This window comes from Mesoplodon mirus, assembly GCF_964341445.2.
Source record: "Mesoplodon mirus genome assembly, chromosome: 12".
Classification (NCBI taxonomy): domain Eukaryota; kingdom Metazoa; phylum Chordata; class Mammalia; order Artiodactyla; family Ziphiidae; genus Mesoplodon; species Mesoplodon mirus.
Window position 1 is genome coordinate 41,312,023 of NC_138988.1, and position 132,482 is coordinate 41,444,504.

General features: G+C 46.0%; 4 protein-coding genes and 2 long non-coding RNA genes across 9 annotated transcripts; 4 read left to right on the plus strand and 2 right to left on the minus strand.

The window, feature by feature from the left end:
• Positions 1 to 2,475: 2,475 nt before the first annotated feature.
• LOC309813524 lies at positions 2,476 to 4,420 on the plus strand. Its single transcript, XR_014295517.1, has 4 exons — positions 2,476 to 2,681; positions 3,978 to 4,090; positions 4,229 to 4,303; positions 4,401 to 4,420. It is a non-coding gene; the product is annotated as an uncharacterized lncRNA (long non-coding RNA).
• Positions 4,421 to 9,200: 4,780 nt separating this feature from the next.
• LOC309813526 lies at positions 9,201 to 24,112 on the plus strand. Its single transcript, XR_014295518.1, has 3 exons — positions 9,201 to 9,286; positions 16,450 to 16,630; positions 23,669 to 24,112. It is a non-coding gene; the product is annotated as an uncharacterized lncRNA (long non-coding RNA).
• On the minus strand, positions 15,398 to 18,577 carry CRIPTO (cripto, EGF-CFC family member; the record flags this gene model as incomplete). The annotated part of the gene is made up of 6 exons (XM_082638498.1): positions 15,398 to 15,510; positions 16,713 to 16,822; positions 16,907 to 17,021; positions 17,481 to 17,615; positions 17,698 to 17,750; positions 18,543 to 18,577. The coding sequence occupies 6 exons, from the start codon at positions 18,575 to 18,577 to the stop codon at positions 15,398 to 15,400; spliced, it is 561 nt and encodes a 186-aa protein (XP_082494624.1).
• Positions 24,113 to 28,149: 4,037 nt separating the features above from the next.
• Positions 28,150 to 65,969, plus strand: LRRC2 (leucine rich repeat containing 2). Its single transcript, XM_082639818.1, has 9 exons — positions 28,150 to 28,243; positions 39,462 to 39,605; positions 45,552 to 45,759; positions 50,753 to 50,909; positions 55,341 to 55,477; positions 57,073 to 57,218; positions 58,914 to 59,069; positions 59,872 to 60,008; positions 62,312 to 65,969. The coding sequence occupies exons 2-9, from the start codon at positions 39,481 to 39,483 to the stop codon at positions 62,359 to 62,361; spliced, it is 1,116 nt and encodes a 371-aa protein (XP_082495944.1). The 5' UTR covers positions 28,150 to 28,243; positions 39,462 to 39,480; the 3' UTR covers positions 62,362 to 65,969.
• A 2,959-nt stretch (positions 65,970 to 68,928) lies between these two features.
• RTP3 (receptor transporter protein 3) lies at positions 68,929 to 71,467 on the minus strand. The gene is made up of 2 exons (XM_082639822.1): positions 71,223 to 71,467; positions 68,929 to 69,772 (listed from the first exon to the last, which is right to left on the minus strand). Exons 1-2 carry the CDS (start codon positions 71,375 to 71,377, stop codon positions 69,073 to 69,075), a joined length of 855 nt encoding a protein of 284 aa, XP_082495948.1. The 5' UTR covers positions 71,378 to 71,467; the 3' UTR covers positions 68,929 to 69,072.
• A 6,152-nt stretch (positions 71,468 to 77,619) lies between these two features.
• Positions 77,620 to 125,090, plus strand: LTF (lactotransferrin). Of its 4 annotated transcripts, XM_082637794.1 has the most exons (19): positions 77,620 to 77,818; positions 89,595 to 89,861; positions 93,082 to 93,223; positions 99,420 to 99,583; positions 101,952 to 102,060; positions 102,360 to 102,542; positions 102,881 to 103,028; positions 103,958 to 104,013; positions 107,497 to 107,675; positions 108,130 to 108,304; positions 109,262 to 109,416; positions 110,533 to 110,623; positions 112,760 to 112,807; positions 113,762 to 113,917; positions 115,645 to 115,786; positions 119,908 to 119,975; positions 121,935 to 122,119; positions 123,239 to 123,428; positions 124,788 to 125,090. In XM_082637794.1, exons 3-19 carry the CDS (start codon positions 93,211 to 93,213, stop codon positions 124,820 to 124,822), a joined length of 2,097 nt encoding a protein of 698 aa, XP_082493920.1. In that variant the 5' UTR covers positions 77,620 to 77,818; positions 89,595 to 89,861; positions 93,082 to 93,210; the 3' UTR covers positions 124,823 to 125,090. The 4 variants fall into 4 exon arrangements, with proteins under 4 accessions (XP_082493920.1, XP_082493921.1, XP_082493922.1 ...); XM_082637795.1 differs by lacking the exon at positions 89,595 to 89,861; XM_082637796.1 differs by lacking the exons at positions 89,595 to 89,861; positions 93,082 to 93,223.
• Positions 125,091 to 132,482: the final 7,392 nt, after the last annotated feature.

Consider the following 132,482-nt stretch of genomic DNA (forward strand, 5'->3'; position numbering starts at 1 on the left):
CAGGAGCCCTGAGTCATGATTGTGATCCTGCATAGCTAAGCATTTAATACTGGTTTTGTAGGACATTTTTTAATTCACAAAGTGCTTTCAATCACATTGTCTAATGAGTTATCAACAAGGGTGAGGAGAAGTGATAAGAAGTGCGACAAAGATGACAAAAGGCGTAAGATGAGCTTGGGAAGTGACCTAAATGATGCCGCTCCTCGGGTGAAGGAGGATAATGTTTGTGAGCCGGCCCCTGAGTGCCAGGCAGCCTGGGCAGAAGCAGAACAGGACTTGACAACCACTGACCCATAGGTCAGTGATTTTCCGAGACCCTTGCCCACAGCAGACCCCAAGTGATACAGAGCCGGGAACTGGAATTTCTCTAAGAGACATCCACGGCAAATGCTGACAGAAGCTTCTGTCTGAGGCTTCAAGTGCCTTCATGTGGTCAGGACCACAGGCCCGCTTTGTGATGCATTTATCTGTCCTCCTGGAGGTTTACCTTTAAGAACCTCATTTAGAAACATGCCTTGCAGAAGATAAGAGTTGTGAAATTGACAGGGCCTGGGCTTGTGTCTTTCTTGGCCTGACCTTTTCCACCCCTTTATGCATCTGATCCATATTCCATTACCTTTGGAGAAGCTGTTCTTACTTGGCAGGGAGGGGGTGCCAGTGAGTGAGCTGCCTGGATTACACCAGCATTTTCACCAGTCTTCCCTGTCATCCTCTAAAGAAAAATGAGAGTAGGGGAAGATTTTCTGGCAGTGGCATGGGGAAGATTATTTTGGGCAAGGACTTTCTGAGGTCTTTCCAGACACTAAAAATGAGGCTGCTGAGTCCAGGCACCTCTGGCCAAGCACGTCCTTACTGTTTCAAGGGTACAGCTCGGGAAAGGTGGAGGCGGCCCGCAGAGCAGCAGCTCTCTGGCCAGCCCCTAGGCTGGCTGCATGGAGAGGGGGTCGGGCTGGTAACAGTGTGATGGAACTCCTCCTCCACTCCCCACCCAGGATGTGGGTGAGTGAGAACGTGTGCGGGGAGCGGCGTGCTGATGTGCTCTGTCAGGAGTGCAGCTGGTGATCCGTGAGCCAGCACCCAGCCAGGGCTGCCTCTGCACAGTGGTGATGCCAGCAGTTGGACCTGAGGACCTCTCTCCCCCCACAGTCAGGACCCTGTGCTCTCCAGGACTTCCTGTCAATGGTCTGCTCACTGTAGTGATGAGATGTGACCTGCTGCATAAAATGGGGCTTTATACCCCACAGAGCGATAATACTATTGTTTCAGATTTGAATGGTGAACTTGACTATTTCCAGTTGCTCCATACTCAGCACCTCCTGCTCTGTGCTTTTTCCCTTTGTGTAGTTGTCTCTTCACACCCCAGGCTACGGGCACCATGGTCTGGGGGGGTTATGTCCTGTGTGTCCTGGTGTGTTTGCCCCAGGCACCTAGGACAATGCTTTGCATATAGTGAGCATGTTTTTTTTTCCCCCGTACTAAATGTTTTTAGCTTAAAGAAAATCAGTAACAGTAGATTTACTTTGATCCAAGCCCACATGTTTGGGATGAGAATGGGGCTGGGGATGAAGAGTTATAATGTAGTATGGGATTTAAGGGCCTAGAATGTGGAATCAGTGTTGGAATCTATCTTCACCTACCAGCTGTGTGGTCTTGGGCAGGTTAGTCACCCTCTCTGAGTTTCAGGGATTTTTTTCTGTGAAATAGAGGTAGTAATAGTTACCTGACACTATCATTGAAAGCATCAAATGGGATCATGTGTGTACAAGTTTTCTAGCAAAGTTCCTGGCAGAGTAAGCCCACAATAGATGGATGAGTATTAGAAGCAATTATGAGAACATTAAGAACCAGACGGGTTAAATGAATTGCCCCAGTGAGTGGTATTTGTTCTATTACACTACATTGTGGGGATAAAAAGCCAATAGAAAAGCAGCACAGGCCTGGAGGCTACATACACACAGATAGAAGGTTAATGTAAATCCTTAAGAGATAATCTAATACAAAATTAGGCAAAGGACATGAAGGAGAAATATGGGTAGTCAATAAACACACAAAAAGACGTTCAGCCTCATTTTCAAACAATGCTAATGACAATAATAATGTAGGGCTTCCCTGGTGGAGCAGTGGTTGAGAGTCCTCCTGCCGATGCAGGGGACACGGGTTCGTGCCCCGGTCCGGGAAGATCCCACATGCCGCGGAGCGGCTGGGCCCATGAGCCATGGCCGCTGAGCCTGCGCGTCCAGAGCCTGTGCTCCACAACGGGAGAGGCCACAACAGTGAGAGGCCCGCATACCAAAAAAAAAAAATAATAATAATAGTAATGTAATATTAGGCTAAAGTATTTGCTGAAGATTAAAAGGGCTGATGCCCAATGTTGAGATGTGGGAAAACAGGCACTTTCAGAGTCATTTGGTGGAAAAGTAAGCTTAAAAACGTACTATTACATCAATTTATTAGGGTTAATGAGTTGCTTTATTTTTTTAATAAGTAATATATGCGTGCTGTTTTTGTTTGTTTTTTGTTTTGTTGTGTTGGTATAAAATGTTGAAAGAACACAGAGATACCTAGAATTAGACATGAGTGCCCCCCTTCACCACCACATCCTTTTGCCTCAACTCAATCCCTCTTTCCTTTTCAGGTACAACCACTCCTGAATTTGATGTGTCTCCTGGTCCTTTTTCTAGGTATATGTACAAATATATGTAGAAATAAGATATGTGGCTTTTTAAATATAAGTGCAATGTTATACATGCATGTTTTACCCTTAAGTTCTTTCCAAGTCTATACATATAGATTCATGCTCTCTTTCTAACCAGTACATGTTAAGATGTACCATATACCTTGTTATGGATACACGATCCCTGTTTAATCGTTCCCTTATTTATAAGCATTTAGGTTATTCCTAGAATTTTATACATACATGTGCAATTCTTTTGGGGGGGGATAAATTCAAAGTGTAGCCCATGTAAATTGGGGGCAGTCCCACCAGGTTGTCCTAACAAAGGCTCTAGGAACTTATTTTCACTACAGACTTATAAGAAGGCCTACTTTTATAAGCAAAAAAATATTTTTAAGGATAATTTGGTAGTTCATGTCCAACTTTTACAACTCCACTAAAGCAATTACACAAGTGTACAAATATACAGGCATAAGGATGATCTTTGCAGAGACAGTGAAGAGCTGGAAACCAACCAAACACCCCACAAAAGATAAAAATTCTGGGAGCCTCTGTCCTGTATACAGGGTAAGGATGGTTAAATGTGTCAGGAGAGCCCCAGGGTAGGGAGGGGGTGTTTAAGCCCATGCACCTTACCCTCGCTGCACTCAGCTTCACAGAATCCCAGCACCTCTGGGTCTTTCCCTGAACACACCTGGCACCCTCTATGCTGAGATGGGGGCAGGGGGCCAACCCAGTGTAGATCCCACACCAGCCATCAGGGGCCACAGTTTGGTGACTTGTTGGGTGGGCTCAGGACTGGGCAGATGAAGCCTGGGCAGGGGTTCAATCCAGCTCTGGGAACTGCGGATTCGCAGAGCTGCAGAGGCCCCTGTGGTGTGTGAACAAACAGAGGGTCAGGCTCACCTGTGGTAGGAGCACCACCTGTCCTATTTCCACGGTCCCTTCCTCGGGATTTGCTGCAGCAACACGGCAGGGGAAGTGGTGAAAGCACTCTGCAAACCCAAATCCACTAGGAGTAGAGTCCATGCAGCTTGCGGAAGCCTCCCCACTCTGCCTTGCACGTCCTGCCTCGCGTACAGCCATGCACTGCAAATAGTGTTGGGCAGGCACAAGTTTTTTTGTAATTTTAAAAAAGAAGGGAAGTAGGAAAAATGCAGCAGGCACATAAAGAAAGCCCTGACCCTAAGAATAAATAGATGAAGAACACTCTCATTAGTTAGTCTATGAAGTTCTACCTTAAAATATCTGGGGAGAGAGGGTGTTAGGAACTTAAATAATTTGTCTTTATCTCCCATCACAGTGCAAGGCCTAGAGGAAGAGCAAACCAGGACTTCCTCAGGTACCTGGGCCTCACCTGTCCCAGAGAATGAAGAGACCAGTCTCACCGTGCAGTCTGGGCAAGACACCAGGGTGGTAAGTTAGGTGGGTGGTCAGTTTGCCCTGAAGAATACAGATGGCAGCCCTGGATTCTGGGAAGATGGTGACACACGTGTTTGTCCTGCCTTCCTTGTCCTCTCTGCACTTTTTTTGGGTAACACCGCTACCTCGAAGGCTATCTGAGCATCACGTTCTCCTGAGATGCACAGGGAAGGGAGTGGATCTGGGCTTCATTCTCTAAACTTCCAGGTGAAGGCAGTTGACCAGAAGCCATGGGGGGGGGCTTGCCTCTCCTGTAGGTGTGGGACAAAGTCCAAGCTGGTCAGACCCTGTCTCTCCCTGACAGGAGACAAACTATCTGCTGCCCAGAGGGGCCTTGGTGACCCTGGGGGACCTGGAGGGGCCTGCGGGGCTGGACTGACTTGCTCCAGGACCTCACTGCTAGGACAGCAGCCCCTGGTCCTCACCATCAGGGTGCTCCTTCTGGTCCTCCGGCAGAGGTCCCAGTTTGCCAGGCCATGTTCAGCAAACCTACAGAAAACTGACTGGGAGAACTACAGACCACAGAAGGAAAAGGAAACCGCAAAACCCACTCGCCAGCTGATCCCCTTCTAGTTCATATTTTACGGCACATCTTAAAGGACTCGGCACGAACCAGAGACTCCTAGAATGTGGTTCAAACACCAGGCACTTCAAGTGAGGAGCAGTCGAAGAGCTGAAACAGAATCTCGAGGGTGAGAACAGCATCTCGATCTCACTCTGAAAAAGATGGGGGGAAAGTGTAATGTGGATGGAAAACTCCAATGAGAGGAGTTGGGGCCATGAAGGTGCTAACATGAGAGTTTGGGAAAAGCACATCAAGTAGGAAAATTGAGCAGCCAAAGAAGTCAGGAAGGAAACAGAAAGAAAAAAAAAAAAAGCCTTGGGAAGCAGTGAGAAAGCTTGTCAGGTTCAGGAACTTGGGGAGAAGGCAGAAAGGGGTCTGTGAAGGTCACTTGGGGTCACTTGGCATTAGCTTTGGGCTCTTGGGTGACAAATCAGAAACCATCTTGCACTTAGTTCCAAACACTTTGAGAAATGCAAAAAGTCAGAGCCACAGAGATTTTGGAGCCCGTGTGTCAGCTGGTCTCAACTCACTCTTAAGAAATTGAGAAGTGATGTGATGTGCCCCGGGGCCTCATGGCCAGGGAGGGACAGAGGGGTCGTGAACTGGTTTTTGGTTTTGAGTCACTTCCTCCCACCCCCATGCTTCTTGCATTGGAGGCGGATCCTGGGCATTGCTGCTCATGAAGTCCCTTCCCTGCACTGTCCTGAGTCCTGACTCTGAATGAGGCATTGTGTCCTTACTGGGTGCAGGACTCAGTCTAGTGGGGCCCCTGCCTGCTCTTGCTCTCACGTCATCCTCACAATAATCCTTCGATTGTGGATATTGGTATCATCCCCAGTATAGACACAAGGAAAGTGAGATCTAGAGAACTAATGTCTGCCCACAGTCACGGAGCCACTGGGTTTTCTCCACAGCGAACCCATCACTGTTCAGAGTTTCTAGAGGTGGTTTGCCTTGTTAAGAAAGTTTCCATACAAGGCAGTACAGACTCGAAACTCTGATCAGTCACCACTGCCTGGCCCCTTGGTGACCGAATGCCTCCTTGGCTGTACGCCTGGTTATATATTTGTAATACCACACATTTTATCCATGGCATTTGCCTAATAAAGACTGGTTTTATGTGCAATGAAGATAAAGACAAGGACAGCTGGTTTACCGATGACCGATGGGAACCCCAGGCACTTTCCCTGCTGGGCACATCTCATCTTCCCTCTGCAGGTGACAGCAGCAGCTCCACTCAGCTCAGAAGCAGCGGGCAGTACCGAGCCCTGGAGGCCAGGCGGGCTCCGGATCTGGCCAACTTCTTTACTCCTCACCTGTGCCTGGTCCAGGCCTCTCCTGGGTCCCAGGGGCCTTGGTGGATGCTCAGTCACTGCTGTACCATTGTCATGACAGCAGCTGGAGGAAAGGTAACGTGTGACTCTGAGTATGACCTTAGGCCACCTGCCTTGCCCCTTCAGCTGGCTGAGGGCTCTGGTGGGGCCTAACACTGTTTTATAAGGTAGCTGAATAAACAGCTGAGACCTCGATTAAAGAAGTAAAAGTCCCAAACACAAAACCTTTCAAGATAACAATATAGGACAGGGCTCCTTCACTTACTCTTTCAAAGATTTGTTTGTCACCTACTGTTACTGAACCAAACTTGGGTCCACTTGCCCTTGCACGATAAAGCCAATCTACTGACACTGGTCTGTGATGAAGGAAAGTGCAGCGTTTATTGCAGGGTGCCAAACAAGGAGTCTAGGCAGCTAGTGCTTAAAAAACCCAAACTCCCCAAAGGCTTTCAGGGAAAGGTTTTTAAAGACAGGGTGAGGGAGAGGGTTGAGGGGTGTGTGGTTAGCTCATGGACATTCTTCTGATTGGTTGGTGGTGAGGTAGTTGGGAGTCAACATTATCAACCTTCTGGTTACTACGGGTCTAGGGTCTATGTGCTGGTGGTCAGCATAGAGTTAACTTCTTCCCTCTGGTGAGGTTTTCAGTGTCTGCAAAACAGTTCAAAGGACATGGCTCAGAATACTATCTATAGCCCTTGAGAAGGGACTAAAGTTCCCTGACTGTTTAATGGCTAAACTATTACTATTTTGTCTCGCTTGACTGTTTTCCTTTGTTTCTGCATTTTCTTACTTCTCTGATTAAATTTATTCTTTGGAACTCGGGGAGGGCCTGGGAGCCTAAAGTTTTACTACAAACAAGAGGCAGGTGGAGGACATGGGGGGGTCTGTACTGGGAAGACCCCATAGGGTACTGCTTGGTTACATTACTATGTGCTAAGCATTTTTCTAGATACAGTAGTGAACAAAGCACAAGAGACCTCAGCCTCATGGAATTCAAATCCCTGTCCTTGTGGAGTGACACAGACAACACACAAGTAAGTATGATGACAATGAACCAACACTAGGATGAGAAAGACCTTGTGATGGAAAGTGTTGGGAGGGGTGCCCTTAGAGAGGCCAGGGGTCTCTGAAAAGAAAACCTCTCAGTGGGGCCCCAAATGGTGAGGGTGAGCCCTCATTGAGGGGATCCCCATTCATGTCAAAATGGGGGAGCCCACAGTCGGGGTGCTGAGTTCAGGGAGGGAATGCCTGGGCTTTCAGACTCTGGGACACAGGGCTGCTATCCTGGTGGGTCAGAAGAGGCGAGCTGGGGCAGAGAGTGGAGTCCCAGGCAGCTGCTGTTCCTCCTGCCTCCAGCCTGAGAGCCAGGAGGTGGGCCTGGTCTTTGCCCTCACCTTGGGGAAGGATAAACCCCTCTACCTGCTGAGGCCACCACCTTGGGCAGGTGCAAATATTGTTTTCAGGCAAGAGCAACAAAGAATGAGCTACCCCTGACATATTCAGGGAAATCAGCTATTGGATTTTAATCCAAATATCTCCCGAGGTGGAGGCGGGGCACAGAAAGGCTTGGGTGAGCCTGGCCACCTCCTGCCACGCCACGTGTCCGGCTCAGGAGTGGAGCAGAAGGGCGCTGGGAGCTGAATGAGTTGCCCTGAGGTGTGAACTCAAGTTACTCAGCACTGTTCTGTGGGGGGGTTGAACTCAAATGTTTTGCCAAAACAACTGCAGAAGAATAAACAAAAGGAAGGAAAGTAGACAGGGATACAACCCTCTCAATAATCCAATTAAAATGAGAACCTAATCTGCCTACTTTCTTTCTTTTGAATTTTATTTTATTATTTTTTTATATAGCAGGTTCTTACTAGTTATCCATTTTATAAATATTAGTGTATATATGTCAATCCCAATCTCCCAGTTCATCCCACCACCACCCCCCTGCCACTTTCCCTCCTTTAATCTGCCTACTTTCTAAAGCCATTGCTTTAGAACAGGGCCACGTGCTCAGCACTGCCCTGTGGTTTGGCAAGGAGTGTTCAGCACACGCTGCAGCAAGGCAGTCCAGGGGAAATATTTGGAAGAGACTCATAGGAAGAGAGGTGGTTACTGGGAAGCATGGTGGTAGGACCTCCCCCACTCCCTTCCAAAACATTTCTTGAGCACCACTTACATGCTGGCACAAGTACCACGGGGACAACGATGAACAGACTGCCCGGGCCCTCATTCTGCCCACAGCACGTGGAGGCACAGGCCTTTAAGGTGACTTGCTAGCAATGGGCAGGGCTGAGACTTGCTTCTAGGCTGTCAGAGTCCAAACCCACTGTGTTGGGAAAAAGACCAAGGTTTGGATGGCCAGCCCTTGGCAGCCTGAAAAGATGTGTCTGCGGTTTCCTGCTCTTCTCCATCCTGTTTAAAGGCCCTTCTTACTCACCACTCCTCCTCTTCCCAACAGAGGCCCCACCCAAGAAGGAGGCTTTTCTCCCTGTGTGCCAGGAAAGGGCTCACTTGATTTCTTCCAGTTCCAAAGGGGAAACTGGCCCTTCAAAAAAATTATCCAAGCCGCTACATGATCTCCAGGAGCACGCTTGAATGGGTGTATGTATGTATCTACTGAGCTACCTATGGCTCTGAACCTCCTTTTGGCCATTTTTCAATGGGCGTTTGGAACAACTTGCTTCCCAGTGAGAGCACCTGCCCCAGTGATTGACAGACGCCAAGGGAAGGGCCACATCCATCTCAAAGAACATCAGTCAGGTCTGCCCTCCTAGCAGTTTCAAGTTGGAAGGAGGCTGGGGACTGGTAACATGGCCATAAGGGGAGAAGGTACAGTCTTTCTAACTCTGCACACTAGGTGTGCTTGCTTGCCCTGCAGACCAGCGCACACCGGGCAGCTGTTATTCTCTCTCCTAAGAAGTGAGATGAGGCACAGCTGAATTCAGAACTAGCTCCAAAGAGCTGCTCTGAGTGACTCTTGCAGAGAAAAGAATAAGCTTCCATGCATTTCCCAGGCTGGAGGGCACATCACCAGTTGCAATCACCTGATGCTTCTCACTTGGGGCTTTTAGGGGCTCATGGAGTTACAAAGCAGTTAGTCTTATCTCCCTTTGTGGACTTCCCTCCTCCTTCCCCTGCCCAGAGACGGAGGAGTCTTGGACTTGGGGGTGACACTGACCTTTGGCTAGGCTGTGCCTGTGCTGACAGAGATGGAGCCAAGACTCAGCAACCGTGAGTGGAGAGAGAGCCAAAGCTTCAAGGCAAGGGTCTTACGCAAAGGATCTAACCATCTTTTGTCTGGTGAGACTGTCGACATTTCTGTTTATAACTGATGCATTTGTACAACCGGGACACACTTTAGAGGGGGAAACACCCTTTCTCCAAATATCCAAGTACTATAGAAAAATGAACATCTTACTTTTCACAATACCAAACAAGATTTGATTTTCTTTTCATAGCACATGGGTTTTATTTTGACGGGCTAGTCTGGTAAATCCTATGATAATGTCAGTTTTTCTGATTGACATTGATTACATGATTTATCATGGCTTTTTTTTTCTTTTTCCAAATAAAAACAAACTGGAGTGATTTGGAATTACAATAGATAATCTCTCCCTTGTCTTTTTCTTTTCTTTTTTTTTTTTTTTTTTGTGGTACACGGGCCTCTCACTGTTGTGGCCTCTCCCGTTGTGGAACACAGGCTCCGGACACACAGGCTCAGCAGCCATGGTTCACAGGCCCAGCCGCTCTGCGGCATGTGGGATCCTCCAGGACCGGGGCATGAACCCGTGTCCCCTGCATCGGCAGGTGGACTCTCAACCGCTGCGCCACCAGGGAAGCCCCTCTCCCTTGTCTTTTGATTCCTAGTGCATGGATGGCTCCCTATGCAACTGGGACTAATCTGTGACGGGTTCATTTACATCACACATTGAACATAAGACATAATTGTGTGGCTTAGTAGTGCTGTATCACTTAGGAGAAGAATTGTGAGCTCCCTCTTCTGCTTTCATTTCTCCTTATTTATTTATTTATTTAATTGATTTATTTCCTGATCAGAGTTGACATAGTGGGTAAAGTTGCCCAAGTCTGCTGGGAGATGCCAAGGCTCCTGGAAGCAACCAGAACTGGAGAGGACCCTCTCCTCTGAAGGATCCCCAGACCATGCTGATGACAGTTTTGTCAAACAGCAGGCTGCCTTGTTCTTCCTCTCTTTATCATCTTCCCTCTATGTGGGGATGTAGGAGATGGTCTCAAGAAGTGTTAATTGTCTTTAACACAGCCATTAATGAGAAATGAGAAGATAAGGAACCAGCTCCCTTCCTGCCTTCCTCTCCCTCTTCTTCCCTCCTTCCCTCCCTCCTCCTTCTCCCTCCCTCCCTCTCCTGTCCTCCCTCCTCCATCTACAGCATCCACAGACCAGCTCTAGGGTCCCTGGAGGTTGGCATCCAGGGGCTGAGGATGCTGACAGACCAGTGGGGAAGACAGACATGAAAACAAATCAGGGTGTTGGAGTATTATGGGATCTATGAGAGACCTGTGAGGGGATTCAGCTCACAGAGTGGTCCTTCCCCCACAGTAATTGGAGTGGGGGTGGGGAGATAGGAAAAGTGGGAGGTGGAGGAGGGGTGGAGGCACAGATTGTGTTCATCACCACCCCCCATGCAAGATACTTGTATTATACAGGCACAGCTCTATCTCTGCCAAGGTGGGTGTTACATTTTTTTTTTTCTTTTCCATCATGGATTATTACAGGATATTGAATATAGTTCTGTGTGCTTGTTGTTTATCCATTCTATATATAATAGTTTGCATCTGCTAATCCCAACTCCCAATCCATCCCTCCCCCACCCCGCCCCCTTGGCAACCACAAGTCTATTCTCTACATCTGTGAGCCGGTTTCTGTTTCGTAGATAAGTTCATGTCATATTTTAAATTCCATATATAAGAGATATCATATGGTATTTGTCTTTCTCTTTCTGACTTACTTCACTTAATATGATCATCTCTAGGTCCATCCATGTTGCTGCAAATAGCATTGTTCCGTTCTTTTTTATGAGTAGTATTCCATTGTTTATATGTACCACATCTTCTTTATCCATCCATCTGTCAATGGACATTTAGGTTGTTTCCATGTCTTGGCTATTGTAAATAGTGCTGCTGTGAACATAGGGGTGCATGTGTATTTTTGAAGTATGGTTTACTCAGGATATATGCCCAAGAGTGGAATTGCTGGATCATATGGCAACTCTATTTTTAGTTTTTTGAGGAACCTCCATACTGACTTGTTGACTCAGGAGTCCAAAGGCCCAGCCCCTTGCTTCAACTGGGAATGGCTCTGAAGGGTCAACCAGCCCTGGGGCTCCCATGGCATCAGCTGAGGCCTCCGTTATACGTAGTATCGCTGCTGCACTGCAACATCGCAATTAACTTCTCCTTCCCGGAGGCAGCTCCCTTCAAGTGTTATTCCTAGGAGCTCCCCCCAGGAATCCCCTCCTGCACACCAACAGCTCAGCTTCCTGGGAACCTGACCTAAGACTCATCCCAGAGCAACCATTTTCCCCTACACTGTTTCCTTTTATTTATTGACATCATCATAGCATAATTCTGTCATCATTTTCACTGAAAAAGAGACAACTCTTCTCCATCTAGCCATTCACCTTGAAGTTGATTTTCTTTCCTTGTAATTTCATAGTTGTCCCTGGCTAACTGCCTCACTCTCCCATGAACGCCTCCATGGACCTCACTAGGATTATTTGTAATCTCACAAATTCAAACATCATAAAGAAAGCTTGCCTTTAGTCTTTACAAAACCTTAATTTTCCAGTTATAAAATCAATTATATGCAATTGTAGATAGCTTAGAAAATAGGATGAAAAGTTACTCATAATCCCCCTACTTGGAAATGACCACTTCAGTATTTCCATGTTTCCTACCTTTTAAGAATTCTGGTTAAGGCCACACTGTGCCCTGCCTTTCTCACCTGACATTGTGTTTTATACATTTCATGTCATTAAAAATTCTTTCTAAAGATGGTATTTTAAAGGTGGTCGTATTCCAAGGTTAAGGTTGAGTCCTTGTGCAATAAACCCTTCTCTGATGTCAGGCCTCTAGGTCAGCAACAGTGATTTGAGTGACCCAGGGCAAATCCACGCACATGGAGTAACAGGGTCAAAGGCCAAAGTGCTTTCCAGTCGGTGTGGACCCAGGTGTGTCTTTATTGGTTCCCATGTGGACACTTTGCTTTGAGAAGTCTGTAAGGTTTTTTTTTTTGCCATACGCGGGCCTCTCACTGTTTTGGCCTCTCCCATTGTGGAGCACAGGCTCTGGACGCGCAGGCTCAGCGGCTGTGGCTCACGGGCCCAGCCGCTCCGCGGCATGTGGGATCTTCCCAGACCGAGGCACGAACCCGTGTCCCCTGCATCGGCAGGCAGACTCTCAACCACTGTGCCACCAGAGAATCCCCTGTAAGGCTTTTGAGGGTAGAATCTAGAGTCTTTTGCATCCCCTTGCACACCATTTCCCAAAATGTACCTCTGGTTCATGATTTTAGATGGCATACAGGTGAATGTTATTATTATTATTTTTTTTTAATTTAAAGACTGGTATAAATTATCCAGGACTTCACAAATGCTATTGTTTGGGACGAGTAAAAAGCACTTAAGTGGATAGATGTTCAACGTCACCAGTCATTAGGGAAATGCAAATCAAAACCATGTAAGATACTACTCTACACCCACTATGATAGCTGTTTTGAAAGAATAAAAGCAAAGCCCAGAAAGCAGTGAGTGTTGGTGAGGATGTGTGGGGAAATTGGAACCCTTGGGCACTGCTGGTGGGAATGCAAAGTGGTGCAGCTGTTATGAGAAACAGATGGTAGTTCTTCACAAAATTAAAACATAGAATTACCATTTGATCCAACAATTCCACTTCTGAGTATATAGATCAAAGAACTGAAAGAGATATTTATACACCAATGTTCATAACGCATTATTTACAATAGCCGAAAGGTGGAAACAACCCAAATGCCATTAATGGATGTATAACAAAATGTGGCATATACATACAATGGAATATTATTTAGCCTTTAAAAGGAATGAAGTTCTGACACATGCTACAACATGGATGAACCTGAAGACAGTATGCTAAGTGAAATATACCAGTCACAAAAGGATATACATGACTCTACTTATGTGAAGTGTCTAGAATAAATTCATGGACCCAGAAAGTAGACTAATGGTTGCCAGGGGTTGTGGGGAGGAGGAATGGGGAGTTAGTGTTTGAGTTTCAGTTCGAAAAGATGAAAAAGTTGTGGAAATGGATGGTGGTGATGGTTGCCCAGCAATGTGAATGTACGTAATGCCACTGAACTTTATACTTAAAAATGGTTGAAACGATAGGTTTTATGTTATGTATATTTTACTGCAATACACAAATGAGTTGATGTAAAGAAAACAATTAAGCACAGGTGATGTGGCCCGTATAAGGTAGAGTGTGAATGCCCAACTTTGGAAAACACGGTCCAGCCTTGCCCACAGTGTGGTTAGGGATTACAGTAGTTGCATGCAAATGAGAAGCCTTCTTTCAATACTCCGTTTTTTTTTTTGGTTAAAAAAATTTTTCCATTTCTGGGCTAAAAAATGTTTTACACTATTTTGTGGGAAATAGGAAGGTAGAAAGAGAAGAAATGTGACATTTGTTGAGAAACTTTTTGTGCTAGCGTTTTATTTTGTTCACTTCATTCTAACAACACTGGTGTAGGGACTAACCTGGTTCAAACTGGGAAACTGGGCCCCACTGCCAGTAAGTGGACAGAACAGCTCTCCCCACTGGGTGGCCCACCCTCACGCTCTGAGCTCTCTGGGGTATCCCTCACTGCTTCCCTGCCTATCCCATTTTCACCTTCTGTCATTGGACATTGAAAAAAAAAATTCCACTCATTTGGAATTTTCCATCTGCAGGGCATTAATTTGGAAAAACATGAATTGTGGATCCAGCAGTACATAAATAACGGGAGCAAATATTGTCCCTCACAGCAGAACACACACACTAAAGCCAGAAACAAAACTGGGCACCACTCTGAGCTCTTGGCGCTTCCAGTTTCCTCAGTTTTAAGCCTGTTGTAGTCATCTCGTTCCATATGAAAACAAAAATACGCCCTCACCGTGGAAAACAGAGAAGTGCAGAGGAAAAAATCCCACCACCTAGAAATAACCACAGTTCACACATTGATCAACGTACTTCCCACTTTTACTGGGCAGACCAGATACACCAGATACATATTTACAAAATGGGCTTTACAATGTATAGTTTTATCATCTGGCTTACAACTAAATATATTGTGAACACTTTCTCTTTTACCACTGTTAAAACAATTGCATAGTATGGAGAAATCATAATGTATTAAGCACTCTTAATACATTGAGGGAATTTAGATATAATTTTTTTTCAAGGAAACTATTCTCTTTCCAAATCCTTGAGAAAACAGGTGTCCTTGTCTTATACAGCTTCCTACTGATGACAGAAACTTGCCCTTCAACTTAGCTTTTTAATCTGCTTCTCTGTACCATCTGATCAACCAAGTAATGCATTTTATTTTCTCAAATCTCTCATTTGCTCCCACTTTTCTACCTAGTCTCTCAGGGATACACAATTTCCATTACTCCAGCATCCTGTCTCTCACCTCTGATGTCTGCCCCCTCCCTTCTCCTTTGCTCCCCTTACAAATGCTTCCTTTCCTTTCATTTTCAGGATACATTTTTAAAAATTAATTTATTTTATTTTGTTTATTTTTGGCTGCATTGGGTCTTTGTTGAGGTGCGCAGGCCTCTCATTGAGGTGGCTTCTCTTGTTGCGGAGCCCAGGTGCTAGGTGTGCGGGCTTCAGTACTTGTGGCACCTGGGCTCAGTAGTTGTGGCGCACAGGCTTAGTTGCTCTGCGGCACGTGGCATCTTCCAGGACCAGGGCTTGAACCTGTGTCGCCTGCATTGGCAGGCGGATTCTTAACCACTGCGCCACCAGGGAAACCCTTAAGATACTATCTTAATTGATTCTGATCACAACTCTATTCAATGCTTTATGCTCAGTTCCACATTGGGAGTAACCTTTAATAATCTGAAGATAGAATTCAATTATTTAAAAGAAACTATTAATAAGCCCTTGGTAGAGTTACATGTATCGAGAAACACAGGGCTTGGGAACAAGATATGGCATTTTTTTTTTTTTAAGTAGTTTTTTGGAGAGGGCAGGGAAGAGGAAAGTAGTTGGTACTTTAAGGAAATGTTAGGGACCATAGGGAAATCTATTCACCATATCAAGGCTACCGACAAATGATCATCTCTCAGTTGGGACATTGGAGAGACAGCCTTTAAAGGTCATGAAACCTGCATGGCAGATGCTGCACATAAATGTGGGTTAATAATAACTTTGTATAGCAAGGCAGATGCCAGGTAGCATAAAAGCACATGCAGACAGTGTTAATTCTGGAGTCCCGGAAGCTGTGAGGTGCTCATCCATCACATGGCCATCTGGAAGGTAGAGACCCTTGGTCATTAAAGGAAATCCCTCTGGCACTTTATCCTGTGGCCCACACACGTGGCACATCTACACGAACCCAGAAGCAGTTAGGGCCGAAGATTTGATGAGTACAATGTGCTTATGGGATCAACAGTACCGATTATGTGTGATTAGACTCCTCTGAGAAAATATTTCGACAAACTGTTAACTTGTTCTTCCCTGGATACATGCTCTCACACCTGGTAACCTACCCCAGCCGGTGACACCTATAATTGCTGGCGTGTGGCAGAACTTGGTTAGGCTCTGATGCTAAGGAGACAGCACATTTTGCGTCCCGAATTCCAGGGAGAAAATATGGTCCCCACCTATCCAGCCATTCCGCCCACACCTTCCAGTCACCTATCCTGGGCCTGATACCCAATGCAAAAGGAAAAGACAATTCCTGCCTAGATTGGGGTCCCATGTTGTACTCAAGGAAGCATTTGTTTTCATTTTCAATTTGTTGAACATTTTCAATTTCTGACATCTGCAGGGTCAGAAGTAGGAGAGGCCTCTAAACTAAGGTGGCCCTAGAAATCTGGCTCAGGTTGGGGTAGGGAGCAAACCCTCTCCTCTTGTTCTCTTCTAGGTCCCTGCCCTTGTCATTGTTTTCCTCAAATCAGTAAAAATCAATGAGGTGAAAGAGTTATGAGACCAATCACCAGGGGGTGCCCTAGAGGGGCCTTTTAGGATCCCTGAAGAAGTTCCTAAGAAAGAAGAGTGGGGTCAGTTCCTCTGGTGGAATTTAAGGGCAATAATTGGAGTTGGGTACCCCCAACCCTGCTGTGGGGTGGGCACTGAGCTGCCCCCTGGAGCCTGTCTGGGTCTCCCTGCCCAAAGAAAGGAACGCCAGAGAGTGTCTCTTCGTGTTTTAAGAGGCCAAGTCTTTTCTTGTTTATTTGCCTCTACAGAATTTCACATACTGTAGAACATCAAATAGACTTGAAATTTCAACTCTCCACCTGAAAGGCAGCACAACTGGCCACATACTGAGGAAGTAAATATCAAGGACACCAGGGCGACCATCCCATCTGGAGTCCTCGATGCTCTTACAGGGAGAGCTTTGGCTGCCAGTCTTCAGCAAGCCATGAGGTAAGAGGAGAGACCCTGTTAATTAAGTGTCCACAGGCAACTAACTAACCTGAGAGGGCAAAAGAGGCAACCCTTTGCTTACCACAACCAGGTAGGAACGGCTGAGGAAAGCAGCGGAACTGGCCGTGCCAGCATTTACACATGGAACACTTCCTGGGCAGCCAGGTGTCATGGGGCACAGACCCACAGTTCCTGAGGATGAACGGACATGCGGAGTTTAAATCCCCACCTCTCCTTCCCTCTCCTCTCCACCCCCAGCCCGTTTCAGTGGCTTACTGTTTGCGCATGTCATGCTCACAGTTCCGTCCATAGAAAGAGGGGGGGCAGGCACAAAAGGACCCCAGCATGCAGGTTCCCCCATTCAGACAGCAGGTTCTGTTTAGCTCCTTACCTGAAATGTAAGAAAGGGTGGCTGAGAGGGTGGAAGGATTGAAAAGCTGAGTTCCCGTAAGCCAAGGTTAATATGGCGGTAAGGACTTAATCTCCCCAAGTGTTGACAGATGTCTATAAACATTGTAAACCTAACAGAATAAGACTGTCCTTTTTAGTGTTCCTTTGGCTACCTGTGCTTTTGATCAGAGAAATCTTTTTTCATGCATAAGCCAGTGGTGGTACCTGGAGTCCCCAGCAAGAAGTGGGATCAGGTGAGGGAAACTGCAATCTGCGGAAGTGAAGTACACAATGCCTGTCTGGCCCCCAGAATCAAAACCAGTCCAACTAATCATCTGCCCAGCTCCAGAATCAGGTGCCCGCTCTCTTAGGTGAAAGAGGATCTAAAAGATACTCAGGAAACATGTGAAGGACCAGGATAGCAATACCGCACTGTAGATCTAAGGCAGGTACGTCTTACTGTTCTGGATTCCCGTGGATGGTACAAAGTGGGAAGGCCGATGACGAATCGCAGGCTCCTCCTGGGACTGAAGGCCGTCGTCTCTGAAGGCCAGGTCTCCCTGTGATGGACGGGCAAGTTCACAGTGGTCCAATCCTGAATGACAAAATTAACTCCTTGCATCTGTATTTCAGGCCACGTGAAAATTGCTAGTGATCAAAAAAGCAAAGTCTCTTACCAGTGACTAATCGCAGTTCAAATGCTCTGGAAAAGGCCAGGATCAAAATCATACTAGGAAGAGGAAATCAGACCTCCATTAGCAAAACAAAGCAAATAAAATCCCTTTGAATTAACACCTGGGTCTTCTCATCACAGGACCACAGACCACTAGGGAGAAATTGTAGAACACCACTTTCCTTTTTTTCTTTTTCCTTTCCTTTAAAATGGCTGACTAATTCATGTAACAACACAAAGAAAGATGATGAGAATAAAGCCCACCTAATCTCCAACTCTTTCCAATTACGTATTATTACTTCTTAGGCTCTGTCCTCATATGCACATAATTTTAAGTAGGTATAAATCTTTTATCTTCTATTTCACATGTTTTTTCTCCTGCATATAGTTTTCATATAGGAATTTTAAATGCCTGGATGACATTCTATGTAATTTATGAATCACATTTTACAAACTATTTCATTTAAACCAGTCATTTAAAAGATGTTCAAGGTTTAAAACAATTTCCCATTATTCTTAACGGTTCCCAAATATTGAAAATCTGCCTAAACCTTTAACCTTGTCAGAAGCAGATTCTTAATTTTGTTGTAATATTGACCTTTTCTAACAAAAGAGTAGGAAAACAGTAGTCATTTCAGAGGCAGAGCCAGTAACCTGTGTGAAGATGTTAAAAGCCAATAGCAAAGGTGGATGCAACTTTAAGTTCCAGGTCTTTTGGAAAAACAGCAGCACTGTTGGCAGCTCTTTAAGGTTTGAACGAGATGAAATCAAACAACAGAGAGGCGTAGGACGTGTTTCCTAAGCTGGGAAACTAGTAATCAAAAGCTCACACTCAAGATTGGTTCATACCTGGAAGAAAAGCGCTCCATCTTTCTTTGGTCCATGGCTCCTAACAATTTAGAAAGAAAAAGATATTAGGCTGGCTTTAATTCACAGTCATTGCCAAAACACCCAAAGGAAAACGTTAATTTCTTGAAGTGAAAATGGGCATTTAAAGAGAAAAATATCCCAGATGAGAAATATGGTCTCCCCAGAAGGTCTCAGAAGCAGGAGCCAGGATGTCGGAAGAAACTGGGGGGTTCCTCAGACAGGTCGGTCCTAATAAACGCTTTGAATAAAACCTTCAGGGAGATTCTCCTTCCTCAGCCACAAGCCCCAGGGTGGCGGGGACAGCCCTCTGGTGGGCGGGGAGGCGGAGGCCCGTGTGCATTACAATGCTTAAACACTCGGGGGTGGAGGTGAGAGGTGGTGAAGCCAAACAAAGAGAGAATGGAAAAGGCCATTCTTGTAAAACTGTTGTTAATTAGCCCTAATGTCTCTATCATTAGTTTCGAGTTAAAAAGATCAGATTTACTCTTTGAAAGAAAGAAAGAAGAAAAAAAAAAAAGAGCAAACCAATTACTCTTAACGGGGTGGTGATTCCAAGTTGGAGGAGTGGTGGAAAGTATTGCTGTAATCGGGAAAACCTGAACACCATGTATGGGTCTCCCAAGGCGTTTGATATTTTATTGAAAAGTTTTATTTCCCGAAATTTGCTTTCATCTTTGGTTTTCCAAGAAAGGTGTGTTGAGCCCCTGCTCCGCCCCAGGCAGACTCAGGTGGCCGAGAAGGGTGTGTCTCAGCGGGCAGGAGAGAAAGGCAAGGAAGCAGGTAGTCCAAACAGAAGTTCAGGGTCAGGAGGGGGTTCCTGCCCTCGCAGGAGTGAGTGGGTGTAAATTCCAGGCGCACCTGAATTTGCAAGCGAGACTGGAAGGAAGCGGAGCCGGCGCCAGGGGTGGGGTGTGGGGCGAGGGGAGGCGGGCAGCGAGGTGCGAGTGTGCGTCCAGGGCCTGCGCCTTCTTGGTGGCCTGCGCATCGGGGTGCCAGGCCTGCTCTAGGAAAAAGTTCTGGAAACATGGCAGTCCAGCCTGGGAAGCCATTTCAGCCTTGCTACTGGGTTTCACTGCATTTTAACAGTCTCCCAGCACCCACAGTGTGGCCTCTTCCATCCCTTCTCCGCCCTGCCCCCAACAACACGGGAACTAACACCAGATTCAGCTGTGTCCCCTGTTACCCTGTAAGCATTTATTTGGTGGTTCCCTGAAGCCCCAGACACTGCTGCTGGAGAGGCATGTCACTTAGCCCATGGCCTCTTGAAACCAAGCAGAACCCTGAGGGGCCCTCCCAGGTACAAAAAGCCCCTCCATGTCCCTTGTCTCCTGTTGAGTCACAATGGAGCAGGCTCAAGCAGTTAATGATTAGGACAATATAGTCACAGAATCTTCAGTTCCTCCCTGAAGGACGCAGTGTCTGATGCACATTCCTGAGCTGTGTTGCAGATACTGTAACTGCCACCAGAGGGAAAAAGCTAACCGCATGATGACCAGACCGTAGCCATGATATAAGCTGCTCCGTCTTGAGCAGCACTGAATCTATGGCTAGCACAATTCCAAGAACTGGCCTCAAGAGAATGGGAAAAAACTGACCCTGGAGTTGAAGATTAACTGTGCTTAAAACAATCAAGATGACGCTGACACAACAGGCCACCTGGCTCCAACAGATCTTAGCCCACCATACTCCCCTATTTCAAGGTGGATGGGATTGGTTTATGAACCTATTTTCTTGGATTTCCTCTGGGATTAGGTCAATGCTTGAAGGAATCCTTAAGTTGGGATTTTATCTTCTAGTCATGGGATCATAATTGGCATGCCAACTCTTTGCAAAACAGTTACTTAAAACGTTAGTAATGAGATGCCTCTTTTGGAATCTCAACAGGCACGTAAGAGAACCAAAGAATATTTCTTACACCATGTCAGATCCTTCCACTCTAAGAATCCTTCGTCGCCCATGCTCAGCTTGAAGTTACAGAAGATGTCTTCACCCCTTTTCCCTAGACATGGAAGGAAAATCTGGCAGTGGGAATTGTAACTGAGGAAATGAGACTGTAACTAGGGACTGTCAGCAACTCAGCATTGTTCCAAATCTATTTCTTTCTCCTTTTTTTGCCACACCACAAGGCTGGTGGGATCTTAGTTCCCCGACCAGGGATCAAACCCATGACTCCAACAGTGGAACCATGTAGTCCTAACCACTGGACTGCCAGGGAATTCCCCCCAATATATTTCTTAATTATTACTATGCCTGACTTCTACCATTAGCTTAGCTTAGCTTGCTGCTGATGGAGAAACTGCTTGCTGCTTGATGTGTATCGAGATTGAGGATTAGTTTTTCTATAGGCTTCACCCTTCTTCCTTATTCTCCAGGACTACGTGACCAAAGATTTATGGGTCATATAATGTTCCAACCACAAGTGAGACCTTACGGCTACTTGGAACCGCGTGATGGAGACAATCATCTCTGAAAATAGAAGACTCACCCCTCCCCTGCACGTAACCCCTTTCCCTCTTTTCCCAAGCAAAACCTGGGGGTTTGGGTCTTTGTGACATGAGTCTACCATCTCCCCAGGGTTGCTGGCTTCCTCAATAAGGCTATCTTTCCTTTTACCCAACACTTGTCTTTCAGTACTGGACTCTTGAGCAAAGAGTCTCTTGGGGAAGAGGCAGGGATTTCCAGGAGCTGGGCCACCGCCCACATTTTGGCCTTTTATGGTCAGCCTCGGAACTGTCATGGCGCCTGTGGGTGTGTTATTTAGCATATGCTAATGTATTACAATGAGTGCATAATGAGCTCAAGGTCTACTGGGAGTCAAATCTTCCGCCATCTTGGGCCTGGTCCGCTCTAACCAGTTTTTTTTTTTTTTTAACATCTTTATTGGAGTATAATTGCTTTATAATGTTGTGTTAGTTTCTGCTGCATAACAAAGTGAATCAGCTATACATATACATATATCCCCATATCCCCTCCCTCTTGCGTCTCCCTCCCACCCCTCTAGGTGGTCACGAAGCACCGAGCTGATTTCTCTGTGCTCTGCAGCTGCTTCCCACTAGCTATTTTACATTTGGTAGTGTATATGTATCAATGCTACTCTCTCACTTCGTCCCAGCTTACCCTTCCCCCTCCCTGTGACCTCAAGTCCATTCTCTACATCTGCGTCTTTATCTAACCAGTTTTTGTCGTCTCCAGTTTTTCTCAACCACTGTGTTATTCTTGAAGGGTTGTGCCCTGCCCCCTTCCCCCCTGTTTCAGCTCTCTTGTCACCCATCTCTGTCCATTGGATTTACACCGTGGCAAAACGAATCGGCAGCAGCATCTGAAGCCATTTCAGCATCAGTGTCTACCTCTGTGGAGGCAACAGGTCCACAGGTGCTAAAGAAGAGCCGTTATTTGCTTCTACACCTGCATCTTGGGAGAATTAAACTTTAAATTATTTTTAGTGGGAAGTAGGTCCCCATCAAAGCAATGGTGGGATGCGATGCAGCCCATTTACTTATAGCTGGTAGCATTTTTACTCCACAGCAGCTCACTAATTCCTGCTGTGCTTCAACTCCCTGTGTGGCCTTTCAACTTGTTAAAAAGCTTCAAGTGTCACGCTGAGATTCAGAGAGAATGGGGAGCTTGGCCTGAAGCTCTAGAAGCTGGATATGGGGAAGGCCAGTGCAGAGGAGAAAGCTAATCACCCAACCCCAGGAGTTGCACGGAGGCTTAAAGAAAGTACAGTACATTCTTAGTACACTTGGTGCTTCACAGTCCTCAACAATCCGGTGTGCTAAGTAGATAACAGCATTGGCCATATTAGTCTCATTTTATGGATGAAACAAAGAATCCCATCTGTGGACTTAAATGTCTTTTTCCACAGAGGCTGGGCAGGTCTGTGGCAGAACTGGCAGCAGGACACCACCCCTGCATTGACACTTCCTTATTTAAAGGGACTCTTGTGGAACTTTTAGGACTTGAATTAGGATCCCTGGAAATCACCTCCCCACTTTCAGGAGGGAACCAAGGCCCTGAGTCTGCATGGCTGGTATGTTCAGCCTGCAGCCCACACAGAATCTCTGTGTACCCAAAGACTGGAACTCACTGAAAAGATCTGCATTCCCCACGGGTACAGAGGGCAAAGAAAGTCAAGTGCATGCACTAGACAGAATCTGGGCAAAGTTTTGAGTTAGGAAGAAGATAAGGGGGAGGGGAGGGCAGAGGTGCCTGAATGGCCAGACATTTGCTATCGGGCTGGCAGCCCGCAGACTGTTTATTCAACAAGTATTTAATGAGTCTACTATGTTACCGGTCAAGGGCTGGGCTCTGGGGACACAGTGGTGAGAGGTGACCCCACCGTGTAGTGGGGGGATAAGGGACGATAATCAGTGATTGTAGTTGTGCGGCTGTGTCTGGGTGGGGAGTTGATTGGTGACTCTAGGATGGCCACTGGACACCTCTGCTCAGTCACTGCTGACCGACAGATGCCACCCAGCATCTGGCCAGTGAGTACTGTGTTAGAGACCCACGGAGGGCCTGGGGATGGGAGACCCTGGAATGGGGGTTCTCCAGTTACCGGCAGCCCACCTCCTCACTTATGGAGGGCACTGACAAACAAATGGTCTTGGTTTCAGGACGGTTCAGTATCGCCCTCTTGTTGTCAAACCCAAGTTTGTGTGCCAATGCACAAAGGGGCCAAACAGACCGAAACATGCATTGGGCACACGAACTTGGCTTCGACAACTCTGAGCTGTCCTGTGTTGAACACTGGGGCACGAGAGACAGAGTTGTGTGTGTTTAAAATATACAAGTAAGAATTTGCCTTAAAACCATCCAACCAACCAAGAATAGTCGAAACAAAAAAACATCGTAATCAAAAGAGAAACTTCCAGTGTCTGTCTCAAATTCAAGGAAGAAAACACATTTGGAGGTAGGATAGTTTTAAAAAGCCAATTCGAACATTTCAGTGGTCGACACCATTTAGAATTAAACCCCCACTGAATAGTTAATAAACAGAGCAGCCATTTCTGCAGCACAATGAGGAGGTTTTAAGGTCAAAGCCTACTTTTATCATAGGATTCCTAGGGGCACGTTGTGTCTTACTTCTGTCATTGTCCCCTCAGGCCAGAAGATGGGGGAGAGCCGGCAAGCCAGGCCGGGGAATTTCTCCAACTGAGGAATGCGAGGCCTCTTATCCCACCAAGCTCAGCGCCTGACAGCTTCTGATAAAACTCAAGTAACACTCTGTCAGAAGTGGATCCCTCGCCCGTTCATCAAGTAAATGGCTTTCTGTTTTCACCAGTTAACAAACAGCCACTGGAAAACTATTCTGTATTTGCTACAGACCTCTGTGTGGGGTTTAGAAGAATAGATTCTTGCTCTCAAAAATCTTCAATCCCAGTAGGGAAGACTGCTCAAACGAGCCATTTTAGAGCTATCCTGTTACAGAAATTGGGTAAGAGGGACAGAGAAGGGCTTAAGAGGGGACTCCATTTGTGTATGTGTGTGCAGGGGGTGGGGACTATATCATGAATTTCTATGTAGACGTATCATAAACTATCTTATCAGGAATCACTTGGTGTGTTTCTGTGTTCTGCAGTGAACTCCCTTATATGTATATCCTGGTGATTGCTTGGGAATATATCTAGCCGATAAACTTCTGGCACTGGAACTGCTTGGTTAAAGGGGGGACATTTCCAAATTATTTTCCAAGAAGGAAGCACCGGTCTCCTGTCCCTCCCTTCTCCTCCCTTCCCCACAGATCCTGCAGGTCCTTAACTGCTGGCTGCAGCAAGCATCTTAATTTTTGCCAATTCTATATGTGAAGATAGTATCCTGTTGTTGTTTGGATTTGCACTGTTATGTTTATTGGATGCTTGTATTTCTTTTTCTAGGGACTGGCAGGTGGTTCTTAGAGGGAACTTGAACTGGCGTTTCCCTCATTTTGTCAACACTGTGGTAAATTGCTGGTTTTCTTGTCTTTCACCAGCCCCTCCCCCTATGCCTTATCCCTCAGACTAGGAGATCCAGAAACCTGGTCTTCTGGAAATCTCGCTTCCTCAGCCTCTAGTGCAGTGTCTGCCTGTGCTGGTTTCCTTTTGGCTAAATCTTATTCCATCTGCCACATTTGTGGCTGACTCAGCGTTACATTTCAGCCTTACTTTCTAAAAAGGAAGCTGGGGCGGGCGTGGACTAGGTCTTTGAGAAGCTCCAAAGGAAAACAAATTGCGCCTCCTAGCCTGAGCCAGGAAATACAACAAAGAATACTCCTTCCCCGCAACAGTAAAGGGAAAAAAAAGTCAATCCTAAGTACTCCAAGCAGTGCCAAATTCTGGGCAACTTATTCAAGAGAGTTCACCATATACAAGATGAGATAGTCCTGATGTATCTACTGGAAACCATGTTAGGGTAGGGGATTTTGATTTAGACTTTTAGACATGACTATAGTTTAGAATTCTCACCAAAATTTTTTTCCTTCCAACCTAATTCAAATATTTACTGACCAGCTATATGTGCTGAGCATACTGGGGGAGACAGTGATCTCCAAGACTGGGCTTCTGCTCCCTTTCCCCTTCCCCCTTCCCCCTAGATAAGATGAGCCCAGTAATCTATGCCAAGTGCCATTTTAGTGTTATGAAAAAACTGTTGATGGGGAAGGAGCAGTCACTTCCTGATGCCTGCTGACCAGGTCAAGGTCAGTGGCCTGGGCAGACAGACTTCTTGGAGTGAGACTTGGAAAGGCAAGCCAGGGTTCCACTTGGTTTCACAAGACCTGGAGGATCTCATTTTAAAGCGCTTCTTAAGTGGATTTTGTATCTGATTGCATTCAGGCATTCTTCACAGCTCTTAATGGTTTTGAAATGGATGAAATGCAAGTGGAGGGAGGAGGGAGGCCAAAGTGCAAAACCCAAGCTGTGTCAGAGATGGGTTAAGGTGCTCCAGGGAGAAGATTTCCTGTATGCAAATGACCCTGGGCCCTTTGAAGTGCACCCCACTCTGGAAACTCTGGAAACGAGGTATTTACTTGGAAGAAAGCTTCGTGGTGGTGCGTGTGACTCAATGTTCCAACAGGAATCCTAGACTCAGAGTGGCTGTGAGAAAGCATTCAGTCCCCTGTGGGTATCTGGGTGAGCTTGTGTGTGGAACCCCTTTGGATGTGAGGCAAACATATACACCTCCCCGTGGAGAAGCTGGAGCTGTGGTCTTTGGACTGTGTTTCATGAGTTTACAAGCCCAGCTGGAGCTGAATTGCATAAAAAAGTGTTGAGCTCTGAGAAAGTGGCCAGGGTTGATAATAATAAGGCTGTTAGGAGTTAGACTGCTTCCAGCTGTAAGGGGACACTGGGATGTGAAGACCGCAGGGTACAATCCTATCTGCTGCCCTTTGGGAGCTCAGAAACTGGAAGGTCTTTCTGGACACACTTAGCTCAGCGATACAACAATCTGCACAGAGTGAGTTTAATGCAATAATAATAATTCCTTGCATGAACATGATACCTTTTGTATTTTAAAATATTTCCTGGTTCACATCCCTGCCTGTGAATCAGAAACAACAACTCCTGTGGAGCATGCTGAAAATATCGACCCCTGGACCCCTGTCCCAGACTTACTGAGTCAGAACTGAGGGGCAGAGGGGTCTATCCAGGCCATGCCAATGAGAATCCAGTACTGGGTATCACTGCACCAGATATGCTATGCTAATTCTAGATCCTTGCCACTCACAATATGGTCTCTGGACCAGCAACTTCCACATCACCTGGAACTTTTTAGAGATACAGACTCTCAGCCCTTCTTTGGCCTCTTGAATCAGACTCAGCATTTTAGTAAGGTCCTGGGTGGTTTGGGTGGAGGGTTGCCATGTAAAATACAGGCCACTCACTTATATTTAAATTTCAGAGAAACAACAAATAATTTTTTAGTATGACTCATGTAGTATTTGAGACACATATTAAAAAATTATTTGTTATTTATCTGAAATTCAAATGTAACTGAAAGTTATTTTCATTTGCTAAATTTCTCGATCCTGTTGAGTGCACATCTGAGGAGTCTGCACTATACAATGACCTGTTCCTCCCATCAGCATCATAAAGGCATCCCATTGTATTTTTTTTTTAATTTTATTTTTATTTATTTATTTTTGGCTGTGTTGGGTCTTCATTGCTGCACGCGGGCTTTCTCTAGTTGCGGCGAGCGGGGGCTGCTCTTCATTGTGGTGCGCAGGCTTCTCATTGCGTTGGCTTCTCTTGTTGCGGAGCACGGGCTCTAGGCGCGCGGGCTTCAGTAGTTGTGGTTTATGGGCTCAGTAGTTGTGGCTTGTGGGCTCTAGAGCGCAGGGTCAGTAGTTGTGGCGCACAGGCTTAGTTGCTGCACGGCATGTGGGATCTTCCCGAACCAGGGCTCGAACCTGTGTCCCTTGCATTGGCAGGTGGATTCTTAACCACTGCACCACCAGGGAAGCCCAATCCCATTGTATTCTGAATGCATTTGTGGGAAAAAAAAATTTCCACTTAAATATGATTAAGCTTTTGAATGTTTCTGTCTCTTATAGATTGAAATGGTATTCAAGTAGAATCTGAACTGAAACTGCTTTTTCAATTTATATTCTTTAGTTCAGGATACCAGAAAAAAAAAGAAAGCAAAATGCAAACTAAACATTAATTACTAAATAGGTAACTTACATTATTTATCAAAAGAGAAACATAATATGAAAATTCTATCCTAAGTAATAAAGTAATAAAAAGCACATCTAACATTTTAGAGGTATGATTCAATATAGTCACAAAGATTTACTTGAGCCCCACTAACTTAGCATACAAGTTAAAATGGTAATTTAATTAAAATGTCAACAAACAGAAAATGTTCCATTATAGAAAATAGTCCTTCAGAAATCAAACTATTTTATAATTAGAGTTATTATGTATATATTAGACAAAAGGTGTTTTTCTGTTTTAGGGTGAAGGTGTATGAGGAACTGGTGTCGTGAAGGGGCACCAAGGGGTTGTGTAGGCACGATTGCTGCTTATTAACTGTCATATTGTCCCACTGTTGGATATCAGGAAAACATATTTGCCAAAATAGTAAAATCTCTAAAGAGAACCTAAACTCACATATGTTTTAGGAAATTAATTTCTTAAATTAAATTAAATTAAGAAAAAAAATGTAAGGATGAAATCAAGACCTTGGACATCTGATTCAAATACTGAAAAAAAAATTACATTTCCTTGGTCATATGGCTTTCTCATCCTGCTTTCAGTTTGGTTTCCAGCTTAGCGGGCTAAGAATATGTCACCCTTTGCCTTCTCTGACCTGTTTTTTTTTTTAGCACACTTCAGGATGTCCAATGTTGAAACCACCCCCCCCACCCCCCCCACCCCCGCCATCTGCAGGGAGGTGCAGATAATCCCGGGTTGTATGGCTCAGATTGGCCGGCACATCGTTTACGCTGTGACAAGCCCTCCCCGCCCAAGTCTGTTTTGTCTCATGCTGGGCTGAGTCACATAGAATAGATAGATAGTTTATCAGCACATGTCCTACAGATCATATTATCAGCTTACAAACATAGCCCGTTAGCGCACAAGCTGGGAAGCTGGGGCAGTTGGAGCGCTTCCGTCCCCGGTGTGTCACTGCTGCGGAGTAAACAGGCTCGGATTCCACTCGGCAGGCAGCGGCAGGGGCTCAAGGCTGCAGCACATTCACGGGTAGGTGGGCGTGGGGGGTGAGTGCGCGGCTGCTCCTGAAACTGGGGGATTGTGGGGAAGGCGAGGGTAGGGGCATGGGGCACCTGTGGAGGGGGCAGGGGACAGTGCTTCCTTGTTTATGTCTGTCCCTGCTGTGCTGAGGCTTGACAGGGGTGAACCTCCCAAACGAACACGGATTGAGGATTATGCAGGGCCTGGAATTGAATGGGGAAGGAGAGCCTGTGAGAGGGCAGGTCTGGGTAGCCGGGCTGCTGCTGTGGCCAGGTCTCCACACTCCGGCTCTTGTTAGTGGGTTACTCCCAGCATCACCCTTATTCCCAAGGCTGAGCTCAAAACTTTCTGGTCCACAGTGCTGTCCAGGGGTGATAAATCAACTCTGTTTGTGCTTCTTCAGTGCCCTGAAAGGGATGATTGACATCTGGCCGGGGAAGTCTGTCCTCCAGGAGAGGCGTGGGGGTGAGGGTGGGAAAGTGTTTAGAAGCCTGGAAGAGAATTGTCTAGTTTTGTAAGCAGTTTGACTGTACTGGCGGTTCTTCTTTTATATATATATATATATTTCTTTTTTGGCTGCATTGGGTCTTCGTTGCTGTGCATGGACTTTCTCTAGTTGCCACGAGCAGGTGCTACTCTTTTTTGCTGTGCATGGGCTTCTCATTGCGGTGGCTTCTCTTTGTTGCAGAGCACGGGCTCTAGACGTGCGGGCTTCAGTAGTTGTGGCTCGTGGGCTCTAGAACGCAGGCTCAGTGATTGTGGCGCACGGGCTTAGTTGCTCTGCCGCAGGCAGGATCTTCCCGGACCAGGGCTCGAACCCGTGTCCCCTGCATTGGCAGGTGGATTCTTAACCACCGCATGGTGGCTCTTCTGATGGACCAAATCCTCTCCCATAACTTAGGAGCTGGGTGTTCTCCCAAAGAGCCTCTGTAACCATACCTGATAGAGAAGAATCCCCAGATGCTCATGTACCTTTTGTTCTTATCTTATACATAACTGGGAACAATGTCTGTCTTAATTTCTTTTTCTTCTTTAAAGAACTGACATTTTTTGAGGTTTACTAGGTGCCAGGTACTGTCTTAAGCACGTGACACAACTTATCGCGTGTGATCCTTCCACCAATCCTATGAGTCCAGCGCTGCTGCCACACCGTGTCCAGATGAGAACACCGAGGTCCAGAGAGCTTAGGTAGCCATCTCGGGGACATGCAGCAGTAGGCGGGGGAGGCAGGACTCTAGCCCTGAGACTGTCCTCTTAATCCTGTCTGCAGCCTCTGCCGCCCTTGGCCAGATTTTCTAGTTTAACAAATTACCGTAAAATAATGGGTGTCCCCAGGGGAACTCTGATCAGGTGACATAAAACGTAATTTAATTTAGAATTTGGCTGAAATATTGTGACTACTGTGATTGATCTCACTTGACTATTTACCCTCTATTTCCCCCACTGTTTCTATCAGAAAACTCACTCTGTGTTCCAACTCTGGGGTCCAGGCAGTGGCCTTACGTGAGGATAGAAAGGAATTTGTGGGCCGTTAAAGCCCCTGGTCTGTCATATTATTGCCTCCACTGTACCTTGGTGTCACCAGACGTTCCCATTGGTTACAGTCATTCCCCTGGATCCAGCAAGGCTGATGATAGGTGTCTTCTGCACCTGGCGGATACACCTGGAAAATGCTGTGGAAGGCCTGGAGCTGGTCAGTCCAAAGGGAAGACGGATCTGGGGGGCTCTAAGGGGCAGGTGGAGAGGAGGGGAGCCAGGCCTCTCTCCCCGTGGCTGGTCCAGGTGACCCCCTGGCACCAGCTCCATGCCCTTCTCCCCTCACCCTCTCTGCTGTCCCCCTCCCAGCCTCGCAGAGGGAGCACCAAGGATGGCTTGGCACCTGTATTGTGGACTTTGTTGAGTCTCCTCCCAGACTCTCCCAGAGCCTTCACACCTCAAATTCTCTGAGATATAAGCCCTGTACCCCACCCCCGCCCTCTTCCAGCCCAGCCTGTCATTTGACAAGAAGTGAGAGGACTAGGTGACCGGAAAGTCCCCCCTCCCACCTGGAACCCTGGTATATGATTCTAAGTGGAGACTAGGGTTCTGCTGCCAAAGGATGTGTTTTCCAGTCATGTCCTCTGGCTCGGGATCACAGATGGTTCTGTAAAGTGATTCTGATATACCTGGCTTGGGGTGGGAGCATGGAAAACTATTCGATCAAACCCAGAAGAGTGGTCCTTTCGCCTTCCTCACAGTCCCTGCAGGACTCTCCCTGACCCCCTACTCCCACCCCCCATCACACACTGGAGGGCATCTCTCCTCTTCTGGCTCGCACAGCAGCTCCTTCAGTCTCTGTTGTCGAATCCACATGCTGCATTGAAATGTATCCCTTTAAATGTCTGTTCTCCCCTCCAGATTGAGAGCTCAGAGGCAAGGACATTCATCTTTCTGCATTTAATGAGTGTCCCCAGATGTCAGTTATTTAGGGTTCCTGGGAATCAAAGAACAAAAATATACACCAAGTAAACTGGCTCCATACCCAGGGTTTCTGGGTTGAGGCTCAGAAGTGGGAGCCTGGCATCTGTTACTGTGTGACCTAGTGTCGGTGGCTGACTTGAGGGGCCAGGCTCTGAGCCCATGTCTGGGGCCCCTCAGGTGGTTGCTACCGTCAGGAAACCGTGGTTCCGTCCATGGACAGATAAAGTATAATTAAACAAATGGTCAAATGATTCAGCTTGTATTATATGCTGTGAAGTAAGTAAGCAACAGTCTGAGAGAGAGAATAGCAGGGGGCTCTACCTTAGATGAAGAGGTAGGGGAGGCCACGCTGAGGAGGGAATGCAGAAGTTGAATTCAGGGGTGTCAGGGCGGGGAGAGTCGTGTGAATGGGGGGAACATCTAGGCAGAGGGAGCAGCGTTTGCAGGGTCTGAGGTGGGAAGAAGCAGGTGGTGGATGGGCTCGGAGGAGGAGAGCAGTGGGGGTGAGTGGGAGGGGCTGTCTGAGGGCAGGTTGTGCCAGGGTCTTACTGGGCCTTGTGAGGAGCTGCGATCTCCCTCTCATTCCAGAGGGAAGTCTCTGGAGGACTTGGGCCAGGTGGTAGCATGATCTAGTTCTCTTTGGTGATGGTGTTGCTCACCGTCGTGTAGCAAATGGATTGGATGTGGGTGAGTGGGAATTCAGGAGACCAGCTGAGAGGCTTTTGCACAACTGAGGCCAGATGTGGCAGAAATTGGTGGTGAGAAACACATGCCCCTACGGAATAAATTAGATGTGTGAATGAGTGTGTGTTTGTGTGTGTGTGTGTGTGTGTGTGCATGTCCATATATTGGGTGGTCAGGGTGAGGAAACAGAAAGCATAAAGGAGTGACCTCCAGATGAATATGGAGTCATTGTCGAGATGGGGAATTAAGGCAGACAGGGATGGATAGATTCTAAATGAGTAAGTTTGGAGGGAATCATGTTTCTTTTGAGATATGCGTGAGATATCCAAGTGGGTATGTCAAGGAAGCAGCTGGATATAGACACCAGATGTCACTGTAAATTAAGACTGGTTTTTATAAGTGCCTCTTATTTTCCTGTTCACTTTATTAGTTATTTATTGCTGCATAAAAATTACCCCAGCACTTAACATCTTCAAATGATAAACATTTGTTATCCCACAGCTTCTAAGGGTCAGAAACCTGGTTTCTGGCTCAGGTTCTGGCTCAGGGTCTTTCATGAGGTCTAGATTTTGGCCAGGGCTACAGTCATCCGAAGGCTTGACTGGGGCTTTAGGATCTGCTGTTAAGAAAGCGTCCACCCACACGGCTGTTGGCAGGAGGCCGCAGTTTCTCTCCACAGGAAGCTTCTCCATAGAGCTGCTTGAGCATCCTCAGGACATGGTGGCTGGCTTTCCCCAGAGTGAGTAATCCGAGAGAGAGAGCAATACCTTATGGGACTGAGTCTCAGAAGTCACACACCATCACTTTCACCACGTTATATTCATTAGAAGTGAGTCACTAAGTCCAGCCCAAGCTCAAGGAGAGAGGAATTAAGCTCTACCTTTTTAGAGGGAAGAATGTCAAAGAATTTGTGCATATAATTTATTTTATTTTATCTTTTTTGCGGTATGCGGGCCTCTCACTGTTGTGGCCTCTCCCGTTGCGGAGCACAGGCTCCGGACGCACAGGCTCAGCGGCCATGGCTCACGGGCCCAGCCGCTCCGCGGCATGTGGGATCCTCCCGGACCGGGGCACGAACCCGTGTCCCCTGTGTCGGCAGGCGGACCCTCAACCACTGCGCCACCAGGGAAGCCCTGTGCATATAATTTAAAGCCATCACATCCACCAAAGCTTTTTTTCCAGGAAAAAAAAGGCATTTTAGGGAGCAGAGGAGAGGCAATTTCAGGGACAGATGCAGTTGCCACTCACTCAGCACCTTGGGGGAATGAAAGCTGCTGCCATTTATTGTTCACTAAAGCTGGGATTAGCAAGTGATCACTCTCAGGCCTGGCACCGCCAGAGCAGGCTAGCACTGTGAGCCATGGAGACCAAACTGGAGTAACCCGCTCCGTCCCATTCCCCCAGACTCTCAGCACCTGTCTACCTGGCCAGCTGTATCTCACTGCTGCCCAAGGCCCACGCTGGTTGCCATTCACATATTGGAGACTCTACTGTTGGCAACTGCCAGGCACCAAGCAGTCGAATCTCTGTGCAAGAGCTGGTGACTTACCAGCTGCCCAACTTGAGGTGAGTGGGAGGAGAGGACACACATGCACCTGGGTGTCACTGGGGCAGAGAGCGAAGCTGACTGTAGCAGGTCCCCTGTCGCCTGCTCTGTGCTCATGGCCTGCCAGGCCTTTCCCTCTTGGGCCAGTCGCTCTTGTCCTGAGAATGTCTCCAGTAGGCGGCAACTGGGCAGAAGCATGGACGCAGGGTCAGTGCTCAGGCAGGCCCACCCCAGGCAAGCAGGGAGGCCAAGCGTTTTCTCTTTTGTTATGTAAGTATTATACTTACATAAAACATTTACTATCTTGCTCTTTACTAAAAAAAGTTTGCTGACCCTTGCAATAAAGCAAACAGTTTTTCCAGGAAAAAAAATTTTTTTTTCCTCTGTGAATCCAACCTTTGAGAGTCTCTGATTGTTGACATTTCATTCAGAACCTGAAACACTCGGCACTGGAGGGGAATGAACCTGACCACACTCTGTGCCAGTGTCCTTTCTGTTGCAGTGAGGGACACCGCGGTTCCCTCCTTTCTCATAGTCCCAAGTGTTTTCTTCTCTGGAAGATGCTCTGTGGCTGTGGACAGTACAGCCAAATCTAGGGAGGCTTGTTCTCGTGATTCTGCACTCACCATGGGAAGCCAGATCTCTAGCAAAGAACTGGAATGAGAGTCCTGGAACCATGCATATTTGCTGTCAAGTTCAGTGCAGGCCCAGGCTAAAGCTTTGCGTTCTTATGCTGCCTCAGAAGAGTCTCCTTAGTTGTAAACATTTTCTCTGAGAGGTTATTGTTTTCTTTGTGTTGAGGGCTTCCAGACTGGATCCTGGAGAGGGTAATTTTTCTCTCTTCTGCTTTGGTATAGCATACCATGGTGATATTTCTATAGCTCTGCAGAAAGTTAATGCTTAGAAAATTACATCTTATGTAATTGCCTGAAAGACTGGGTTGATTGGAGTTCATGCTATGAAGAAGAGATTAGCTTTGTTAATTTGCCAGGGGAATCTCCTTCCCCCAAGCTGCTAAGTGACTGGCATCTGCATCTGTCCCTGAATCTGCCTCCTCTCTGCTCCCCAAAGGGGCTTTTTTTCCTGGATGGAATGACTCACGGGCTCGTGTCATAAAACCGCTTTCCCAATCTCAGCACCCGCCCATGGGGCTACTACCTCCTGGGTTAAGGTCCATCCTGTCCAGTTGTCTAGGGAGGCCTGGACTCAGCCCTGTCCTGCACAGGATGCCAGCAGCTGGGCTGGACCTGGGATTTAGGAGCTGGTATTTCTTAGCTTCGCAGGATCTCTGGAGGTTACAATGTAGATCCCCAGCATACATGGTCATCACTTACCATTCTCAGAGTCTCTAGTTTTCATTACACACATTTGTAAATAGAACATCTGATAGGCAAAACCCTGATTTAAATCCTAGCACTTTCAAAACCCCCTTAGTTGAAGGATAGTACCTCTTTCTCTGCTTGGCAAAAATACAGAGAAAGTAGTGAACGTGGTTAGATGACAGACAGGATAGACTCTTTTCCACCAAAATACTGAGACTAATGTTGGTTTACAAATATTTAAAAGTAGAACACAAAGGCATCAAGAATAGAACATTTCTCTAATATAGGGACTTGAATTATATTTCTCTAAATTAATGCATAGAAATTAATGTACATATTAATGTACAGATCTGGTTACTTTTCAAGGATTTATTGGCCTAAGAAAATAAAGGAAACTCCACAAAAGAATCAGAGCCATGACTGGCTGATCTAGAACACACACACCCTGGACAGCAGGTGGGTCTTCCAGCTTCAGGTACTCTTGGATGACTGACTGTCCACACTGTTCAAAAGCAGTTCATTTTACTTTGGCTTTTTGGTTTGCTTTTATGTGTAGACTTGGATTATGTGCAGAGATTTCCTCAAAGGAGCTAGGCTGCTTAATTCTTTCTCTTTAAAAAAATTTTCTCCATTAATGGCTAAAGTCTTTAATCTCTTATTTTCAGGCTGATGCTTGGCATTCCTTTATGGAGACTTTTATGTCAAAAGTCAAAGCCTTAAGACCTTTGCAGCTTAGGTGCTCCTGAGCTGAAGGTAACAGAGTAAGGAAAGTGGTAAAAGAAAAATTAAATGCAGAGATTTATGGTTTGGGGTAAGATGGAGTAGGCACACTTCACCTCGTCTCTCCCACTAAATGTAGCTATAACACCTGGACTTATTACACAGAACAGCAATGTGAAGACCCTGAAAAGTAAGCAGTTGCAAGAGAAGAAGGGAAGGACACCCTAATTCAAAGTAGAACAGAACCTGTGGTCTGTTTCCCATTTTTCCCCTCCAGTATTCCCTAGCCTGGACTCAAGGCAGCCTGAAACCCAGAATTGAGCACAAAGCACCTAATTTTGTTCCAGGAGTGAGAAACAGGATCCTAATGCTCAGAGAGTGGGGGTAAATCCCTGTCTTTTTTCTTTTTCTTTTCTCCACCCTCTAATGCCTTAGGCCCCCGTGGGATTGTGTAGTAGTAGCAGCAGTGAGGAGCAACGGGGAGAAGGTTGGTAATGGAGGACCTCAGTCACCCATCCTTTGGGATAAGGGATCTTCCTCTCTGAGCAGAGGAGCTGTGGTCCCCAGAGGGTGGAGGAAACTCTCATTGCTTTTTTCCTTGCACTGTCTTCCCACTGTTTGGCCCAACACAGTGCAGTTGTAGGACATGCACAGCAAAGCAGGGTAGCTAAAGCACCAGGTCTCTGGCCAGAGGACTGAAAAGCAAGCCCCAGGAATCTAGAAGGACCAGAGAGATCACCGAGAGGGAGAAGCTCTGGAGAACAACCCCAAAAGGTTGCTTATGAGCTGCTGGGCTCATTCCCGAGCGGCACCTTCATGGATCTGACCCTAACCAGCGTTGGCAGTCTGTTAGAACCCCTGTCCCAGATGGCCACTAGGTGGCGCCCACAGAACAGCTGAAGAGCACTGCAAAGTCAGCAGACTGATCTGACGTGGGAATCACAACCTCAGAGGGCAGGTTGGAATGTGAGGTCTGAACCCAACCAAATTGAACACTTACTGTGTTAGTTATCAACTTATTGCCTTTCAACTTGGAATGCACTCTTCAGTGTGTGTATTCTGTGATATATAATGGAATTCCTTTAAGTATTCGTCCTTTGAAGTGAACACCATTGTTAACCTTTCTCAGTAAAGGACGCTGGAGTGACAGTGTCGTAGGAAGAGGTTTCCTGCCTTTCCCAGGGGAGGATCAGCATTGTGGGACATCTACTGGAGACTGCCCCAGTCATGGGCACAGAATATGGTCCCTTTGCAACCTGGCAGCCTTGGCTAGCAATAACTTTCTGCAGCTCTCTTGACACAGAAAACAGAGCCTTGTGTGGCCCATTTGCTCTGTGGGCCTCCTGCCCTCCTTCAGAAGGAAAATGGAGAATTTGCCAGCAGACCTCCTTTAAAAGAATTGTTAAGGGAAGTTTTTTGGGTTTTTTTTTGCGGTACGTGGGCCTCTCACTGTTGTGGCCTCTCCCGTTGTGGAGCACAGGCTCCGGACGCGCAGGCTCAGCGGCCATGGCTTACGGGCCCAGCCGCTCCGCGGCATGTGGGATCCTCCCAGACCGGGGCACGAACCCGTGTCCCCTGCATCGGCAGGCGGACTCTCAACCACTGCACCACCAGGGAAGCCCCAAGGGAAGTTTTTTAGACAGAAAGCAAATGATACCATAGGGGAACTTGGAACAATAGGAATGAAGGAAGAACAACAGATATGGTAAATATCAGGGTAGATATGACAGGCTAGCTTCCTCCTCATGAGTTTTTTGAAATAAGTTTGATTATCTGAAGCCAAGAAATCTAACACTGACTGATATAATACATAGCACAACTACAACATAAAGGTGAGAGCATAAGGGGACCTATATCGCAGTAAGGTTTCTTTTTTATTTTAATAAATTTATTTTATTTATTTATTTATTTATTTTTGGCTGAGTTGGGTCTTCGTTGCTGCTCGCAGGCTTTCTCTAGTTACGGCGAGTGGGGGCTACTCTTCTTTGCATTGCGCGGGCCTCTCACTGTGGTGGCTTCTCTTGTTGCAGGGCACGGGCTCTAGGCATGTGGGCTTCAGTAACTGTAGCACTCGGGCTCAGTAGTTGCGGCTCACGGGCGCTAGAGCGCAGGCTCAGTAGTTGTGGCGCACGGGCTTAGTTGCTCCGCGGCATGTGGGATCTTCCCAGATCAGGGCTCGAACCCACGTCCCCTGCATTGGTAGGTGGGCTCTCAACCACTGCGCCACCAGGGAAGCCCAGGTAATAAGCTTTCTATATCTCATTTGAAGTGGTTAAAATACTGTTTCTAAGTAGACCACGATAAGTTAAGCATGTATCTTATACTCCCTAGGGCAACCGTGAAAAAGAAAAGATGAAGAAGCATAGTCAAATAACACAATAGAGAAAATTAGATGGAATAGTAAAAAATGTTCAGATAACACAAAAGAAGGCAGGAAAATATAAAAGAAGAAAACAAAAGAGGGCTCAAACAGAAAATGAATAATAAAATGGTAGACCTGAATCTAAATATATCCTTAATTGTACTAAATGTAAATTGCCTAACCATACCAATTAAAAGACAGAAATTGTCCAAATGAGTTAAATAAGTGAATCAACAAGATTCTGTCTATAAAATCTCATATAGATTATAACCATATATTTAGGTTAAAAGTAAAAGGATGGAATCAAGAAAGTGAAAAGACAGCTCACAAGATGGGAAGAAATTTTTGCAAATCATATATCTGGCAAAGGACTAGTATCTAGACTATATAAAGAACTATTATAACTCAACACTAAAAAGACAAATAGCCCAATTAAAAAATGGGCAAAGAATCTGAATAGACATTTCTCCCAAGAAGGTATACACATAAAAAGTTGCTCAACATCATTAGCTATCAGGGAAATGCTAACAAAAGACAACCTTCACACTCACTGGGATGGCTACAATACAAAGAGAGATAATAACAAGTGTCAGTGGGGATGTGGAGATACTGGAACCCTCATACACTGCAGGTGAGAATGTAAAATGGTGCAGCTGCTTTGTAATACAGTCTGGCAGTTCCTGAAAAGGTTAAACATAGAGTTAACATATGACCCTCCAATTCTACTCATATGTATTTACCCAAGAGAATTGAAAACTTATGTCCATACAAAACTTGCACCATTTGCATCTTTGTCAAAAATCTCCTTTAGGTAAAAGAGTTTTAAGGGACACAGAAGACAGTCCCAGATGTCAGAAATTAAAGGAAAGGGGGAAATCAACTGGGGTCAGTGTTTTCAGCTCTTCAGACTAAACTTATTGACCTCAAATGTTCAGCTGCATAAACATAAGCCAGTTCTGCCACTCACATTGGCAAGCCATTTGTGGAGAGCACAAACTTGAGTCAGAAGATTTAAATATTTGGTTTTGTATCCCCACTGACTGCTATTTAGAAGTGTCTGGAATTGGAACAGAGAATATTCAACAGCCTTACTGTTTGCCAACTGACACTCCGTGTATCTGTGCACATCAAGAAATGGATTTAGCCAGATTTTGATGCTGTAGGTAGGGGAAGTTTAAAACAATATATAGAAACTTATTTTACTTCGATAAGGGAGATAAATATAGCTTAGCGGAATAAATGTTGAAATGCACTTTTATGTCCTGATAATTTTTTTTTTTTTGCAGTGAGCAAATAATGACTTAAAACAAATAGTAAATATGAGGTGGGAAAATAAAGAGAAGAGAGAAAGTTCACTGAGTGGGCTGAGAGTGAAGCAACCTGGGTGCAAATCTTTTATTCACTTTCATTCATTCATTTACTCACTTAGTCTTTCAACAAATATTTATGGAGGGTCCACTATGTGCCACACACTGTGCTAGTTCTCACTAAGAGGTAATGACCAAGATGTACCTGAGTCTGACTTTCCTTGTGTTTGAGAAACCACATAAACAGAGATCAGCAGCTGTGAGGGTTCATGTCGCAGGGGAAACCTACAGGACAAGTGCCCAGGCTGTGTGGTCAGTCCCAGGAGGAAAAGTGCTCGGTGGGGTTTGGTACAATGCTTGGTGCACTTAATGGTGGCTGGTGTTTAGCCTCAGATAACTGGTGTGTGTGTGTGTGTGTGTGTGTGTGTGTGTTTGTGTGTATCTTCTAATTAACTAATCAAACTTACCTCTGAGTATGTTACAACCTACTGAGAAGATCAGATGCCAGTAAATTCAATAGAATGGGGAACCACAAAGCTTGAGGGGGCTTTGGGAACCCACGTGTCAGCTGAGGGGTAGAGAGACAAGTGTGACATTCTAGAGGAGAGGACCCCAGTTGAGTGCTGAACTTTGACTTACAAACAAGAGTACTCTCAGACCCTAAGAACATTAGCAACTGCCATCCTGGAAGAAACAAGGCATTTCATCATTATTGATGAAATTGATTCACTCATATTTTGTTTTAAAGTTCAAGTTAAAACTATTTTCTTCTGGGTGTGTATGAAGCTGACATATATATATATATATATATAATTTTTTTTAATAGGTAACTTCATGCTCTTAAAATGGGGCATAAAGTGGTCGTATTCGACATTTCTGTCATCAGAGCCTTGTGGGAAACTCGTGTCAAGAAGCACAAAGCCTGGCAGAAGCAGGAGGCAGAAAGGCTCGAGAAAAGCGCATTGGAAAAGTATGTGTTCTCTGTACTTGCTCTGTAGCTCTTTAGCGAATAAGACAGGCTGCATTTGTGTTGTGGCGGGGGATGCCTTTCCTCCGAGATTTCTTCCTGTCCATGACACTTGCTCATTGGACTTCAGAATCTTCACGCTGTTGCCTACAATGAACATTCGATTACTATAACAGTAACACTCATAGCTATAAGGACCCACATACATTCCAGGTACTGTGCTAGGCATGGAAAAGACAGCAATGACACGACAAATTCCTCTACAGGAAATTCTGAAAGACCGCCTAGCTGCCCTCAGCAGGCTGATGCTGTCCACCCACGTGACAACATGAGGCTGCTCTATGTCCTGCACTCAGCTCTCACCCGTTGAGCTGAACGTTAGATAAGATTCATTGTGTTGATGCAATTTTTGCTTGGATTGGAATGATGCGGTTTGACTACTGTCATACACTCATGAAGTATGAGTAAAAGAGAGTTACTGTGTATATGAAAACTAAGTTGAGGGCTTCGGAAAAACTATGTGTGTGATCAGTATGAACCACCCAATTGAGTTAACACTGTACAAGACGGATAAAAGTACAATGAGCTAGAAAGGTTGCACATTCAGGTGGCTTTGCACGTCTGTAATTTTTATGCCCTGTGAGGAAACCCAAACTGGAAGTCTTGGATGATGTGTTATGGGTGTGGTTTATATTAGAAAGGCAGAGTGGGATTCTAATTGGCAGACCCATTCTCAAAGGCGGTCCATGACCCTACATCAAATTGGCAAATTGTGACATATGTCTATGCTTTAGGTTAAAAACAAAATGTGTAGGATATGAATGTCTCTTTATTCTTGGTTCTCCACTTCTATGAACTATTTTGATCAAACAAATACCTATTCTGATCATGCTTGATAATTAAGCTGCTACTGTAATTATTATGCTACTGTAATTAAGCATCACAGCTGTTCCAGGTGGTTATAATTATCCCCAGTCTGAAGATGAAGTTAGGACCTAAGTAACTTGCCCAAATTGACAGGGCTGGTAAATGGAGGATTTGGCCAAACCTTTCCCCCTATATAATGCTGTAATCACAGATAGCTGGACTGTCTTTTCACTTGCCACTAATATGAGATTATCCACTATGACATGAATCTTAAATTTAAGAATTGGAACCCTCAGACCAGGCAACACCCATGGCAGAGGATCTTAGGGATCTACATGAGCATGAATTACACAAGGTCCCAGGACCCTATGAGCCCAAAGTGGTTCTCAGCCCTGCTCCAGCTTCCTCCCACCCCCAGGATCTGGGGTTACTCTAGGGTGGGACAACTTGCTGAATGGGGACCCAAGCCCTGGGAGGTTTATGGAGGTGTCTGTAGCTGAGGTAACCCCCTGTGGGTTCTGGGAACAGCAGCCACCTGCAGGAGCTTCCGTCTGAGAACCGTGCCCTGGAAGCCACTTTGCAGTCGCGCTTGACTCTTGATCTCTGTCTTCCATCGTGGTGCCAAATGGCTTTGTGTCCACATTCACACGTCTCATGTACACAGGGTTGGTCCTGCATTGGGCTCAGTGCCATAGGGCTTGTGCTGTGCCTTATCTTAACCTAAGACAGAAAACTTCTTGGGACTTTGTTAGTGTTTTCTAGCTCAAGATATGAAAAACAGCCACCAAACTGGCTGGGTGGTGAGGAGGAACTGGGAGGGTGCCTGGAGGAATGTGATGTTCAGGAAGAAGCATTAATTTCCCAGGACCTGCAAAAATGAATGTAGTGAATTTACCTTTTTCTGGCAGGTATTTCTGAAGTTTCATAATATGATTTATACTGTTGTTGTTAGGGCCATTTGAAGGTTACCCTTTAGTTTCTCAAAATTTGTTTCCTGGGCTTCCCTGGTGGCACAGTGGTTGAGAGTCCGCCTGCCTATGCAGGGGACACGGTTCGTGCCCCGCTCCGGGAAGATCCCACATGCCACGGAGCGGCTGGGCCCGTGAGCCGTGGCCGCTGAGCCTGCGCGTCCGGAGCCTGTACTCCGCAACGGGAGAGGCCACAACAGTGAGAGGCCCGCGTACTGCAAAAAAAAAAAAAAAAAAAAAAAAAATTGCTTCCTGTGGGAAAGTTAATATATACATATATATATTTTTTTAATTAATTTATTTATTCAGTTGCACCGGGTCTTAGCTGTGGCAGGTGGGCTCCTTAGTTGCGGCATGTGAACTCTTAGTTGAAGCATGCATGTGGGATCTAGTTCCCTGACCAGGGATTGAAACTGGGCCCCCTGCATTGGGAGCACGGAGTCTTAACCACTGGACTATCAGGGAAGTCCTGAAAGTTAATGTACTGATGAGTGCTTTGTATAAAAGGCAGTTATCTGGTTAATTTAAATGTACTAAACCAGGCAAAACTCTTTAGCTTGTTCTGTTACCTCACTTCATGGTATTTCATTTTGTAATACTGTATCTGTTCCATGAGGTATATACCAACACTTAAAAGTTATGAGTACAGAACATCACTCTACTTGAATGAGACTCAGTCATTTAGATGGAGAGATAGAGATGCTTTCGTTAGGCTCTAAGTGAGGAATTTTTCATCCAGTGAGGCAATTTGCCATCTAGACTAAGATTGTGGGCTCATTTCCTAAGGAAAGAGTATTTTGTTTGCACACTTACTGATTTAATTAATAGAGCTCTAATGGCATTGTTTTGTATGTTTATCTTGTATTTGAAATACTACTAAAATTGACTTAAGGGGATGATTATTCAATTATATGGGCGATAAAGTATAAAGACAATGACATTTTATTTATGTTAATTACTCTCAAGGAAGAGACTGGATTTGTAAAAATAGTTTATATTCTCATTGTGACTTTCTCTAGGTTTCAAAGGGACTAAGACATCAAACATTTAAAACAGAAATCCAAAAAAGATTTGGTATTTAACTATTTTTTAAGTAGTGCATCTAATTTCCTTTTTCCCTCCATTTACGTTGGCTGTACCAAGATATGTGAAATAGTTACATCAATTTGTAATTTGTGATATAGGAAAGATGTGTTGGGTAGGGCTTAACCGGTATCATTTCATTACCTTGCTAGACTCTACCTTCAGGTTCAGTCTAAGAAACGAAGAAAGAAAATTGAGAGACATTAATCTGAAAAGTGCTCACTGAATACAAGAACTCGCTGTGGCTGTGCTGCTGGTTGTGAAAATTCTGGGAGGATTTCTTTTATTATTTCAATCAGTGTCTTGGATCTAGGGTCTGCCCTGTATCCCTGACTACTACAGTCAAAGCTAGAGTTACAGGTAGATATTTAAACTTATTTTTATCATATGGTATTAAAAATATTTAAATTACACAGAAGAGCTAATAATGAAAAGCAAATCACCCCAAGCCCCTGCTAGTATTTCCCAGAGGAGCTCACTTCTAACTCTTCCAGCACTTTCTCCTGGTATTAAATTCCTATTTCTCCATATGCTGGTATTTTAAAATTTGTCTGTTTTATTACATTATTTGTAGACTTCATATGTAGATCCTGAAGCCCCAGGTAGTTGATTACCCAGTGCTTTTCCCCAGCTCAGCAACCTGTGACTAGGACCTGGGTAGGGTAGTAGCTGTGCTAGCTAATGCCATCAGCAAGATAGTCTTTTTCAAGTGCTCCTGTTCTCTTAGATTAATGGCAAGCACGAAACTCCACTGGTACCTGAAGTGGTGTCTGAAGAGCAAAAAGTCTGATCAAGGGGGAACCATTTGCACATAGTCCTGGGGAACCAGCCCTGCAGAAATCTGGGATCAAGAACTCCAGGTAGACATAACAGCAAGTGCAAATACCCTGAGGCAGGGGTTTGCCTGGGTGGTTCAGGGAAGAACCAGGAGGCTAGAGTGACTAGGCCAGAAAAAGTAAGTGAGGGTGCAGTAGTGGATGAGGTCAGACAGGCAAGGGGAGCGCACAGATCCGCAGGGCCTTGTAGGCCATCGTGAGACATTTGCTTTTATTGGGTGAAATGAGAAACCAATGAGAGGTATGGGCAGAGGCATGACATGGTGTGACTGACACTGTCACAAGCTCACTCAAAATGCTGGAGGAGTTTAGACTGTAGGGAGGCAAGAGTGGTGCCTACATGAAGATGCTGGTGACTTGGACCAGGATGGGAGCAGTGAAGGTGGTGAGAAATGGTCAGATTCTGGTAGAAATGACCCTATTTGTTGATGGATTTGATGTGAGATATGAAAGAAAGCACAGAGTCAAAGATGACCCTGAGGTTTTTGACCAGAGCAACTGGCAGGCTTTTTCTAAGATGGAGGAAAAAGCAAGTTTTGCAGGTGAAGATCAGGAGTTTGGGTTGGAACATGTAAATTTGGGGGATGCCTTTTAGATATTCAGGTGGAGATGCTGGGAGGCATGGAGGCTGGATTCATTGAGGACGTCTTGGCTGGAGACATATAATTGCGCGTCATCAGCATATAGATGTATCTAACACCAAGAGACAAGAATGTCTGTAGACAAGAATGATTTGTATTGCTATCAATTTTCTACAAGTTAACTTCAATCTCTGCCGAGTTGTAAAATAGCTTAGTCAACGACAAAGGTGCATACCCCTATAGGATCAGATAAAATCCACCAAGTCTCCAGTATTCCAGAAAAAGGATATCCACCCGTCTCTTGCTTTTTTCAGCCTTACATTTCTTCTTACAATTGACAGTGCCTGGTAGTCCAGGCCAGGACTTTCCACATGCCCAGTCCTCAAAGATGTTTCTGCCCCAGACTCTTTCCTCTGTTCCTGCCCCTCCTGACCACTTGGCTCCTGGGCTTTCCTGCGACAACAGAGCCACTGTGATTCTAGTGCACTTTTCCTTCAGGTACCACCTGAGAGTTTCCATACAAGGACTGACCCTCTACTACAGGGTTTTTTGTTTTGTGTTGTTTTGTTTTATTCAGCATTTGTATTGCTTCAGGCCCTGTAAAGACCAAGGCTGCATCTGCAGCCTGTTTCTAAAAGAGTCCTCTTTTAGAAGCCTGGGATCCTGCCTGTCACCAAGTCCCTGAGTTGGGCTGAGTAGGGCCCAGATGCCTTCCTGAGTGTGGAATGCTCCAAGTTCCTATCCAAGGCAGGCTACCTTATTTTGAGACAATGTCTCTGTGTGATAGATTTGAAGGAAAACCACAACAAACCTTGTTTTTGTACCACATAGGATGTTAACCTGTTAAAGGCTCCAAGCAGATATCAAATCTCTACATGGAGAAAGGCCCCCAGGTGCAAAACACTGTTCTAATGACTGCGTGAGCATCTGGAGGGCAGCAAGACGTGGTCCATCATGATGGAGCTTATGACCAAGCTGGGGGGATAAGACAACTATAAAATAATATGTCAGAGAAGTAGCAACAGGAAGGTGCTGGGAGTGATGGGGAGGCTGAGGAGTCCTGGGCCAGCTCCAGTGTCAGATTGGAACTGGAGTTTATGAATAACAGGTTCATCTGTAGGAGTGAAGTTTCCCAAGGTGGCTGATGGATGACCTTCTAAAGTCTAATTCTATAAACTGGGGCTGCCTGTATATTTCTATCCATATGCTCCTGAAAGATCATCAGATTCCTGTGGCCTTGCATTTTTAAAAAATTTGGGTGTCACCTCATAATATCAAGGGATATTGTAATTAATCAAAGGCATAGGTAATTTTGGTAGAAATTTTAGCCATGTTAACTCACCTCCTCTACTTTTAAAGTCAGATTTGCTAATACTTCACAACTCTGAGGGTTTAAGATTCCCCCGCACCCCATATCCACCACAGCAGAGGAAACAAGAAAGGAGGGGCGGGAGAGGGGGCGGCAGTGGAGGGGAGGGCTTGTCTCCTGCTGGGAAACTGCAGGTGATGAGAAGGACTGCGCTTGCGCTTGCGCCCAGGTGGCCCGCCTGACTTCTCCAGGCAGGTGATGGCGATTCCCCAGGAGATAACCGAGACCTCTGCTGCCCGTTTTAGGATAAAGGAGGAGTGGAACTTCGTGGCCGAGTGCAGAAGGAAGGGCATCCCGCAGGCTGCGTACTGCAAGAATGGCTTCATAGACACCAGCGTGAGGCTTCTGGACAAGATTGAAAGGAACTCCCTTGCAAAGCAGAGTGCAATTTCCAAGGAGAGAGACAAACGGAGCAGTGAGTTTGTGCTTGAACTTACGGGGGAGCACTGGAAGGTGAGTCCATGCGTTTCGGTCCCTACAGCACGCCGAGGCTCTTTGCAGCGCTGCGGCCGACGTCTGCTGCTAGGCTGAGCTCAGGCCGTTGCCCTTGGCCCAGTGCGCGCTGTTGCTGTTGTCTTTAGAGAGCTTTCGCCTGGATGCGGAGGAGCCATTGCTGGCTCTGAACCAGGTTCTCGCGTCTTTTCCGCGGTGAAAGACTGTGCAGTCTTGAAAAGAGCAGCGGGATCCCCTTGGATCCTTCCGACGCTGCGAGGGACTGGGACCCCAGCGGCTCCTCAGGATGGCGCAGCCTTTACAATGCTTGATTCTGGGAATTCCCTGGCGGTCCAGGGGTTGGGACTCCACGCTTCCATTGCCGAGAACGCGGGTTCAATCCTTGGTTGGGGAGCTAAGATTCTGCCAAGCCGCGGAGTGCGGCCAAATAAAAAAACAACAACAAAAAAACACGTTCGATTCTGCCGCCTCCTCATCACCCCTCCCTGCCCACTGAAAAGAACTCCTTGCCTTCTTTTTTTTTTTTTAATGCTCCGAGCACTTGACTTGCCTAACACCCCTCTGTGGGCCGTGACTTTGCTGACTTGTCACAGAGTGTAGAGCCGCAAAGGAATTTCGCAGACCCTTCAGCCAGTTTTCCTCCGAGTTTCTGAGGCCAGGACAAAGATGTGCCCTCTTTCTTGCCTCAGGTGTGTACAGGTGCTTCCTGCTCGCACTCCCCCAGGTTGCTGCTGGCTTGGAGAGGCATCTCAGGGCTGCTTGTGCTCTGATGTTTCTTGGTTGAAGCAGCACATGGTGTGTGTGCGCTGGGTGGCGGCACAAATGAGCTCGGGCTATCATTCCGTTCAGTGGGACAGAGTTGTCTGGGACCTGCCCTCCATCTCTTTTTATCCCACCATTTTGTGGCTGAAAGGACTCTGGACTAGGAGACCATATATTTTGGGTGATCCTTTCTTGGCCGTGTGACCTGAGGCTGTTTGCTCCATTTGTATACGTTTTATCTCCTTCCCTGTTCAGTGGTGCTAATGCTTGCCTTGACCCCCTCTGAGGGCTGTTGTGAGGATTAAACGAGCGGATATTCTGTGACACTGTCTTGTTAGCGACACAGCCCTATAAAACTGGGAGAGACTATGACTGAAACCTCTTTGGTGGTCTTTCTCCCGCATCCGCATCATTGAGATCGGTGGATACATGGATACTGCCTTTTCTGGGGCAAGAAGGAGGGCCTGTCTGGATTTCTAATTAAATACCGCTGGTAAATCATTCTCGTGTGCCGTGGTCAAGCACGATCCCAGCCCGCTTGGGGAACCTGTTGAGTCCTCTCCTCTCACAGCACCTTTGGAAAACCACTTTAAGGGGCATTTAGTGAGTGCCTAGTGTGGTCGGGGGATAGGAAGAGGGTTATGAGTCAGCAGGCTAGGGAGACCCCAGGGTGAACTATGTGGATGTTGCCTTCATTACTTACAGCCTTCTTGTCCCCTGCATTCGGTTCCCTGAGCTGGTACCTTATCCTCATGGGTACCCACCGAAGGCAAGACTCTGGGGCCTCAGGCATTCATTAGTATGAATTTCAGTTGCTGTTTTCCTTCCCCAGGGAGATTTGTGTTTCAGTCTTGCCTCTACTTAAGGAGTGAAAAGCTCCATTAAAGGATGTTCGCCATCTTAGAGTGCTCACGGCAACGAGGGAGTTCTGGCCTCTAACATCACACCAGGCGGCAGGTCTGGCCTCTGCAGGAGGTCAGCAAGAGGTGGACAGGGCGGTGGAGCTTCTGGGGCCTTGGGAACTGGGTGGGGAGAGCTCCCCTGGGGTTCCTTGGAGCGGCTGTGGGGCTGTGACCTATGACTTGGGTACCCGATTAGGATGGGGGTGTTGGGGGTCAGGCATTCTTTGTGAGCTGGAAGCCCCCAGGCCCTGGGCTCTGCTCTTTCAGGGAGATTTCTCTAATTTTACTGAACAACTTTTCAATAGAAAATTTCACTTCTACTGTCAAGTTTTTAATTTCCAAGAGCTGTCTGTTTGTTTTGTGAATGAATGAGTCCTGTAATGTGGCTTTATATTTCTACTTTTATGGATGAGTCTTAAATTTTCCTTTAAAAATTTTGTCCTGTTTTCATTTCATGGGGGCTGTTCTTACTTATCTTGGGATTGATAGCTTTTTTTGGAGGAAGTTTCCACCTTTCAGAGTCTCCTTTTTCTTTTTGGGGTGTTTGTGTTGGTCTTGTATGTTGGGACTCTCTGGGAGGTCTGGAGACATGGGGTGTCGGGAGCACTGAGAATCTGGAAGCTCCAAGTGTGTGTCAGGTGAGGGCTTCGTTTTTGGAGGGCGTTGCTATGGAACCCCATGTCTCCAGCACGTTCCCCCCACCCCCCGCCCCAGGAGTGCATATTTATGATTTGTCTGCAGCTGGTGAGTGCCCACAGAGGATCCTCTCACATCCTGCAGGCAGGGACAGGCCTGGCAGTCAGTGCTCTGGACAGAGAGGAGGGCTGGGTGGGGCAGTCTCAGCATCCATCACTCATCCTGTGGTTGCTGCCTCCCTCCCTAGATGTGCTTGATGGTCCCCAATCCAGACACTCTGTTTAATCCTTCAAGTGGATAAGCCTCAGTCTTCTACAGGGGCAGTAGTTCTGTGACATGGATGGGGAGGCAGAGATCTGGCCCTAGACTTTGAATTTGACCTCCTTCTTTTAGCCCTGCCTTCCGCTCTCACCTCCAGACATGCCTGGCTCTTCCACTTCCTGAGCCTCAGGAGCCTCTGGTGAGAAGTTCAGGTTGTGTCTCATTGTTCCTGCTGCTGCTGGTCTAAGGTTGAGCAGATCAAGTGAGGTGGGTTACCATCTTCCAGTTTTCCAGCTACCAACATTTTCCGGCTGTTGCCTCCCTTCTCTTTCTCTTTGCCCTCTGTAAGGTTTATATCTTCAAAAAATAATTCCTTTACTGTCATCTTTCATGGAATTTTAGAGAGGAGCAAAAGTGTATGTGTTGTGTTCAATCTGCCATCTTTACCCTGTTCCTTTTATGTTTATTTAACACGCTATCTTAAGATTTTCCCATGTTATTAAAAATAGTTATGGATATAATTTTAGAAGACATAATAACCTTTCCAAGTGTGCCATTATTGGAAGAGCAATATGAGAGAAGTTATTTATGAGACACGATAATTGCAAGCTTCAAAAGAGAGAGTGTTTTCATGCCGCGGAGCGGCTGGGCCCGTGAGCCATGGCCACTGATCCTGCGCGTCCGGGGCCTGTGCTCCGCAATGGGAGAGGCCACGACAGTGAGAGGCCCGCGTACCGCAAAAAAAAAAAAAAAAAAAGAGAGAGTGTTTTTATGACTTAGGGTCAGCTCCCTGGTGCCCCAGCTCGTCATCTTGTCTCAGCGGCAGGAAACCCATCTGATCTGGTGTGGGTTGCATTCAGATCAGGATCAGGTGGTGCCGAGATGCGTTTGCCAGGCCCAGGTGCTGGGGGCAGTCACACAGGGCCCTGTGCTGGGAGGGACCCTGTGCTTGATGTAATGCTCTGCTGTCACCATCTTGAAATTCTTAATTTTTAGAAGGGGCCTGCATTTTCATTTTGTACTAGTTCCTGAAACTATGTAGCCTGTCCTTACTCTAAGTGACCCATTTAAATGTCTTTGTGTTTCAGTGTCCCTCTTTTAAGTGGGCCTTAATCATGCCCACTCTGCCTATCTTATGGTACTGTTACGTGAAAGCATGTTTAAGGTGATAGTACTTTTGCAAGTTAAAAACTTAATCCACATATCCAATAGCAATGATCATAAAGCCCATTACAAGCACTAGGTACCAAGCAAGGGTCACTGTGGACCTTCTGATTGCTACCTCCACCCCACCCGACCTCTCCCCTGTACATTCCTGCCCCACTTTGCTGATGATGTGCTGTGGTCAGCTCCATGAGGTCAGGGGACATGCATGTCCCTCAGTGCTCAACACACCTTGTTGCAGTGGGGACTCGTAATCCTGTGAAGTGAATTTCTTCACCTGGACAAATAGCCCCCTCTAAAGCCTTAAGCACTTCTCAACACCTTTACAATTTTATCCCAGAACACTAGAGCCAGGGGAGGCCCTGGATACGGCCGAGTTCCTCTCTGTCACTTCAGAAGTCAGGGCCCAGGGAGGCGGTGCCCCTAGAACATGGCTCGGCATCCAGGTCTCCACACTGTCCTTCTGGGCTCTTTCCCTGTTAAAGATTCATAAAAACATTTAGAAATTTGGCACAGCAAGTATTAGGTGTTTATCAAATATTTAAAAAAGCGATTAGTTTCAGAGCTGCCTGATTCCTTCTTGTATCTCTAGTGCCAAACATGAGTCTGCCTGGACATAACATGGCTCAAAAGATGTCTGCTTGATACAAACTACTATATATAAAATAGATAAACAACAAGATCCTACTGTATAGCACAGGGAACTATATTAAATATCTTATAATAAACTATAATGGAAAGGAATATGAAAAGGAATATATGTATTCTTTTATGTATAACTGAATCACTTTGCCGTACACCTGAAACTAACACAACATTGTAGATTAACTACACTTCAATAAAAAAAAAGATGTCTGCTGAAAAAAAAAAGCAGTTAGTACAGAGGAAGGGAAATGCAGCACACATTTTAAAATCTAAGACGTGGCCAGATTTTATTTTTATAAAATGTTAAATCCATATATTGTAAATAAATAATACATGTGTGGCTTTGGGTGGGAGCCTGGTTGTCAGTGTTCACTCGGCATTTGACTTTAATAGAATCATGAATTCATGGCCCTTTTGAAATTTGGCTAGTCTGCTAGTGTGAGATTAATGACATCGGCAGCATCTTGCTTTCTTTTTTGGAATGGCTATAGAGCTGGCAGTTAAGCTCTCTCGCCTCTTGTTTTTGAAATAAATGCACATTTTCCTTGGCTCTGTGTGCTCTGCCTCTGAACTCCGACATACGGAGGAGCTAGTTCTGATCGATGGGATCCATTCTATTCCAGGAGCTCCCGGATTCCTTGAAGGAGCAGACGCACCTGAAAGAATGGCACATAAGCAATACCCTGATTCAGATCATTCCTAAGTATATCGAGCTGTTTCAAGCCATGAGGATTCTGGATCTGCCAAAAAACCAAATCTCCTGTCTTCCAGCTGAAATTGGTATGTTGCTTAGCTGGAGCCTTCAGGCCCCTTGTCTGGGAAGCAGGCAATACTGAGAATTCTTCCTCCTCCTGCTGCCGCAGGAAGTTGCTGGGCCGGGCTGTTTTGGGTGTTCCCAGAGCTGCTGGTTCGTGGCGTCCCCTCTGGATGTTGATGCCAGGGCCTCATCTGTGTAACTCAGCAGTACTGACATCTGGCAGTTTCTCAGAAACAAGTGTCATGAGTGAGCGGTGCTGTGTTTAGAAACTTTTTGTTTTTTCTTCCTTTTAGTTTTAGAAATGCAAACATGCCATAGTATATTTATTGTAAACATGAGACACAGTATATTGTTCCCACATATTAGTTTTAGAAATAAACATGCAATAATATATTTATTGTAAACATAAGATAACAGTATATTGTTCCCACATATTAGTCCATTGATAAGTTTAGTTTAGCTTATTGTATTAATTTGATCAAGGTTCTATTATTTTCAATCATTTTGTTGTTCACTTGCTTCACTGTAAGTGAAGTCCACAGCAATCATCATCACTGTTTCTCTTTGTCTTGTGTGTGAGGCACATAGTTGTGCTGGGCATATAGTTGTTATGATTCTTCTAAGACACTCAAGTCTTCTTGGAGACATATCATCCCCATAAACCTCAGTCATGAGCAGGGCAAAATAATTAAACATTCTAGAAAGAAATAAAATGTAAAGTCAACTCTCTCAGTAAGGATTGTTAACAGTTTCCTGGGTGTCAAAATTGTACACACAACCCATGTTCTTCTAGATATCTACATTGTAGCCATATCTATTTATAAATACGTGTTAAAATATATATGCATGTTAAAAATATTTGTATACACATATGTTAAAGTATATGCACGCTAAACATATTTACATACAAGGGCTTACAGCATGTTCTCCAGCCTAAGCCTTGTTTCCCCTTATCATACCATGAAGGTGGGGGTGGACTCTAGGGTCAGGCTGCCTGGGTCTTTCACTTACTGGCAGGTCACCTTAGGCAGGTCACTCACTGGTTTTCAGTCTCCCTATCTGTAAAAAGGGGGTAATAATCGTACCTACTTCACAAGGTTATTGTAAGGATTAAATAGTTAATACAAAGAAAGCATTTAGCGCAGATAAACCCCCAACATTTGCTAGCCACCTCCATCATCATCATCATCATTGCCTTTTTCTTAAGTTTTTTAAAAATTTTACTTTATTTATTTATACAGCAGGTTCTTATTAGTTATCTATTTTATACATGTGAGTGTATGTATGTCAATCCCAATCTCCCAATTCATCCCACCCCCACTCTATTGTTGTCTTTACATAAATGTTATTTTTCAATATCAGAATATCCAAACTTTTGTCATTCTCCCTAATGGCTAAGTGATGATTACGGCATGATTTATTTAACTTGTTCTTCAAATATTTTAAATTTAAACTAAGTAATTAGATACTAGGTCTGAGACTCTGAAGGTACGATTCTAGTCTGACTTTGAGTAACTTGGGCAAATACTTTAAAAAAACTCAGCTACAGGATGAGATAGTCAAGAAAGAGGACCATGGGAATGAAGAGTTTTGAGCTCTTTTCTGTTGGATGGCTGTATTTTGTAAAGGAGGTGGAGTTGGATCTCTTACAGTGCTGTCTTAGAGAACTACTGAGCACTGGCTGAGCAGAGGGGCTGCGGGGAAAGTGGTCACCAAATGGGATGTTCTTTTTCTCATTATCAGGACAATTATTTCTGACATTTGACATCAAGGAATTAAGCATGGCAGTGGGTGGTCCTGTTAACTCCTTTGTGGAACTCCTGAGAAAGTATCATTAAATGGGTTTAAAATAGCTAATTATTGAAATCATTTAATAATGTTTACTCAAATAATTTCAAGTATGTAAATTCCTTAAGGTATTCCTTGGGCTCTAGAAACAAGAAGCCTCTGGACAACAAATTGTGCCTCAGTTGGGTTATATTCCCCTCACTGGAAATTAGGTCTGAGGGCCTTGGGAGAATGAGCTATAAGTAGGGAGATTTCATTTCAGTTGGAAAAGATCCTGGAACATTCTAGGAAGGGATGGACTCATTAGCTATTTAGAAATATAACGTGCTGGAGCTATGACACCTGTCTTAGTCTGTTCAGTCTGCTTTAAAAAAATACCACAGACTGGGTGGTTCATAAACAAAATAAATTTATTGCTTGCAGTTCTGGAGTACGAGATCAGGGTGCCAGCATGGGGGGCTGAGGACCTTTTTCTGGGTTACAGACTTCTCGGTGAATCCTCACATGGTGGAAGGGGCCAGGGAGCTCTGTGGGATCTTTTTACAAGAGCATGAATCCCATCGTGGGGACTCCACCCTCATGACTTTATCCAAACCTGATTACCTCCCAGAGACCCCACCTACTAACAACATCACCTTTGGGCATTAGGATTTCAACATACAAATTTTCAGACCATAGCAGTGCCTTAAAAGTTTTATTTTAGTTTTTGTGACGTGGGACCTTTGTCACACCAAAAAACTGTTTTTTCCAGAACCTCAAGCTCATGGTGCTTGAAGATAATGCTGTTCACCACGTCTGATGGAGACAATTGAGCCCATCTCAGATGAATAATGCCAAGTTCTTACCAGGATGTTTCTATAATGAGATCAGGCATTGTGGAAATAAGTGGCATGGAGAACAACAATTTGAATACAAACATATATAATTTCTTAGTGTCTATACATTATTAAAATGTTATATTTGAGACAGACTTTCTAAAGCTATTGCTCTTCCTTTGAGCTAGGAAAGTTACTTTTTCTTTGAGCTAGCTAGAAGGAGCTCATATACAGCTTTCTCTCCAGTTACTTCATCTTCTCTTTGCATCCCCTCATGATAAACAAATGCATATACAGTTGGTATAAATGTGCCCCTAATGCAAATGCCTCCATCAACCAGATCAGGTAACTCTTTAATAGATAAGTTTACTCTCCTGTGTCTGGAAACTAGACAGCTTTGAACATTCACACCATCTATGCCAATCTTCTACTTTCCTTATTTAAAGAAGGATTGTGCAATACACTGTCTTACCGAAGCTGGGGCTGTGGTGATCATTAGTCTGATCACATGCTCTCCAGTCCTCCCCAGAAAAGCAGTCTTTCCTTATTTTTTATTAGCCCCCATATCCATCCTGCTATTTTGACACCAATAGCTGACTGTAAGGTTGCAGTGTATACCAGGTGGGTAAGTTAGAGGGGCCACTGATTTCCACAGCATCACCATTATCTTCTAACAGTGAGACCACCAAAGTTGACTCAGAAGTGGCCCTGCCTCCAATATACTGTCTTTGTATGTTTCCCTTTCTCATTCATAAAATGGCAGGAGGACTTCCCTGGTGGCGCAGTGGTTGAGAGTCCACCTGCCGATGCAGGGGACACGGGTTCGTGCCCCCGTCCGGGAAGATCCCACATGCCGCAGAGCGGCTGGGCCCGAGAGCCATGGCTGCTGAGCCTGCGCGTCCGGAACCTGTGCTCCACAACAGGAGAGGCCACAACAGTGAGAGGCCCGCGTACCGCAAAAAAAAAAAAAAAAAAAGGCAGGAAATTTGTATTTTGAGTGCCTGCTCTGCAAAAGGAAACAATAATTTTGGTTTTCTAATTCTTAAAATTAGGTTAAGAATGTTAAGGTATTCAATGCCTTAGAACATGCGTGACATGATTTTTGGAATATTAAATATATTTACTCTTGTGCTAGTTTCTGGTTTGGAATTGGTCATGTATTTATTCAATCAAGACAGAATTGGGATTCAGTGTTTCTCCATCAATCCAGTTATTGCCTGATATTCTTAGTGTGTTCGCTTCCTGCCTGTGAAATGGACTTAGGCTTTTTTAAAGCATATTCTTTAGGAAGCACGATACATCATAATTAGTAAATGCAAATCTGAAGCCAAAGATAAATGAATTACCTGCAGCCTATAAACAATGACTCCTTGTTTGAGTCATTTAGCACGTACATAGAGGTTCGTGTATATTTCAGTACCTAGCTCACTTCCCATTAGAGTCCACCAATAGGCCATAGCTTGTCACTGTGCTTCCTAGGAACTGGACCATTTCAAAGCCATTACCTGTTACTTCATTCATCATGTGATTTCAAAGGGGTTTGCGCTCTGTGGGTGCTGGGCCCTGACCCAGTCTACATAGGGGACAAATCCCCCACACTCACCTAGCCTGTAGTTTCACAAAGGGTTAAACAGATAAAGAAAAAGCAAAAAATGCTCTGCAAGGACCAAAATGCTCAGGATAAAAGATGAGCAGACATTCAATCAGAGTGCTTAAAAAACAAACACAGAATTATGTTTAATGCCTTTCCCACCATCATTTATACAAATGTTTTACATCTTAGTTTTGCTTTTTGTCCTTAAAAGACCTTAATGGACCTACACCATGCATGTTGTTTTTTTCTGATGACAGGTCGTTTGAAGAACCTGAAGGAACTCAATGTGCGTTTCAACCGTCTGAAGAGCATTCCTCCAGAACTGGGAGACTGTGAAAATCTAGAGAAACTGGATTGTTCTGGAAATCTAGAATTAACTGAGCTCCCCTTTGAAGTAAGAAAGAAAATGTTTGCACTATGATTTACTTTTATTTGGTTTATGACATGGAATGATCTGTAGCATGGGGAAGAATTTTAAAAGATGAAATTCGTTTTTATTTATATCACTTTTCCTGACATTTTAATCACCCTAAACCAGCTATTATCAAGTCTTTAAAAATGTTCTTACACTCGGCCACAACCTGAATTTAAGTTCAAAAAAGCTATCAAAGGAAAACTAGGCAAAAAATCCTATTTTCATGCAATATATTTTTATTTAATGCCTATTTAATATATGATGCCTGTTGTCTGTAATGTAGATCCTGATTTATTTATCCATAATGGAGGAATAAATTGAAAACCGTTGGAAATAAATAAAGGGGATAAAATTTAAAAATGTATATACTCGTAACAAAACTTATAGGTAACTAAAGCAGTTCTACAGATAGGATTTGAGAAGTCCATTAATTTAAAAATATCCATTAGTTTCTTTTTGTCTGTATTCATTGGGGAAATGATTTTAAATTACTTTTCTGATAAAACAGAACATATGAAAGTGAACAGTTTTTATTGCCAGATAAAACTCAACAAGGTTCTTGTGCTTGGAGAGAGAGAGATGGATCTCACAAATTCTGCTGGTAATGAATAGGCTAAAAATAGTATCGCTGGTGAGGCTCTGACAAGGCCGTGGCCACTGATTCTATCTAGTCCTAGAAGGCGTATTCTTCTCCTTTCCTGAAAACTTCCAGGTGGGAGGAAGACGCCACTTCCACTCTTAGCACCCATGTCACCCAGGAAATCCTGGGCAGTGGTCCCGGTGAGGGTGCACAGCCAGGACTCAGGATTCCCCACACAAGCTGCTTGTTCTCCAGTCCTCCCCATCTGAGAGAGGGGCCCAGTCCTCTCTCAGATGTGCAGGCTGGAAGCAAGCAAACTCACCTTTGACCTCTCTTGCTCCCATGCCCCATGTCCACTCCGTGAGTAAGTCCTGCTGGGCATGCCCTTCAGAGTAACGGGAGATTTCTGATCATTTGCCACATCACTTTACCAGTTCACATGTGAGTCTTCTGAAGATTTGCCAAAACCCATTAAGACAGTCTTCCCCAGGTCATCCTACTCTTTGAGGCTTGCACTTTCTGTCTTCTCTGACTTTGCACATGTTGTTCCCCACCTGGAGTTTCCTCCCCTACCTTTCCATCTGTCAGGGAACCTCAGGACCCAATTCAAATACTCCATTCTCTGTGAAATCTTTCCTGACCCCTGACCCTCACCTCACTGTGATGTTGGGCAGATTAACCACTTCTTTCTTTGTGTTACTGAACATTGCAAATTGGAAACTTCACACTAGTTCTTACTAAATAAAATTGCATTGCTTGTTTATGAAAGTATAAACTCCTCAAGGGCAGCCACTGTGTGCTTTTCATCCTAGCACCCTCAGCGTGTAGCACAGTGAATGACACCTAGTAGATGCTCAACGTACATACTATATTGATCTTGTTTGCATATGTTCATAGAAATGCCTTTGGGAAGAGACATCAATCTCAAAATTATTAGTTGAACTTAATTCCCACTCTTAAAAAGTAATTCGAATATTTTGTTATTCCTTCCTAGTTAAGTAATTTGAAGCAAGTTTCATTCATAGATATCTCAGCAAACAAGTTTTCCAGTGTCCCGATCTGTGTCCTGCGGATGTCTAATTTGCAGTGGTTGGATATCAGCAGCAATAACCTGAGTGACCTGCCACAAGACATAGACAGGTAGCTACTTGCATTCTGAAGGTGAGGTATATGAATTAGTCACTAACATTTTAAACACACATAACACGTGAATGTTCTCTGAGATCAGCTAATTTTCCAGAGTTTCTTGTTTCCAGGAAATCAGTTTGATTCTTTATAGAATAAGACAATTCCCAGTCTGCACCATACATATACATGTACAGTTGACCCTTGAACAACGAGGTGGTTAACCTGCATGTAACTTCTAGTCAGCCTCCGTACCTGGGGTTCCTCTGCATCTGTGAATTCAACCAACCATGGACCCATGCAGTACTGTAATGTTTACTACTGAAACATATCTGCATATGAGTGGACCCGCACAGTTCAGACCTGTGTTGGTCAAGGGTCAACTGTGTGTATATATATATATATATATATATATATATATATATATATATATATATATATATATATATATATATATACATACACACACACACACATACATATATATATACACACACACACATATATGTGTGTGTGTGTATACATATGTGTGTGTGTATATATATATATATATATATATGTATATATATAGTTTGAACACATCTTTAATTTACTTTAGTTCTCAATAGAATGGAGCCATTAACTTTCCTTTCCTCCCCAGAAGTAGAAAAGTAAATTTATTATGTATGGAATCAAAACATATTATTCTATTTGGGATATCAGGATAATTTTTATTAGTTTCATTTACTGTTTTGATTGATATGCTTACTAATGTCTTCAAATTATATCCTTACAGCTATTTCTTGTTTAAAAAGTAACTATTATACTAAATCATGCAAGATTCCTTCATTCATTCATTCTACCAATATTACTAGGCAGGCCCAGAGAGTGGGCTGGGTTCAAAGTGATAAATGAAACAAACTGTCTGGCTTCTTGGAATCCACAGTCTTCGTTATAAAGTAGCATAAGTAAGCTATTGGGACATAGGAACTGAAAATGGCTTGGTCCTGAATGCTGTCTCATATGACCTTTCTCTACTCCTGGTACATATGATGTGTATGGATGCTTTCCTGGTTTATGAGGCTAAGTGGGAATTGTTTTAGTTTGAAACACAAGGGGAACTTTGTGATATATTTTGTGGGATCAGTCAAAATTTTGCAAATGAATGAAAGAAAAAACTAGAGAGAGGGGCACTGAATTAGAACAAAATGGAAAACAGAGTAAAACATATTTGGAGCATATTTTTCTCATTTCCTTTTCACTCTGCAGGTTTATTCCTGTTTTAAAGTTAAAATATGATGAGAGAAGAGTAACTGTTTTCAAGACATACAAAAGGAAATATGTTGCCAAAATTTGTTTATTCTCACTCCAACTCTAATATGATTTCTTTCCCATGACCTGTTAACCCTTGGGAATGCAGTAGACACTTGAATATATTGATTTTTTTAAGTCCCATCTTGGCCTACTGTATATTGTGTAATTTGCTTATCCTGCTGCTATATCTCTGCCTTCAACTGTCAATTAAGTCAGTAAAAACTTAAAAAAGAAACCCAAATCATGTCACCCGGCATGACTTTATTCATTTAAATTGTAAAGTTAGTTTATTCTTATGAGTCACTTAAAAAAATAAACTAACTAGGGATTTCCTACTAGAATTTATTTATAATTCACTTTGGTTTTCTTGCTATGAGGCTAAGTCCTTGTGTTCTAATCCCTTTTACATCTTCTTAGGCTACGAGAACTGCAGACCTTTCTCCTGTATAAGAACAAGCTGACCTACCTTCCCTTTGCCTTGCTTAACTTAAAGAAGCTCACCTTGTTAGTCGTCAGCGGGGACCACTTGGTGGAGGTCCCGACAGCCCTCTGTGACTCATCCACATCTTTAAAGTGAGTAGACAGAGAGCCCAGTAGAGACCCATTCAGACACAAGGGAAGAGCAAGAAGCACCTGGAACCTGGGTGCCCGTCTCAGGAACCAGATTAGATGGTTCTCGTACTCTGAGAACAAGAAGTTCTGGTGCCTTCTTACAGGATTTTGAAGTTTTTGGCCAATGGCATGGGGAGGTAGAGCTCAGAGCATTTCTGGACAAATGCTACCTGCTGGTTGAAGGCACCAGGGCTCCCTGGTCGGATACTCAGCACTCCCATCACTGCTGGCCTGGATGGGTCAGTGACTGTTGAATCTTTCAAAATTGTGAAGAAATTAGATCAAATGCCACTTTGGATTGTCTCCTTTAGCTTCTTTTTTTGTCACAGTAGTCCATCTTTTAAATACCTTCTTGGTGGGGATTTTGTGAGTCCTTTACAATGTAGCCACATCATTTTAGAGTTTGATGTCACTAATTGGGAGTAATACCAAACAAACATAGTAAGACATCATATATGACGGGGAGACTAAATGTTATTGTTCACCTCATGGCTTCCTGCCCGCTGTCCTCTGTGGCTAAGTAACTGTCATTTCCCCATCAAGCCTCTGTACAGTCTCTGCTGTAAACTGACTCCATAATCCTGTTGGATTATTGCACAGTAGAATTCCACTGGTGACACATATTATATGGTTAGCTGTGACTTCTAAGAAGAAGTGAGAACTTGGGATTTAACACCACAAAGGTTGACTTCTTCTGAGAGGATTTTTGCACAATACAAATACATAGGTGAAAATGTGATATTTTCCATACTCTCTTGAATAGATTTGTAAGTTTTATGGACAATCCTATTGAGAATACCCAATGTCAAGATGGTAATGAAACGATGGAAAGTGAACAAGATCGCCAACATTTTGATAAAGAATTTATAAAAGCCTATATTGAAGATCTTAAAGAAAGAGGTAGGTTACTCATATTCAAAATTATTTAAAATGAGTGTATAGTATTCCATTCACTCATGCAACACATTTATTGCTATAAGTCAAACTGACAAAAAGTTAATTGGTTAGGGGCAATAACCAATAAATAAAAATAATTTGTAACTTATTTTTCTATTTACCAAAAAAAGAAAAAAGATACTTTGCCTTTCCTTAAATAATGAAATTTTCCTAGTGCATTAGCATGCTTAATACATCTACAACCATGTGACAGAGAGGCTGGGAAACAAGCACTTAAAATGTGAAGATTGTGTTACTAACTTTACATGGCTTTTCAATGAAATGATATTGATAAAACAGTATTCTAGTTAATGGGAAAAGAAGATTCCATGTCAAAATCCATTTAAATTCAACTTTAAAAAAAGTCATCTCGTATAAATCAAGGTACACCTATGTAAAAATCACAAAAGGAAAAAACAAGATGGCAGATTAGTAAGTAGATGCATTTAGTTTTGGTTTCCTATAGGATGGTGAAGATACAGAGAAACAGGGCAGTCACAGTACCTCAGGAAAGGGCTGAGAATGAAGTGTTTTCCCCAGTGGCTATTTCCAAAATATTTCAGAAGCCTTAGAACCCCTTCCTTCTGTCACATCTAGACACAGGAAAAGGCATAAATCAGCCTTTGTTCTTCTAATCCCCACCTCTTTTCTGGGTGTGGATGCCTGCAAGTTACCCCTTAATTTTTCAGGTCTCTTTTTCTGATAAGCCGGGTGCAGACCTGAAAGAAAGATGTCACACATGTGAGTTTAGGGAGGAGGTAGCCCTAGCCCCCAAGACTTTGAAGACAAGCACCTGGGAGCAGGTTGCATCAGTCACACTCAGAAAACATGCATGTGAGCTAATTCCTCCCTCCTTAGTAGGTGTCCGAAGATGATGAGTCACATTCAGATACTCAGCTGTCTCATGACATTAATGAAAAATACCATTGATTGGCAAATTAAAAATTTTCCAATTAGATTAAGAAAATTTCTATACAGTTACCTCTGATCTGTTTGTCCATCCCTAATTTTGCATGCTGAAATATTATGAAATAAATTAGAAATTTATGTTAAACATGAAACTGAAATAACAGAACCATTTATTTATCAAAATTTATCTTTGGGTCATATAACTTTCCTCTTGTGAAAAACCTTCTTGTATTTTATTCATTTCTTCATAATTGTATTATAGTGCTATTATGTAAAAATGCAAGAACAAATTAGAGAAAATAAGTATTAATCTTTCGATCTGTGTGGCCAGCAATAAAATAATTTGATTTTCAAAGTTAACTTTAGTAATGATAGATTTTGATTCCATTCATTTATTTCTAAATAATTATCATAACTCTATCTTTCACATATTCATAGTAGGTTGAACTAAATGATATTGCCAATAGCTGGTTTTGACCTACGAAAATGGTGGTTTCTTAATAGTTCAACCTATGCTGGACATATGCTTTGAATTTTTTTGTTTGTTTCTTTTTTCTTCATCATGTTGTCTTCTCTCTTTTTCCTCCTTCCCCATAAGACTAATGTCTGAGTTAGAGAGTTCATCACTCTAAGGAAAAAAAGTAGATTTAGTGAGTCTACATGGACATCCAACCTGATACGATTCAAGAATGATGAGGAGGTGAAGCCCCTCGCTGGTTCTCAAACTTTAGTGCACATGAGAATCAGCTGCAGGCCCCACTCTCAGAGTTTTTGAGTCATCAGGTCTGGATGGGGCCTGAGAAAGTACATTTCTAACAAGTTCCCAGGTGATACTGATGCCTTGAGTCTGAGAAACACACCTTGAGAACCATTGGTATAGACCATACTTTGACAAAAATTGGCTGTGAAGAGAGAGAGAGAGTGGGGAGTAACCAGTTGGAAGAGTAAGAATGATAAAAGCGTTATTAATAAGATGGTGCTTCATTTAGGAATAGCCCAAACTTCTCTTGTAAACCATATTCCCTTCCACCTGGCATCCCCAGTCCCAAATCCTTGGCCATCTATTTCTGTTTTGTCAACTTTTATTATTTTAGGATCATACAGTTTCCAAGATGTTGATGTAGCTGTGTGAGTTGGTTGGAAAGATTGCAAAAGAATGAGAGTTAATAATAATGTATTCTTCTTAGATCTAAATATCTCTAGTGCCAGACTATACATTTGAGGTGGTTGACTTAGTGGTAATAAATGCATTTATCTCTATACTTGAAGTATGCAGTGGCAATAATTTGTGTTTTGACGTAGTTACACTTCATAATAAAATGGGGAATGGTTGAGTATATATTTTCTTTTTGTTACAGAATCTGTTCCCAGCTATGCCACTAAAGTATCTTTCAGCCTTCAGCTTTGATGCTATCCATCAGAAGACTACAGAATTTTCCTGACTTGTGGAGCTCTAAATCTTCCTGTTGTGGGTCATGTCATAGAGGAATAATGGTTTGTGCTTAAAGATAAAGTCTAGAAACCACGGTCATAGTTGTTAGGAAAGATGATTTTCAAATTTCGAATATGTGAGTACCTCTCTCTGTGGACTGGAGAATTGATAAATGGGTTTATATATTGATATTTAAAGGTTCATTTGCATACACTTGTTTCCAAATAATGCACATTTAATATTTTAGAAAATGTGTTATTTTAAAAAAAATTATCACTTAAAGACCAAATTTTGAAGTTGATTGCATTGTTTTCAGGAATCTGGAGATACAGGGGTGGTGAGAAGAGTATTTATACTGGACTAGTCAGATGAGACTTTATTTTATTTTGTTATTTTGAAGGAGTTTTAATGCATTATTTCCTTTACTGAGGACAGTTTTCCTTGGGTTTATACAAATGGCTATTTTCATGTTTTAAGTTATATTTTACAAGTGAAGGCTTTCAGGAAAGACTTTAGGTATAATCTAGACCTTGAGGGCAGAAAGAAGGGCTGGATTGTCTGCCCAGGCATGGGGCTTAGATGGTGTGCTGGTGGCCCTAGTGGGGCAAGTGTGGGCCTGGCTGGTCCTGGGAAGCCTTGCATGGCCTGCATGGGTGGTCAGCCTGCCTTGAGTGGGCCCATTGGGGGTCTTGGGAAGCCTTGCGTGGCCTGCATGGGTGGTCAGCCTGCCTTGAGAAGGCCCCTTGGGGGTCCTGGAAAGCCTTGCATGGCCTGCATGGATGGTCAGCCTGCCTTGAGTGGGCCCCTTGGAGGTCCTGGGAAGCCTTGCGTGGCCTGCATGGGTGGTCAGCCTGCCTTGAGTGGGCCCCTTGGGGGTCCTGGGGTGTCTGCCAGAGCACAGAGCAGAGGCCTTGCCTCCAGGGACCTGTCCTCCAAGGTGGCCATATAAGTAGTGGGAATGACTAGTCCACACTGATGAGGAGTTCTTAGCAAGGCTTCCCTGCAGGTACCACAGGAGAACTCTGCCTGTGGCCAAGACGCTGCAGTCCAGAGCGAGCTCAGGAGACTGGGTTTGCATTGGCAAAGAAGGTATTCATTACAGGGCTTTGAACTTTGATATCACATTGTAGGATTTGGAGAAATTGTACAAATATCTATTTTTATTCTATTATCTTGGGCTAAAATAAACAGGATTGTGAATGTGTTGAAGCTAAGCTTAAACAAGTAGGTTTTGTGACTAAGATGGAAAAAATGCATATCTTCACACATATTTATATATGAATCGACTCCTATATGGTCTAGCCCAGTGGTATCCAGTAGAACTTTATGCAGTGAAGGAAACGTTCTGCATCTGTGCTGTCTAATTTAGTAACCACCAGATGCATGTGCTTCTTGAGCTCTCGAACAGCGTCTGATATGACTGAAGAACTAAATTTTTAATTACATTTAAATTTAAATAGCCAAATGTAGCTACCATATTGTACAACACGGTCGAGCCATTTGGGTTTTTCAGAAGTTAATCTGGGCTAAAAATGAAGAGTGCTTTTTATTTTCTTATCTGAAGAACCAGTCTACCCCCAGAGGGGTTAATACTGACACCCAATATTTTGTCTTAATAGGTTTAATCATAACTCTAAATATTTTATCCTCAACAGACATAAAGCAGAGCAGTCTAAAGCCACATAGTAATGCTTCAGTAGAGTACTGCTTCAACTTAAACACAAACTCTGAGAAGTAGGTTAAGAGATGGAAAGAATAGGAAAATGAGAAATCACTTTAACTGAACCTCAAACAATTGTATTTTTCTTTATAACACTTTACAAATATAATGCAAGTTTATTAGTTGTACTATGTGAATGATTTTGGAATTTTATTTCATGCTACAGTATATGTTACGTACAGCCAAATGGAAAATATATCTGAAAAGGGGGGAAATGAGGGCTTTCGCATAAACTGACTGTCCATAGCTCATGGAAAATTTATTTCAATAAAACCAGTCTTTTGTGCAAAAACCTTATCTCGATGTTACATAAAAATAACTGAAAAAGTACTACATTGATATATAATTATTTCATGTTACGTAACATCCCCAAAGAAATATATTTTTTAAATATGAGGCTTGTAGAAATACTATTTACTTTATTCATATTAATGTAAAAATGCAGAAAGATTCTAAAGTAGAATAAGCATCTTAGTGGAAATAATAGAGATTTGAACATTTTGTATGATGCATATGGACTGATTCATAATTTGGAAAAGTAATTTGCATAGTAGAATATATGTATGGACATTAAAGCAATATGAATGAAAGAAAATATAATTCTTAGGAGAAAAATGTTCTGGTTCCAAAAGCTTATTATTATACCCATTTTTCATATGCTGGAAGTTAAGGGGCAAAGACACTTAGGTGAAATCATTGAGTAGAGCATATTAATTAATAGCAAGACCTACACCAGATTTCTTGACTCTAGCTTTCTAGAATGACCATTTGGCATGCTTGCCAAACACCAGTTTAGGGTAACTCATGACGATTGTGAGCAGTAATCTCCAGAAATCAGTTACTGTCTTTCCCTTTCTGTCAATTACTGTCTTTCCCTTTCTGAGTGGGAAGGAAACTTAGATACTTTTAGTTATCTTTTTTTTTAATTGGAGTATAGTCAATTTACAGTGTTGTTTTAGTTTCAGGTGTACAGGAAAGTGATTCAGTTATACATATACATATATTCATTCTTTTTCAGATTCTTTACCCATATAGGTTATTACAGAGTATTGAGTAGAGTTCCCTGTGCTATATGGTCGGTCCTTGTTGGTTATCTATTTTATAGTGTGTGTATGTTAATCTCAAGATCCTAATTTATCCCTTCCCACAACGTTTCCCCTTTGGTAACCATAAGTTTGTTTTTGAAATCTGTGAGTTTCTGTTTTGTAAATAAGTTCATTTGTGTCATTTAAAAAAATTAGATTCCACATATGAGTGATATCATGTGATATTTGTCTTTCTGTCTGACTTACTACTCTTAGTATGATCATCTCTAGGTCCATCCATGTTGCTGCAAATAGCATTATTTCATTCTTTTTTATGACTGAGTAATATTCCATTGTATATATGTACCACATCTTTATCCATTCCTCTGTCAATGGACATTTAGGTTGCTTCCATGTCTTGGCTATTGTAAATAGTGCTGCAATGAACATTGGGGTGCATGTATCTTTTTGAAGTATGATTTTCTCCAGATATACGCCCAGGAGTGGGATTGCTGGGTCATATGGTGGTTCTATTTTTAGTTTTTCAAGGAACCTCCATACTATTTTCCATAGTGGTTGTACCAATTTACATTCTCCCCAACAGTGTAGGATGGTTCCCTTTTATCCATGCCCTCTCTAGCATTTATTGTTTGTAGACTTTTTGATGATGGCCATTCTGACTGGTATGAGGTGATACCTCATTGTAGTTTTGATTTGTATTTCTCTAATAATTAGTGATGTTGAGTATCTTTTCTTGTGCTTTTGGTCATCTGTATGTTTTCTTAGTTATCGTTCTGTGGTGTATGTAGGTGTAAATGCTTATTTTATGGTATATATATTGGATTTATTTCTAAAAATTAGGAAATTAAATCTAAGCTTTAAAACTTGAAATGATGCCAAACTGCAGTGTTAATAGGCAGCTCAAATATCTCTGCTTAGAGTCTCCAGCTGTTTCATCAGAATGAAAAATTGCGATGCTTATGTCATTTTATTGCAGCATAATATAAATTACAGATAAAGCAAATTATAGTTGAGTATTGGGCCTTAGCACCACTCATAATTCTTAGGAAAGAAAGCAGCTAAACACTGGTAGTGGGACCAAAGAAGATCTGATGTTAAATAGATGAACTTGCCTTGATTGTAAAATTCACCAGGGAGACAAAGAGGACCCAAGGCTGAGCTTGCACCAGTAGAGCTGTGGCTTTGAGGGAAGGATGGACACTGTCTGGGGTTAGGACTTCAGTCTTTAGTAATCAGCTGCTACACTACAGTCTAATTTCAGTTGTGACTGGTCAACCCCAGGTAGCTCCTGTAACCCCAGGTACGAGCAATGAAGTAGTCCAAAACAAGATCTGGTTCTCACTTTTTTTTTTTTTAATTCCATCACTGATTTTTTTTAAAATTATTTATTTGTTTATTTATTTAACTGCACCAGGTCTTAGTTGCAGCACGCAGGATCTTCAATCTTCATTGCGGCATGTGGGATCTTTAGTTGCAGGATGCGAACTCTTGGTTGCGGCATGTGGGATCTAGTTCCCTAACCAGGGGTCGAACCTGGGCCGCCTGCATTGTGAGTGCAGAGCCTTAGCCACTGGGCCACCGGGGAAGTCCCTTGTTCTCACTTAGAGCATGTTTATTTTTGTGACTTTCTGAACATATTTTGTTACCTCCTGAAGGGGCCGATAGTCAACATTGGAACTCAGGGAGCCAGGATTGCAAGGCCAACTCTTTCACAAAGGCACTGTATAATCCTGGGAAAAATCACTTCACTTTGGGTGAGCCTCATTTTCCCCACCTGCAAAAAATAGAGCTGGAGAAGACAGTTTCTAAGGCTGATCCCCACTTTAATATTTTATGATTTGCTTTCTACTAAGAACCCCTTTTTGTATTAATGACCCAGCATGCCTTCCCCACCTCACTGGTCACTCAGCTTCCAGCTATTTATGGGCTGCTGGGGCACCCTCTTTTCTCTTAGATGTTTGTTTCTTAGGCATGTGTTTGTTCTGTCTTGTCCCACTATTACATTTTAAGTTCCTGGAGTTTGCCTAATACAGATATGTAGACTGTGCTCAAACGTTTGAACATGAATAGCAAGTCTGTGAAGAATTTAGCTACACATTTCTGTTGTGCTCCCAATAGTTACCTCTGTGCTGAGTTGTACAAATATTATTTTTGATATTGCCTTGAAAGTGTAAACTTACATCATAAAAAATTGCATTTTCTAGAAATGCAAGTCGAAGGCACTATGAGATATCACCTTACACCCATTGATATGACTATTATATTTAAAAAAACAGAAAATAAGTGTTGGTTAGACTGTGAGGAAATTGGAATCCTTGTGGTGGAACTGTAAAATGGTGCAGTTGCTGTAGAAAACATTATGGAAGTTCCTCAAAAAATTAAAGTAGAATGATCATATGATCTTGTAATTCCACTTCTGAGTATATAGCCAAAAGAGTTGCAAGCAGAGTCTCAAAGAGATATTTGTACACCCATGTTCACAGCAGCACTACTCACAACAGCCAAAAGGTGGAAGCAACCCAAGCGTCTATCAATGGATGACTGGATGAACAAAATGTGGTACATATACACAGTGGAATATTATTCAGCCCCCAAAAGGAAGGAAATCCTGTCACATGCTACAACATGGATGAACCTTGAGGACATTATGCTAAGTGAAATAAGCCAGTTACCAGAAGACGAACACTATATAATTCCACATGTATGAGGTATCTAAAGTAGGCAGGTTCATACAAACAGGAAGAAGAATGATAGTTAGCAGGGCCTAGGGGGAGGGAGAAAAGGGGAGTTGTTGTTTAATGGCTACAGAGTTTCAGTTTTACAAAATGAAAAAGTTCTAGAGACTGGCCCAGCAGGAGCAGCCTGAAGGCTAGGGCTCAGCCAGACCAACCCTGTGCTTTCAGGAACCACTGTCATTGATGAGAGAGGCAGGCAGTTGGAGAAGGAGATAAGGATGAGTGAAAAGGAGCATTTGCTGTAAATGACTACTGCTTTCATTTTAGCTATGTATACAGAAGGATTCCTATTTCTAGATAAAAAAGATGTGAGAATGAGTCTTAAAATTATTCTCATTAATCAGAACAGAAAACTTGTATAGAAAGCAACTTGGTTTCAGAATCCTGGTGAGAATCCATGGACAGACTTCCACCCTTGGTCCTTCAGAACAGGGTCCCCCTGTAACGATGTTTTTGATTTTGCAACCCTGTCAATGAGAAACTGAACACCCACTCCAAATGGGTGTGCATTTATTTATCATATCACTGTACCATTCTACTAATATATTAACCTACATGATAAAACATGTGACAAGAAATAGTTAAGTACAAACAAAAATTAAATGGAGTCGTAAGGATATCTCCCCACCTTGGCGGATGGTCCTGCCTCAGCCCTCAGCTGCGTGTAGCTCCTCGGTGGAGAGACCACTGCCCTAGAACCCGTCTTTTCAGACTAATGCTTTGGCTGGCAAACGCCTCCACAGATTGACATCAGAAGGTCTGTGCAAAATTGTCTGGGGAGAGGGCCACTGGGTTTCCTAAGATTTCCAAACTGTTCTGTGAGCCATAAACGCCTCAGTCTCAGTTCTCTAGAGAATGAATGAAATTGCAGCATTCTTTTTTTTAAAATTGAGGTGAAATTTACATTAAATTAACCATCTTAAAATGAACAAATAAATGGCATTTTGTGCATTCACAGTGTCATGCAACCATCACCTCTAAAATATTTTCATCACCCCCCCAAAGAAACCCATACAGATTAAATAGTTGCTCCCCACTTCCCCTCTCCCCCCAGTCCCTTGTTTGGCAGCCACAAATCTACTTGCCATCTCTAGATTTACCTATTCTGAATATTTTGCATCAATGGGATTATACAATAGATGACTGTGTGTCTGAGTTTTTAAACTCAACATCATGCTTTCCAGGCTCAGATAGTGGTTTTTACCACAATGACAATGATGATGATTAGGATGAGACAGCAGCAGCTCACGCCTAAGCTCCTGGTGTGCTGGGCTGTGTGGGAATAGAAAGTGCAATTGTTGAAGCAGTTCTGGTCTCTTCTCTCTGCCTGGACGTTGGTGTTTGCTCTCGGGCTCCAGGAAGTGGGGAGGCTTTCAGCTAGTGTGGTCTCAGGAAACGACTGTCTGGGTAATACCTTCTTTTTCTTCACTGCATCCCCTCCAGTGCTACCCCTCGTGGGAGAAGGTATTTCGGTGGTAATCCCGAGGATGGGTGAGCTTATTGTGGGAGGTAATGGGGATATTGGTGACCACATGGCCAGACCGAACTCACTCTGCACACAAAAGCCCTGCAGACATGCCTCGCAATTGTCACTGTCATGTGGCCCTTCAAGAGAGATTTCCTTGATCATAGGAATCTCCACCAACGTAAATCCTTCTCTATAGCATTTCTTCAGAATTCGCAACACCAGGTTGTTCAGGATCCTTGAGATGTTCTCTTCTGTGAACTTGGGAACCTCAAACGAAGGCTGGGAGCACTTCTGACATCTCTGGGCAAAGACCCTCATCTTCACCTGGCCCCTGGATTCCCCCTCACTCCAGTGCATGTGGAAAAGGACCTGAACTTGGGCAGAGGCCCAACTTCGAGAGCATGAGGAGCACTGGAACCTGTGGAGAAAGAAGACAAGACCCTCAGCTTGGCCCAGTATGGCCCAGTTGTGGGCTGTGCCGGAGGGACACACAGAAACATGATTTGATCCGGGTCATGGATTAGTGGGGAAGAAATCCTGAGCCCCTTGGTCCTATCTCCACTGTGCCACCAGCATGCTCTGTGACCCACAGCTGTGTCTGCCATGAAAACAGCAAATCACAAGCCATCAGAGCTGGAAGGAATCTTGGGCAAATTCGAAGTCCGGTGTGATCATTTTAGAGATGAGGCACACGCTGGGAACTTGTCACACCCAGAGACCCAGTGAGTGGAAGAGGCAGGACTGGAACTCCAGTCTCTTGACCCCAAATCAAGGCTTCTTCAAATGTAGATTTAAATGGGTCAAAGGCTACAAGTGCAACAGCCCCAAGAATCCTGAACTGAAATCCAAAAATAGATACAAGTGGGTGTGGATAAGTGCTATAGGCTGAATGTTTGTGTCCCCCCTGCAAATTCCCATGTTGGGATCCTAACATTGAAGGTGATGGTGTTAGAAAGTGGAGCCTTGGGGAGGTGATTAGGTTGTGAGGGTGGAGCCCTTGGCTATTATATAGTGGCCTTATAATAGCGACCCCACCGAGCGTCCTGGCTCCTTCTGCCATGTGAGGACACAATGAGAAGCCTGTGGCTCAGAAGAGCAGCTGGCACCTTGATCTTGGACTTCCAGCCTCCAGAACTGGGAGAAATGAGCTGAGACTCTCCTCCCATGCTCTTGGCCTGGGAAAACCATGCGCCACCAGGAGAAGAGAGCTCTGCTTCCTCTGCCCAGACCCTCTCCTGGCGAGGGGTCGCTGGGCAGGCAATGAGCACGGCCCCAGTCCCGGGATAGAGTCCCAGCCTCCCACCCCCAATCCTTGGGGCTCTGCTTTCCCAACTGGAAAAGAGAGGGTGAGACTTTGGATGACTTCTGAGGGTCCTATTTTAAAAAGACTCCATCAGCTTGGAGTAGAGAGGGGTAAGGTTGCTGAGCGTTGCTCAGCTCTCCCTATCCTCCGCCCCCTCCCTGACAGTTCTCCTCAGCACACAGGGCCTCTCCCCACGGACTCTGTGTTGGACCCTAGGTCTCCCAATGCAGGGAGCATGAACCCTGGGTCCTGCTCATCCAACTCTCCTGTGGTTGAGGGAAATAGCCTCCATTCCTCCTCTTCTCCTTTCCTCACTGCTTCTCACCCTCACCCCTTGCAGCCTGTTTTCTCTGTATCTGGGCATTAGCCCAGTCCTGCTATTGTTTTGGGGTTCAGTGTAAAAAGGAAAAATTTTTAATGAAGTCAAAACGTCTTGGATCAAGGGCACCTTGCTTCTTGTAATCTTCAATTTACAAGCATGAGCAGAACAAGACAAGTAACGAGTGTACACCGTAAGAAATAAGCAAGAATTTTCTGGAATATTGCTATCGCATTCCCTACTCACCTGGCAAAGGTCCACTGCTGGTATTGTGCCCACCCTGGCTTCAGGATGTTAGGAAGAAGGCTTTTGTCTAGTGTCAGTTTCCATGTGTGCCATGGTTTCACCTCCCGGATTAATTCCTGGAACACCTGCTTCCACACCTTCATGTCCTGACGCATTGCTGCTGTCCCCGTGAGCTGGGTGCAACAGTCTCCCGGGCTCTGATGGATCTGGAGCAGGACATGAGGTTTCCCACTTTAGAGAACAAGGGTTCAGACGCACTCTCCCTTTATGTCCCTGGACTGGGCTCGTGGACCAGGTCTTTGCCCCAAGGACAAAGGTCAGTTGATGCTGGCTCCAAGTTCCGAGAACAGCACTAGGCTCCACAGGGAATTTCGAAAGACACGGAATGCATGGCTTCATCCAGTAAAATATTACCAAAGGAGGGCCCTGGACTCCGTGTCAGGACGGGTGGATCTCAGCCTGGCTCTGCTATTTGCCCACCTTTAACTGGGAACACACCTTTTTACCTCCGAAGCACTATAGATGGTGGAGACAGGCTGCAGTTTCCCTTTCTAGAAGTAACATTTGAAAATCCCTGTCCATTGGGATGCTGTGCTCACGATCCGGGAGGAGAGACGCAAAGAAGGACACGGCCATCCTGGGACCTTGCTCAAATCCCTTCATCCTCGCTCTTGCTCTTCACTTCCTCGCTTGCGCCAAGTCTCTGTGGGACCATGTTTCACAGACACTAAGCTGTCCAAGGCAACTCCCAAGCCCACTCTTCCACCCATTGGAGACCAAAGCTGTTGTAGTTCCCATGCCCCGGAGATGAGGCTACAAAGTCCCCACGTGGGTGGGAGGCCATGGCCACACCCCGAGGTGCTTCATCATCCCCTACTTCCTCCAGGAGAGGCTAGGGAAAGAGGAAGGAGAGAGGAGCGGGGCTGATGCCGGGGTGGGTGCTAAAGCAGGAGACACTACCTCTCATGAGGAAAGCCCTGCCCTCAGCGAGTCCTCCAGCCTGGCAGCTCCTACCTCAGCTCAGGCCCGCAGAACAGCCTCTGTCCTGGCCTGCCGGCGCCTCCAGGGCTGCTTGAGCCACTTTCCACACTGCAGCTGCGGGTCTTTCCAGAGGCGGAAACCCCCACCTACATGGGGCTATAGCATGGCATTCAGACCCCTCACAGGCCAGCCCTGCCTTTCCACCAGCTTTAGCCCTGCCAGGCTCATGCTCCCCCAAGGCCATATCCGCGCCTCCACCCTAAACCCCAGCCCCGCACTCCGGGCCATCCTCTGAACACTCCTGCCCTCCCTGCCCTCCTGCCTTGTGTGCAGATCCACCCCACCCAGAGCACCCACCTTCCCTCCCTCCTAGGGCTCCTGCTCACCTTCAGGTTGTAGGGCCCGCTCAGTACATGTTCCACTGTCCACTCCCTGGTCCTGCCTGGTGTTAACTGAAGAAATTCCTGTGCCCGCCTCCTAACTGCTGCTGAAGAAAGAGATCTCCTGAAGGGGAGAATGGCCTCCTCCTTTTCCCCTGCAGTTGAACAAATGCAAATACCCTTCTGCAGCGTAAAGCTCATTCAGATAACAAGGGGGTGACCAGAGAATATTTAAACAAAGGATCCATCTGACTTTGTAGCTGGTGTGAAATATTGTGTGAAAATGTCATATCCTGGGCTTCCCTGGTGGCGCAGTGGTTGAGAGTCCGCCTGCCGATGCAGGGGACACGGGTTCGTGTCCTGGTCTGGGAAGATCCCACATGCCGCGGAGTGGCTGGGCCCGTGAGCCACGGCCGCTGAGCCTGCGCATCCGGAGCCTGTGCTCCGCAACAGTGAGAGGCCCACGTACCGCAAAAAAAAAAAAAAAAAAAAAAAAAAAGTCATATCCTGCTCTGTTTCACTAAAACCACCTTTGAAAATAATTATGTTAAGGAGATCTTGAAAGATACCCAGATAGTGTTTCTGGGTCATGTAAAGATTACCTTTAGCCGCTTGCTCTGGTGAGAATATTCTAATTTGAAAACTGTGCGCTTAAATGATATAAATATTTGAACACAAGTATTAAAGAGTGTGAGAGTGTTTGTCGCAATTAAATTAACATAGGCTGAATGGCTTCTTCTCTCTAACTACCATGAGTAACATCACTTACCTGTTTTTCCAGAGAATTCTGGGTTTCTGGGGTAGGGGTGGGGTATGCCAAGGCCTGGGAAAGCTCCGTGGGGCTGAAGAGAAGATAGCGGGATATTCATATTCGTGTCTCACAGGGACACTACTAGTCCCAGCCCCAGAAGTTCTCATTGAGTTGATCTGGGCATCAGCGTTTCTAAACAGCTCCCCAAGTGCTTCTGATGCTCGGTTACGGTGGAGACCACACGAGGAAGCGGAAGGGAAGGGAAACCTGGAGAGATCCTGGTAGCAATCACACGAGAGGGAGACGGAGGTGTCCCTCCTTCCCGCAAGGTTTACAGAGCCTGCTTTTGGGGGAACCAGTCCTAGGACTGCGTGGTGGCATCCACCAGCTGGGTCAGGCACTGGCAGTCTGAGCAGTGGGCTGTAGACGGAAAAGGAAGGTACAGAAGCGGGAGGGAGGGAGGCAGTGGGGGTGGGTGGGGAGGAAAAGGAAGATGGGGGAGGGGGAGGGGCTGGCCATGGCAGCATTTGGCAACCTCACAGGCACCTCTTTCCCGCCCTCTGCTGCCGCACCAGAGTTCCGCTCCTTCAACAGCAGGCCCACCCTGGGCCATCTGAGTCTGCCCTCCTCACCCTCCAGTTTTGTTTCTCTATATTACTTGGCTCGGGTCACAAATTAACCAGATTTGGGGAGCCCGCTTAATCAATTTCTCTCTTTCAAATTCTTTTTCTGTACTCCTCCCACGTACTCTCAACCTCGGGGCAGATTAGGAGAAGATTTAGGAAGAGGGTGAGGGTACAGGGGAGAGTCTGGACTGGAAGTCAGGGGTCTTTGGTCTGTGTGGCAGTGAACAAGTGGCTTCAGGCTTTTGGAGGATGAAATGTGCCTTTTATGTGGAAGGATTCTAGGTGTGCCTGGTACAGAGAAGAGCCCTTAGATGCTGGTCTCATTTAAAAAAAATTTTTTTTTGCGGTACGCGGGCCTCTCACTGTTGTGGCCTCTCCTGTTGCGGAGCACAGGCTCCGGACGCGCAGGCTCACCATTCTGTATTTATCTTTTTGGGGATTTGTTTTTAAATCACGTCCTGACATAGCCTTAGTTTCTAGGAAACAACCAATTTGAAATAGGAGAGCAGGGAATTTTTATCCACCCAGACAGTGCTTGGGTGCTCAAGAATTACTTGAATAAATGTTAAATGAATTCTGTCCAAATTCTGTTGCCGCTCTGTAGAACAATCCCAATCCGGGGCCTGGGGGTGAGGTGAGGGAGGAATGGGCATGGTCCTGCAATTGCTCCTGTCGGTTTTTCCAGGGCAACGGTCCACAGCTTCCCAATCTGTGGCATCATTTCCATTTTCTCTCTAATAATTTGCCTCTTTTTCTGTTGGGTCTTGCTGGGACGTGTAATCATCCCTGATCTATCCATCCCAAAATAATGCCCTCTTTCAGAGTCCCAGCTTTAAGAGCCTTTGGGACAGGACAGGACTCTTTTTCAAATCTGGCCACCTTAGCCTCTAGGATCTTATTCCCCAAGGAAATTGCTCTTTAAGTCAACTTTAACACGAATGTCTTCCACGGTTTTTCTTTCATTTTGCTCCGTCCCTGTCCTGTGCTGAGTGCAAGAAGAAGAAGAAGAAGAAGAAAAAAAGCTTTGTAAACCAATTTAGTTCCTCCTTCAGACTGATAAAACCCTAACCAGTCTCCTAATCAGTAATTAATTCCTAAGAACAGAATTTTCCATCTTTGGGACTTTTAAAAGTTCCATTTGAACTTCCGTTTTTATTATCATTCAACTGAGAATTTTTTTACTTCTCATTAAGACAACTTGCTCTCTATATTATAAAAGTTCTCATTACTGATTATCTGTTTGTTGACTGAAATTCACCATCCCTGTGAGTTAAAATTCAGAGCCTGGGCCAGGGCTAATGTAATGAACAATCCAGAATGAATGTGAGACCAAGTGACTGGCCACACGAATGCCTTCCTGAGCACAGCAGTTGAGGCAGCTCAGTGGGACCTACTGACATCTGGATGAGATGTACAGACCAATGCGGTACTCAGGAGTGCTCTGAGCCCCGAGGTACCTGACTGCAGAGCTCCCAGCCTGCTCTGGCCGTGAAAATGGAGACCCCCGTAGTGGGCAGGGACCCTCACTGCTCAGCCCCTTTGTCTTCTCTTGGAGCATCTTTATTTGTGTTTTGAGTTTTAGTTTTTCATAATTCTGTTGTTAATGGTGCAAAAAAAAAGTGAAAACTTAAATGACCATTTAAAAAAAAATAAAAATTATTATTAAAATGTTTAACACAGCCCTCTGTTTCTGTTAAGGTAATTAAACAAGGAGTCCGTTAGACTGAGGTGGTTTTTCTGCCTTGGTAGTCTTTGTAAGCAAACTGAAACCTCAGCCAGAATCAATGCACTGGAATCTGAGAAAACGAAACTTAAGAACAACCTATCACAAATAGCCAACTAGGCTTTCCCAAATTAGGCAACCACGTAAGCTATAGCCAATCAAATAGTATCCTTGTTTAGCTTCTGTGTCTTCTCTAAAAAAGCCTCCCCCAGCCCCTGTCGGCGGAGCATAGCCAGCCAACCTTCAGTTTGGTGCTGCCTGATTCCAGTTGATATATGCTCAATCTCTTTAAAATTTTAATGTGCCTCAGTTTATCTTTTAACATTTCTTTTCCCCAATAGTATGTATGTGAGACTTATCCATGTTGTGCCATGCCGCCATAATTTATTGATTCCTAATCGTGTATATTCCATTGAATGAAAATCGCAATGTATTTATCCACACCAGTGTTTGCTTATTACAAATAACAGGACTATGCATATTCTTAAGACATGTCTTCTTATGCACCTTTATATGCCTTTTTTTTGGTGTATGGTCAGGCCACTCAAGATGGCTCTCTGTACCTCCTCTGCCCTACCAGTGTCTGCTTCACCTATATCTTACACACGACTGACCTTCCTAAACTCCTGCCCCCGCCCCAGCTGGTGATTGTTCTTATCAAAGGGGCGGTGAGGGGCGTGTCCCTCCGCTGGTTTCCCTGGTAACTAATGAGCCCACCTGACATCAATTCCCCTGTAACTGGTAATCTCCCCTTCCCCTCCGCCCCCGGAACGAAGACTGCCACCATGTTCCTTTCCCCCCAGTCCACCGCACACAGTGGGGTGTCGCTCCAGGACCTTGCTTCAGATGTGTAAGCTCCCCCATCCATGACACCACTGACGTCTCTGTTGCTGACTCCGGGCTCTTTCTTTGGTCTTGAAGTGGGGCAGGCACAGGCCTTGTAGGTCTGTGGGGTGCAGTCCAACAGTTGGGTAGATAAGCCAGTTTTTTAAAAGTTTATGAGTGTTTCAATTGCTCTAATCCTCACCAGCACTTGGAATTGTCCTGCCACCAGCCCAGAGGTAGGGCCACCAACCTGAGTCTGCATTTCTCATCCCACTGGCCTTGGTCCCAAGGTGTCATAATTGGGCTGCTTTATTAATTTAGGACACATTCCTCTGGGGCCGAGGCTAACCTTCTCTCCCAGAGGGAGTGCTCCTAGGGCAGCAGAAGAGTCAATAAAAAACTAAAATAATCTAAGAGTAACTCTAAGGTATAAGGAAACTTAGGGCTGAGGGAGAATCCTTGAGGGAGGACAAACTTGGAAGGGCTTCGGGTCTCCTTGGAGAAGGTGCGGTCAGCCCAGGGATAGCAGAGACGTTCACTGGGAGCCATGGGGCCAGGAGGCCTTCTGAGTGCCTGAGCCACGTGGAGGCTTGAACAGGGGCTGCAGCTCAACGTGTGTCCCTGGACTTGGAGAGGAAGTCCGGGTGCCAGCGCACAGGATGCCACGCAGGCTGCGCGGGGCTCCCGGCTCTGTATGGAGAAGGCTCTGGAAAAGGTCATCACCAGACCCAGGCTGCAAATGGGCAGCCCAGACTGCCTGTCCTTACGCCCACCCTGCCCTCCCCTGGCCCTCACTGGAACTGGCAGGAGGACGCCTTTCTCCTGCAATGTCCTTCCGGCGCCCTCTACTGAGAAAGCTCACCATCACGCTCACTCTGGAATTCCAGCTCAGTGCACATGCTGAAGGGTGCATTCAGAGCTGGGAGGTGGTAAGTTGATGATTGACACAAACTTTATACAAATGCATGACATGACCTCATTGAAGCGGCTGGCGGGAAAAGGGGCTGATCTGAGTCACTTTAGAAAACAGTGTTTTGCCTGGAAATTGTAAGGCTAAAGATGAAAGGAGCTGTAAAGAGCATACTCTAATTGGTAAATCTGTTTCCCAGAGGGCTGCAATTCCGAAATTGCTTCACAGGTGTGCTGGGGTAGAACAAAGAAGTAAATGGATGATAGAAGGTTGTGTATACCGCAGGGGAGGGAAGTTACACACAAGGAAGGAAGGCTGGAGTGAATCCTGAGGACGGGATAGACTGGAGACATCAGTATGCAGCTCAGTACGTGCACAGCTGGCTAGATACAGAAACAATGTGAGTACATCTGTGTACTTTACATGTATGACTTTTACGTATATTACCTCACTCTGCTGAGACAGCCCAGTAGCAACAAGTATACCTGGTGTTAAGGCTTTGATTTCTGACTATCATTGTCCAGTGAAAGGAAGGAAGGCAGGCTTGGTAAAATGGCTGATTCTAGGCCCGGGTCGGGGAACATAAGACGAGCCTGTAGCATCTTGTGGTGTCAGAAAATAAGGAGGTTCTCGAAAAAACAAAAGGATGGGAGCATGCCAAAAGGTTGCGGGAACCAACCTGAAACAGATCCCAACAGCCAAAGCTGTAACCAACATTTTCCCAATGGGCCAGGCACAGTGCCAAGGTTTTTAAAAAATATAAATATTGAATCCTTGCTACAGCCCTGTGAGATTTTTACTCCCATTTTAGAGATGAGAAAACTGACGTTCGAAGAGGTGAATTAGAAATGCCTCTCCTGTAGCCCAGGTGCACTGTTGGAAGCTGAAGGCTGCCATTCATCTTGTGGCTGGTCTATGTCGTCCCCACGTTCCAGGTGCCTGGCCCGTCTGAGGCCATCCCTTTCCAACCTTGGCATCATTTCTCCCTCGGGCCTTTCCTCCCACCGCAGCGTGAAAGGGCACTGCTGTGGGTAAGAAAGCAGGAAACCAGGCTGCTTCCTCCTTCCTGCCCAGCCTGAGAGTGGGGATGGGGGTCTGTCAGAGGGGCCACAGGAGGGTGGGCTTTCCCTGCAGAGGACCTCCCCCGAGGTGGAGCACAGCTGCTCCTTGTAGCAGCAGGCTCTCTTCACAGAACCCAAACACCTGTGCTCACTCCTTCTCTCACTTCTAGAGGACAGGCCAGCCCTCTTCCTTGGCTGTGACAGGCCTTAAAAGATTCCGAGGAAGGTTCCCCAGGACATTTTCTCTTCTAAGTTCCTTCCTGAGCCCTTTGCATGGCGGGTGGCAGTTCTGGTTGTATCTCACTGAAGTCCTCCCAGCTTCAATTCAGACCGCTGCCTCAGCCCCAACCTCCCTGGGGAAGAGAGCCCGGGATACCTTGGTTCCCACCTAGCCAATGGTAGCGACAATTAATGCACCACAAATGGCCAGCATCACAGCAATGAACCCTGACCCAAAAGTTTGAGGGAGATGACGTAGGAAGAACCACTTCACAGGTGTGACGGCCAACACCCATGGGAGCAAAGGAGCCAGTCGGCATAAGTGGGTTCTCTAAAGGAGGAGGCGCTGGGCACAGAAAGGGTGTGGCTTGAGGGCTTCCTAGGGGGCAGGTACCTCCTGCAGTCTCTTTCCTCTGAGGAGGACCCCTACTCTCCTTAGGAGCCGCGTGGGTCCTCAGAACCCCACCCCACTCCCACCAGCCTCAGCCTGTGACCTTGGCATCCCTGCTTGGTGATTGACATTAAGCAAGTGGGTGGTCCTCCATTGCCACCAGCAGCTGTCACAGGAACTGTGGGGACATCCTGCCCTGCAGGGCTCCCTGCTTGCCACCAGTTCTCCTTCTTTGCCCCACACCCCATTCCCGCTCTCTCTTTCTCCCCAGCAGAAAGCTCTACTTCCCGCCCCAGTGGACAGTGTCTTGCAGGCCTCATGGCTGGTCTGGGCCCAGAGCACAACCGGAACCCAGGAGAACAAAGCCTGGAGCCCAGCCAGCAGACCTGTCATCACCCTCCAGGCTGCCTGCCTCTGGCTCAGCCAGCTTGCACCCCTGAGCTTTCTTTTCCCAGCTTCCCTGGTCCCCGATCCAGCTGAGCGCTGGACTGAGGTCTGACTTGATCCAGAATTTACTCCACAAAAGGAAAGGAAGAAGGCTTGCTCCTCCTGGGGCTGGCAGGGGCTTGGGAGAGCAGGAGGCTGGCCAGGGAGGAAGCACGGCCTTGGAGCCAGACCCAGAGGTCATGGACACTCTTTCCAGTCTGGAGCTAGCTCAGCAGCCCCCAAGGGCATGGAAAAGTTGGCCTCTCTGCCCCAAGGCGGCAGGTTCTTGCCCTGCTTGACTCGAGGTGGGTGGGGCTGGGGGCGAGAGATGAGACAGATTGTGGAACTCGAGGTGTCAGCATTTGCTGGGAACATTTGACTCGATTTTTCATTTGTTTCCTTATTCCTCCTGTGGACCCCTTTGATGTCCCTGCTTCGTCAGCCACAGCTAATTTCGATTAACAGCAATATGCTGGGGGCCCCAGATTACGAAGGCTCAGTGCCAGTGTGGGAGGGAGGTGAACACTGGCAGAACATTCAGGCCCTTCTTGGCACTGCCTTTGCAGCAGAGACACAAAGTTTCCTAGGGGAGTAATGGGGGTGAGGAGAGCACAGCTCCCGGGGCCTGAGGCTGCCTAGAGGGCGCTTTGGTGTCACCTCGCCCCTGAGCCTTGGTGTCCTCATCTGTGAGATGGGCAGAGTGATGGCAGGACCTACCTCGCAGGGGTGGCTCAGGATCCAATGTGTTGTGCACACACAGCGTCCAGAGCAGCACCTGTCGCTGTGCTCAGGTGTTGGGCAGAGTCTGCCAGACATGCTCGTTTCTTTTCCTCTCCCTCCCTCCCTCCTTCTCTCCCTTCCGTCCTTCTCCTGAGCCCAGGCCCAGCTCAAACACCATCCCACTGTGACTTGGGTAACCACAACTTTTGTCCATTTACAAATATCCATCCCCTTCCTCTCCCCTCCCCTTTCTCTCTTCAGCCACTGTCAAGGGTTGACTTCTGAGGGAGGAGGTTGTTTATCAAGGAAAGATTTGCCCTGCAGGTTCCAGAGGGCCTCCCAGCGCAGCATTTTTGACACATCCCCTTTGGGAGATGCAGTTGTTTGCCTTCATGCTGGTGGCATTTAAAAATAAACATTTAATTGATGTACAACCTACGTGTAGAAAAGTGCATGGTTAATACATGTACAGCTAGGTGAGTTATCACAAGATGAACACCCTCATGTAATCACCACTCAAATCAAGAAAAAACCCTAGGGGCTTCCCTGGTGGCGCAGTGGTTGAGAGTCCTCCTGCCGATGCAGGGGACACGGGTTCGTGCCCCGGTCTGGGAAGATCCCACATGCCGCGGAGCGGCTGGGCCCTTGAGCCATTGCCGCTGAGCCTGCACATCCGGAGCCTGTACTCCGCAACGGGAGAGGCCACAACAGTGAGAGGCCGGTGTACCGCAAAAAAAAAAAAAGAAAAAACCCTATATTACCAGCACCCTGAAGCCCCACTCCTGCCCCACCGATCACTTTCCCACCCCTTCTGCCTAAAGTTTCCACTCTCCTATCTTGTGACATCATAGGCTCATCTGACGTGTTCTTGAGCTTTATATAAACACACTCAGAGCTATGCACAAAGGTAGACACACCTTTGTGTCCGACCTCTTTCACTCAGCATTGTATTTTTGAGATTCAGCCCTGTTATAGTGGGTAGCAGCAATTCTTGTTGCCTTATAATTTATTTTTCCTGTCTACCACTAAGAGACATTTTGAATGTTAGGGGTAATGCTCCTGTGAACATTCCTGTTTGTGCTTTTGGTGCCCATGTGTACACAGTTCTATTAGGTGTACACTTAGGCAGTACTGCACAGGAGCTGGCTCATCTGGGTTCATGAAAACCAGCTGGTAGATTGCCAGGAGCTTGCAGAATTTTGCCCCACTCCGACCCTTTTCCCTTGCATTCCTGTCGTTCTCGATGTTATTTATGTCTATTGTATCTGTTTGGCAGGAACACTGTGTAACATGATATTACTCATCTCTTCCCGACTCCAGATTCAGTGATGTCCATCCACGTTGGCAATGCGAAATCAGTCACCTTGGAAATTGGCAAATGCTACAAATCAGGGCTTAATAGATTGTTGTTTTTTTATTGATTGTCTAGAGTTAGACTTAAGAAAGTGATAGAGAAAATGTCCACAATGCAGATTAAACTAATAAGTGTGTCATCTCTGTAGCTATAACATCATAAATAGCACAAACAATTGAGAAAATATTTTTCAATTATATAGTACTGGAAAACGATTATGTATCTGATTCAGGAAAGACATTGCTCACATCACCGACAAATAAGTGAAGTTCTGACATGCTTCTAGTCGTTTCTCTTTCATCTTGCTCTTTAACATGAAAAAATACATCAAACAATAGTCATGCTGGAATTACACTCCCAGAACCCGTTATTAAGCACTTAGCAGCCCAGCCCTGGTCATGGGGCTTATTGTGCTTTAGCTGATACTGCCAAATGGTTCTCCAAATGGGTTGTACCCATTCATATGTCTGTTTGTGGGGTTTTAAACAAAATTCAGTTGTACTTTGTAGTCCTATCTCAGGACCAGCAGTTTCCTAGAAACTGAGGCCCTGGCGGAGCAAACTAGCTGACACAGGCTGGGTGATAATTATCCGCAAAAGATTCCATAAGCAAACGCTACTTCCATAGGGCCGCTTGCTGACGTGTGATCTGGGCAGGGAGGTGGGCTGCAGGAAGGAAGAGTTCACGCAGGTGCAGCTACTCGGCTTCCTGGAGGGGGCTGCCCTTTGCTGGCTCTGAGAATTTGAGTGAGGAGTGGAGGCACCAGGCGTCAGGGCAGGAACAGCCTGTGAGCACTGCAGGGCAAGGAGTATGGCTGGAGTATCTTCCCATAAACAATGGCAGAGGGCACAGAGCTGGGGACAACTCCACTGGTAGCTGTATCCCTACTGTCCGGGTCTCCTGTCCTTTACGTATCAGCCCCATGGCCCACCTGGAAGGAAGCCTGAACTAGGCTGTCCCTGGGGCAGAAGCCCAGCGTGAGAAAGCTCCGCTCCTTCTCAAGGCTTCTCTCATGGGTTTAATTCTCACATCTTAACGGATCACTGCTCAGCTCTGATCTCAGTAAATTCTTTAGTGCACTGAAATCTGTGGCCAACACAAAGTGGCCCATAAAATGATGAATAAACACTGTCCAAAAATGCACACAAGCCCTTCTGAAGCTTGTGAATGCACCCATTGTTCTCCCTGCAGCCAGGGTAGATGTTTCCTTCTCTTTCGCTCAGGGATAAGCCAACAATCAATCACAAAGCAGTGTTAGTCATGAAATTCGCAGAGGCAGGCTCTGTGCTAGATGTGGACCATACAGAGAAACACTTCAGCCCTTCCGGGTCCCTGTGCAAGGAAGGAACCGACATGCATGGAACAGTGCCGATAAGCTGAAGGCTTGAAGGGAGATTGTCTGCACTCCACTGCTGCAGGCATGGGTAGGGCAGAGGCAGAAGGGTCAGAGTGGGGCTTGAGGGGCCATTAGGAAAGTTGTCCCAGGCTCCTAACACGTAAGAATGATCCATCAACATGATACAGAGTGTTTCATGAGGCCCTGGAGTTGGACAGTGTTTTGGATAATTAGACATCAGCATTATCCTGGGGAGAAAATGGATCCATGGCCCCCAAAATAATTTTAAATAAAGCTCCAGACCTCTGCATTTGACTCCTGCAGTACCAGTGCATTCTGAGTGATGGTGAGTCAGGGAGCTTCCTCTCTCACAAGTCCATCTGGAGGTCCAGGGGTCTGTCAATCTGATGGTGTCCAGAATGGAACTTCTGGTCCACCCCCTCCCAATCTGTTCCATCCACAGTCTTCCAAATCTCAGTTAATGGAAGTCCATCCTTTAGCTTCTCAGGCCAAGCACCTTGGAGTCATCTTCCACTCCTGACCTTCACACCCCATATCCCCTGGTAATGTAAGCAAATCCCATGGTGTCCACCTATCAAATGTGCCTAGAATTCAACCTGTCTTTCCACTTCCCCGCTGCTGCACCCCAGGCGAAGCTGTCTCATCTCTGTCTCTGATTATCGCTGAGCCTCGGCAATTGCCTCTCTGCTCCCTCTCAGTCTATTTTTAGCCCCCCACCCCGCAGTGGCTCCTACCTTCCCAGAGTAAAAGAGGGAGTTCCTCCACTTACCCACAAGGCCCCACAATTCCTGGTCCCTATACTCTCTCTCTCAGTCACTTGGTTCCAGCAAGGCCACCTTGTGGAGGTTGTTGGAAGATGCCAGAGTGAGGGTGTGTGGGGACTTTCCCTGCCCCTTTCAGAGCTGCCACAGGTGGGAGGCAGACTCCCTCTCCCATTTATAGGGCACTGAGCACAGGCATGGTCTTCCATGCCTTTTCCTGGACATTCTCATCTCCCATCATGGTAACTGCCTGCTCACTTGTTTGTTGCCGTTGGGGGCAGGGACCAGGTCTGGTTCATTTTGGTGACACAGCCCTTGACAAGTGCCTGGACCAGAATAAATGCTCAGTGAGGATGTTTTTAACTGAAAGGAACCCTACTCCTCCCCTAGTGCAAGGAGTCAGGAAGCCAGATTCTACCTAGCCCTCCCTGGGCGAGTCTGGGCAGGCCACATGCCCCCTCTGGGCTTAGAGACCCTACTTGTAAAATAGCATCAAAGGAAACATTCAACTGTGAGAGTGTCTGATTTTTTTGGTTCAAGTTATTTCATAGGAACAACCTCAAGACAGAATATTTCCAAATATCCAGGAAATTGCTCACTTCTCTGACTCTTTCCTCCATTTGCAAATAGCCATCGTGCTCTGCTTCATCTAGCACGTCCCCAGGCTTTGCTACCAGTTCCTCATTCTATGAATCATCTTCTGCCTTTAAACCCTCATCTTGGCCATCTGGCATCCATGTTGCATCCTGCTGCTGCTTCCTCAACAAGGTGAACCATTCCCAATGACTAGGGAATGATGGTTCAGAACAAGCTAGTCCTGGACTCACCCCTCAGTCCGTGGCACTCTCTGCAGCCCCTGCAAAGCACATCACCTGTCCTTAGTCACCAACATAGTGACCCTCAGCTCTTGAGAAAGTGGCCAAGTGACCACATGGGCTCTGGGAAATCGTTCCTTGTAGCCCAGAGAATTTTGGAGGTAGGAGCAGAGGTAGGACCTAAGAGTCAGGAGACAGCTGACTGGAAGACGGATTAGAAAATGCCAAGATGAGCCACTGAGGCTGCTAGGAGGGGCCTTAGAATTAATAAATGAATTTAATGAGGTTGCCAGATATAAGGATAATATCCAAAAATAGATTGCATTTGTAATACTAGCAAGTATTATGAAACAAAATAAAAATCAGAAAATGAAAAAAAAGGATGATCTCATTAACATAATGTTCAATGAGAGGAACCAGATACAAGAAAATACATATTGTATGATTCAATTTACATAAAGTTCAAACAGAGGCAAAAGTAAACTATAGTGTTAAAAATTAGAATAGTAGTTAACTTTGGGGACAGAAAGAGGGTGTTGGTTTGAGTGGAGGTATAAAGAGGCTTCTGAAAATTGGCAATGTTTTCTTTTTAGACCTGAGTGGTGGTTACATAAGTGTTCTTTTTGGGATAATCTATTGAGCTGTACACTTACAGTTTTACACTTTTCTGTATGACAGTCATTTTTTAAAAAGTTAAAAAAAGACTCCTTGGCCAGCTTGAGTAGGTGATCTACAATTTAAGTCAGTTGGCTATAGCCAGATCAAAAGAGCCATGGGATTCAAGAATAGCCCTTTGCAGGACAGTATGGGAGGGGAAAAGGGAGATGTGAGGGAGGAGAGAGCCAGAAGAAAGTGATCTCATTTCACAGGGGGCTTCTGCAAAGAATAATGGGTTCTCCTTCTCTCTCTCCGTCTCTGTCCCTGTGTGTGTGTCTCCCCTATATCTGAACATTCACACCTGCGTTTCTCAAAATGTTGGCTTGGCTGCTTGTTTTAAAACTACTTAGGTTCTTATTCAAAGTTATGACTTCGTTGTCTTTTGGGAGGAACTCAAGCTCCCCATTTCTGACTCTTTGACCCATTGATTATTTGGAAGCGTGAAGCTTAGTTTCTGAGTGTTTGGAGGTGTTCCTATCTCTGTTCTTGATTTCTAGTTTGATTTAATTGTGATCAAACACATTTTGTACGATTTAAATTCTTTTAAATTTGTTGAAGTTTGTTTTATGTCCCAGGATGTGGTCTATCTTGGTAAATGTTCTATGGACACTTGAGGAGAATGTGTATTCTGCTGTTGTTGGGCAGTGTTCCATAAATGTTGATTAGATCTCTGTTGGTGGTGGTGTTGGATTGGTCCTTACCCTTGCTGATTTGCTGTCTCCCTGTTCTATCAGTTGTTGAGAGAGGAGTTTGATGCTTCCAACTATAATTATAAATTTATCTATTTCTCCTTTTAGTTCTATCAGCTCTGTTTTTTGGTGCATACCCATTTAGGATTGTTATGATCTCTTGGTGGGTTGACTCTTACCATTATGTAATATTCCAAGCTGCCCCTAATAATTTTCTTTGCTCTGAATTTGACTTTATCTGATATTAATACAGTCACTCCTACTTTCTTTTTTATTAACATTTACATGGTATTTATATTTCCATTCTTTTATTTTCAACCTAGATATGTTTTTATATATTTTAGTGAGTTTCTTGTAGACAGCCAATGCAGGGTTGTTTTTTTAAAACACTCTGCCAATCTCAGTCTTTTAATTGGAATAGTTAGACTATTTATAGTTGATATAATTATTGATATATTAGGGTTAAGTCTGTCATTTTATTTTAATTTTTGTTTGTTTTCCCTATTTTTACATTTTCACTGTTTTCTTTTACCTACTGTCTTGTGGGTTACTTAAACATTTTTTAGAATTCCATTTTGATTTATCTATAGTGTTTTTTTTTTTTTGATGTGGACCATTTTTAAAGTCTTTATTGAATTTGTTACATTATTGCTTCTGTTTTATGTTTTGGTTTTTTGGCTGCGAGGATGCGTGATCTTAGCTCCCCAGCTGGAGATCAAACCCGCACCCCCTGCATTGGAAAGTGAAGTCTTAACCACTGGACCACCAGGGAAGTCCCTATCTATAGTGTTTTTGAGTGTATCTCTTTGTATAGTTTATGTAGTGGTTGCTCTAGGTATTACTTCACACACACAATTTATCACAATATACTGGCCTGTTAGGTTGAATATGGACCCCAGAGATATACATGTCCTGATTCCTGGAACCTATAAGTATGTTACCTCACGTGGCAAAAGGGACTTTGCAGATATGATTGGATTACAGATCTTGAAATGGGGAGATTATCCTGGTGGGCCCAATGTAACCACAAGGGTTTTTATAAGAAGGAAGCAGGAGAGTCAGCGTGAGAGACTGAGATACGATGATGGAAACAGAAGTGGGAGTGAGGTGGGGCCAAGATGCAAGGAATATGGTGGGCCTCTAGAAGATGGAAAAGGCCAGGAAGTGGGCTCCTCTGGAGTCTCCAGAAGGAGCACAGCCTGGTGTTCTTTAGCCCACTGAGGATAACTTGAACCTCTACCTTTACAACTTTAAGATGATTCATTCATATTGTTTAAACCACTATATCTATCATCTCCAGGGTTTAAGCTGTACTTAGCAGGAGGAACAGGGAGATATGTGCCTATTCAATCTTTGTCCAGCACTGGAAGTTGGGTGTGCTGCTTTGGGGTGTTGGTGGGATTTCAGGCTGAGTTGTCTGGTTCATGGCTGAGCGCACCTCCAAGTAGGCGTGAGATCTGGGTGGGCAATACAGTTCTGGGGGTTTTCACACAGAGTGGGTTGTTTAATCCAAAGGGGGAAAGGGATGAGATTCCTTAGGGACAGAGTGTAGTGGCGGGGGGAGAGCAGGGGAGATGACTTGGAACCATTGTTAGCTCTGTGGTTCTGAAAGATTCCCTCGGGGATGGACCGCAGTGGGGGAGCCGTGAGGCAAGGGAGTGGTCAGGAGCCCAGGCAGGAGCCCAGGGCCATCTTGTGACCATGGAAGAGAAAGGAACGTGTGGACATAAGGACAGAATGAAGAAAGAATGGGTGCATTTGGGCCCTGGATCACACATAGTGGGTGAAGGAGAAAGGGAATCAGAAAGACACACAAGTATCAACCCGGAGAGACTGAGAACATGGGCCCAGCCCTACCAGACTGGAGTGAAGAGAAGACCACAAGGAAGGGCAGGGGTTCTGGGGCACGGGGTGTGGGCACAAGGAGAAAGGGCAGGAAGGACAAGCAGAGAAGCTCTTGATTGCTGAGTTTCCTTTACAAATGGGGCAACATTGGGCAACAGCGCTATTGGTTCAGAGCCCTTGCTCTCCTGTCCCCCAGCCCCCTCCCCTCAGAGTCCCCCACAAACACCACAGCTCCAGGGGGTCAGCTCTCTTTTCAAGAGGGCCAACCAGGTGGCTGAACTTTAAGAATCTTTTCCTGAATGGATTTTTGGAAATTAATTCTCGCTGGAGGAAGATTTTGCTCAGGGTCAAGGTCGGCTTGGTAGATCAAGAAAAGGAGGCATCCTGCAACCCCCGTACCCCTCCTCTCACTCTCAGTATGAACACACAGGAGGTTAAGGATGAGTGGACAGGATGCCTGGAGGGAACCCTGGGCTAGTGCCTGCTGAGCAACCTTGGGAGAGTGTCATTTCCAGGATAAGACACACTTGTAGGATAAATGCCACAGCTCACGGTCAAGCACCTCCTGAAGGGCCCTGGGTTTGTGCTATTTTTACTTCTGGTTGCAGCTGAATAGAAGATGCATAGGAATAAAAGGAGGACCGAGTTGGCTAGAATCTAGAGCTGGAAGGGAATGGAAAGGGCGTGTCCCCACGGAAGACCCGCCTGGCAGGTGCTAGTGAGAGGCCCTAGGCTGCCAAGGACCCCTCTGGAGATTCCAACAAGCCTTTGACTGCAAACTAACCCACTAAGTTGAAAGCACCTCTGGCCTTGAAAGGGAGGCACATGAGGGTTTGGGGGTGTCTGGAACCCTGCCTCCACGGTTCTCCCAGCTCATCATTGGCATTTCCCTGGTGCTCTCCTGCTGCCCTCTTTTTGTCTTTGGAAGCTGATGTGGGGAGGAAAGAGGCCTTTTGGTAGAAGTAGGTCCTAGCTTCCCTGTAGGAGAGTGCTGGGTGCCGGGGTTGATGGAAGAATCTCCTCTTCAGCCTTTCCCATCCACTCCCTGCTGCCATGTTTTTACTGACCCTACTCAGGACACCAGCAGGCAGGTGCTGCACAGCACAGGGTGGGGGCACTTCTCAACTCTCCTGTGCTTTTGTTCAGGGCCCCTCCTCCTCTGTTCCATTAAATGAGGTCTTGGGTTCTACTCAGCTCTGATGTTCCTGCTCCCTCCTAAGGTCCGAGGCAGGACCAGAATGTCCCCCCTGCTGGGAGGCCCCTGCAGGGCACAGGGTAGGGAGGAGGAAGGATGGGTGCAGCCACCCCCCACCACCCTGTGCTGGGGCTTCTTCCCATCTCCTGGGGGATGAGAAGGGTGCCATCAATTAGAATTGTAATCAAAGGATTTGGTGCCGGGGGGTTTCTTGGCTTCTCACCCCAGCTTTCTCCACACTCACTCAGTCAACAAGCCCTCAGTGAGGCTCTTCCTGGGCCAGAGATGGGTCAGCCACAGACCCTTCCCCCTGGAGCTCAGCACTGGGGGCTGTGGGTGCCGGAGATGGGCCAGTAATTGCAATGACTGTGGTAGGAGGAGGCTGAGTCAGGCTCAGTGCAGACTCCCAGAGGAGGGGCACCCAGGACAACTGCAGACACATGTTTAAGAAGGAGGGAGGGAGAGACAGAGGAGAGATGGAAAAAGAAGCCAAGGAGAGAGAGAGAGAAAGTGAGAAGGAGAGGGGAGGAGTCCGGGATTAGAGACAGAGATACGGAGAAGGGGCCGGAGAGCAGGACGGGGTAAGACTGAACACTTTAGAACATGGGGGCACCTGGGGCAACCATGTGTTCTGTGATAAGGAGGGGCACGTGGGAAAACTGCCTCTGCCATTGTCTCCACCCCAGGTGCGCTGTTCCTTTCGCTGTCAAAGCTCCCTGCGACACCTCTGTCTGTAAATCTGCACACTGGAAGGCAGCTCTCAGCGCACACAGCCCTTCCCGCTGGACCAGGTGCCCCCGGAGGCCATTTCTGCTCCCCTAGTACCCTTGTGCCCAGCTGAGCCCCACACGGCGAGGACTCATGAGTGTCTGCAAATATGGACAATAGCTAGCCTGTACTGAGCCTGTGTATGCATCTCAAACATCAGGTTTGAACTCTGCCCACTTCACAAGGTGGGTATTATTTGTGTCCCTTTTCTACACCTGGGGAAACTGAGGCTTAGAAAGGTTGAGAGACTGGCCCAGGTCCAGGTGGCTGTTTAGGGCGGAGCAGGTTGAAACCCAGTTGTCCAAACCCACCTCCTGAGCTTCTAACCACATCTCCCCTGGGCCCTCCAGCCTGCCAGACTGTCCAGGGAAGAAGTGAATGGAGGGATGAGGAAGGGAAGCCCACCTGGAGCAGTGGTCTGGGGGCTGAGCACTCCTGGCCCAGAGGAGCTGGAGAGATGGAGCACCAGCCTCACCCAGGGAAATGGTGGTTCCTTGTTCCTCTAAGTACCGATCTCAAGCTCCTCAGCGAAAGCCCATCTGACCTTCCCTCGTGGGGTGCAGGCAGCAGACATGGAGGCCTCCGGCCAGCTGAGCTGAGATGCTGAAGGCCACTGGGCAGGACCCCTCCCTCCCAGAATGTGGCCCCAGGAGAGGGGCAGCAAAAGGGCCCCCAGGGCTCAGGTGCTTCCCGCCTGGGCATTTCCCTGGGCAAGGGGCCTCATTCCTTCTGGGAAGAAATTTGCATGGTTGGCCCTGGGCCAGCCTCCACCATGGTCCAGGCTGCCCTTCGCTGACACCTTCCTGGAAAACTCTCCCTGGGCCTGGCCTGCTGCCCACTCTCATCTCAGTGATGTGATGATTAGGTGCTCATGGAATCTGATTTCTGCCAGGGACATGGGGTGCCACCCTGACCAGCAAGACTGAAATCTTGCAATTGGGCCAACCTGGGGTGTTATCACTGCCCCTTCGACTGCTGGGGAGAGTGTCCCTCAGCAGGTCTGCGGGTGCTGGCCCCGGGAGGGCCCGGCCCCGGAAGGAGAGGGTCCCTGCGGGACAAGGGTCCTGACTATGAGGAGGGGCAGGTGAGGAGGAGGAAGAGGAAGAAGTCTGTGCATGGAGATGGAAACTCTTGGTCTCTGTGGGTTCTTTGTAAATTGGGCAACAATTGGCAATAAGACCTATTAGTTCACAAAAGCACGGTTTTCCTGCCACTGCGCTTCAGCTGAGCTCCCTCCTGGTGGCACCCCAAACCCCACAGACGTGTCCGAAGACTCTCGGGGACCTTCGGCTCTATGCAAGGGCCCAGCTCCAGCGAAGGCCTTGCTCCAGAAATCACGGTCATCACACTGGCTGGAAAGCAAGGAGCTCTCCATCCATCTCTTGCTCATTCTTGCTTACTTCCTGATCTCTCTTCAGGGTGGTCAGCACAGGATTGACCAAACCAATAAGAGATCATGGGATAGGAGTCAGGGGTCAGTGACAGATTTCTAGCTGCATGATGGTGGATGAGCTACTTTGCCTGAATCCCCTCGTCTGGAATGAGGTCTAATGAGGCCATCACGGTGCTTCTGTGAAGCCATGGCTGATGTGTGAAGGGGCTGGACAGTGCCTGATCCACAGGACGGTCCAATACTGCCGCTGAGATCAAGAGCGGAGGCCACCCCTGGGCCCCAGTCTCTGTATCCGGCGCTCTCAGAGAGTTCTGGGCCCAGTGGAAAAGAGCGCGCCTGGCTGCGGGCCTAACGGGAGACTCGGGGTTAGTCATTTGGTCTCCATATCTCACTCATTGTGTGACCACAGGCAATCCTCAGTTTCCCTCTTTTTAGAGCGGAAACAGCGACTTTCTTACCTCAGAGAGCTGTTGTTAGAGTCACAGGAGACAAAGTGACTGACAGCTCTGTTCGGAGTTGAAAGTGCCATCTAAACGCTAAGGATTATTATCTTCTCTCTCCTGGGATGCCCCCCACCCCCTCACACACACACACACACACACACACACACACACACACACGGGCACTGCATGCCTCCAAATAATGACAAACATAGGCAGAGGTGTGCTGTAAACTGGCTTTCTTGGAGGGAAAAATGACATGATTTATAAAATTTGCTAATTTCCATGGTGTAAATATTCCCACCATGACTGATTCTAAGCTACCAATGGTTTAACAAACCACCACGACATCCCTAAATATTTAACAAGTGGCTCTTTACCAAGCCAGTCACCTCACACCACTGGTAGGGGCAGGAAACAAGGCCTTCGTCTCCTGTCAGCCAGCCTGGAAGCCCCCATGTGAGTGGATGTCTTGGGAACTCCTTTTTTTTTTTTTTTTGCGGTACGCGGGCCTCTCACTGTTGTGGCCTCTCCCGTTGCGGAGCACAGGCTCCGGACACGCAGGCTCAGCGGCCATGGCTCACGGGCCCAGCCGCTCCGCAGCATGTGGGATCTTCCCGGACTGGGGCACGAACCCATGTCCCCTGCATTGGCAGGCGGACTCTCAAGCACTGCACCACCAGGGAAGCCCATTGGGAGCTCCTTTTTTCCTTTACTCCATCTGGAGCCGATTCTGCCCAGATCCCTCATTTCCTTCCAACACTTCTCTTGGGGGTTGAGGCTGGAGGACTCCAGAGAGGGCAGGGTGTGGGGTTTGCTGCCCATTTGTCGGGAGGGCTTAGCTTAGGACCGGCAAAGGGTCACTGTGTGAATCTCGGGAGTGGAGAGAGGGTGGGGTCCTTGGGGAAGAGCCTCCGTCACCTGCCTGTGAAACACCAGCTCCTGCCATTACACTCGGGTTTGTACCACATCCACCTTCTTTGTGTTCCTGATATTCATGCCAATGCTACTGTCTCGGCATCTAGAAACCTGCGTCCTACTTCCCTGCAGGCTTTTCAAGATCTGGCACATCAGAGGTGCCCCATAGACGGATGTTGAATTAACGGGTAAATTGATGACTCCAGGCACACAGGCTCTGGGGCGACTGGCATAGCCAGACCAGGCTCTTACTGTCTTTCAGATTTGACACACTGCAAGCAGGATCTTTTGCCCTGCTCTGTCCTTCCTCCTCACTCGTTCACTCATCCATTCAACCAATATTAACCATTAAGTGCCCGGCACACATGTAGGGCTACCTGGCCAGAGGATTTGAGGATGACTCCGAGGCTCTTTGTCTGGTGGGTTTGGTGGAACATGGTAGGAAATATGGGAGGAGATGCAGGGCTGGAGGGAGCACAGGAGTTCCGTGTTAGATACACTGACTGTCGTGCTTGCAGGACCTGCAGGAAGAGCCGTCCAGGGGCACAGAGACACCCGTGTGGGGCTGAGGAGGGAGGAGGTGACTTTGTTAATCCTTCTTCAATAAGCGTTCCAGGCCAGAAAGCCCAGAGCGACTTTTTGTTGTTCTTCCAGGTCACCAAATCCACGCTCCGGAGACTTGACTTGGCTATTTCCTCTACCTGAAATTCTCTTTGTAGAAACCCTACCTTTCCTTCAGGTACCCAGATCAAATGCTCTTCTTCAAAGTCTTCTGGGACCCTCATGATGGGAACAGGTCAGTCAGCCCTCCTTTGGCTTCCACCCTCACTCTGTTTATGCTGCCTTGCCTCTTTCCAGGTGGCCTGTGCCTACCCCATCCCCCATTGTGCCATGAGCTCCTGAGGGCAAGGACGGACCCCTCTTCTCTGTGTCCCTTATGGCACCCACCAGTTCTGGCATGAAAGAGTGAATGAATGAACGTTGATAACAGATCAGTTGAACTTTGTCTTCTGGGCAGGCCCACCCCCTTCATCAGCTTCCCCTGCAGATGGCCTGGGGGCTGCTCTGCAGGTGTTCAGCTGAGCACATCCCTGGCCTGAGGCTGGGCCGTTCCGAAGACACAGCATGCAAACAGTCTGCCCTGTTGCCTGCCGCTGTCCTGCCTCCAGGGCGGCCCTTAAGCTCAGCCTCTCGGTTTTGGCCCCCCCAAAAAACTGGCAGGTTCTCTGTGTTCCTGCCAGCAGACATAAGAGGATCTAGAGGCCTCTGACCTCCCAACACATCCCTTTTCTGATTTGCACTTGGAGATACAGACATGGGTTGTGACATTTCTTAATTCTTTTATAATCATGGAAAGGCAAAGCTAAATTGCTAATTTACGTAAAAAGATGTTTCAGTGCTCCTGAGAACTAGCCAGTTTTGTATTACTTCATTATTTTTGAAACCGCATATTGCAATTATTGATGAAAGCAACTTTTAATGTTGCGACACTATATTTCCAAACGATGAGAGACCCTGGATCTGTCACCCCAAAGCCTGGCTGGTGATTCTAGTGCTGAACCTTGGACCGCACTCTTGTGCCCATCAAGCAGGATCCCTGGTCAGACAACACTCTCGTGCCTCGGCAGGATCTACACCCAAGACAGAAGGGCCCCACAGCCTCCTTGAGGGCCTCAAAGACTTGGGTTGGCTCTGCTTCTCCATGGCCAAGGGCTGCTCACTACATGCCCACTCTCCACAGTGCTGTCTCCCTAGGTCTTGCCCCTCTGCTCCAAGAAATGCTTTTTGTACCAAGTAGTCTAAGCAAAGAACCAAGACCAGCTTTTCAGGACAAGCAGATTTCAGAATAACATGTTGTCCAGACTAAACAGTAGAGGGAATGTTTAGATGACCTGCGATTTCCCTCGTTGTTAGTACCTGACGTCTTCACTTAGCATCTCCTGGAGCTAAGTTCACATCAATACATGCAGGGTGGCCTGCTCTTTCTGGGGCCTCCAGTGTGTCCCCCTGTGGGCACAGCACTATGCTCTATGTCAGAGGTCCCCAACCTTTTTGGCACCAGGGACCAGTTTCGTGGAAGACAATTTTTTCATGGAACGGGGCGGGGGGAGGGGGCTGGTGAAGGGATGTTGTTCAGGCGGTAACGCGAGCACTGGGGAGCGATGGGGAGCGGCAGGTGAAGCTTCGCTGGCTCGTCGTCGCCGCTCACCTCCTGCCACGCGGACCAGTACTTGTCCGCGGCCCGGGGGTCAGGGAGCCCTGCTCTGTGTGACACCGCCCGCCGCCCCCCCCCCCCACCGTGATGGACATTTAGTTTGCTTGCAATCAGTGAATGATAAGCAGGGTGCACTGGAGACCCCTGTATGTGAGCCGTTGTGCATCAAGGGAGTGTATTTAAAAGATGTAGAAGCAGAATTCTAGTTTTAGAATTTAAAACCAGCTTCCTGAGATAGGGTCGGCTTCTGTACTGAGGACAAAGTAGGATATTTATCAAAATGAGACCCCATCTCCCATCTCATGCTGCCACAAAACAAAACAAAACAAGTGGTAGGCTATCCTTTACATTGGTAAATGAGGGAACCGGGAGACAGCTGTTGGTCGCTGAGGCCTCTGGCTCTGTTTTCTGGGAGTTGTGTTGTGGTCTCAATAGGGCCAGGAGGGCCCCATGGGCAGCCTGGCTCAGACAACGGGCAGCCTCTGTTACCTCTGCTAGCTGTGCCAGCCTGCTGCGGCCCTCGGGCCAGGCAGCAGGTCCTCTTTCGAACGCTGGGCTGGCTGCTGCGTGCAAACAAAGGAGGGGCATCCTTCTGTCCTAACTGGCTCCCAAGCACTTTAGGTACCATCTGTACCGTCAAGATGATCCACAAAGATTCACCTTAGGACCGCTTCTCTGTGTCCCACTCTCTAGGAAGCACTGAGACCAGAGGGAGGGCAAAACTTAGCGGCTGCCACTCCCCAGGGGCTGCAGACTAGTGGGAGAGGAAAAACATCCCAAGTCCAGGCAGCACCAGGGCAGACTTGAGAGGTGGGTGTGGGCTGGGTATCCTCTCGGGTGTGCCAAGCCCAGCCCAGGCACCATTCCCGCTTCCTCTGTCCTCTTCCCGCTGCTGCTTCCCTTCAAGGAACTAGCAGACCTGGGGAGGGGGGAGGAGGAGGCAGGGGGCGCTTTTTGGGCCACAGGGCGTGGCTAACCTCGTGAGGTCACCAAGAGCTGGATAAACGGGTGCAGAGCGAGCGCAGGTGGCAGAGCCTTCGTTCCCGGAGTCGCCTCAAGAGCCCAGACATGAAGCTCTTCTTCCCCGCCCTGCTGTCCCTTGGGGCCCTTGGTGAGTGCGGGTACCTGGGGGCACGCCCCTCCGGGTGGGCGTCCGGGTCCCCTGGCCCCTCAGTGCGGGCATCCCGGTCCCGCGCGCCGCCAGGTTGGCCCCAGCGCCTGCAGCGGGGGAGGAGCCCGGGAGTGGGCCGGCTCCCGCCCACTCGCCTGGGGAGGGGCCCGAGCAGGGCTCCGCGAAGCAGGTTGGGTCTTTTCCCTAGAGCTGGCAGAGCTCTCCGAAGGGTCTTCCGGGTCCCTGTCCCATTTTGTCCTACCCATAGTACTGTTACATGCGTATACATGGGGGGAAAATGAGACTCAGAGAGGGTGAGTGACTTGCCCAAGATACACAGGAGACTGGAGATGGAATCCCAGCTCCTGCAAGGACTATGTAACTTGGGCAAGAGAGAGTCTTTCTGAACCTTAGTTTCATTTAAAAACGGTCCAATCCTCTTCCCACACAGCTGTGAGGAGGGGGCAGGGGCCACCTGCTCTGTGGTAGGCAAAGGTGTACACAAGCCTCCCACTGCAGAAGGTCAGGGGTGCTGGCACAGACCCTGCTGATGGGACCCTTCTGCCAGAGGGTGTGAGAGAAGTGATTGGTTTCTGGTTTTTAATGTGCCAGGACTAGAAGGGGACCAAATAGAAGGGACTAAACAATTGTTAGTTCTGTACCCAAGTATCTGAAATAATTTCTGGGGTGCTCCGAGGACACTCACCTATGATGGACATTAGTGATGTAAATGTGAGGGCAGGGCTTCCTGCAGTGGAGGGGGAGGGTCCAGGGCAGCAGCTGTAAGGGCTCCTGGGTGTCAGCACCTACGCAGTGTGTGTGCATGGGGCTCAGAGTGAAAGCCCAGGTGTCATCCCCTCCTCCCAGCGGCAGCCCAGTGCAGTCTCCTCCTGTCCTAGGGCATCTACTCCGGGCTGCGAGCTTCCTGGATGAAAAGGGGTGGCTAAAGGATAGCAATGAGCTTATGCCCCCAAACCTGTCCCTGTCTTTTCTGGTCCCCTTCTCCAAATTCCTTCCCATGGGTATTGGTTATTTCTCTCTTCTCTAAGGCAGGATTGGCCTAGCCAGGACCAGCTGCTCAGGACCAACTTCCCTTCTGCTCCCTGACACGTGGCCTGCTTGGGCCCACAGCAAAGGGTCAGGGCCACCTGGGAGAGGCCTGAGGGGTAGGAAGCCTTGCTTTCCTAGAGGTGGTTACAGGCGGTGGTCTGGATTCTGGCTCAGAGTTGCACCACTGGGTTCCATTTTCACTTGAATCTTTGGTTGTCTTGGCCCCCACAGAGGTCTGCAGTTTAAATCCTGTAGTCCATGGGATGGTGGCCAATGTCCCAAAGTGTCACGGAATCCCTTGTCCTACCCAGTGGAAGGAGTGGCAGCTGCCCTAGGGGATTCCTGCCCTGCTCCTCATGGGTGTCCTGGCTGGCAAAGGCTGGGTGGGGTGGGAAGAGTAACTCCATCCCAGCCCCTGCCTTTGAGACAGGGGCACTACATGTCTGCACAGAAGGAATCTGAGGATTTGTACTTTCAGGAAGATTCCCTCGAGGCTCAGGTGGGCAGCATCTGAGTGGCTGAGACAGATCAGGAGCAGGGCTAGGGATACAGGAGGGGCCAGGCCCAGACCTGCTTCAGGGAGCATTTTGTCTTGAGAGGGACACATAGCTTCAGAGCTGGCTGGTGGGAGCTGTGGAGGGGATGAACAGAATGCTGTGTTCTGCACCCAGCCCTGGTGTTTGGGGGTGCTGGGGACTGTGGATCTCAGAAAACCTCTCAGTGATGCTTTAGTTTCGTGGTTCATCCCCTCCCAGGGGAGCAAACGAGCTCTTCTCCATGTTCCCATTCCTGCCCCTGCTCACGCCCTCCCCCCAGCTTGAGACATGGTCTTCGTTTTGCTCTCTCCCTTCAGGTCCCATCTATTACTAAGCTAACTTTTCACACCAGCTCCTTATTTCTGCCCTGTTCTCCATTCTCGATGCCTTTCTGCCTGGTTCCCAGGTTTCAGTCCACCTGTCCCTGCCCTCCCAATGAGTCACTGCTCCACTGCTTCCCAATAAGACCTTCTTGGGCCAGCATTGGAGGCTCTCCATGATCTGACCCCAAACACTTTACCAGCCCCATCTCCGTGGCAGCCCATCTCTAACACAGTTAGCCTAAATAGGCAGGGGGTTTGGTGTCTGACTGCCTAGGTTCAAATCCTAGATCCTAACTTATTAGTTGTGAAACCCTGGGCAAGCCACATAACTAGTTCAAGCCACAGTTTCATCACCTGGAAATTGCGGATATCGGCAAAACCCACAATAAAGAGGGGCTGGGAGGGTTGAAGGAGACAGAACACATGAAGGGCTGAGTAAAGACCTGCGTAGAATGTGCTTGCAACCGTCGTTGTGCACGTGACCCATTGTTCCCACTTCTTGGAATGTGCCCCGCCCCCCCCGCCCCATTATTGGCTGAGGTCATGGAGACATCACTCCTGGCTTGGTATTTGTTCTCTTCTAGAACATTCCTCATACTCAGCGTCCTCTTTTTGGGCTTTTGCCTCTCCAGATGGGAGGTGAGAGCTGGTGCTCTCTGCTTGCACGTTCCTCTGCACATCACTCAGTGCTGTGTGTACAGAGGGCATCCAGGAAATGCTATTGAGTCACAAATGGCTGAATCTGATAAGGCTAATTCTCACTTCAGGACGGTTCCAGGAAGGTTTCCAAGGATAGATTACACCCCCAGAGGTTTCCCTGGGATGATGGCTGGTGGAGGAAGGGTGTGGCAGCCACACCCTTGGCAGGTGTCTCAATACCCTGGTGGATCTGACTGCTCAGGGTCTGACTGCTCATGAATAGGAGGTGGCAGAGGGCTGAATGGTCCGCCCAAAGCACATCCTAAAGGGGAGGTGGCTTTTGCAACCAAGAGTTTTTTGGTTTTTGTTTTTGGTACCGACTTTACTGAGGTATATTTTACATATCATAAAATTCACCTATTTAAAGTGTACAATTTAACGATTTTTAGGAATTTACCAAGTGGTGCAACCATCACGGTAAATCAGTTTTAGAACATTTCCATCCCCCCATAAGAGTCCTCTCTCTGATACACTGGTGAATGGTGATAACTCAGGCAAACTGACCCAAACTGACAACACCTACTGCAGCTACTGACAAGGGGTGCGGTGTATTTTCCTCTGTCCCTTTGGCATCCTCTGGGAGATGCTCGTAGCCACAACAATCTAGAGAGACCCAGATTCCAGGTGGGACGTTGCCACTGCTGAGCAGCCATCACTCAGTGTCCTCAAGAGTCAGATTCCACACCAGAAACACAGGAGTAATAATCCCTTCCCTGCCTGCCTCCCAGGTTCCAGGGGGAGAAAGCAGGTGGAAGAACTCCATAAACTGATAGAAGGCAGCATCATTGTTTTTCTCAGGAAATAGGAAGTATGGCAGTCATAGGAGGGCAAAGAATCCAGAGAGACAATCCAGATTGTCTCCTCTGATTCGTTGAGAATTACAGCCCTCTGGCCAGCATGGTGGTGTCATTAGGCTAGCAAGACACCTCCATTTGAGGAGAGTGGCCTGACTTAGCCACAGAATGGAGAGGGAAGGGGAGGACAACTCCATGAGAGGGTGAGGCGGTCTCTTCCATGGGCAGTGGTGGAGCCCTCACTCCTCGGCCTCTTTCTCCCAGGACTGTGTCTGGCTGTCCCTAAGAAAAATGTTCGATGGTGCGCCATATCACAACCAGAGTGGTTAAAATGCTACCGATGGCAATGGACGATGAAAAGACTGGGTACTCCCTCTGTCACCTGTGTGAGGAGGACCTCTCGCTTTGAATGTATCCAGGCCATTGCAGTAAGTCCATGTCATAGGTTGGGTGGGACCAGACTGAAAGGGACAGGATCGGAGCGCAATAGAATATGTGTTCTCCCTGCTCCCTCTGTTCTTCTTCCTGGACACCTGTAAGCTGGGAGCTGTCCTCTCTCATAGGATACAATGCTATTTTGAAAGCAGAAATTAACATTCTGAAGTGGAGAACCACGTGTAGGGAAACTGGGATTGCCACAGAAATTGTGAATAAGCAAAAAATTTGAAAGCACCAGAGTGAATATGCAACAGCTCTGACAAGTGACTGCCATTTACACTTTATAAAGAACTAAGTCAATTGGTAAGAAACGTAGGATCATATAAGAAAAACAATATGAGGAGATGGAGTTCATAATGAATAAAAATACTTATGAAAATGTTCCCCTTAATAGTCAAGAGAAATACAAATCTAAGCAATTTGTTAGCACTTGCATTTCCTAAATAATAACCCTTAATAAAATGAAACCCTGTCCCACTGGTGATTCTATAGTGAAATTGATCCTCATAGTGAGTGGCATTCCAAATTAGAAATGAATCAGCTGGAAAGCAGAATGGCAGTGACAGCCAAGGCCTTGAAGATAAAATGCCTATTGTCTGGGTGATCCCACCCTCAGATGCCTATCCGAAGGCAACAGGTCATCAGAAGGAAAAACAAGCTATGAGGACAAAGCTGTCCATAAAAATAGAGTTTTAACAGCAAAGAGTTAAAAGGAACCCAACTGGTGAACATTGAAGGGAATTTTTTAAATTTAGCTTAATAAATTATGGAACAGCCACATTTATAATAAAATATCATGAAGTCAATAAAATCAGTAAAGGCACTACAGAAGTAAGAAAATGTAGTGAGTTTTAGAGGAAGAAAACAGTCCGCAAAATATTATCTATACCAGGTTGCAAATATGAGAAATAGGTAAGCATATGAGGAGTAAAGTGCCAAAGAGTATGAACATGGTTTATTATTATGATAAGTTTAAGATATATTAAGAGTTAAAATTTCTATTCAATAAACAAGAACTTAAAAGAAATATAGAGCAAAAAGAGGGGAGAAAGCATCTAGAACAACTTTTTTTTTTTACATCTTTATTGGAGTATAATTGCTTTACAATGGTGTGTTAGTTTCTGCTTATAACAAAATGAATCAGTTATACATATACATATGTTCCCATATCCCTTCCCTCTTGCATCTCCCTCCCTCCCACCCTCCCTATCCTACCCCTCCAGGTGGTCACAGAGCACCTATCTGATCTCCCTGTGCTATGCAGCTGCTTCCCACTAGCTGTCTATTTTACATTTGGTAGTGTATATAGGTCCATGCCACTCTCTCACTTTGTCCCAGCTTACCATTCCCCCTCCCCATACCCTCAAGTCCATTCTCTAGTAGGTCTGTGTCTTTATTCCTGTCTTACCCCTAGGTTCTTCATGACATTTTTTTTATTCTTAAATTCCATATATACGTGTTAGCATATGGTATTTGTCCTTCTCTCTCCGACTCACTTCACTCTGCATGACAGACTCTAGGTCCATCCACCTCATTACAAATAGCTCAATTTCATTTCTTTTTACGGCTGAGTAATATTCCATTGTATATATGTGCCACATCTTCTTTATCCATTCATCCAATGATGGACACTTAGGTTTTTTTCCATCTCCGGGCTATTGTAAATAGAGCTGCAGTGAACATTTTGGTACATGACTCTTTTTGAATTATGGTTTTCTCAGGGTATATGCCCAGTAGTGGGATTGCTGGGTCATATGGTAGTTCTATTTGTAGCTTTTTAAGGAACCTCCATACTTTCTCCATAGTGGCTGTACCAATTCACATTCTCATCAACAGTGCAAGAGTGTTCCCTTTTCTCCACACACTCTCCAGCATTTATTGTTTCTAGATTTTTTGATGATGGCCATTCTGACTGGTATGAGATGATATCTCATTGTAGTTTTGATTTGCATTTCTCTAATGATTAATGATGTTGAGCATTCTTTCATGTGTTTGTTGGCAGTCTGTATATCTTCTTTGGAGAAATGTCTATTTAGGTCTTCTGCCCATTTTTGGATTGGGTTGTAGAACAACTTTTAATATAAATGACTGCGAAGGTTGCGATCCGCGGAGAGATCTAAGCCACGTGAAAAAGCAGCCACCCGCCAGCCTCAGGAGTTAAAGCAGTTCCGCTGGGGCGCATTACCCAAAAAGAGGGGCCTTGGGCTTGTGCCACCTCTCATGGCACCTGCGAGGACATGACTGAAAGCTGACCCTTTGGAAGATCCTTCCAGCCATGGAGCCTTCTGACCTTCTGAAATTCGCTTGCGTGGCTTGGGGCGGGTTTTCTCCTGAAGCCGGTCTGGCCTCTGCTTTCAGGCAAAAAAGGCAGATGCTGTGACCCTGGATGGTGGTTTGGTGTTTGAGGCAGGCCTGGACCCCTACAAACTGCGGCCGGTAGCGGCAGAGGTCTACGGGACGGAAAAGCGTGAGCTGTCCCTGGGGACCCAGAAGTTGGGGTGGCCTGGGCCCTGGGCTCCGTGGAGTCAGAGTGGATGAGCCACAGAGATGGTGTCTCGGGCAGCATCACACTTACAGGGAACGGAGTCCCTGGGCTCTTTGGGCCGGTCGCTGACCCACCAGGGAAACAGAGCAGGCTCTGGGCTGCAGTGACCAGATGAAATGGCAGCTCACATTCCCCTTCCCATTGGGGGCTTGGTCAGGGTGGGCTGTTTCTCTCCCTCTGGTCCAGGCTAAGAGCTCTCGATTCTTTCTGCCCTTTTTCAGAGCCCCAAACCCAGTATTATGCCGTGGCTGTAGTGAAGAAGGGCAGCAACTTTCAGCTGAACCAGCTACAAGGCCGGAAGTCCTGCCACACGGGCTTTGGCAGGTCCGCCGGGTGGAACATCCCTATGGGGATACTTCGCCCGTTCTTGAACTGGACAGGGCCACCTGAGCCCCTCCAGAAAGGTAAGATGGCTGGGGGAGGGGTGTTGGGGGTGATCTCAGGCTGGGGTCTCTACTCCAGTGGCACATACACAAGCCACTTCGGGATGGCCCAGGTGGACATGTGGGATGACTCCAAGGCAGGGGTGAAGTTAACTGATGTGAAACCTGCAGGGGCAGGGTCTACCCATATCAGCAGCCCTGGGAGGTGGCAGCTGAGTCTGTTCTCAGCCACAGTACATCTCTCTGAGCTGCTAGCTTTGCAAAGGCTGACAGGCAGGGGTGGAGGGAGAGCACACTGGGGGGTGCCACTGGCTGTGGCCCGGTGCTCACACTCTGGTTCATTTCTCTCTGTTCAACAGCTGTGGCCAAATTCTTCTCTGCCAGCTGTGTTCCCTGCGTGGTTGGAAAAGACTACCCCAACCTCTGTCAACTGTGCACAGGGACAGGGGGAAATAAATGTGCCTGCTCCTCCCAGGAACCATATTTTGGCTATTCTGGTGCCTTCAGGTGAGTGAGACTGTCCTCTTCTCCCCAGTGGCCCACATGTCCTCCGGCTAGGAAGCGCTTTCTCTGGTCCCAAATAGAGCTCAGTCAGCTAGTGGGGACCATCGAGGGGGTCCAGTCCTACTGCTGTGCAGACAGAGAAACTGAGTCAGAAGAGAGTGCCCAGTGCATTTTCCCCTCTAACCCCCCAGGCCTGACATGTGCCCTCTTACCTCTGCACCAGCCCCATGAGCAGCCACCTGGCCAGCGGCCCCTTCTGTCCCCCCAGAGAACCCTGAATCGGGCTTTGTCCCTCTGTTGTCCTGGGTTCCTCCTGCTGACTCTGTCCCCTCCATAACCACAGAGGGACTGAAGGAGTCTTGTCATGAGAAGACCAGTTCCAGGCTCCTGGCCAGGTGGGGCAGCCTGGCCTGTCCCGGAGCCAGGAGGCGGTGGGCTCCGCTTGACTTGCTGGCCCCATCCCCTCTCTGCAAACCCCCCACCCAACTGATGCTGCTCCTGTTCCACCATCTGCCTCTCGGACTCAGGCATTTTGTGCAGGGAGGCCTCCTTGCTTCTCCGCTGGCCAGGGCACATCTGCCACTTAGTCCTGGGAGAAAAAAGCTACATGGCCAAGGACACTACTTTTACCCTCTGGTGTAGAGGCTTCGAAACTCTTTTACATAGAAGGACAAAGTTTGGCCCTCTCAGCCCTTAAAGCAGAAAGCAGGGGTCTCCGGCCAGCACCTGAGCCCTTCCTCCTCAGAATTCACCTGGAGGTGAACCTTGAAGCTTTCCCAGTGGGGATGCCCCAAAGCCTGAGGGCCCTGCTCTCCACAGATCAGGAGCCCACAGAAGACAAGCCCCAGGACCCTGTTTCACAGGGAGGCACAAGGAAGAAGTCGGGGAGGACCGCTCTGTGCTGACCCTTCTGGTGCTTTCTCATCCCACAGGTGTCTGCAAGACGGGGCTGGAGATGTGGCTTTCGTGAAAGACAGTACAGTGTTTGGTAAGAGAGGAAGAGCCACGGGTACTGCCTCCTTTCCTTTTCTTTCCTTATTTTATTTCATTTCATTTTATTGTAATTCCAAGTAGTGAGCTAATTTGACTCCTCATTCCTGGCCCACGATCATCAAGGTTCCCTACAGAGCATAGCTCTTATTTTATGTTATTTTATATTTTAAACGATCAGTTTTCTTCAACTCTCCCATGCCCGCTGTCTTTCTCTTCCCCCTCAAAGATGCCCATGCCAACGTATTTGACACGTGTCCTCTGCAATATATGTGGTCTTGCAAAATGTGTAGTGCTGGTTTGTGTTTCTGGATTCTAAGCTCACAGAAGCTTTACTGATCATTATCGATCATGATGTGATCAAGGTTTTCCACTCAGCATTTTGTTTTGGAGATTTATCCATGTTGTTGTACTTGTCTGGTTCAGTGGTTCTAACAGACGAGAAATGCTCCATGGAAAGCACACATCACTTTTTTTTTTGGCTGCATTGGTTCTTCGTTGCTGCGTGCGGGATTTCTCTAGTTGCAGCAAGCGGGAGCTACTCTTCGTTGCGGTGCCCGGGCTTCTCATTTTGGTGGCTTCTCTTGTTGTGGAACACGGGCTCTACGCACGTGGGCTTCAGTAGTTGCAGTGTGCGGGCTGAGTAGTTGTGGCTTGCGGGCTCTAGAGCACAGGCTCAGTAGTTGTTGCAGCTAAGCGCATGGGCTTAGTTGCTCTGCAGCATATGGGATCTTCCCGGACCAGGGATCAAACCCGTGTCCCTGCACTGGCAAGCGGTTTCTTACCCACTGCGCCACCAGGGAAGTCCACACACATCACATTTTATTATCTATGGTTGTAAAGCAATAGATATATCATTGTTGGTTTATTTTGCATTTCTCTGACGTCTAGTGAGTTTGATCATCTCAATATACTTGCTAGTAGTTTGGGCTTCCCTTTCTTCTTTTATGATCTTTGACTATTTTCCTCTTCATTTTCATGTCTGTTTCTTCATGATTTTGATTCAAGGCTAGGCATCCCTTCTCTCTAGATATCCAGCCATTGTTGGTTCTAGACTTTAGGAAAGTCTTTTCTCAGTCAAAAAACCTGTCAGTAGCACCTTTGTTGAACAGGAGCCCTTGATATTGATAAGGTCAAATTGGTCACTTTTGCCCTGCTGGTTTGTGTTTTGGGGACTTTTAAAGATGCCCTTCTCCCTCCAAATCATAAAGATTTTCTACAATAAGATTTATAGACTCCCCTCCCTAACACACACTTGTTTGTTCATACGTTCTCTACCTAGGAAATCAGGTATGGATTTAGCTTCAGCATTTTCCCCCTTTAGAGTGAGACCATTTTCCTTACATTAACGACTGTAAAAAATTCCACCCTTTTCCTACTGATATGTGGAGCCTCCTATACATCAAGCTTGTTTATAATCATGGATCAGTTTCTGAGCTATTTTGTTTCATTGGTCTATTTGTATTTTTCTGCTTTTATTACTCTGGCTTGTAGTGGTTCTTAATAGCTTGTGGGGGTCTGGGGAGAGAGAGCGTGCACGCAAGCGCCTTCCCCCAACACTTTGCTATTTATTTTCTAACTAAAATTTTAGAATTATTTTGTTGAATTTCTAAAAACATCACACTTTAAGTAGAATTGTATTGAATTTAAATTGATTCATGAAAAATTGACAGATTTATGTCAAACTGTCCAATCCCTTATCATGATAAATCTCTCCCTTTTTTTTTTTTTTTTTTTTTTTTTGCTGTACGCGGGCCTCTCACTGCTGTGGCCTCTCCCGTTGCGGAGCACAGGCTCCGGACACACAGGCTCCGCGGCCATGGCTCGCGGGCCCAGCCGCTCCGCGGCATGTGGGATCTTCCGGGATCGGGGCACGAACCCGTGTCCCCTGCATCGGCAGGCGGACTCTCAACCACTGCGCCACCAGGGAAGCCCAATCTCTCCCTTTTGATCACACCTCTTTTTATGTCCCTTAATAGAACTTATAGAACTTAACATTTTTCTCTTGGTCTCCTGCATTGTTTGTTTTTGTTTTATTTTGGCTGTGCAGCATGGCTTGCGTGATCTCAGTTCTCCAACCAGGGATTGAACCCAGGCCATGGCAGTGAAAGCACCGAATCCTAACCCCTAGGCCCCTAGGGAACTCCTTCCTGCATTGTTTAATGAGGCTAATTACCAGCTATTTAATGGTTTTAGTTGCTATTATAGTATCATATTCTGTATTAGTTTCTGTTTTATTATTGCTAATGAGAGTAACACTTGATTTTTGTAGTATTGCCTTGCTGGACTCTCTTGTTAGTTTTATTAGTTTTTTCTTGGTTTCATTGGCTTTTCTATGTAGGTGAATACCTCATCTTTAAAAAATTAGAGTTTGTCTTTTTCCCAGTGTTTATATCTCTTATTTCTTTAGTAAATTGTGAAATCCAGGTTGTCTGATATTGTGTTGGCAACGTGACAGCTTACATCTTTGCCTTGTTCCTGATTTTGAAGTGACTGTTTACATTTTCTTCTTTTAATATCATTTTGCTGTAGATATTTTGATAAGTGGCATTTATCAAGTTTAATACCTTTGCCAAGTTCTCTATGTTACTAGTTTTCCAAAACTAAAAAAAAAACACACATAGATGTTGAACATATAAATGCTTTTTCTGCACCTATTAGGATTAAGATGATCTCATGGTTTTCCTTTAACCCATTCTTGTCATGAATTACTTTAGCTTCTTTGACATTCAGCCATTCTTTTGTAAATGGAATAAACTGATAAACCTTAATCCTGATCTATTAGTTTTAAAATACTCTGTTATATTGAGTTTGCTAATTACTTTAGATTTTTGTGTTTATGTTCATAAGTAAAATAGGTCTGTAATTATTCCCTCCTGTACTTCTTTCTCTGATTTTGTGATCAAGATTATACTAAGCTCATAAAACAACTTGGGTCAGTTTCCGTCACTTTATGTATTCTGAAGCAATTTACATGTGATATAGATTAACAGTTCCATATTGGGATGAACTCACTCATAAAAATAATCTTTTCTCTTCTTTTGATACACCCAAGTGTTGAGAAGTGGCTCAACTGTATTTCTTGCTTTAAAATTTTTCTTGTTTTTATTCTTGCTAGAGATGTGGGTAAGGCAGCAGCCCCTGGCTGGCCCCCTGGCCTTATCTCCATCACGTGACCCTTTTCTGGGTGGAGTGGAAACAGATGGGTCTGGTTCAGCCTCCTTGGCTTGCCAGGCAGGAGTTGCAGCAACCCCAGGGCCTGTATGATCCAATCAGAGGAACATGGGCTTGCCCCTAAGGCTTTTTGGGCACTGTCTTTACCTTTCTGGATATTCTGGAGCAATCCACTGACCCCCAGTTTTGTCAACTGTGTAAGATGTCTCCTCCAGCTCAAATTCTATGGGGGAAGGGGGACTACAGCTCATGGCTACTGTCTGGGGTTGCCTCATCTGGGCTCCCCTCCGCCTCCCTCTTTCCCTAGAGAACCTGCCAGAGAAGGCTGACAGGGACCAGTATGAGCTGCTCTGCCCAAACAATATTCGGAAGCCAGTGGATGCATTCAAGGAGTGCCACCTAGCCCAGGTCCCTTCTCACGCTGTTGTGGCCCGAAGTGTGGATGGCAAGGAGGACTTGATCTGGAAGCTTCTCCACAAGGCACAGGTATCCCCGCCCAGAGTACCCCTACCTGCTTGGATTTGGTGGTGGGGAGGTTTCCTTCCTTCCTTCCCTAACTTCCCGCCACTGTAGAAGTCCTCTGTAGCCTCACTGCACAGATGCAGTGGCTTGCCTGTCTCTAGGCCATACTCCACACAGCAGGAACAATGAATCTCCTTCTAGCATTACGGACTGGTGGTGTCTCATGGGCTGGAGTAGAAGCAGGGGGAGGACAATGCAATATTCTCAGGACTCTGAGGTGCTTGGAACCCAGCAGCTCTTTAAAGATGAAGCCATAACTGAGCTATGTCACAGGGATGGCATGAGTCCCTCTATGGGAGGAAGTCAACCAAGGTTCCTCCTCTCAGAATCATCCCTAAGTTCCAGATATTCTTTTTCAACATCGTGCTTTTGTTTCCTATTTACCACTGACATCATAATTCTCTTTTCCCTTAATTAGGAGAAGTTTGGAAAAAGCACTCTACAGCGGTTCCAGCTCTTTGGCTCTCCTCGTGGGCAGAAGGACCTGCTGTTCAAAGACTCTGCCCTTGGGTTTTTGAGGATCCCCTCAAGGATAGATTCTGGGCTGTACCTGGGCTTCCACTACCTCACCGCATTGCAGGGCCTGAGGGAAAGTGAGTGAGGACCAGGCAGGCCGCAAGGGCAGGCTGGTGTGGGTGGTGAGCCATGGGTGAGGCCTTCGGGGAGCACCTCACCCCCACCCCATGGGCAGCTTGGCCCTGCTCTGTCGTGGTCACTTGGCCATCTCCCAGCCACTGGAGGTCTTCACCGTGGTAGGTTTGATGTGAGTGTGAGCATCTTCTGTGGACCAAGTCAGGTGAAAAGTGTCTCCAAAGGAATGTGTCGCCTCCTGATAATACTGCCACAGGTCCCTGTGTGTGTCAGGCTCCCCAGCCCTGACAGAACAGTCGGTTTGCCTCCCAGGAAGTGGGAAGTATGAACATGAACCAAGAGAGCCAGGGCTTCTCCTGGGATAAATCCAGAGGCCTGGTGGGACACGGCCCAGTGCCTGGGCCCTGAACTTGGCTGGGATACCACATTGGGCCAGATCAGCCATGGCTCCTTCTCTACTGGAGGCTTCAGTTGGAGTCTGGGTGAACTGGGAAGCTGCGCTGTTGTCAGTGGTGGTGACTGCCTGCCTTAGGGGAAGTCAGGACAGGACTCAAGTTCCCCTAGGCCATCTCTTGGGGCTGCCACTGTTTCTGTGTCCTGGAACTTTTATCCCGTAGGACAGATATTAGGCAGTATCTCGGTATCTCTTTCATTACAGTAAAGCTTGAAGGGTGGATTAGAAGCCGGGGAAGCCTCCAAAGGAACAGAAACGAGACACAAGGAGGGCTATGCCTGAAGAAGGGTTTGGGAAGCTGAGGGGGGGGGGGGGAGAGGAGCACGTGGAAGGGAAGAGGCGCAGGTGTCTGATTCCACTCTTCCCTGGAGGAAGTAGCTCCCGCCCAGTGAGCGTCGGGGCAGGAAGGGCGCTCTGAGTGGAGCCCGCGCTCCAGGGAGGTCGGCGGGCCTGGGTGTCCCTCGCTGGGCTCAGGGCACCTGCCGACCGCCATGTCCCCGGGCAGCTGCAGCGGAGGTGGAGGCGCGGCGCGCGCGGGTCGTGTGGTGCGCGGTGGGACCCGAGGAGCAGCGCAAGTGCCAGCAGTGGAGCCTCCAGAGCAGCCAGAGCGTGGCCTGCGCCACGGCCTCTACCACCGAGGATTGCATCGCCCTGGTGCTGGTAGGTGGCCGGCGGCGGGCCTGCGGGCGGTGCGCGCGGGGCAGCGCTCCTAGGAGACCGAGGTCACAGGTATCTGGTCTGAGGCGAGGCGGACCTTAGAGGCGCTCCAGCCCCGGGGGCGGGGTCTGCTCGCGCCTGCGCAGTGTGGGAACAGGTACAGCTTTCCGTCTGCAATGTGTTTACTGTGGGCTTTCCAATCTGATTTTAAGAACAGGTTGCGATGAATGCAGGTAATTTGGAAAATATAGAAGGATGTGATGTAAAAACAAACAAAACACTGGGACCTCACGCAGAGATACCACAGTTAGAGTTTTGCTAACTTCCCACTCCAAGATTTCTCGGTTCATCACAGTTTAGGCTCGGAACAGTACTGGGTCGTTCCAGTTATGTAGATTGAGTCCTTTTCACTTAACAGTGTATCATGGCCATTTTCCCACGTGACATATTCTTTGAAAACACTTTAAAAAGTGATTTCAGGATATCTTTTATATGGTGTGGCACAGTTTAGTCATGACCCTGTTCTTCTTTGTCTCCTTATTTTGTTGTTAACAATAACCCTGTGCTGTGCAGCCTTGAATAGAAATCTTTATCCACATCTCCTATTAGCTTTAATAATGTTGTAAAAAAATTATTACTTAGTCAAAGAGAGAGTTTTACAGTCTTGATGAATCCATGTTCCAGTTCTGGAGCGTGGGCTCGTTCATTCTGATGGTGAGCGAATTTAACTGTTTCTGCTCACTTGTTGAATAGCTTCTGTGTAGCGCTTTGAGTGTAGTGCTAATGAGCAGAGACTAGACAAGACCAGCTCTTCCCATCTGTCTCCTCAGTGAGGGAGGCTGGTCCAGGAGGGCATCCCAACAGTGCTCCATGTGCAGAAAGGGATTTTGTTCAGAGGACTGGGCTACCTGTACCCGGTCTTTCCAATTGGAGCGACAGTATGAAAGGCATGTAGGACTGGTAGAGAATTAATAGTGCACATGGAGTTTCCTTGGGGTCCTCAGTTCAACTCTTGCTGCTTTACTGGGGCACCTGACAGCCATTCTCTTAGAGCTGTAAAGGCAGGCGGGACAGGAAACAGCCTCACTGTGGTGCTGGAGATATGTTTTGTCTTGGCAGAAAGGAGAAGCTGATGCCCTGAGCTTAGATGGAGGATATGTCTACACTGCGGGCAAGTGTGGTTTGGTGCCTGTCCTGGCAGAGAACCAAAGTAAGTGGAGAAGAGTCGTCTCTGGTTTATTCCCTCAGGGCTTCGGGGGTGGGTTAGAGAGGAGTAACCCCACTCGGTGGGTCCAAGTGGAGACATTAAAATGGACAGATACGTTCAAACAGGAGAATCGGGAAAGAATAGATGAAAGGGGCTGTGTTACCCACACAGCCTATTGTAGTGAGAACTGAAACTGACAAAGCCCAGATTGGTTTCCTCTTTTTAATTTTTAAAAAGATTTTAGTAAACTATAATATATATGCAGAAAAGTGCGCACAAGTGTACAACTCAAGGACATTTCACAAAGTGGTACATCCCCAAGCGCTAGGGCCCAGAGCAGGACACAGCAGGTTCCACAAGTCTCCTTGTGTCCTCCTGTCACCAGCCCCCTACTCCAGCAAGGGTAATGACTCCTGACTTCAAATGGCACAGATCAGTTGTGCCCGTTTTTGAACTCTATGTAAAAGGAGTTGCAGAGCATGTGCTTTTAAAAATGTCTTTTGCTCAGCATTATACCTCATTTTGTAGTATTCTATTGTGTGACTCCACTGCAGTTATTTATTCTACTATGGATGAGCATTTGGGTAATTTCCAGTTGGCTGCTGTGGATAGCATTGCTATGAACATCTGTGTCCGTGTCGTTTGGTGAGCACATATATGCATTTCTGCTGCATGGAACTGCTGGGACAGTCTCTTTGGATTTGATTCTGCAAAGACAAATACCTTCTGATTTCACTCCTATGTGGAATATTAAAAAAAAAAAGTGAACAAACCAAACCAAATCAAACAAACACACAGATTCAGGGAATAGAGTAGTGGATACCAGAGGGAAAGGGGGAGTGAGGGGAGAGGGAAATGGGTAAAGGGCGTCAGCTGTAGGTGATGGATGGAAACTGAACTTTTGGTAGGTATATAGAAGTCAAAATATAATGCTGTATGCATGAAACTTACATAATGTTATAAACCAATTAAAAATACTTTTCCAATAAAACAACACCTACAGATTCACATTATCCATCCCATGAAACGGGAGTGATGCGACTTTTTCCCAAGGAGAAGCCAGTTACTGAGTCTGAAAGCATGGATCTCCCCATGCTGAAGGGACATAAGAAATGCTACTTTATCCTTAGCCTCTTCAGAGGGAACTAGAGGAGGTCAGGCAGGTGAGACAAGGTGCCCCTCACCTCCAACGGGGGAGGATTAGGTAGGAGTACTTTGGTTGCAAATGACACAATCCCATTGCCAAGTGGCTTAAACAAAAAAGATACTTGATTGATTGGTTTATGTGGTGATTGAACTGTCCAGATGTTAGTTTCAGCAGTTCCACCCCTGGGTACATCCCCAGACGTGTATGAAGATGTCAGTGACAACATTGGAAGCAGTGAACTTAGGAGCCCTAACTCAGCTCAATGAGTTACAGACAGTAAGGCCGTTTGAACTTAAAAACACAGTATTGGGACAAATACCATATGATATCACTTATATGTAGAATCTAAAATATGGCACAAATAAACCTATCTACAAAACAGACTCACAGACATAGAGATCAAACGTGGTTGCCAAGGGGGAGAGGGAGAGGGAGGGACTGGGAGTTTGGGGTTGGTAGATGCAAACTATTACATTTAGAATGGATAAACAACAAGGCCCTACTGTATAGCGCAGGGAACTATATCCAGTCTCCTGGGATAAACGATAATGGAAAAGAATATAAAAAAATAGAATGTAGGTATGTGTATAACTGAGTCACTTTGCTGTACAGCAGAGACTGGCACAACATTGTAAATCATCTATACTTCAATTAGGGAATTCCCTGGCAGTCCAGTGGGGTTAGGACTCGGTGCTTTCACTGTCGGGGCCCAGGTTCGATCCCTGGTCGGGGAACTAAGATCCTGCAAGCCACATGGCATGGCCAAAAAAAAAAAAAAAAAAAAAAACCTTAAAAACACAGTATTGGGTTGAAAATAAAAAAAGGAGGAAACTTAGTGAAGTCTATAATACAATGCCATTTATTTATATTAAAAACACATATACACAAAACCATGCCAGTATATGTTCTTTGATATGTGTGTACCTTTGAAAAATATATGAACACAATAAAACATGTGTTTAATGACGTTTTGCTTGTCTTTATTCTTTCAGAATCCTCCAAAAGCAGCAGCTCAGGTTGTGTGCACAGACCAACGGAAGGTGAGTTGGACTCGATCACTTTCAGAGTCAAGGGTAAGTTTTTGTATCTGCAGGAGGAGGTGGTGGGAACTTAAAAAAACCTCACAGAGATGCAGCCATAGAAGCTGTAAGTTCTTTTGCAGATGCAAATCATTCAGAGATGAGTAACTATAATTATGTTTCTATGGACCTTCATACATGGCAGAGAAATATCAGAGTTCCTCATTTTGTCCTGACCACGGTGAAGGTGGGGTGTTACACCCCCATCTCATATGGATGTGGAAACAGTGTCCCGGATCTCACTCACAGGCATTGATAATACTGTGGCAGATCCTGGCCTGGAACCAGGTCCCTTGTGCTAAATCCCTCGCCCTGTGCACCAGCCCACCTGCCTGCCAGAGCTGGTGCTTCCGCAACTTCGGCAGAGCTCTGCACTTGCCGGCAGTGGAGTCTGCCAGGTGCATGCTCTCAGGAGGAGGACTGCACCCCATTGACCCTCTCTCAGCACAGGGAGGTCCTTGGGGACACACCCCCTGCATCTACACAGCACTTATTCCGGTGGCCATCATTGCTCTGGCCTGATGCATTTGGTATATTGCATGTTGCAGTTGGTGATTTATGCACTCTTGGGGTCATGCTTCTTGGTCAGTGTTTGTGGCTTTAGTAGCCCACATCTAAAATAGAATGAATTGCCAGTTTATAACTCAGGGACAGTATATGGCTGGTCAAGGACTTCAAGGATCAGCTTACTATTTCATTTCTTAATTGATCTTAATTGATCAAATCAGATCAATCTCATCTTAACATAGAGCAGCGGCTTAAACTTTGTTGGTCTATCGGACAGTGGCCAGTCATCTGGGGGAATCATTGCCTGGTGATGCTTCTTGACCTTTGTTGGCTTGGGTTGCACATAGCTGCAGTAGAGTCCATGGACTGGGCCCTGGGAGGCTAAAACTTGCTCTTCTCTTGTCCAAGGGTATCTTGCCGTGGCAGTTGTCAAGAAGGCAAATGATGAGCTCACATGGAATTCTCTGAGAGGCAAGAAGTCCTGCCACACTGCCGTGGACAGGACTGCAGGCTGGAACATCCCCATGGGCCTGATCGCCAACCAGACAGGCTCCTGCAAATTTGGTAGGAGTCCTGAGGGAGTCGTGGGTCGGCCATCCTGAGGGGCAGGCTGGGGTCCTCTGTAGAACTCAGGGAGGGGAGGTGTGGGGACCTGCAGGCTGACCGTGGCTTACAGGCCTTTTCTGGTGTAAGCAAGATCCCCCTGCGGCTGCCTTCTGCAGCTTCTTCACACAGCACGTCCCACACCCCCTCCACCCCACACAAAGGCACAAAACTGGAGGATCAGTCTGTTTCTCTGCACCCTAAGAATGGATGCAGGTCCTGAGAAGTACAAAAGTCATTTTTTGCTTCCTGGAGCTCCGGATCTAAATTCCTCCCAGGCACTGGCTTCTCAATTTGGGAAAAGCCATCTGCCTTCCTCATGAAAGGCGACTTCTGTTACTAAACAGAACTGACTTCTTACTCCACGCTGTAGAGGAAACTGAGTAAGACCTCCAGGCTTCTGGCTCAGCCTCGCCTCCTGGCTGCACGCCGTGCTCACACCCCACACGTGAGCCACGCCCTACCTGCCGTGGGCCTGGTGACGTGGAGCTGTGTGCCACGGTCTTGTCGTGGCCCACCTCCCGGGCAGGCATCTGCTCAAGTGGGACCCTGTTGCATTTTGAATGGGTCTGTGATCCTGGCTTGGCGGGCTCTCATGTGGCTCTGTTCCTCACTAGCACTGCACACTGGTGTCGCTCTCTGTGACCCCATGGAAGCCTCCAGGTTGTGGGCAAGCTGCCAGGACCAAAGTGGGACACTCCCAGCCCTAGCCCAAGCTTGGCACGTGGCGTGGCTCTTCCAGTGGCAGGGGCTGCACGAGTTGGATAATGGGTGCTACTTGCTCGTCGGGCCAGGGCTTTCTTGTCACCTTTATTTCCTCTCTCTTTAATCTGTATTAATCCATGTTAACTCCTTAATGTGGGTTAAATCACATGGTGGGTTGGTTCGTATTAGGTTCAGCTGCAAGGACAGAAAACCCCCAGTAGAAGTGAATAGAAGTTTATTTCTCTCCCACGTGAGAGAAGTCCAGAGGTGGATTGTCCAGAGCTGGCAGGACAACTACATGGTGTCAGGGGCCCAGGTTTCAAACATCTGGCTATTCTGAAACATATGTGGCTTCTGTGCTCAAGGTCGCTCATGGCCCATGTCACATCTGGGGGTCCAGTCCCCACTTCTGCATTCCATGTGCAGAATGAAGGAAGGGAAGGAGAAGGGGCAAAACACATGTGCCAACTGTCTTTTAAGGATGTCAGGACACTGGCACCCAATACTCCTGCTCATATTTCACTGGCAATTCTTAGCCATGGGGCTCACTAGCCACAGAGTAAGGCTTGTCTCTGTTCTAAGGGACCAGGTGCCCAGGTAAAAAGCAGGGTTCCCATTACTGAGGAAAAGGGGAAATCAGATCCTGGACTGGACATTTTGCAGCTTCTGCTGAGATGGCCATCAGGTTCGTCAAGCTGAGTCCCCAGCTCGAGGCTGTGATGATGGAACCCTTTGTACAATTACACACTCTCTTCCCCAGCCCCAGTCAGGTTTCCTGTCTCAAGTACCTACAGCCTCAAGTTTTTCTGAACCTTGGTGGGGCCCGGGTTGGTGGTAACATGTTACTGTGTGTTATAATGACTGTGTTCTATCTGCCGTGGTCAATATGATGAATGGAAACCAAGCCACATCACCTGTTAGGTAAAGACCGCTTATCTTGACTCAGGTAGGAAGAGCTGACTCCTCGTGCTTCTTCTCTGCAGATGAATTCTTTGATCAAAGCTGTGCCCCTGGGGCTGACCCGAGCTCCAGTCTCTGTGCACTGTGTGTTGGCGATGACTGGAACATGGACAAGTGTGTGCCCAACAGTAAGGAGAGGTACTATGGCTACAACGGGGCTTTCAGGTGAGTGCTGGGGGCAGGCTTCACCAGGACAGGGCCTTGCTCCTCATCCTCCAGCATCTTGGCACTGCATTTCTAAGGGGCCCAATGTGGCCCATTACAGCAGAGCCAAGGGGCAGCCTGGGGATCAGCTGATGGGCGGGCTGGGGAGGACTCCTCCCATTGCACCCACCACCCCAAGAGTGAGGACTGGCCCCAGGGCTGTCTGACCTCAGCTCTGCTGGTCTCCCCCTTGTGGCCTGGAGCCAAGGTCAACCTCAGTGGGCCTCAATGTCCTCATCCTCAGCGTCAAATGGGGAGAGGTTGTGGTATCAGTCCTTTCTGCAATTCAGTTTATGGGGAAGAATTCTCTTTCTCACAGGCACTACCCTCTACCCCAACCTAGGTCACTGTTATGTTTCACGTTTTACTTTTCTCTTTGATTTTGGCCTTAGAAATGGCAAAATAGCGCAGTGTTATTCTCCACTAGTGAAAAATAAACCAAAAAATGTTTTCAGAATTCACCAATTATAAACACTTAGTAAATCACAGTATCTTTCCACAGTCTTCATTTTATAATCCAGATGTTACTTCTCAGTGGTACAATTAGGGATTTGAAGGGCAGAGTTCTCCCCCATCCGTTTTTCTGTATTCTCCAAGAATATATTTCACCACCAGGTGGCGTCATGTATCTGAGAATGACTGCCCAAACTGGTCTTTGAATTTTTTAATGTAAATTCAGTAGCCTTCTCTCCAGTGATGGCATGATATAAAAGTAGCTTTTGCTATACTCTGAGTGACTTATAAAAAAAAATTACGTGAATGTACAAAAATATCTTTAAGGGGCTAAAGTTTTGCAAATGGAAGAGTTGTGATGTGATTCTACTCAGAAATATTGAATAGACAACATGTCTGATAAAAAACCAAGTGGTTTTCTTTTTCAAACCTATGGTAAGGTATTATTTCACTGGAATCACCTACACTTTAGTATTCCTATTTATACTAGAAGGAAATGCTTTTTCTTTTGCTCAAATCGAAAGCTGGAACCAGAACCATATTTATCTCTATGTTTCTAACTAACATCCTTATATACTGCTGGTTCTTGATTTTTAAATGTCAGCTATTTTCTGCTGACTTTCCATTATGAAAGAAGAAGATCTAGCCTCTCATACTGCTCCTGTGCTTCTTCCACCCATAACCACAAACTTCACCTCCTTTTAGTATCCAACAAGAGTATGACATATTTAGTGCTTACTTTATTATGAATATGTAAATATTAGTCTCATATTAAATATGTGACATAATAAAATTATATTTCCCTTATTGAACAGAGTTTTTGTTTACTCTGGAGTTGATAGGTGTCTTTTTAAAATTTGCTTAATTTTCTGTACTTCTTTTAAAAAATCACTCATTCACCCCCAAACCTTCTACTAGTAGCACAAATCCAGCAATCCATGCACAAACAGACTGGATGTTGTCCCAGATTCATCATTTACCTGGGAATGTTGCACCTGAAGATCTCCACCCTCCTCCCCAGTCTGGATTGGTCCTCTCGAGGCCCCCTACATATCTATGGTCTGGGGATTCCCCTTAAGCATCATTCTGGGATTTTTCATTGTCTTACTTCCTCTTAAATGACCTCTTTCCTGGATCTCACATTTTTAGTTTTCTTGGTTTTGTTGCAACAGAACACATGTTCTTGAGAAAGGGTGAATAGGAGTTCTGTTTTTTGAGTATTTACGTGTCTAAAAACATCTTTAGTCTACTCTTGAAGTGATTTATAGTTTGGCTGGATAACTAAGTGCAGGCTGGAAAACAATTTCCCTAGGAATTTTGACAGGATTTCCATATCTGGGAAATGGGAGCATTAACTGTTTTGACCAACTGTCCCACTATAAACAAGCAAAAATGTTGGGTTAAGTACACACACACACACACACACGTGTGCGTACACACCCGTGTTCTTAAGAGCACTGAATAACTGATAAAGTAACAAGGGATTATTAGACTAAAATCTAAGGGACATAGGAATTCAGAGACCTAGGTGGAGACACTTTGTCCTGACAGTAGCTATTCTGACAAACTTGAACTCAGAGGTTACATACACCTTTAAGGTAGGAGTGAACCAGAAGTAACTTCCACCCCACTCCTAGGAGGCTTCAGGTTGCCTGGATGCTGAGGAAAACAGGGAGGGAAATACATGCCATCCCTGAAAAATTGAAACCATGGGCCAGCTCTTGCATGGATTTGCAGCTCCAACTTGTGTCCCCTAGGATGGTCCAGAAATTCTCAACTCATAATTTTTTAAAAAATGGTCCCAGACTAGAGGTCCCTTTAGGAATCTCTCTGGAAGACAGCATCTGCAGTTTAAGCCTCAAAGACTGCTCAGAAATACTCTATCAGTAACAATGAGCAGGACACAGTAAAAAGTAATTATAACAATGTGAAACAAACACACAGGGGAAAAGTTGCCAGAAGCAAAAAACAGAAGAATAAACAGGTTAGTATTTTTAAATAGGAATAAATAGAACTTCTAGAAAGGAAAAAAATTACAGCAATTGACGTTTGCTATATAATTGACCAGTTTAACAGATTAAACATAGCTAAAAAGAGAAGTAGCGATGTGGAAAATATGTGAAAAAAAATTATGCAGAATGTAACATAGACAGAAAATCGAGGAAATACAGAAATTTAAAAGCATTAATACATTGTCTTCTAAAGCTAGAATTTCTGTTGAGAAATCTGGTACTATTTTTCAATCCCTGATTCTTTGTATATGACATTTTTTCTTCTTGAAAAGAATTTTTTTTTTTGAGTTTTCAGCAATTTATTTTTGGCTTCCTAATTCTGAGAGAGAAGCTTTAGGAAGCTCATGAGGTGTCTTAGACAAACAGGTCTACACAAAGAATATTTTTTTGGGGCTTCCCTGGTGGCGCAGTGGTTGAGAGTCCGCCTGCCAATGCAGGGGACATGGGTTCGTGCCCCGGTCTGGGAAGATCCCACATGCCGTGAAGCGGCTAGGCCCGTGAGCCATGGCCGCTGAGCCCTTGCATCCGGAGCCTGTGCTCTGCAACGGGAGAGGCCACAACAGTGAGAGGCCCGCGTATCGCAAAAAAAAAAAAAAAAAAGAATATTTTGTGAAGAGTAAATAAATCAGACACATATGTTTTATATTTCTCTCTAAATTTACAGAGATTTAACTATGAATGAAAAATACTCTTTAGGAAAAAATGAGTTTTGTGTTTCATCCAATGTAAAATGCTTTGAAAACTATTTTTGTGAAAAGTTTTTGATTTAAAAAATAAAATAAAAAATAGTTCTAAAAATTATTTTTAAATCTCCCTCCAGTGTTCTGAAACTTCACAATGGTATTTCTTTAGTGGGTCTTCTTTTAATTCATCGATTGGGCATATATATTCACTCTGCATGTATATAGGCCCTATCTAGTCCTGCTCTTCTCAGCTACTTTCAGTGGTGCCTAGTACTTATAATTGTTGAGTCTTTCTGGAGTTCTGCCATGCACATCAGCTTTCTCCTGGGCACCCCCCACTTCCAACTTATGTCACAGCTTTCTTTGCTCTTTTGGGTCAATTACTGCTCACCCATTTGATCTCTACCTCCAAACGTTGTCATTATTATCTTCTCTCTTTCCCTCTTGCCTTCCTCTGGCTCATAGATTTATGGCTTTAAAAAAAATCTCATTCATGTCATTTTATTGGAATTTTAGAAGGAGGGAAGGTACCCATATATCTTCAATCTACCATTTTAAACTCTAAGTTCCTGGAAATATTTGTCTTTATGTTTTCTATGTTTAGTTCCATGTTTCAGTTTTTAGAATGTGTATTATGAATATTTATGAAAACTCTAATAGTTTTTCTTCTCTGGCAATTTTTTTTTTTTTTTTTTTTTGGCTGTGCTGGGTCTTTGTTGCGGTGCGCGGGCTTCTCATTGCAGTGGCTTCTCTTGCTGTGGAGCACGGGCTTTAGGCTCAGTAGTTGTGGCTCACGGGCCTAGTTGCTCCACGTCACATGGGATCTTCCCAGACCAGGGCTCGAACCCGTGTCCCCTGCATTGGCAGGCAGATTCTCAACCACTGCGCCACCAGGGAAGCCCTGGCAATGTTTTTATTCTCTGAAACATTTTAGGTGCCTGGCTGAGGACGCTGGGGATGTTGCATTTGTGAAAGATGTCACTGTCTTGGAGAATACTAATGGTAGGTAAAGATGTTTCCCTTTCCCCTTCAAAGAAGAATCTTTGCCATCACGACACAGATTACTATTCAAATTTACAATTGGGAAATATTATAACCTTTTCCAGACTCGGATCAAATTAATTCTAAAATACTTTACCTCAGTATGCAACATAGTAACATCTATAGGTGTCACGTTGATTTTGAAACCAAATTTCCTCTCTCTCTCTCTCTCACACACACACACACACACACACACACCAGCCATACTCAGGGGCAACTATCTCCCTGGCTTTGTCTAGTCAGCCACAGAAGCACACCATCTTCCTGTCTCAGCCTATCGGAAACTGAATGTGGATGATACATGAAAAAAAAATTTGGACATATGCAGGTTAAATTTCCCCTTTTAAACAAGGAAGTAGGAGCCTTCATTCAGCCCATGTGAGCCCTCAGTGTGGAAACTCCTTGGGGAGTTAATGAGGACAAAATCATAGGCAGATGCGGATGACAGAAGGTAAAATCTCCCAGCCAATAGAGGAATAGTCACTCTCTCTTCTGACCTCTGGTGAAAATACTAATTACCAAGTTTAAGATTCCCAGCGGTGTGTTGCTTTCCAAACCGCACCTCTCTCCTTACCCGCTGCACTTAGCCCTCCACCCCCCCGCAGAGGACTTGCCACTTCCCCCCTCAAAGGGGCTGCTTCCACTTTCTGCCTCTTCCCTTCAGTGACAGCCACGGCCAGAGCCACTCCTCCAAGTCCCCGGGGAGAGCGATTGAGGCCAGACATGTAAATCTGGGGTGATCTCAGTATCGAATGGACAAAGCCAAGAGAATGCAGGAAGTCTTTTCTTGAGGGGACAGGGCAAAAGGAGAGAAGCAGCCATCTGACCACGAAAGCTACATTTGCACACACACAGGCATACCTGTGTACAATTACATTTCGAATTCAGGAACTGTGAATCTAAGTGATCTCCAGGGATCAGATGGGTGTCAAATTTAGTTTTAAGCTTCTCTGGGATTTCACAACTGTATTTTATCGGAATTGACTGAAAGCACGTTTGATAAACCCATAGACGTTCCTATCCTTCCTCTGGTTACACTAAGAGCATTGGAATACGAAAGGAAACAATTTCTTCTTCTTCTTCTTCTTCTTTTTTTAAAAATACTTATTTATTTAATTTATTTATTTGGCTGAGCCAGTTCTTAGTTGCAGCACACGGGATCTTCGTTACAGCATGCAGGATCTAGCTCCCCGACCAGGGATCGAACCTGGGCCCCCTGCCTTGGGAGCTGATAGTCTTACCCACTGGACCACCAGGGAAGTCCCAACAATTTCTTCTTGAACACAAACCAGCACTTCTTTTTCTGGAACTCACTGGAAAATATGGCATACATGGAGGGTTTTCTTTTAAAGAAATGTAACAGCTTTACGGAGATACAATTTACATACTCCAAAATCCACCCATTCAGAGTGTAAATTCAATGGGATTCAGTGATCTCCAGCACATTCAAAGTTGTGCAGCTGCCAACAGAATCCAATTCTAGAACATTCACAAAACCCCTTAAAGAAACCCTGCACCCTTCCCCACTCCCCCAGAGCTGGCAACCATCAATTCACTTTCTGTCTCCATAGATTTGCGTATTCAGGACATTTCACATAAATGGAATGCTACGATATGTGATCTTTTGTGACTGGCTTCTTTTACTTAGCGTAATGTTTTCAAGGTTCATCCACGTCATAGCGTGTGTCAGAACTTGACTCCTTTTTATTGCTGAGTAATACTCCATCGTGAGGATATAGCACTAATGCTTGATATGTTTGAAGTTTGTGTATCTTGTGGAGCTTTATTTGCTCTCCTTCACCTCACTGCAACACCAGTGTGTGCATTTCAAGAGGCCGGTGGATGGTCACAGCTACCTGGAAAGGATGCTTTGACTCAGAGTGGCAGCCGTGGCTGAGGCTGCCTTCTTTATATCTCCAGGAGAGAACACTGCAGACTGGGCTAGGAAATTGAATCGGGAGGACTTTAGGTTGCTGTGTCTCGATGGCACCAGGAAGCCCGTGACAGAGGCTAAGAGCTGCTACCTGGCTGTGGCCCCAAATCATGCCGTGGTGTCTCGGAGCGATAAGGCGGCACACGTGGAACAGGTGCTGCTCCTCCAACAGGTATGGGTCACCAGGGCCTCCTGCAGGGGCTCCTGTTAGGTGGGGCAATCACAGAGCTCAGGGAATCCACCCATCCCCAGCCTTTCTGTCCCGTCCCTCTGCTTGAAGCTGGTGATGAGAGTATTTGCTCCACGTTGGGGGGCTGCCCTGAGTCTCATAGCCCTGGACATGTGCTCACTGCCTGGCTGGGAGATGCTTTCTCTCCTTGAGCCTTCTGTTGTTCTTCAGGCAAATGAGGGAGGCGACTGAGCCTTCCTCCCATAGCCAGGTAGAGAGTGATTTACTCTGCTGATGTTTCCAGAGCCTGGGCCGACTGGGGATGTTCTAGACAGGGCCCCTGCATTTGTAATCTCTAAAAACAACAAACCCAGAACTTGTATAGATTTAAGGCTATCTACGTGAAGTGGTTTGAAGGAAATCCTATAATTTCCTTGAAGTCTGGGATTCTCTATTAGGACATCTAGCTCTGTATTAAAATGGCATGTTTCTAGATGTGCGTTAAAGAAAGCGGCCCTAAAGTGTAAAAATAGGCACAATAACTAGCATTTATGGACCCCCCCCCCACTGTGCACACTCACGGGTGCTGGTAAGAAGTCTGCTGCCATGCAGGTGCTTGGTTCTTGCAGCTCACCTCCGTGGGAGGCCTGGGCATGGAGGAGGGACCATGGCCAAGGGAGGCTAAGTGACCTGCCCAAGGCAATGACTGGGTCCGTGGCAGAGAGGATTTCCAATGCAGTCTGCCTCTCTGGGAGAGCTGGCCTATTAGAATGCTAGAGGTGATTACTTTGGGGGTGGATCTCAAAATCCTCAGCTGTCACCTAGTCACACATAAGAAGTTCTAAGGAAAGAGGCCACAGATTAGAAAGAAAGGCAAGATGGAGGGAGGTGAGATCAGAAGTGGTGAGGGGCCTGGGCACTGGGCTGGGATGTGGAGCAGGGGGACATGGGGCAGGGGAAGACTTAGCCAGGACAGTGGAGTGATTCCAGAACTTAGCTCCTTTTGCCCCACGGTTTTCCTGTGGCTGATCCTGTGCAGAAGAAATGCCCTTGGCCTCCCCAAATCCATAACCTCTCCTGTTTTCCTCCGCTGCTCTCTTACTGTCTGCCCTTTTGACACAGGCTCGGTTTGGGAAAAATGGAAAAGACTGCCCGGGCAAGTTTTGCTTGTTCCAGTCTGAAACCAAAAACCTTCTGTTCAATGACAACACTGAGTGTCTGGCTAAACTTGGAGGCAAAACAACATATGAAAAATATTTGGGACCAGAGTATGTCACGGCCATTGCTAACCTGAAAAAATGCTCAACCTCCCGTAAGTGGAACATAGGTGCATAGGGTCAAACATTCTAGGGCTGAAGCGGTATAAAAACGCTAAGGCAATACAATGTCTCTATACTTTGGGAAATTACACTCTTGTTGATGAGGTGAGAGAGTTAGAGAATAAAATAAAGCCGTAGAAATATGCTAAATTTTTATAATGCTGATAGCGATTGTAAATATATGTATGTATGTATATACATACACACAAAGGTATACATATATATACATATATATTGACAAATGACAAATTCTGGTCTCTAGGCAGTTACCGTAAGTACTAACCATAGAGAACACAAACTCTCAAAAAACATTTTAGCCAGGAAAATGTATTGACAATAATTTAACCCTTTAAAAACATTTAGAAGACATAGCAGAGTGTTGTAAGCCTCCAGGCAATGATTCTCGAGTTTTGGCAAGTTTTGCCTCCTCTGTGCACTGATGTCATCTGGGTTCCTATTCCTGGTCCCTCACCAGGGGAGTTGGAGGCATTGGTGGGTGTTGTGTGGTGGTCCAGGGGTTGGGGAAGGGCTGAGAATCTCTATATCAGTGGTTCTCAACCGGGGATGATTTTGCCCCTGAGGCATTTGGCAATGCCAGGAGGTATTTTTAATTCTCATGATATAGGGGGTGCTGCTGGCATCTGTGGGTAGAAGCAGGGATGCTACTAAACAGAACACACACAGAACAGCCTTCGCAACAAAGAGTTCCCCAGCCCCAAATGTCAAGGGTGCCAAGGGTGAGAAACCCTGCTATTTCCACGGACATCTCAGGGAATTGTGATGCAGGTGGGTCTAGGGCTACACTTAGAAATTGCGCTGCAGGTCTACTCTTGTGAGCAGCCCGCTCAGATGGTACACCCCTTGAGGGCAGGGCTTATCTGTCTGTGTTGAATCCCCAGCACATAACACAGAGGCTCACACAAAGCCAGTGCTCCGGAGGGATTCATGGATGAATGAGTGAATGAATAGGTGGATATTACCGCAAGCAGATTTGCATGAAGATGATCAATTGCTCACATTCCAGAACAAATTCGAGGACCATCAATACCTTGTGAACTTGAGAGTGTGACAGCTGATTCACCTGGAGACAAGTGGGTGGCAGCTGTGTCACTCAGGCCAGAGCAGGGAATCTCACAGCTTGATAAGGACCAGAGTTTTTGTGTGCTCCCTTGGGTCCTGTAGCTCTTAGCAGGACAGACAGTGGGGAAATGTGGGGATGGCAAGCCTTGACCTACAGTGGTGGGAGAAGGGCAGAGGAAAGTCTGTTTTAGTGTCCTCTTTGATTGATGTATTGATTCAAAAAAAAAAAAAGGAATCAGTTTCTGAATCTCCTGCTTTGCTGTGTCCCACAGCGCTTCTGGAAGCCTGCGCCTTCCTGACCAGATGAAACCAGAAAAGAAGCTGCCCCGCCTCCCCGGGGGCCTCAGCCCCTCCCTGCTTCCAGCCCTGATCCTTCTCCCTTCCTCTCCCTTCCTGAGGGCAGATTTTGCCAAGCCCATCAGTTTTCACAGATCCCTGCTATCATCTTAACAAGAAATAAAATTAGAAATGATGTTGACTTTCATTCCCTATAAAGTGCCATTCATCTTTTCTAGAATTTCATACTGAAATCATGTGTCTGACCAAACACCTGCCCAGTGGAACCTTTCCTTCCCTGTATTCCCGGTCCCACTCCCACTCTTTCTGGCAGTTTTGGGCTTAGTGCCTGATGGTCTGGAGTCTAAGGTCAGGCCAAGCAACTCTTTTCCTCAAGGGCACCTGTTGGTCCCTCATATAGTTTGTGTGTGTGTGTGTGTGTGTGTGTGTTTGAGTGTGTATGTGCATGAGTGTGTGTGTTTCTAAGGCGGGGGAAGGAATAGAGAGTAGGAATCAGGGATTAGTGGAAGAAGCTGGGTATTAAGAAGATTTATGAGTATTTGCTATTTTAAGTAAATAGCATCAGGTATAGTAAATGTACAAATATAGACATAGGAAAATGTGGAACACAGTGGGCCCTCCATGTCCATGGGTTACACATCCTTGAATTCAACCAACTGAGGATTGAAAATATTTGAAAACAAATCACAGAAAGTTCCAGACAGCAAAACTTGAATTTGCAATTTACATTGTATTAGGTATTATAAGTAGTCCAGAGATGATTTAAAATATATGGGACGACATGCATAGGTTATATGCAAATACTACACCATTTTATATAAGGGACTTGAGCATCCTCGGATTTTGGCATCCACAGGGTGTCCTGGAACCAATCCCTGCAAATACCGAGGTACAGGGGACAACTGTACATCTATCCCTTGGCCTTATTGGCCCTCAACCTCCGGTTAACCTCTGGTCACCAGTTTATTCCCACTTTTCTCAGCCAAGCTCTTTAAAGCTGCCTTCACTTCAGCAAGTCAGGTGGGTGTTTGGGTCATTCTCTCTTCACCCCACTGTAGTTTGATTCTAACCTGTTCCCTCCCTTGAAGCGGTTCTGGAATAGGACAGCCCCACCTTCCCAAATGGCCAAGCTTAGTAGGGTTCACATCTCTTTTCCCTGAGCCCCTTACTGTCTCTGATCCTGTGGACATGTGCTCCTTGAAGTTCTGTTTCCTCAGGTTCCATGCTGCTGCTCCTCCTTCCTTTTTCTGCCTTTTTGAAGGTCCATGCTTTGTCCTTTAAGTGTGTTCCCCATAGTTTTCTTCTCCAGAGTTTCTGACCCACTATCTTGATGCCAGGGAAGGGAATTAAGAGAGAACCAAATGGCTGGGTTTTAGCTGCTAATGCACAGACTCTCCCCACCAGTAAACAGGGCCCACTGGGGTCCTACCTTAGATTAGTAACTCTTCCCTGAGAAAGGATCATCTTCCTGTTTTTAGTATTTCCAATGGCTCATTGGACTCAACAGACAAACCTGTGTCAATCAGGGTGAATCTTCCCTTTCAAAGGCAGAGAGCAGACAAGAATGGCCAGCATTGACCAGTATCAATGAGATAGGCAGGCATAGCACAGGGAGATCACCTCAGTGCTTTGTGACCACCTAGAGGATGCAAGAAGGAGGGGATATGGGGATATATGTATACGTATAGCTGATTCACTTTGTTATACAGCAGAAACTAACACAACACTGTAAAGCAGTTATACTCCAATAAAGATGTTAAAAAAAAATGAGATAGACAGTTCTTCTGCTGCCTGCAGAAGCCTCTGAAATCTGTCAGGAAAGAAAGATCGGGACGTTAATTACGGTCCCATAATCCTAGAATGAAAACTCCCTTTTTTGCTACTTTGAATCATGGCCCAGATATGTAGTCCAGCCTCACTAGTAAACTAGAAGTTTACTGAGGGAGCATTTGATGGTGTAGCCATATTAGTCATAATACCAGCAAGATAAAACATAATATTTGAACCATATAAACCTTCTTGTATAAATAAGATACTTAGGTGAAATTAAAGGCCCATGAAATCCCCTTTTCTGGCTGAAATAAAAATTTCAAAATCTAACATCACTGTATCCATTAACTCATGCTAAGTTATGTCAATGTCTTACGCAACAAATATTTGTTTCTGTCTCACATTCATACCTGTCATGGGTCATCAGTGACTCTGTTTTTCATCTCTTTATTCTGAGACCCAGGCTGAACCAGCAGCCCCTGCCTGGGGCACACTGGCCTGTAGACAGAGGGGGAAATAAAAGATATATGGAGGTAACACAGAAAAACTCTCAAAGCTTCCTTCTAGGAGAGGCCATATCATTTCCATCATTTCATGGCCCAAAGCAAGTCAGGCGGCTGTAGCATCAATGAGGGGGGTCTTTGGTCCCACATTCTTTCACCCTGACACTGAATTGAGTGTGGGGCTGTGTTTGGTGTCCCTGCTTTTACTTCCTCAGACCTCAAGTTCCTTACAGTATTCAAGGAAAGCTTGCATTCTGCGCGGTCCCTACTCTAAGCTTTTTTTCTGCCCAACACAGATTTTAACAACCGTCAATTGTAATACATTTCAGCAGATTCCACTTCAGATTGTACTGAATTAGTGTTTCCTCAATTTTCTGGAAAATATTCTTGCCTGTAGTTATCCCATGTGGACTATTCCTGGAGGCTAATTCTTTACTCACTTCAAACTCACCACTGATTCCTCAAATAGACAATAGTTAACAGCATCTGTAACCTGTTTACTCATCAAAAGCCAAGGAAAGCCACTCCAAATCATTTGTCTTATTTCTTAGTTGACTATTGATATTGTCCCAATGTTTTCAGCTCTTTAAGCAAGAGTTGTCAGTGAAAGGCTAAAGTCTTAAGTTAATTTTCTCTGGGCACATTTGTTTACAGCTGCAATCAAACGATTTCATTAACTCAACATAGTTAAATGGCTTTTCTTGCTTGGCTAACAAATGAGCTATTTAGAAAGTTACTTTGCTTGCAGCTTCATTTCATTTTTTGTTTTGAAGATTTTTTGTGTGTGTGTGCCGTGCTGCACAACTTGTGGGATCTCAGTTCCCCCACCAAAAATTGAACCCAGGCCCACGACAGTGAAAGTGCCAAGTTCTAACCACTGGACCTCCAGGGAAGTCCCTTGAAGAAATTCTGTTGTGATGAGATATTTCCCTTTAAAATTTGTAATTTTCCTGACCATTTTTCCCCCATGAGTTTGGAATAGTGCAATGAATGCTTAGTCTGGAAATGTCAACACATATTGTATTCTTTTAGCACAACTATAGTTTTATTGCATAATAAATACAGTGCTTTGGCATCTAATTTGATAACAAAATAATCCACAATCCATAGTGTCTTATTAGTGTGACATTCAAAATTCACTTTTCTCTTCTTTGCTTGTTTTAATATGATGAATATGCACTGGTAATAAAAATGAAAAAAAAGGTGGTTTGGCTCTATGTGTATAAAGATAAACTGTTCTCTCTACTTACAACCTTATATTTTTTATATTGAAGTAGAGTTGATTTATAATGTTGTGTTAGTTTCTGCTGTACAGCAAAGTGATTCAGTTATATAGATATTCTTTTTCATATTCTTTTCCATTATGGTTTGTCACAGGATACTGAATATAGTTCCCTGTGCTATACAGTAGGACCTTGTTGTTTATCCATTCTATAGATAATAGTTTGTATCTGCTGATCCCAAACTCCCAATTCATCCCTCTCCCATTCCTCTCCCCCTTGGCAACCACAAGTCTGTTCTCTATGTCTATCTACTCACAACACTTATGACACCAAATATGTGTGGGTTTTCTACACCAAACAATTCTCTAATTCTCTGTGGACACCAACTGGGTTTCCTGCAAGTCAGTTCAATTCTGACACTAACCACTTGGAGTTAACACAGACCCACAAGGTTAAGGGCTCAGGCCCACAGACTGCCCTCTTTCTTCAGACACCGATCACAAGTAGTGGGTTCCCAGGTTACCTATACTTTTGTCCAACTTGGCTGTAAACTGGGGAATCCCACGACCCCCTCCTCAGGTTTGATAACTTGCTATAATGGCTCACAGAACCCAGGGAAACACTTGTTTTTGTTGTTGTTATTGTTACCTATTTATATTAAAGGATCGTATAAAAGATAGAAAAAGAATAGCCGGATGAAGAGGTACATAGGCTAAGGGTCTGGACGGGTCTAGAGTGTAGGAGCTTCTGTCCCCGTGGAGTTGGGGTGTGCAACTCTTCCAGTACATGAATGTGTTCACTAACCAAGAAGCTCTCTGATTCCTGTAGTTTAGGGTTTGTATGGAAGTTTCGTAACATAGACACAATTGACTAAGTCACTGACCATTGGTGATTATCCAGCCACTCCCCCATCTCTGGAAGTCAGGAAGCAGAGCTGAAAGTTCCAATCCTCTCATCACAAGGTTGGTTCTGGGAACCAGCTCCCATCCTGAAGCTATCTAGGGAAGCACCAAGAGTCACCTCATCAGCATACACTCATGTCTGACTGAAACTCAGGAAGAGGGTTTATTATGAATAACAAAGGACACTCCTATCACCCCATCAATCAGGGCTGAAGACCGGAGGTATATGTCTTATTGTATCACAACATCACAGTCTGGCACTTGAAATGCTATTGAATTATAACTGCCTGTAATTTACAATGCACCAAGCAGCAGTGGGAAGCCATGAGAGTGCCACAGACCATCTCTGTCACAACCACTGGACTCAGCCATTGTAGTGCAAAAGCAACCACGGGCAATACATATATAAATGGGTGTGGTCGTGTTCCAATAAAACTTTATTTTATTGAAAATAAAGTTTCTGAAATTCGACACTGAAGTTCGAATTTCATATAATTTTCACATGTCATGAAATATTCTTCTTTTGATTTTTTCCAACTATTAAAAAAAAAGTAAACGCTACTCTTTGCGCATGCGTCCATCCTTTGGCTGCTGCTTTGTCCTGGCGTAGGAACATCGCTGGCTCCTTTCATCCATTCTTGCAAGGTGGGCTCTGCCTCTGTCGGAAGTGCAGGACCAGTTCCTGGAAGTGCTCTAGAAGTACAACGGGGACGACTCTTTCTTCCAACGCACCAGGTCTTGTGAGGCCTGGAGCTGCTCCGGCGCAGCGATACATCTGCCGCACTTCCCCGGCCGCTCGGGACCTGGTGCCGGGACTATTGGTGCAGCGGAGGAGTCCAAGCTGCTGTCTGCGCCTGCGCGGTGCTTCCGCGGAGTGGGGCGTTGCACGAGGGCGGGAAGGTACGCCCGCCGGCAGCTTCCCTAGCAGAGCGCGTTTAGTTTTGAGGGAAAAGCCAGTACCTTGTGGTGCTGGGAGCTTCCTATCACATCACGTCAGGAGGAACGTCGTGTGTACTTAGGTCGTTGGGAAACGGACTGAGTCTGCATACTTTTTTCTCAGCTGTTAGCCTTAGCGTATTCGGAATCATTTAGCCCGCCATTGTCTCCAGAAATAATTACAGGTCAGTCCTGAGTGGGAAAGAAGTGGCATGTGCTGCAGGACGTCTAGAGCAAAGTCGCAGCTCTGCTGCTGTGTGGCTGTATGACCTCGGATAAGTCCTTTACCTTCTCTGCACTCAGCTTTGTAAGTAAAATGAGGGGTTGGGGCTTGTTCTCTCTACGACTCTCCTACAGATTGAGTCTGACCCCAGTCATGAGGGACCAGAAGGGAGGAAACTTTTAAAATTTGTACTTGGGGTCAATCTTTCTTCTTTGTTTTTATCCAGATAAAATCATAGTCAGTTTTGCCCGTCAACTTGGTCTTATGAACATTTCCGTTTGTGCAGTGGGGGTCAGAGAGGGTTCAGTGGACATTCATATACCCTCCATGTAGAGTTGACAGGTGTTAACATTTTGATGTGTTTTCCTCCTTGCTTCTTTTGTATGCACCTGGTGTGTGTATGTGTGTGATTAAATTATTTGAATGTGAGTTGTGACTATGACATTTCACTCCTAAATTCTTGAGTAGGGACATTCTCCCACATAATCGCAATTTTATTGTCACCCTTGAAAATGGTAAGTCTATGTCATCTGACATTTTGTTTATAGTCATGTTTTTCCAATTTTCTCTGGAATGTCTTTAAGCCTCGTTTTTAAGGAAGTGCTCCCACTACCCACTGGCAGTCAACTCCTCCTTCTTGCCTTCCCTCACAGGCATGAGTGTCACCTCTCTGGGGGAATAACAGCACCTGTGTTGGCTGGAGTCTCTCTCTTGGCCACCTCCTCATCCATCACCACGTCGCATCTCCTCTAGTCCATTTGGAGATGAATCCCACAGACTCTGCCTTGGAGTCCTTCAGAAACAAAAAAGTGGAGACAGTGAGTATGCATGCAGATAGTCATCTGCTGGAACCGGCGTGAGCTTGGGGACATGGGTTGTGTGCTTTGCCGAGGAAGGAGCGTCTGTTTGCACGGGGCAGCTGGGGACGGTCCTGAGCCATGGTGAGCAAGCTGGGTGCACCCCCAGGAAGTGTGTGGCAGGTGTTCTGCAGAGATGGACGCCTGAAAGAGCGTGTGGGCAGGGGCTCTGGTGGGATGGCTGTCCACAGACTCATAGCAAGACTGTTGAGCTGATATATGTATATGTATAGCTGATTCACTTTGTTATAAAGCAGAAACTAACACACCATTGTAAAGCAATTATATTCCAATAAAGATGTTAAAAAAAACAAGAAAAAATTGTTGAGCTGACCACGTGGTTGAGGGCAGAGGAAAACACATTTTGTCATAGGTGATATAAGCAAGATGGTCTGATCCTCCCCACCACACTTTCAAACAAAGAAGCTGGGGCTGAGCCACATGTCCCCAGATCCTTTTGTCAACATAGTCATTTACCTGGAGCAGCAGCAGGAGGCTGACGTGGGGACGAGGAGGCCCATCAGAACTGAAATTCAAGCCCCATTAGGGTGCAGGCAGCATCTGTGGAGGGTGTGAGGAAAAGTGGTGTGTGAGCAGCGTCCTGTGGGCCAGTCAGTGTGCTGCTCACTAAGCCCTCATCCTGGCCAGCAGCCCTGTGTGTGGGGGGTGTGTGTGTCTTATTCCCAGTTGTCTGAGGCACAGGGAGGCTAGATGGCCTGTGTTGGGTCCCACAGGAAGAGAGAGACACCCTTTCTTACCTTCCCCCAGAGCAGGCATGGCAGGGGACTCCAGGGAGGTGACTCATGGCCCCGCTCATAGCTAAAGGCCACACCACAGGGAAAAATCAAAGGATGCAGAGTCTGAAATTTAGATCAAAGATTTTCTTCTGTTAGATGTGCCAGAGATGGTTCTTTGGCGAGCTTTGCTTTTCACAGGGTCTGTAAATGGGTGGCTTAGGGGAGCAGCAATCCTTGGATCTGCCTTCCCCCAGTCCTTTGGACTGTTGTGAAAAATCTGGTGCAATAATATACAGGAATTCACTCTATAAACCAAGTTCTGTAGACAAGCCAGGAAGTACTGGGTGGAGGAGAGGAAAGAGCGTGGGATTTGATAGCAGAAAATGTCAAGCCCAGATTCTGACCCCTGAGAGCTGTGAGATTTAAGCCTCAGTTTCCACACTTGTAAAATGAGGCTGATGATAATCAGTTTTCTTTGAAGGACTGTTATGTGGTGCAAATACATCTGTGAAGGCAGTT

What these genes read in the sequence shown, in the direction of transcription:
- LRRC2 (XM_082639818.1), top strand. Translation starts at nt 39,481, where the DNA reads ATGGGGCATAAAGTGGTCGTATTCGACATTTCTGTCATCAGAGCCTTG. An exon ending in TTACGGGGGAGCACTGGAAG is followed by an intron (nt 45,760 to 50,752) that starts GTGAGTCCATGC and finishes ATTCTATTCCAG; the next exon opens with GAGCTCCCGGATTCCTTGAA. An exon ending in TAACTGAGCTCCCCTTTGAA is followed by an intron (nt 55,478 to 57,072) that starts GTAAGAAAGAAA and finishes ATTCCTTCCTAG; the next exon opens with TTAAGTAATTTGAAGCAAGT.
- RTP3 (XM_082639822.1), bottom strand. Translation starts at nt 71,377, where the DNA reads ATGCGTCAGGACATGAAGGTGTGGAAGCAGGTGTTCCAGGAATTAATC. An exon ending in CAGCAGTGGACCTTTGCCAG is followed by an intron (nt 69,773 to 71,222) that starts GTGAGTAGGGAA and finishes CTTTCTCCACAG; the next exon opens with GTTCCAGTGCTCCTCATGCT.
- LTF (XM_082637793.1), top strand. Translation starts at nt 95,711, where the DNA reads ATGAAGCTCTTCTTCCCCGCCCTGCTGTCCCTTGGGGCCCTTG. An exon ending in ATTGCAGGGCCTGAGGGAAA is followed by an intron (nt 108,305 to 109,261) that starts GTGAGTGAGGAC and finishes GTCCCCGGGCAG; the next exon opens with CTGCAGCGGAGGTGGAGGCG. An exon ending in AGGTGCTGCTCCTCCAACAG is followed by an intron (nt 122,120 to 123,238) that starts GTATGGGTCACC and finishes CTTTTGACACAG; the next exon opens with GCTCGGTTTGGGAAAAATGG.